This window comes from Dermacentor silvarum, chromosome 1 (assembly GCF_013339745.2).
Source record: "Dermacentor silvarum isolate Dsil-2018 chromosome 1, BIME_Dsil_1.4, whole genome shotgun sequence".
Classification (NCBI taxonomy): Eukaryota; Metazoa; Arthropoda; class Arachnida; order Ixodida; family Ixodidae; genus Dermacentor; species Dermacentor silvarum.
This window is the reverse complement of record NC_051154.1, coordinates 53,733,988-53,878,166: the sequence shown is the minus strand read 5'-3', so window position 1 is coordinate 53,878,166 and position 144,179 is coordinate 53,733,988. Positions and strand designations below refer to the sequence as shown.

Below are 144,179 nucleotides of genomic sequence, written 5' to 3'. Positions count from 1 at the left end.
TTTAGTCTGCCCAGTCATAGCATTGTTGCAAAAAAATGGGAATGGTACTCTATAATGTGGTGTGAGACCTCCTGGAAGCTTCACGAAAGGCTCGTGAAATCTTGAATTGTTCCAGACAAGTTAGGCTAACCAAGTTTGTGAACGGCAGATTCCACCAATTCACATAAAACACTTGCCTGCTGCTGACATAAATGTGTATTTAAAAGTTTATACTATCAACATGACCGCCCCCCCCCCCCCCCCTCAAATGAGTTTAGAGCTTCAGGTAAGTTGATATTACTAGAACAATATTTAGGCAAATGGAAATGGCGTGCATGAATGGTCCTGCAAGAACAATGTACACATGTAAGGTGCATCGCTCAGTTTATCACATGGCAATATTTCTACAGGATTTGCTCTAGACTGTGCACCAGGCAACACACACTGTCTTAAGTATCACACAAAAGAGATCCCAATTATACTGAAAGTTATGTGCTGAAATGTACAAAATCCAGTAAAGACAGGTTGAAATCAGACGCTTTTATGCACATTACTTTAACCAGGGTGGCAAATTTTACAAATGAATACAGAAAGTGCCAGAATGAAAAAAAAAAAAAATGATTCAGACAAAACTTGCACTATTCTGGACAGCCTTGCATGAATACGAAGTTTTCATTTCCCACTACTCTACTACACCATAACTCTTATACGTTTCCAAGCATTATCTTCATTACGCCAAACACCTAAATTGCACGATATACCCCACTTGCGTCAGGAACAAAACTATGCAATTTTATCTGAGGTACAATCTTCAATAACTGAAGCTATCAAAAGTACGGCAGCTAGCCTCAAACTTTTATGATAGAGTCCTTGCCTTTGTCTCGGACTTTGTTGTGTTCATGTGGTGTTTCAGCATTTCAAGCTGGCGCACACGCGTGTATGCCGCCGAACCTAGAAGTACCAAACCATTGCTGATCCACCACAAGACGGACTTCACTTCAGAAAACCATATTACTGCAAGTACAGTCTGTGTACAAGCTTTAGCTGTACCACTAACATTGTGGGTGAGTGGTGATGTAACCTGAATTTGCAGCATTGTTACATAGCCAATCAGAAAACCAAAGACTCCACTGACAAGCATAAGACTCCAGAACACAGGGTCCGACAAAAATGGAAAATTATAGATGACGGGTACCTCCCCAAAAAGTATGACTAGGGAAAGAAGAGCAACAGGGCGTTAACGTTGTTATAAAATGTCAGCAGCGACACACTGTCTCCAACCACCGGCAGCATCTTCTTCGTGTAGATACTGTACATCGACAAGGTTGCACTGGCGAGCACACCACAGGTTACACCAAACACCGACAAAGATCCCATGTGACCTTCCTGGTTCACTCCCAGAAGAAAACCCGCCACAATAATGCCGCAGCACGCAACGGCAGGCACTGATGTGGTCTGGCGCAGCACGAAGTAGGTGAACATCACGTTGAAAACAGTCGTTAGTGATCGGCTGACGGTGTAGAAGGCGACGCCAACATGCTTCAGGCAGAGGTTGTTGAATGTCACCATGGCAACAAAAAAAGCAGAAAGCGGCATCAGCTCTTTATGGTATTGAAGTCGTGATTAATCTTCGGGAAATGAAACACGCTCGGAAGCTTCTCGCTGAGGAAGCTCAGTATCACGCACAGAACATAAGACACGAAACACTGAAAGAACGTGATGAACAGCGGGGCATCAAGCTTCCTCTTTTTGTCCGACAGCAAGGTGTTGTTGATGAAACGAGGGATATTGAAATTAGCCAGTATGCACTAACAACACCCGCAATTCGGATGTACTTTATCGCAATCGCCCGGTCGCCCATCGTTCAGTGAAGCTTTCGTGTGACGTCCGCAGGTATATCTGAAGTCACGAAATATGGCGAGTCACCACACCACGACGTTTTGAAGTGCAGCTGTTGGTGTGATAGTTACCCAATACTACACAACACAATTACACTTTTTCAGAACTTCGCTAGAGAATAACGCCAAAAGTGCCGCGTCGCATCTGCGTCGCGTTATCCGCCTCCGCTGCTTTTGGCTTGCAGATTGGATTGACTTTTTAGATGAACCTGGTTGACAGCTCGCCGCCCATAAGTGGTGCCAAATCGGGGCCAAATCCACGTTCCATAGGGTGGCGTCCTCTAGATTTGAAATGCTATTGCTTGTTGAATGGGCCCGGCGCTATTTTGGGAGCCGTAAATACGTCATAGATGTTGAGTTTAGAACATCACCTCAAACTTAGAGTTACTGTATAGGCTAAAGGTTGCCTCTATGAGTGAGGCCCTCAGGGTTTTAATTGCGGATCTCAAAGGCTCTGCTTTTGCTGGTTGAATGCAACGAAAGCGATTTTGGGAGCCAAAAATACGTTATAGACGTCGGGTTTTGGACACCACGCGCATGCAAGCATCAAAAATATGTGTTTTCTAATCAGACGGCTCCATCAGTACAGTTACTAGACTTTTAACGTTGGCCACCACTAGGGCAAACTAGGGCGTGGCAAGGGGCGTAAAGCCCCTTTATATAGGGGCTTTAAAGGGGCGTGGATTTGCACACCACCTATCGCCTCGCTTTCGTACTCTCCATGGCTTTAATTCCCTGTAGAAAACAGAGTGACAGAGTAAAGAAAACAAACCATACTTGGGCTATCCAAATTACAACCTCAGTTTAAGCGAAGGAGGTTAAAGAAAAAGTTTTTCTTTAACCTCTTTGGTTTAAGTCATTCAAAATATGGCATCTATGACACCCATCCCATCACTTTATTACCTTCGGAAATGCTTTTGGTATATATGCTGTAAAAATGCCTTTGTGTAGGTGGGTAACGCTGCACTTTCTTTGAACCAGGTAAAAGATAAGGCGATTTCCTGCACTACCTACACTCGTGCAGTCAGTGCAGGTAAAAAGAATCGCCCAAACTTTGTCAAAAGCATGGCCTTCGAGATTGCCTTTTGTTGCCCCAGAGAGAACCGTCGCCGGAGTGTGAAAAATTTAATCTCTAAGGCCATGCTTTTATGGGTAGGTGATACCCAAACACAGCAGCCATGGAGAGTTCCGGCTCAAGCGATGGCATCTGGCGTTAGCAAGGCACAAAAGCATTGCCGTCGCGTTTCACTTCCGTTATTTTAAGGGAGCTCTTGTTAGCGGTGAGATTTGAGTCAGAAACACATTATGGACGGTATGTTTTGGACACCAACAGTCGGTGACTATGACGTTTTTCGTATTTGGAGCCTGTAGTACACAAAAAGCATGGCTTTCGAGATGGGTACACCGAGGTAGCCATCGCCAGTCTTGCTGTTCAGGGGTGGCTCTAGAAGGGGAAAAAAAAAAAAAAAAAAAGGGGCGTAGGGGGGGGGGGGAGAGAGAGAAGCACTTCACTTGTAAGTATTACGGAGGTGTCTAGGCACGTCAATCTCCTTGATCTTCACTCCAGCTCCGATTCCGGCCTCTGGAACCACCCAGTGCACCCTCGCCAGTCGACGCAGCACACCAGTGAGATCCTTGAACACTACACGCTTTCGCTCGACCGCGCGGCACGCCACCGTGCGGATCTTGGCCGCACACTCCTCCGTCGCGCCGGTTCGCCTACCTTGGTTATAAAGCTGAAGCACCTGCTGCTTCGCTTCCTCATCACGGCACAGTGCCAGCACGTAGAGGGCCGTTTGGGTGTTCAGTTTGAACAGAACGTCTTCCGGCAGTGATGCATCACTTGTAACAGTAGGTTCGGGGCCGACGGGCAGAGACCCGGGTCGCTGGTCATCCACCGAGGGGCTCGTTGTCACGGTAGACACGTCCGACGAAGCACACGTCGTCGCGACGCGGTGGCGTGCCTGGGACGCTGTGTCTCTAGCGGGAAAGTTCTCGTGCAACACGATCACATCGTCGTCGTGTTCGTCGTCGTTGCCAATTCCCGCGCTGTCGATGGAAAAGATTCTGTGTCTCGCTCGCAGTCCACCTCGCTCGACAAAGAAATGACCGCTGTCTCTGGCTCGCAGTCCACCGCGCTGGACAAAGAAATGACCGAAGGGCAAAGTCGCGCTTCGCCTTCAGCTTCCAGCTCGAACAAAGCGGAGACCGCTGGAGCATCGGTTTTCCTATGTCGGTTCGCCTGGCGACTAATGGAGGTCATGTCGGTGTCGGGAAACGAAGATTGCAGCCACTGGATAACCGCGACTGAGGCGTCTTTCGCCGGACAGACGAATGGGGCCTGCGGGTCAGTCGGCACGGCATTTCTGTCAAAACTACAAGAGGGTCCAGCTGCTGTGTCAAGATCGTTATCGAAACCGTCTTTCTCTTTGTTGTCGCCGTAAACTCTTGGTGAAGTGAACGCGACTCCTTCGACCGCGTGGGCATGCATTGAGTCTGAGGGAATCCGTCTGTTGTCAAGTTCAGTTGCTTCATCATGACCAGTTTTGATAACCTTCTGTGTATTCTCATCATGAACCTTGGGGGAAGAGAACACCGCTTCTTGAATCGTGCGGGCTTGCTTTGTGTCCGAGGGATTCTGGATCCGAGACGAACGTTGAGTAGGACTGTCGGTATCGGGACTTTGAAAGCATGTAGGCGGGACAGGATCGTGATCTTCTGTATCGTCGACATCACTAACAGCAGACTGCAGATGCACATGCTCGTTAGTCAGCTTTAGTGCCTGGAGACGTATACGTCTTAGCATATTTGCAATAGCAACTTCCGCTTCTGTGTAGTCCATAGTGCCCGTTTCTTTATCGGGCTGGTGTTTAGTTCCTTCGTATGGACGAGAGTCCGTCGGGGCGTCAACCCTTGTGGCCAGTGCCAGGGAAGCCTCCACGTTCTGCGTGCATAGCGAATTGTCGCTCTTGTCACTGGTGCGGACTACCGCCGATTGTTCTGCTGCGCCACAACTAAGCTGATTTCCGTGACCTGCAGGAATCCTTCTGTTATGACTCGTAAAAGGTTGGCGCCTGTCACCGCTGGAAGGCCGCAAGAACGCATGATGTTTTTCGAGCTCGTTTGGTTCCTTCGAAGCAGACTTGCCTTCGCTCTTCCAGTGTTTGTCCTGCAAGGTGCGCTTAGGGAAAGCGCATGGGTCAACGTCTGAGGAAAATTTGCCTTTGGATCTGACCCTCACTTCTTCCTTAGACCCGGTATCGGTAGCCTTCCTTCTACAACCTTGTTTAGTTTCTGTCTTCGCATCAGCAGTAGCTGACTTGAGGATTTTGGGCAACTTGCCTTCACCGTTGCTCTCTGATGAGCCGGCACGCTTTGTTCGGAAGTACGTTTCGGTCCCATCCCTGTATGCGCCTCGCGAGCTGCCTCCGTGTGACGCGTTTGCGCTTCTCTTTGCCCCGTCTGCAGCAACACCGCTGGCAGTGCTCGGTCTGTCTCTCGACTCGCATCGACCACAAGGCCCTGCTTCTGCACGGCGTCGTCTGTCCCGCTTGCCACCACGTTCACGACATTCGTCTTCACCAGACCTAAACGAGCCATGACGAGTGCTCTTGCGCTGCGTGTGCTGCCCGCTGTGCATCTCGTCTCCAAACATCACTTCATTCCGCAGAAACGAAGTCTCATAGTGAGCTCGCCCTGCAATGGCGGAGCCGTCGCCCTGTTGATCCGGTCGGTGGAGTTCCTGTCTGTCTTGCGCGTTGGCCGAAATGCCGCCGTAGCTTCGTGGTGACTGGCGTGGAACGTACGGGGTGCTGCTGCCCGCTTGCTGGTTGTGTACCCAGTCGCCCTGAAGGCGAGGAGGAGGTCGGTTATAGAAGCCGCCCCGGTCGCAGCGTCCTCCTCCGAAGAGAAACGGTGTCTGCGTAGGAGTTCCATGCCTGGGGGATGGCCTCCACTGCGTCGGATGACCGCGAACGGTCCACGGTGGCGGCGGTCTACATTGCAGCAACGGCGGCCGCGGCCAAGGGCTGAAGCACGGACTCAAGCCGCCGCCTCCGCGGAGCGACGCGTTGCCTCCGTCGACTCCACGCGGCCGAAACGGTCGCCTCCAGCCGCGGTACGGCACAGGCTGGCCGGGGAAAGCTTGCGTAATTGCCGAACAGAGAGTAGTTGGGTTCGCGGGAAGTTCCAACGGCGCCGGCGTCGTCATTTCGAGAGGCGCAGTGGCTTCTTCCGTAGGCGCTGTAGTAAACATGGCGCTCGCGATGGTCCCCGTCATGGACTTCAAAGTATCGAGGCACCTCCGTCGGTTCGAAGAATGCCTCTGCCGGTGCTTGCAAACAGCCGTCGCCAAACGTCCGTTGGTCGTGGCTATCAGACAACAACCATATCTCCGGGTCTAGGCGGTTGGTCGGGGTGAGAAAGCTCGGTCGTGCCTCGCTGCTGGCCATGGCGTCTTTATGAGACGCGTTCGAATGTTCTATTGCGTCTCCTTGCGGGCACGCGACCCGCAGCCTCAAACGATAATGATGATGGTCCTCTTTTATGGCTCGTGCCCACAAAGACTTTCGCTCCTCACCCAACTTCTTCGTCTTCCACGGAGGTAGATTGTAGTACTTATAGAAGAGTTGCCGGGGCGGCGTATATTGAAAATCTAGAAGGCTGCCTTAGCAACCGCGGTTGAACGCGAGTGGCTGAAACGCCACCGGTGATGCTCTGATGTCACGCCGGGAGTATTATTGACTTTGCGTGTCGTCCACGATAGGTTAGGTTAAGTTAGCGTAAAATGCGACAGGTGGTGCGGTGTACTCTTACAGCGGTTGCGAAGGCCGTCAACACCGGCGGCGTTTCAGCCAATCGTGTTCAACCGCGGTTGCTAAGGCACGTTGCCTTCTAGGTTTCAACATATGCTGCCGGGCGTGTTGCGCCTTAGTTTTATTGCGACGTTTTATTGCGACGCAAGTAGTGCATTTGCGCCGTCGATGTTGGCGTTGGCGTCGTCATGCTGTCCTGCTATCCACGACGTATGCGGGGCCCGAGCGTGGTGAATTAGCATGCCTCCAGAGTGTCGAAGTGCGTTTGACTCCAAAAGACAAGACGACGCACCGTCCCGCGCCACGCAATGGCTCTGTCGGAGCCACGACTTACTGGAACTACAGACCTGCACAGATGTCCGGCTTCTATGGGAGCAGCTTGCGCCCACTTTCGTTCAACCGGTGGCCATAGGTGGCGCTTTTATAACCTGTTCGTCTGCTACTCGGCGGGTGGCTGGGCGGCGTTCGAATACATTTTCCTTCCTCCATGTTCGAATGTGTGCGCCTGCTCTTCTGTAGCGGGCTGCCAGCATATGTGACAATTTCTTACGGAGACAACAGCTAGTGTGTAAAAATTGTTGAAGTGTACTCATTGTATTGGTATGTATTAACGCGTAAAAGAGTACACGAATGCTTTCCAGGTTTGATATTATGCGGAAATTCCGCGCCGCTCCACACAAGAAAAAAAAAAAAAAAAAAAAACTCACTGATGGAGTGATTGTTTACGTGTTTGTTCGGCCCGTCAAATATGCATTGCAAAGCTTTTATGAAACTGAAAACCGATGCTAGAGTCCTTGCTTTGTTCTGATTTACATGATGGCACACAGCAAATATACCACAATGTGATCGTTTACTTTATCCCATCTGTAATTAACTCAAGCAAGCTGCATGTAGCTAAAGCTGAAGTTACATGCCTTCTGCAGCGTCTGCAGATTCACGCAGTTTGTGTGTGGTCTGCGTATACATATCGTCTGCGTGATTCTTTTAAATGTCCTTGTTCATATCAACATATCAAGTTCTTTATTATTGTATTTCTTTATTACTCCGTTGTACTATATTTTATCCTATGAATCTTCTGGTAATCAGATTTTTTTCCTCTACTACGAAGGCAACGGGAGGAAATGTTATCGTCTGCCGGCTGTACTTGTTGTTTTCCTTTCTTGCACCGCTCTTCCTACTGTACCTCGTGATTGAAATGAGAAGCAATCATTCGCAAATTTTCTTTTCTTTTTTATTTTCGTGAATTTGTGCATTTACAAACAACGTAAACGATCTGGGGCTGCCGAAATAGCGGCACGAGCGCTGGAACAGATCGCAGAAGCAGACGACAGCGAACAGGTTATAACTAGCGCCACTCTGCTCATACGTTCTATCCTTAGCGGGAAAAGGAGTGAACTAGACCAGGGGTGCTGGAGCAGGGAGATCTGTGCAGGTCTGTAGTTCAGTAGGTCGTGGTCGGAGCCGCGACAGCATTTCTGGCTTCCAGTGTTGTCATGAGTGTTCTGCGCACACACTTTAGTGTTCCTGCTGAGAAGCTCTGGGCATACCATGCCGTGGGGCAGTTAAACTTGTGTGCCCTTTCTGTGGACGCTGATAACTGACGACGGCTTTCCTTCGGTCTCATCTCGTGCAGTACACCTTGGCGCGACACCTACAACGCCGCTGGTACTAGCTATTCTATCGCTGACAGAGTGCGCTATTTGCCCAGAGATCTTTGAGTAGCGCCTGGTCGCGTGTGACATGATTGGAGGGACTGAGATGCCGCGTCGCGCGTGCACTCGCTACGTTAAGCGACGCTGTCAGCCTACCTATTCTGCTCGAATTTTATAGCAAAGGTGTATAGCTCTACCACGGCCGCTCGATGAAACGCACGAGGTGCGGCCTGCCACGTCGCGCGGCGAAGTATGGGCGGAGCTGTGAAGCGAAAGTTGACATTTGCCGCCGCTTTTTTAGGGGTGGCGCTACTGCTGCGGGACTGCTCTCCCTCCGGGAAGGCGCCGCGGAAGAGATTTCGCGTCTTGCCTGCACGCCTTTTGTCCGCACACGTGGTAATCCTTGTCGCGTTACATGTGGCACTATCCCGCGCAACTGTTGCGTGCCGCTGCGTGTTACTAACGCAAGAAAAAGATCCAGTAATCCGGTACCCTGAGTTTCCGAGCGACGTAGAACATCGTAAAGCATGGCTGGAAAAACATTTCGCGACAGGAACAAGTGGCAAAGGAAGCATTTGGGAGCCGAGGGACACGTTTTTAATTGGTATGTTCGCTTCACTTCACCGACGGCCACACCGAGGAACTGTGTAAGGTGTTTCTAAGCAAATTGTTACAACCGCTACTGGCGAACTGGACCGGGGACCTGAATGCAACTGTGGAGCTGTTAAATCTCGCCTACAAGCTTCCGTCACGGAAGGTAGTACGATTTTAAAGCTGTTGAACGAGGTGCTTTTCCATTGCTTCACATCGTGTGAATAAAGAAAATACAGCTTCCCTCGATTTTTTTTTTCACCATAGCAAGTGCTCTATTCACGCTGAACTACTTCTTTTCACTGCATCGTCTTTACATAAATATGTCACAGGCCGGCAATGTGGCTGAATGTATGATCCGTTATAAACTGCTACCTACCCCATTTTTCTAGAAAGGTGAAACTAAAGAAATCTACCAGAAAATAGTTATACAAACCTATGTCATTACGCACGCATTTGTAAGAAGTTTCATAAAACCTTTTTTTTTTCTCTTTTTTTTACCAGCAAACAAGCACGTGAAGCGAGGCAAGTAAATAAGCACACTCAACAAAAGCGCCCACTGCATCAGCAGTACTGCCTCTCATAAAGAACTCGCCATTTCTCTTAAACGATGGTCATAAGGCTCGAAACCAGCGGCAGAAGTGTGCCGTCCTGGCCTATGTGAGCCTATAAGCGGCCCAATACCGACTCCTGGGTATAATGATATCCTTGCAGGCCGCGTTGATATTTTATTTTATATTTTGGCAAAAAAAGCACAACTCTCGCGTCAATAAAATATAAACGCGAAGCGCGGACGCTGCGCGAAGCATGCGGACGGCGCACAAGAAACGCTCTCACCCGCGCGCCTGTCCCGGAGCAGTGGCGCCGCTGCGGTGGCGCGGAGAACTAGGCGCCTCACACCGGTTTCGGGCGACGTGGCAGGCCGCACCTCTTGTGTTTCATCGAGCGGCCGTGGCTCTACCTTCCAATGGGTCTTTCATGTCCGTAGGCAAAACCTCGGGAGGCGCGCGCGCCGGATGCCCGCTGGGCTCCTTGCAGCACGGGCAGATGGCGCTCGCTACCACGGCAGCGGAAGCAACATTGAAGCAACAAAGTAACTGGAACGCCCATGTATTTCCTCCCACACTTTGGGAAATAATATCTCGAAACTAGTGTCATATCCTGGAAAAAAATTTCAAGTGGATGCGCTTGCAAACTCACCGGCTATCATTCGTAAATTGCAATATGTGTCATAAAGCAATTAACTAAGAAGTTCATTAGTGAATTTTTGATTGTTAGTTGAAAATTATGTGTTCCGATTTCTCGTGCTACTAATGCCCGCCTCATCGAATAACCCAGTTCAATGTTAAGAATCATGCTACCTGCCACAGGCGATTTTAAAAAATTACGTAAAACTTGAACACGCTGTATATTAACGTTCTCCTATATATAAATGGTTCTATTATCGCGGAATACAGCTGTGTAGATCGACAAGTCACTTCTCTTCATCCCCGAGCACGCGAGGGAATATTCAACTACGGTATGTTGATTTACTTGCTCAGGTTTTTTTTTTTTTTTAGTAGCTGCCAAGTTAAAAGTGAGCGTACAATTGATTACATGATGGAATATGACAGTGTCACACAGCGCTCGGGTTGTTCATTCTGTGTTACGTCGTTGTTCCATTGATGAAAAAAGGCGGCGAAGCAGTGCCCCCGGGCCCGACCAGGTTACTTACAAACTCTTAGCTAATCTCAAAGATCAGGCTCTAGAGACGCTTCTAGACCACTTCAATGACTTATGGACATCACGCAAGCTATCGCAAGAATGAAAAACAGCCGAAGTACGCTTTATCCCCAAACCGGGCAAGTCCCCGCACATTGACAACCTGCGGCCGATATTCGTCGAATTATGCATAGGCATGGTCGTGGAAAGGATAGTTCTCAAACGCCTCCAACAACACCTGGACGAAAGCCAGCAAATGTCAGACACCATGTTTGGCTTTATACGACATCTTGGGACCCAGGACGTGCTAATTCAATTGAAGGAGAAGATCGTCGTCCCTGCCACGTGCCACTCACCACGGGACATTCTCGCGCTAGACCTGAAGGGGGCATTTGACGTCGTGGCACACGAGGCGATCCTTCGGAATCTCAACAACACAGGCTGCGGGGAGAGAACATGCAATTACGACGTTGATTTTCTATCTCATCGCACAGGCATACTCAAGATCAGGCATACGCATATAGCAATTGACCCCATCACATTCGGAAGCAGCGACACTCCTCAAGGCGCAATTCTCTCCTCGCTTCTTTTTAACATCATGCTCCTAAGCCATGCACCATACACAGATGATGTGACCCTATGTTTAGGTACAGACTCGCTCGGTGGCCTGCAAGACACCATTAAATTGGCAGCGGACACGGTAAACAAATAAGCAAAGGAGAGCGGACTTGTCTGCCTGCCTCAGAAGTCAGAGCTTCTTGTGGTCCAGGGGCATTGCACCAAGGATGAAAATAGCCTACAGGTCATCCAAGAGGGACCGGTTATAAAGCCCTGCAAAACCCTCAGAATCCTGGGACTACTGATACAAGCTGATGCAAAATGCAACCAGATGCTCCAACGCCTCTCCAGGACGACGCAGCAAGTCTCACACATGGTTCATAGAATAACAAACAGACACCGAGGCATAAAATAGAACGGCACCAGCCACCTTGTTAGGCTTCATGCTCTGTAGGGTGATGTATGCAGCACCAAATGTGGTACTGACGAAAGCGGACAAAGACAAATAAAGCAAACACATTCGAAAAGCCACAAAGCATGTTCTTGGTCTCCCTACCCACGAAACACAAAACGTCTTGAAAACTTCTCGGAACGGCTACAAATGGCTATAGATGTCTTGGTCTACGCGAAGATGTTAAACAGATGTTCTTGGAAACATTATGTAACAGGAAGTACGGTTAATCAAATATGCTATTGTGTTTCAGCTGTGGTAACAGCCCACCTCTGGCGTCACCGGAGTATACTTTGGTAAACGTCTTGAGAGCGTATAACTCAATAACTTTTTTAGATGTTCTTGTCGGAAAATGTGCGACATGCTTGGGCGTGCGCGTGAAAGTGAAAAAGATTTAAAATGCGCGTGCCCGATGCGCAGCGTTACATTCCGTGCGACTTTAACAAGCCATATGCAATCCGTTAACGTCGCATCGTATAGCCGTTCGCTGCTTTCCCCCTTTGGGTGAACAAGCAGAAAAAGCCTGCGGGGTTATTTGATTCCTTTCCGATTTTTTCACTCGATGAGTCTGCCACGACAGTCAAAATTTAGAAAAAAAGAAAACGGCCGGGCACGCACGTGCGCGCCCGTTCAGCAACCTTATCAGAGCCGTGCCTTCGTTTCCCTTTGCGTGAACAAGCGGTGAAGAAGCCGGAATTGCGATATCACCAACAGGTCTGGCTGCGCGCAGTCGCAAACGTGCACTCCGTTTGAGCGAACTGCTATCTGCTCTTGGACGTACGTGTCTTGGACCGCACCAGGGGGGCGGCGCTAAAGTTTCCGCGAGCGATTCAAAGGGGCCGTGCTCATGCTTGCAAGCGTTCGCTCGCCAGTGCTCATGCTTCTCTTCCCAAGTCTTTAGCTCACGTTCAAGCCTTGACCAGCACCTGCAGATACGGTGCAGTTCCTTACGGTACGTATACGTTTACCTGCTACAACTTGCATGGCACTTTTGTTTTGGCGGGCCCGTGCTGGTGCGAAGTTTAGACTCGAATATATTTGCATGCACGGTATGTAGCAGAACGTTCTTTTGTGATCTGGGAGGTAAACAACATAATTGGTTGAATGTTTACAGAAATTCTAGCTGCGTGTGGCCTTTAAGATGACAGCAGCGTGCTGCATTGCGTAGTATACCGGGACTTTGCTCTCGTGGCTTCTCCTCTGTGTAGCTTCCAGCACGCTAGCAGGCAGGAAAATAGTCTTGCATTGCTGTGGTAACTTCACTTATAGTTGGAGGATTGGAAAACTTTTTGCGGCATGAGATTCGTGAGACGACGTCCTTTAATATAGCGAGGCCATTCTATGATTAGTTAAATGTTTAGGGTCCCTTTAGGAAGAGAACGGGTTTATTGACATGTGGTACAATACCGCAGGGATATTGTAAGAGGCACTCGGAAGGAGCAGTTGCCGGCCTTGATTGTCGGGCTAAGCCCACCTGTTGCTACAACTCACCAACACCACTGTATCGAGCAATGCTTGTAAGCCATGCGTGCGCATGTGCCACTGCCAGTGAAACTAACCATAGATAAAGACCACAGGTTGTTATCATACAGCTTGCTATATATATATATACATTCGTCGTCTGAATAAACGCTCTTCTTGTTACTGGCTTCCACTCGTCAAACTCGTCACTGATACATGGTGTCAGAAGCGGGCGCGTCGCTCCGCGGCGTAGATGTAATCGGCCTACGAACAGCAAGCAGCAACCGGTGAATGTGATTCAAAGCCAGGACATGGAACTTCTCAAGGCACCAGAACCCTTGCTGCTATCCGGAAGCACGGCAAAGAACTGGGAGAAATACAAACAGAAGTTCGAGCTGTTCTTGGAGGCGACAGCATCAGCGAAGGAATCCAGGACTCCAGCTGTCAAGACCGCGCTTCTGCTGAGCTTCGCGGGAGACGAAGCGCTCGAGGTATTCAACAATTTTTCTTTTGAGGAGGGTGAAAGCAAGCAAGATTATGAGACCGTTGTAAAGAAGTTCACTGAATATTTCCAGGAGCAGCAAAATGAGGTTTTTGAGAGATACCTGTTCCGGACAAGAACACAAGCGGAAGGCGAACCCTTTGAGCATTTTCTACGTGACCTCAAGAGACAGGCACGCAGCTGTAACTTCGAGCCCTTGACCGAGTCCTTGATCCGAGACCAGATTGTCTTCGGCACAAACAACACCAAGCTGCGGGAGAAAATGCTCAAGAAAAAGGACCTAACGCTCCTCAAGGCAGGGCACATATGCCGAGCCGCGGAAGTATCCGACCAGCAGAATAAAGCGTGGTCCCATGCAGACAACCAGATAGCCGTGGTCAAAAAATCGCAACAGCACGTTTGTGCCAAATGCAATCGTTCCCACACGCGTGCTAGGTGTCCAGCCTTCGGAAAGACTCGCTTCGTGTGTAAATTAAGGAAAAAATCACTTCGCTATGTGTTGCACGAAACGACAAGTAGACGATGTGCACGAAGACAGCGATGACTTTAGTGTTTTGGATGTGAAAATTTGCAATGTCAACCGCAAGGAAGATTGGACAGTTAAAGCACAGGTTGCGGGTCAAATGGTGGTGCTTAAGGTTGACACAGGTTCCCAGGCCAATCTGCTGCCTTACTCCGTCTACCGAAGGTGCAAGGGGGACCTGAAGCTTGACCCAAGCTGTGCTGTCCTGCGGTCATATAGCGGGGGTGTTATCAAGCACGTCGGCGTGGCAACGCTGCAAGTTGAGATGAATCATCGGTCCTGTAGCATCTCCTTTTTCGTGGTGAAAAAGAGCAGCCCCGCTATTCTGGGATTAGCTGCAAGTGAAACTCTGGGTCTGGTGTCGCGCAACGTAGACACGCAAAGAGGGCACCTCTGACATTATGGAGGAATTCCCAGATTTATTTCAGGGAACTGGCTGCTTGCATCGACAGTACCACATGGTTTTGCGCAAGGATTCAGCACCAGCAGTAATGCCAGCGCGGCGAGTACCACTGGCACTACGAGGACCACTACGAGATGAGCTCGACCGGATGGAAAGAGGCGGCATCATACAGAAGGTCAGCGCGCCAACGGACTGGGTGAGCCCTCTAGTCATCGTAAGAAAGAAAAACGGAAAGCTGCGTTTGGTGCATGGATCCTCGGAATATCAATAATTGTCTAAAGCGGGAACATTATCAAATGCCAAGGCGGGAAGATATTGAAGCTGAGTTAGCAGGGGCCCAATATTTCTCTTGCCTTGATGCAAACTCCGGTTTTCACCAAATCCCTTTAGACAATGCAACGTCATATATCTGCACATTCAGCACACCGTTCGGGCGATACCGTTTTTTAAGGCTTCCGTTCGGTATAGCGGCCGCGCCAGAAGTTTTCCAGAAGGCGATGAGCGAAATCTTCGACCGAGCTGCGGGAGTGCACGTGTATGTTGACGACGTCTTAATCTATGGAGCTACAAAAGATGAGCACGATGCGCGCCTCCGGCATGCTTTGCAGTTGTCCAGACAGGCAGGTTTGACGTTTAATGCTGATAAATGCAAGATCAGGCTCACTGAAATTGATTTCTTGGGTGACGTCATATCCAAAGAGGGCATAAAACGAACCCTTTGTTGAGCACATCTCTGGGCGAATTACCTCACCTGGTAGACAAGGCGGCAGTACACCGGATGCTAGGCGTGGCGAACTACTTTGGCAAATTCATACCCAACCTGGCCGATAAGACGAACCTGCTGTGCAGCCTTTTAAAGAAACACACCATTTTTGAATGGACAGAGAACCATGCGTGCGAGTGGGCAGTTATTTGTGAGCATCTAAGCAAACCACCACTGCTCGCCATCTTTGACGCGTCCAGAGAAACAAAAATCTCTGCAGATGCTTCAAAATGCGGGCTAAAAGCAGCTCTTCTGCAACGTGACGGTGACGCTTGGCGGCCAGTTGCCTATGCATCCCGCGCTATGAGCGCTGCAGAACAAAGATACTCTCAGATCGAGAAAGAAGCGATGGGAATTACCTACGGCTGCGAAAAGTTTCACCAGTTTGTATATGGACGCAAGATTGTTATTGAAACTGACCATCGTCCGTTAATTGCCATAGCTACAAAAGCTATTGGTGATATGCCTCCGCGACTTCAGCGTTTCTTTCTGCGTTTGTTCACCTATGACTTTGATCTTCACTTCGTGCCAGGCAAACAGCTGTTCCTGGCGGACATGCTGTCAAGGGCATCACCAACTGCCGCAGGGGATACCGATGGATTCAACGAGGACGTGGAAGTCCATGCAACAAGAATTGTCCGAGTTGGTAAGCAAAAAGACCATGGATCGCCTGAAAAACGAAACGGCAGCCGATACCGAGTTGCAAGCTGTTATCAACCACTTAGGCGGCAAGGGAAAGCTTGAAGGCACATTGAAACCATTCGCATCAGAGTTGTCACTCGTAGAGGGCATTTTATTTAAGGGATGCAAAGTGGTTATCCCTAAGTCGTTGAGGCCAGAAATACTCGATCGCATTCATGAAGGGCACTTGGGTATGAATAAGTCCAAAGCAAAAGCTCGACGTTTGGTTTTCTGGCCAGGGCTTAACGTGGACATCGAGAAGATGCTACAGCGCTGTGCAGCCTGCCGCAAGTACGCTTACGCGCAGCAAAGTGAGCCTCTAGTTTTAAGGCCCGCATCGCAATACGCGTGGTACAGAGTCGGAGTCGACATCTTCCAGCAAGGTGGAAGTTCATACCTTTGTGTCTTCGATGCTTTGTCCAATTTCCCAAAAGTCGAAAGACTAACTGACTTGACCACCCTATCTGCAATCGAAAAGCTGAGTGCCATTTTTGCTAGATATGGCATCCCAGTAGAAGTTTGCAGCGATAATGGACCTCAGTTTTCATCCTATGAATTTGCACATTTTGCCTCCAGGTACGACTTCCAGCATGTGACGTCTAGCCCCAGATTTCCTCAGTCCAACGGTCTCGCTGAGAAAGGCGTTCAAATTGTAAAACGAATCATGAAGAAGACGGCGTAAACAAAACAGGACTTCTGGCTTGGGCTACTCAGCTACCGTTCGTCACCCCTCGAAGATGGTCGTTCACCGGGTGAGCTCCTCCAAGGCAGACGCCTGCGCACGAGACTTCCAGACTTCAGCCACCCCTCAAGCGTTTCCGTGACTAAACACAAACAGCCCGAAGCTCGTGGCAGATGCTTACCAGCACTCAAGAAAGGCGAAGTCGTACGGGTCCAAGACAAGGCATGGACCAGGAAGGCGCAAGTGCTAGGACGAGTCGCACCAAGATCTTACGAGGTAGCCACGGAGGACGGCAGACGGTTACGAGGTAACCGCCGTCACCTACTGAGGACACGTGAGCAGTATCGTGAACAACAAGTCGAAAGTGAGTCTTCATCGAGCGATGAAAGTGATGGTCCCACCGAGCCAGAACGACCTCAGCGTGAGCACAGCGAGGAACGTCAAAGCCCCAGTAACAGATCTCCCATGGAACAGCCGCCGGTTTCGGTTCCTCAGCAAGACGTACTTCCTCAGCTACGCAGATCTGGGCGGCAGACACGACCACCGGATCGACTACGCTACGATAGTAACTTTAATCAAATAACTTAAGTTGTTTTCTTTACCCGCGGGAAGATGTATCGAGCAATGCTTGTAAGCCATGCGTGCGCATGCGCCACTGCCAGTGAAACTAACCATAGATAAAGACCACAGGTTCCTGGAAGTCATTATCATACAGCTTGCTATATATATATATATACATTCGTCGTCTGAATAAACGCTCTTCTTGTTACTGGCTTCCACTCGTCACACCTGTCACTGATACAAACACTACTTAAATAAAAGTAGCATACTCTTGTAAGAGATTTGTTTGCAAACCATCTAACTGCTAATGACCTACTGCAAGTAGTGTGTGGATCAAACCATTTGCCAGTTTAATTTCACTCTACAGTAGCTCTTTCATATCATATCTGCAACATAATTCTGAACGTCATCGTACAGCATAAGATTTTGAAAGTATTGCTTAAATTTATAAAGTAAATGTGACCGAGGTAAAACAACGGCACATATGCTGCTATTTGAAATACCGAATCGCACATCTTTATTGTAAATCAAGTGTGGCTTACTCACTTTTTTTTTCACTGTTGTATTACAGAACGAACTTCCGTGGGCAGCCAGCGGTATCCAAGAGGGAAAGGACCTGGATTGCTGTGGTTACTGCAGCTACGTCTTATTTTCTGTGGTCACTTTTTCCAAAGTCATTAGTGTTTCCAAAGTCATTATTGCAGAATTCTGGGAACGTCTGATACAATTCTTGAAGTTGTTCTTGTCGAGATGTTTATTAGCCAAATTTTAGCGTAACGTTAGCAGGGCTTACTGACCAGGACAGCTATTAGACTTTTGAATTATCCGTTCAAGACATCTTTTAGACATCAAATAGCTGCTTGTGTGTTTCGTGGGTATGAGCACGTCCACAGACAGACTTCTCTGTATGGGTCTCCATAACACAGTTGAACTAATAGAGAACCTCTCCAGTCAGAAAATGTGCCTGCCTATGAACCAAACAGGACACAAAGTTCTTAAGCAAATCAAGTGGGATTCCCCTACAGATGCTAAACCACCCAGACGACTTCAAGAAGATTGGCGACGTCACATCATGATCCATCCCTTATCGAAAAATATGCACCCTGCCCACCGTCAAGGGCCGCACGAAGCAAGAACCAAGGCCCTCGGCAGGACTTACGGGCCCCTCCAGGAGGTGGTCTTAACAGATGCAACCGCATACCGTGGCAGAAGAGCCAAAGCCGACGTGGTGACCACAAAGATGTGTCTCCTCGTCAACGCCACCATGCCAGATGCAACAACACAGGAAGCAGAGGAACTAGCCGTGGCATTAGCCCTCACACAAATTACGGTAACAGCTGTTATAACTGATTCTCAAGAAGTGTGCAGGAGCTTTATGTCGGACTGGGTGGCACGAACGACTCAATGCATACTAACGGGAAATTGCAAGCAGCCAGAACAAAATGTTGAAATAGTGTGGACACCCGCTCATGCCTTCCTGGAGGGCAATGAACTCGCCCACTCCAAGGCCCGAGAACTTATTGAGCAGGGCCCGCAGGACACAGCTAGTAATGCTCACTAGACTGACAACATACCTAGAAATCACTCAACACTACAGACTCAATCGCAGAAAACACCCACCACCGCATCCACAGCTCGCGAAGACGCAAGAGACAACACTCAGATTGTTGCAAACCAACACGTTCCCACACCCAAAGAGGCTTCATCTCATATTGACTACTCAATATGACAAACAATGTAGGTACTGCAAACAGCTAGGAACACTCCGGCACATTGTCATAGATTGCAAGCAAAATCCAGACTTGCCTCCTCTACCACCTAACCCCCCCCCCCCAGGAGCAGTAGGAGACGCTGCTGTCCAGCTCCCGCCTCTCGGACCAGATCATGTTGGTGGAGAGGACGGTCACAGCCAAGATGGCACATGGGTTCCCATGAAGAGGGAACCACTCCAGCAAATCAAGCCAACCTTATTCTCATTAAAAATGTTTTTTTTTCTCTCTCTCTCTCGTTGTTTTGAAGTGCGCTGCCATATTCCATCATGACCATAAACCCCACGCGCCTAGATGATGCTGCTGCTGCTTCCGCTCCTGCGCCTGCGACCTCTTTCCCTTCTCTTTCAGTCCCCATCCCCCTGTGCAGCGCGGTTGAGGTGTTCTCTATTGAGACAGTTATCGCCCTTCACTTTAACCCAATCTTTCACCCTTTCCAACTATAATCTCTCTCTCTCTCCATCATGACTAACCGACTACCCCACCAGTACGTCTTAAGCAATTGATCACAATTGATTATGACAGACATAAAAGTGATATGTACGCAGGATAGTTACCTTATGCAGAGATATATACTTTTCAGATATGTTTTCAAGAGCGAATCAATTTGTATAACAACAAATATTCATTCAGATTGCTGAAAAGACATCCATTAGGTGTGAAAACACATGTGTACAATTCTTGTTGGTGCTAAAAAATGTCCCCACATATAAGTAGTGTTATCTCATTCATGCCTTAAGAGATGACACAGGTTTACGGGGGCACACAAGGCAGCAATGCCCATGCAAGAAGACCTGTGTGGGCAATCTGCTGCCCCTTCACTACTTAGTCATACCTCATTCTACATTTAAACAATGTACAGCCTGTTGTCAAAGTGCATACAGGCATGCTTCCTCTCTGAGCAATGGTGACAATCAAAGATGATCGCCTTGAGACTGTTTGCTGCTGCTGTCAACCTCATCCATGCACGCGTTCTCTTTTCATTCTTTTGCCTACATTAAAAATAATCTTGCACAGGGTGCATGAAGTCAGTGAGCTACAGCAAACTACTCAAGTTGTTTGAGTTGGGCATGGGCTAAACGTCATTCATGTAGTGACAACCTAGCTAGCTAATCCACAGCCACATTTAAAAAAAAGCGATACTGCATAGACTAGCATGAACAGGTGCACAGTATGAGTATTTCATCTCAAAGTAAACGAAGATTATCAAGTGACTAAGCTTTGCAATGAGTGCATTGGTCTCGCATGTGAAATGGTTGAGAGTGAGTGGTTTTATATTTGCCTTTCGTAATCAGTAACTGCTTAAACAGGTACATGACAATGAAAGCAACTGCTGGCTCATATGGTGTGCAAGACACAAGTAGGACCGAATATTTGCCATGCCTGCTGTCACACCAATTCCAACATGCTACAGCTTGTAGGCAATGAATGCATGTTCATTCTGTCAGTGCAACTTGCGCCAATTAACCTCTAATGAAAGAACAGATTGTCTACATTATAGACAATAGTTCATTAGCACCATGTGCAGGGCAGCACAAAAAAGTAAGGAAATGTTTGTTCCCATTTTTTATTTTCATAACCAACAGATAGGTGGTGGAGCTTTGTTATGAATGCACAGTATGTTCCGTGTAAATCTGCAATGTGGACGTGTTCTATCATCATCCGGTCACTCCATAAGTAGTCAAACAAATGCAGATAGCCCCATGAGCACTGTGAAACAGAACACAGAAATTTGTAGTTAAGAAGCCACTGTGACTCAGCCTCTGTACTGAACATAAATTTTTCCATGAGAAAAAAATGCCAAGTGGCAAATTGGGTACGTATTCACATGTACCGTACAAATCCATATACTATCACAAGTAATCTTTCACTCGTTCTCGTTTTGCTTGCAGTTGCACAAATCTTATTGCAGCATTCTCTGTGAAGCAAATTAACCTTACAAAGCTCAGCTACTTGTTGACTCTATTAACATGTATTAGCCCCCAGCCCCTCCTGTATTCCTGCACGCATGGTACAATAGCATGGCTATATGCACAATCACCTCGTCCCATTCCTCTGAAATGAAGGCGGTGTATGTTTGTTACCAAAATGTGCTTGAAAGCGTAACTGTTTACCATTATTTAAGCCACTGAAAAGTAAGGATGGATGTTCAGCCTTGCTGGTGTGGCATTTCATAGGTTGTAACCCACCACGATAGTTTTAACCGAGCAATGGAGAAATTATATGGTCACGCCATGCTTACCACCAGTACGACTGAGGTGTTGCTTCCCCAAGGAGTCTCACTGCCACCTTCCCCATTTTGTAAATACTTTGAAAATACAAACTAGCACATGGTATGTCACGTACATTATATGCTGTTTGAATGCTTGGTGAAGTGCACCAAGCATTTTCTCACCCTTAAAACCTGCGCTAATGCTGTCTTTTTTTAATAATAATTATGCAGTAACCTTACTCAATGCATTGCTGTGAGAGCAATAGCTGGCTTGACAGTATCCCCACTGCACACATACCTTCATACCACATCGCAGACATGCCTGTATAGATACTATAGACTGGCCGCAATCGGCATAACTTTGAAAGCCAGCTGAACAGTGTGCAAGTTCATGTGTATCAAATAAATGTCTGTTCCATTGAGAGGTTATACTATATCTGTCTATGATATAATTATCAATTCAGAATACATATGGCAGAAGAACAATACACAAGACACAATCAAGTTCTCTGTGAGAAGCTGCTTGTTGCCACTATTACATGCAGCAAAATGAGACTTCATAAAGCGCCACTATGGCTTGGGTGCCTCTTTGTGCGTTGTACAAGAAGTAGAGGTGGGCGAATGTAAATGTTTTCAAATACGAATTGAATAAAATAGTATGTATCAAATATTCAATTGTCATATACGAGGACACACGTACCTGTAGTAGCAATATTTATTTCCATATAATTAGGCACCACAATGATTCTAGAAAAATTGATTGAAACAAGACTACACAAGTACTACACGAAATTTAACATATTAGGTTCTTCTCAGTTTGGTTTCCGCTCAGGGTTGTCTACTGACACTGCCATATGTCAGTCGCGTATCGTCTCGTATGCTCGGACGCATTCATATATAGGGCATGCTTCCACTGCAAGCTAGCAAGCGCTTGGTGTGGCTCGCATGTTTCACGGATAATATTAAATCGTACATTGATCATGGCGACATTTCAGCTTCTGTATTAACAGAAGGGCTTTTGATTCTATTGATCATAACATTATTTTTTTTAAACTTGAGTGTTATGGTATTGTTGGGCCAGCACTGTCCCTGCTAAAAAGCTTTTTATGTAATTGACGGCAGCTTGTTGTTGTTGATCATTGTTTTTCTAATCCCTCATAAATTGTTAAAGGTGTTCTCCAAGGATCTATTTTAGGACCCCGTTTGTTCTTAACATACATTAATGACTTGCCTTATTGCCTGTCCAGCTCTAAGTGTATTTTATATGCAGACGACACCACCATCTTTGCTCACAGCCCTGACCTTAATGACTTAATTTCCAAGTTACAAGTAGATTTAAATTCCCTTACGCAGTGGTGTGCAGCAAACCGGCTCTCAATTAACCCTTGTAATCTTCTTTTATGCTTTTTCATTCACCAAACAGAAAAAATATGTCTCTATGTCTTTTCATCAACAACCAGGCTCAAACTTCATCCGATCATGTTACTTTTCTCGGAGTCATTGTTGACACTCATCTTTGGTTTCGTAAACATATTTCTTCAGTCTGCATTAGAATATGTTTTAGCATATGTGTCCTCCTTATAACCAGATTCTTCTTCCGCCTCCATGTCCTCACAACACTATATTACGCCTTTATACACGGTCATATAAGCTACTGTATCTCATCATGGGGTCACACGTACTCCGTTCACCTCTCCCCATTGATTAAACTCCAGAAACAAGCACTTCGCATTATTAATTTCGCTTCACGGTGTTCACCTTCCTTTCCCATTTTTGTTCATCTTAATATTTTGCCTTTGCCTAGCCTTTGTTTTTATAATATAGGCATTATATTTTTTAAATTTATAACCATGAGCTCACTTTAGACATTTTTCGACAACATGTGCTCTCTAATCCCAATTCTACTCGCTTCGCTACTCATCATAACTTGCTCTTGCCTAGTATCCGTACTAATTATAGTAGATCCACTTTGCTTTTTTCTTCAGTAACATTTTGGAATAGTTTACCTACGCATATGAAATCTGTTACTTGTTTGCAAATGTTTAAGAAAAACCTAAAACAATTTCTGTTTTTAAACTATAAAAAATCCCATCTACCAGTGAAGGTTATTGATACTTACATGTATTTTTCCTTTGTAATATTTATACTCTCTTGTTTGCTTAATTGCTTTTTTACTTTGTAGTTTTGCTTGTTATACTTGCACAGGAAGTGATTAAAACCTTGGGACCTCCTTCTGTATATGCACAACTATGTAACCCTTTAAGTATGTAATAAACTTGAATTGAATTGAATTGATTAGTGCAAAAAGGGAGCTAAATATTGGTGACAAAGGTTAAGTTTTAAATGCACGACTACTAATTGTTATTAGTAGTCGTGCATTTACTAGCATTTACTATTCGACTACTACTAAACTACTAAATGCATTTATAGCGTTTAGTAGTCGTGCTTAGCACCCACGTCCAAACCCATTTCAGTGGTTTTTGAGAGGCAATCTTTTTTGCTCAGTCATTGTCATTTTTGCTGAGTCATAGTCATGACTATGGCTTCTACTACCATTCTTTAGCGCTTCCTTCACTTAGTACCTACGTCCAAACCCATTTCAGTGGTTTTTGAGTGGTAATTTTTCTTTGCTGAGTCATTGTCATTTTTTCTGAGTCATGCTCATGACTATGACTTCTACCACCATCCTTTAGTGCTTCCTTAAAGTAGTACCCACGTCAGAAGCCATTTCAGTGGTTTCCGAGTGTTAATCTTTTTTTCGCTGAGTCATTGTCATTTTTGCTCAGTCATGCTCATGGCTATGGCTTCTACCACCATCCTTTAGTGTTTCCTTCACTTAGTACCCATGTCGGAACCCATTCTAGTGGTTTTTGAGAGGTAATCTTCCGCTGAGTCATTGTCATTTCTGCTGTGTCATGCTCATGACTATGACTTCTAGCATCATCCTTTACTGTTTCCTTCACTTAGTACCCACGTCCGAACCCATTTCCGTGGCTTTTGAGTGGTAATTTTTCTTTAGTGAGTCATTGTCATTTTGCTGAGTCATGCTCATGACTATGATTTCTAGCATCATCCTTTAGTGTTTTCTTCATTTAATACCCACACCAGAACCCATTTCAGTGGTTTCTGAGTGTTAATCTTTTTTTCGCTGAGTCATTGTCATTTTTGCTGAGTCATGCTCATGACTATGACTTCTAGCATCATCCTTTTGTGTTGTCTTGACTTAGTACCCACGTGTGAACTGATTTCAGTGGTTTTTGAGTGTTCATGTTTTTTCGCTGGGTCATTGTCATTTTAGGAGGCTGTTTTATGACCTGCATGACACGCATGTCATGACATTCATGTCATGATCTATCATTTATGTTCGTCCTACACTGTTGTCATACTATGCCAATTTTGGTACTTACCAAGTTAATGAAACGACCATGAGAGCATCAAGATGTAGGCCGCTGTTTCATGACCTACATGTCAAGCATGTCATGATATTCATGTCATGACCTATGATTTATGTTCGTCATACACTGTTGTCATAATATGGCAACTTTGGTAAATATCAAGTTAACGATACAATGATGAGAGCACCAAGACGTAGGCGGCTAGATAGATAGATAGATAGATAGATACTGCCAAAGTGGCAATTATGTGTGCCAAGAAATGCTTCACATTAAAAAAAAAGAAAAGCCGATGACGGACCTACGTGTCGTAGACATATGTAAAACTACTTGTTGCAAGGAAAACAGCGCAGACTTGTAGCATAAACGATTAATCTGCAAGATCAAGAGATGTGTGGTCACCTTTCGCACGAAAAAAAGCCTATGGAAAAGTTTTGTTGCCAATATGACTGAAAGATACTTTCGTCAACGTGCTTGATTTTGGGAGGCTACATACACTTGTTCACATGCAAGTACCTGTCGCGCATTCATTGTTAAAGTTCAATTAATATAATGACATGAGAGCCTCCTCTGATCAGAAAAAAATAATTGTGTGTGGGTCATATATACATAGCATTATGTCAAGGTACCCTTTACCACATTATGCGAGTACTCAGGAAAGACAAGACTGCAAGAAACAGCATAACACTTCTGCACAATCCATAACTGATTAGTTCAATGAGATTTCCGTTTCATGTGGCAAAGTATTTCACAGGGCAGATAGGATGTGACATCTGTGATTCAGAGATACTTCATTGTATCCGGGCACAAGTATTGTAAAACTGATAATTTTGGGAAAAAAGAAATAACAAGCATTGATTCCCAGTATGTCATCATGCCATGTGTATCTTAAAAAGGACTATCACTTATATGTCAAGCTTGCACCGGGCACACTTGCACTAAGCATCATGTTTATGTAACCATACATGTGTACCCCAATGTAACGTTGCTAGGATAGGCGACGGCCACACAAACATGACACTGATTCGAAGCAAAGCCATAGAGTTTCTCACTATAGTGAGAAACTCTATGAACGAAGCGAAGCGGTGAGGCCTAGGTGCCTAGGCTGCTGTGGCAGCTGCAGTTTGTTTTTTGTGGTTTTTGTGATCATTACAAGAGTTATTGAGCACTCGCAGAGATAGTCGCCGAACGCAGCAATCTGCTGTACCCTGCCTGACCTCTTCAGTGCGTACGATCGCCAACGGCAATAGACGAAAATGTGTTGTGTTTAGGCGAGGGTCGGAAGCAATGAAACCGGCGATTTCGTGTGTGTTGGGCTGTATTTCGCGTGTGCAGTAACCAGCAGTACAACGCGAAGGCCATCACATATACGTGCATTCTAAGCATGACACATGTTCAGTATGCGCCAGAATGAGAAGAGTACGATCACCCACCTCAGCGTATGGTGTGCCTAGGTGTTGTGTGTGCGCGCTTCATCGCTGTGAAGCTCGTATGGTATGTGCATTATTCAGTGCTGGTTTGTGTTTAAGAAGTGACGATACGACCTGTAGTGATGAGCTTTATTGTCGCGTCCTCGCAGCCATTCGTAATGTGCTGTTTTGCCTTGCTTCATGTGAGCTGTTTTGGGGGCTGTGATGCGCTTTGATGACTGCGAACACGTACAGAATGTTTGAGTGCTGGGGTTCTTACTTTACAAAGTGAAGGGTACTGTTACGTATACGTGCAATGTGTCGCAGTGGTGCTAGGCATATAAGTGTTCGTTTTTATCCGATGTGCATATGCTCTGAAGTGAACCGTGCATACATAACGGTTTGTGCAGAACTTAGACCCAAAATTCAAGGATGCCAAAACCAAAATTCAAGGAGGCGGAAACAAACCGTGCTTGTACACATACTTTGGAAAATAATGAAGCCTCCTTCTCAGCCGAACTTTCCTGTAGCTAAGCAGCTGCTGAGTTGGACACACACTACAAGGTCTTTAGGGTGCTTTTTATGCATGTGCACTGAAGTAAACAGTGCAGAAGCACTGCTGGTCGTTTGTGCTCTTTGCATCTTAGTATAGGTATTGTATCAAACCAGCTTTCCTTGCTTTGTACACGTGTTGTTTGTTTCCAGAGTTGTCTCTGCACATTTTACTCTTTACGAAGAGGAGAGGCTAGGGAACAGCTTAAAAGTTATATCACTGCTCCACGTATTGCAATTATTAATTTCGTGCTAAGTGTCATGTGCTGTAATGTAAACAATGCAAATTTGCCACATGCTATTTTTTGCGGATGTAACAACACAGCAATGCACCTTCTCTGCCACTGCCCAACCTTTCATGTTGAACAATGTGCTTTGCGAGTTATACTCCATCTCAGTAGTTCCTTGCAGCACTGGGGCAGCTGCAGGGCTTCTTAGCCAATAGGAACGTTGAATGCCCCTCAATGTGTGTTCATCTGTGCTGTGTCAGCTGCTCAGCGTCTGCTTGCCATCCTTTCGATACATCCGCCACTGTTGGTGCAGTGGCGCAACAAATGTTCCTATGTTGTAACTATAGCCTGCGTTTCCATGATTGCTACTGCGGGGCTTCACTTTATCGACATGCTATCTGAGCAGTTCAATGCAGCCTCCTTAGCTAGTTTTAATAAAAGCGAACGCCCTGATAAATTTTCACATGCACCGCACCGTCTGCTCAGTGCCTATTTGGCGTTTGCTCACCACTGTCATCATGTACCATACTAGAGGGGAGCAGGAAATTGATCATGCAGTGAACAATGAGGCCTAGCTTCGTATCATTCTGCATTAATTGTCAATGCATCACCATCACTACTGCTGTGGTGCCATCTGCTAAATAGAAATCGAACCACTTTTACTGCCTGTGTAGTCCTAGCAGTGTCAAAACAAACAGCTGATCTCAATAAGAACAAAAAAAAAACCTAATGCTTTGTCCTCAGTATGAGATGAGACTAGGCAGTGATGGATTTTACCATTTATTTGTTGCTGTCAGGGCGTACAGCTAGTAAAAGTGCAAATTGGGATTGAAGCGGGTGGTCCGGGCTGCATGGGTGGTGCCATGTTGCTGCGCAATCACGGTTAGGGCGGCTACTACTGTTACCAGTGCTAACCGCCACAGTAATTCAAAGTATAAGACGGGCGTGCATGAAGGGCCTAACATCTGTGAATCTTTTGTGAACATCACCATGTAGCCTGCACCGAAGGACAACGGAAAGCTAGGCAACATGAGAGACGTAAGGCGTGGAATTGACGACGGAACAATACGTATTTAGCTTCATGCACCTTCGCAACGATCCATCTCCTTACATTAATTATCTGCCATCATGTCAACAAACTCATTGCAGTGCAACTTGTCAATATAACATGGATGTATTGTGCCATTTTCATGATCTAAATAAAAAAAAAATGAAGAAAGGTGCATCAGATGTTTTGCAAAAAAAAAAAAAAGAGAGAGAAGGAGGTACGTGAACCCTCGTTTCTTATATGGGAGTAGGCAAGAGAGAAAGGTCCTTTGCGTGCTGGTCGAGCAAAGAAAGAATGCTTCTGTACACGAAGAGCAGGTCACCTCCTTGTCCAACACATTCTTTAATTGCTTTTATTTCGGCTGCTACTATACCGTCTTAAAGACTTCTTGTGGTAGAATACTCCATGGGGAAGACACGTTTACAACTTTTATAACTAAAATTTTACACAGGGCCCTGGCGAACGGTCCTCTTAAATTGCTGAGGGGCCCATCAAGGGGTTGTACAAATTAGATGAGTCGTTTCTATGTAAACATCACATTGACAAGCTTTGCAAGAATCTTAGCAAGGTTTGTTAATTTATATTCTGCTCAAGTGCCGAAATTGTTTTGTTACAGAAACCCTTTGAGAAATTTATTTCAGCTTGTTCCACAGCTATCTGTGGTACTGTGTTACATCTCGGTGCCATTCGTACATTGAGCCATTTATAAAACTTCAGAAGAGGGCTGTCCGCCTTATGACTTCCTCACATTACAATGCTAACACGAGACCGCTCTTTCAACAAGTACACATTCTGGCGTTTACGTCATTATTATATTTTTAAACTCCTGTAATGCTTAATAATAGCATCGTTACCGACTACCCACTCTCTGCTACCAACTTTACCGAATCAGGATGCTGTACACGCAGTGCACTCAAACAAAATTTTCTGGTTCCAAAGTCCTGTAATATGCATGGTAAATGGAGAATTTGAAGTGTTGGAGTAGTCGAGAGGAACATTCAGCCCAGAGAAGTTAGAAATGCAGCTAATTTTCAGAGATAATTAGAACTGCATTTTCATGATCTTGTTTTGCATGTTTATTAATACATTCACCTCTTCCTTTTTCTTTCTTCTGGTGCATTTTCCTTTACTTGTAAATGTTCACTGATACCGTTTGCATTTTGAAGATTCTTTGTATTGTATTCTCTGCTTCTTCTAATGTAAAGTGCATATTGTTGCTGAGTTTAAGTACATGTGTCTGTGCTAAATTGCTTTGCTTCCTCTACATAGTTTTCTTATGGATCGCAACTACCCTCGAGCTAGGGATCCCAATATATTTGTTAACATTATGTTTTACTATGTGCTGTACGAAAGAAATAAAGTTCAATTAATTCAAGGAAAATTCAAGGAAACATTTTTTTCACAGGGCCCCCTGGCCTGGAGCTGCAGCCCCCTTAGCCCATAGGTTAATCTGGCCCCAGTAGTAACTAGTATCATGAATGCAAGTTTTGGCTCGCTATCCCTTTTATCAGGTTCACATTTATGTGCACAGCAGAAATCCTGAAATTCATTGCATGCAGAAAACAGCCTTAGATCAAAGGACGCAAGTAACTTGTGCCCTTAAGAACCTAAACTTTGGTTGGGGTTCGCTGGAATGAAAGCAGCTTCCTTAGTCTGAAACTCTATTTTGCTGACTGCAGCATTTATCATGGTGTGAAGTGGGTGTGACAGAAAGCCAATGTGCACATACAAGAAAAAGTACTGCAATGCCACTCAGAAGTTTTTTAGGTGTATTGTGCAAAACTATTATGTACAGGAATGACATGACAGTGGTCATAACTTAAAGCAACGGTTCATTACAGATGGGGTACACGTGTATGGTTATATAAACATGATGCTCAGTGCAAGTGTGCCCGGTGCAAGCTTGACATATAAATGATAGTCCTTTTTAAGATACACGTGGCATGGTGACATACTGGGAATCAATGCTCGTTATTTCTTTTTTCCCAAAATTATCAGTTGTACAATACTTGTGCCTTGATAAAATGACGTATTTCTGAATCACAGGTGTCACATCCTATCTGCCCTGTGAAATACTTTGCCACATGAAATGGAAATCTCATTGACCTAATCAGTTATGGATTGTGCAGAAGTGTTATGCTGTTTCTTGCAGTCTTGTCCTTCACGAGTACTTGCATAATGTCGAAAAGGGTACCTTGACATTCTAAATATTTTGTATATATGACCACACAACTATAATTTTTTCTGATCAGAGAAGGCTTTTGCGTCATTATATTAATTGAACTTCTTTAACAATGAATACGCGACAGGTACTTGTATGTGAACAAGTGTATGTAGCCTCCCAAAATCAAGCACATTGTCGAAAGTATCTTTCAGTCATATTGGCAACAAAACTTTTCCATAGGCTTTTTTTTGAGCGAAAGGTGACCACACATCTCTTGATCTAGCAGATTAATCTTTTATGCTACAAGTCTGTGCTGTTTTCCTTGCAACGAGTAGTTTTACATATGTATATGACACGTAGGTCCTTCAGCAGCCATTCTTTCTTGGAAAGCTTCTTTGCAGCCAGGCTCTAAAGTTGTTGATAGACTATTTATGTCGATTTTTTTTACATAACAATTAGTAGTCTTGCATTTAAAACTTATCCTTTGTCCCCAATATTTAGCTCTCTTTTTGCACTAGTTAAGGTGCGTGGTACATAATTATATGGAAATAAATATTGCTACTACAGGTACGTGTGTCGTCGTATGACTATTGAATATTTGATAATTCCTATTTTATTCAATTTGTATTTGAAAACATTTACATTTGCCCACCTCTACTTCTTGTACAATGCACAAAGAGGCACCCAAGCCATAGTGGCGCTTTATGAAGTCTCATTTTGCTGCATGTAATAGTGGCAAAAAGCAGCTTCTCACAGGGAACTTGATTGCGTTGTCTTGTGTATTGTTCTTCTGCCATATGTATTCTTAATTCATGATTTTATCACAGACAGATATATAACCTCTCAATTGAACAGACATGTATATGATTGTATTTGATACACATGAACTTGCACACTGTTCAGCTGGCTTTCAAAGTTATGCTAATTGTGGCCAGTCTACAGAGGCATGTCTGCGATGTGGTATGAAGGTATGTGTGCAGTGGGGAGGGGGGGGGGGATACTGTCAAGCCAGCTATTGCTCTCACAGCAATGCATTGAGTAAGGTTATTGCATAATTATTATAAAAAAAAGACAGCATTAGCACAGGTTTTAAGGGTGAGAAAATGGTTGGTGCACTTCACCGAGCATTCAAACAGCATATAATGTGACATACCATGTGCTAGTTTGTATTTTCAAAGTATTTACAAAATGGGGAAGGTGGCAGTGAGACTCCTTGGGGAAGCAACACCTCAGTCGTACTGGTGGTATGCATGGTGTGACCATATAATTTCTTCATTGCTTGGTTAAAACTATCGTGGTGGGTTACAACCTATGAAATGCCACACCAGCAAGGCTGAACATCCATCCTTACTTTTCAGCGGCTTAAATAATGGTAAACAGTTACGCTTTCAAGCACATTTTGGTAACAAACATACACCGCCTTCATTTCAGAGGAATGGGACGAGGTGATTGTGCATATAGCCATGCTATTGTACCATGCGTGCAGGAATACAGGAGGGGCTGGGGGCTAATACATGTTAATAGAGTCAACAAGCAGCTGAGCTTTGTAAGGTTAATTTGCTTCACAGAGAATGCTGCAATAAGATTTGTGCAACTGCAAGCAAAACGAGAACGAGTGAAAGATTACTTGTGATAGTATATGGATTTGTATGGTACATGTGAGTACGTACCTAATTTGCCAATAGGCATTCTTTTCTCATGGAAAAATTTTATGTTCAGTACAGAGGCTGAGTCACAGTGGCTTCTTAACTACGAATTTCTGTGTTCTGTTTCACAGTGCTCATGGGGCTATCTGCATTTGTTTGACTACTTATGGAGTGACCGGATGATGATAGAACACGTCCACATTGCAGATTTACACAGAACATACTGTGCATTCATAACAAAGCTCCACTGCCTATCTGTTGGTTAGGAAAATAAAAAATGGGAACAAACATTTCCTTACTTTCTTGTGCTGCCCTGCACATGGTGCTAATGAACTATTGTCTATAATGCAGACAATCTGTTCTTTCATTAGAGGTTGGCGCAAGTTGCACTGACAGAATGAACTTGCATTCATTGCCTACAAGCTATAGCATGTTGGAATTGGTGTGACAGCAGGCATGGCAAATATTCGGTCCTACTTGTGTCTTGCACACCATATGAGCCAGCATTTGCTTTCATTGTCATGTACCTGTTTAAGCAGTTACTGATTACGAAAGGCAAATATAGAACCACTTACTCTGTCAACCATTTCACATGCGAGACCAATGCACTCATTGCAAAGCTTAGGCACTTGATAATCTTCGTTTACTTTGAGATGAAATATTCGTACTGTGCACCTGTTCATGCTAGTCTATGCAGTATCGCTTTTTTTTTTTTAAATGTGGCTGTGGATTAGCTAGCTAGGTTTTCACTACATGAATGACATTTAGCCCATGCCCAACTCAATCAAACAACTTGAGTAGTTTGCTGTAGCTCACTGACTTTATGCATCCTGTGCAAGATTATCTTTAATGTAGGGAAAAGAATGAAAAGAATGCATGCATGGATGAGGTTGACAGCAGCAGCAAACAGTCTCAAGGCGATCATCCTTGATTGTCACCCTTGCATGTGCAGAGAGGAAGCATGCCTGTATGCTCTTTGACAACAGGCTGTACATTGTTTAAATGCAGAATGAGGTATGACCAAGTCGTGAAGGGGCAGCAGATTGCCCACACAGGTCTTCTTGCATGGGCATTGCTGCCTTGTGTACCCTCGTAAACCTCTGTCATCTCTTAATTAAGGCATGAATGAGATAATACTACTTCTATATGTGGGGACATTTTTTAGCACCAACAAGAATTGTACACATTATGTGTTTTCACACCTAATGGGTGTCTTTCCAGCAATCTGAATGAATATTTGTTGTTATACAAATTGATTCGCTCTTGAAAACATATCTGAAAAGTATCTCTGCATAAGGTAACTATCCTACATACATATCACTTTTATGTCTGTCATAATCAATTGTGATCAATTGCGTAAGACGTACTGGTGGGGTAGTCGGTTAGTCATGATGGAATGTGGCAGCACACTTCAAAACAACGAGAGAGAGAGAAAAAAAAAAACCTTTTTAATGAGCATAAGGTTGGCTTGATTTGCTGGAGTGGTTCTCTCTTCATGGGAACCCATGAGCCATCTTGGCTGCGACCGCCCTCTCAACCAACATGATCGTGGTCCGAGAGGCGGGAGCTGGACTGCAGTCTCTCCCACTGCTCCTGGGGGTGGAGGGTAGGGGGTAGAGGATGCAAGTCTGGATTTTGTTTGCAATCTATGACAATGTGCCAGAGTGTTCCTAGCTGTTTGCAGTACCTACATTGTTCGTCATATTGAGTAGTCAATATGAGATGAAGCCTCTTTGGGTGTGGGAACGTGTTGGTTTGCAACAATCTGAGTGTTGTCTCATGCGTCTTCGTGAGCTGTGTATGCGGTGGTCGGTGTTTTCTGCGGTTGAGTTTTTAGTGTTGAGTGATTTCTAGGTATGTTGTCAGTCTAGTGATCTCTTCTGTCTCCTCCGGGGTCTGGTAGATAAGTTCTCGGGCCTTGGAGTGGGCGTGTTCATTGCCCTCCGGGGAGACGCCCCTGCGCGAAATGTTTCCCCTGCACGGGCTGAACCCTTGAAATGATGATGATGATGATGATTTATTGGCATCCCCTTTGAAACGGGGCGGCGACAAATAGTCACCTAGCCTGCTTGATTTATTCAGGTATACTATATACCTGTGCTTTATCTGGCATTTTTGTATACCCCCCCCCCCCCTCTCATTATTCTTTCTTTTTCAAAAATTTACGTTTTACCGCTACCTGTGATTTTAAGAGATCAGGTCGTATCCATGTTTTCCCTGCTTTTTTTCCACCAGTACTCTAATCGTCTCTTGCTTATCTCTACGGCTGATCTGTTGATGTTTCCTTCCACTTTAAACCCAAGCGCTTCTGGGAGTTGCACGTTACCTACGGTTCTCGCTGGGTGGACCCCGTCGCATTCCATTAGGATGTGCTGAGTGGTCTCTGGATCTTTACTGCAGCATACACATGCCTCATCTAGTTCCGAATATTTGTTCCGGTATGTTTTGGTCCTTAGGCAACCGGCTCGAGCCTCAAGTAGCAAATTAAGGCACTGCCCTTCGTGTTATCGTACAGATTTTCCCTTCTGATTTCTTTCTTATCATTCTTGTAAATCTCCATTGTCCTTTTTGTTTCCATTCTTTGCATCCAATTCACGGTCCCTATTTCTCTCACTATCTTTCTGATGACTCCTGGTTGTCTATTTACAGTTTCGATTATCCTGTACTTGGTTGCCAACTTCCTTGACCTCTTCCTCCATTCTGTGTCCACGCTTTTCATGTAGAGATACTTCTGCACTTTAGCCGCCCATTTATTTTCATCCATGTTCCTGAGCCTTTCTTCAAAACTGGTTTTGTTCTGTGCTTCTCTGACTTCAAAAGAGGCCCAACCCATGTCACCCTGCACTGCCTCATTTGTGGTCGGGCGTTGGAATACGCCACCTAGAACACGCCGCTGCCGTAAAGCCCCTATATTTATAAAAGTAGCGCCATCCACTTCCCTCCTCCTCCGTTCCACTATCGCGCTCGGCGCGACCAGCGCGATCAAGGCGCGATATCGACAGTGGCGCCGCCTGCGTCGGGCCTGCCGTGGCAGACGACAGCTAACGCGCTACCAGAGGAAATCCGAGGAAAACTTCGATCGCGCCCTGCGGAGACGTTTTTGAGGCGCGATTTTGCTTCGTCAGTCAGTAACTGGTCTTAATAATGCCGTTTTGGAAGTAGCAACGCGACGATGCGAGACGGCGCAAATATCAAGTGTGCAGCAAGCGTTTGCGCATGCCGGATGGTAAACAAAAAAAGCCTTTTGCCCTCGCCTTGTCGGTTGCGGCAACTTAAGGCGCAGCAGCATGCCATCACAACAAAGTTCTTGTCCCTAACACGTTTGATCCGTTTGTGCGTACAGCACTTTCGTCGCACAGGCCCGAGAATGGCAGTCGGAGCGCGCTGGAAAGAAAAAAATATACAAAAGCGCGACGCGAACTTCCACGTGACACGGATTGGCCAATGGGGGAGCGGAGGAGGCTGGGGCGACAGGAGGCGGCTAAGAGAGGGCGAGGAGGAAGCGCCGGGGTGAGCGCGGTGGCGGCAAGATCTAAGAATGGCGCTACTTTTATAAATATAGGGGCTTTACGCTGCCGCGGTGGCGAGCGCCATCTGCCGTGCTGCCAGGAACCCAGCGGGCACACGGCGCGCACGCTTCCCGAGGTTTTGCCTACGGACATGAAAGACCCATTGGAAGGTAGAGCTATACACCTTTGCTGTAAAATTCGAGCAGAACAGGTAGGCTGACAGCGTCACTTAACGTAGCTAGTGCACGCCCAGCGCGGCATCTCAGTCCCCCTCCCCTCATGTCACACGCGACCGGGCGCTACTCAAAGATCTCTACCCGCCGTGGTTGCTCAGTGGCTATGGTGTTGGGCTGCTGAGCACGAGGTCGCGGGATCGAATCCCGGCCACGGCGGCCGCATTTCGATGGGGGCGAAATGCGAAAACACCCGTGTACTTAGATTTAGGCGCACGTTAAAGAACCCCAGGTGGACCAAATTTCCGGAGTCCCCCACTACGGCGTGCCTCATAATCATATCGTGGTTTTGGCACGTAAAACCCCATAATTTTTATTCAAAGATCTCTGGGCAAATAGTGCACTCTGTCAGCGATAGAATAGCTAGTACCAGCGGCGTTGCAGGTGTCGCGCCAAGGTGTACTGCACGAGATGGGACCGAAGGAAAGCCGTCGCCAATTATCAGCCTCCACAGAAAGGGTACACACGTTTAACTTCCCCACGGCGTGGTATGCCCAGAGCTGCTCAGCAGGAACACTAAAGTGTGTGCGCAGAACACTCATGACAGCACTGGAAGCCAGAAATGCTGTCGCGGCTCCGACAGAGCCGAGTGCCTGGCGCGGGACGGTGCGCCGTCTTGTCTTTTGGAGCCAAAAGCACGTCGACACTCTGGAGGCATGCTAATTCACCACGCTCGGGCCCCGCATACGTCGTGGATAGGAGGACAGCTTGACGACGCCAACGCCAACATCGACGGCGCAAATGCACTACTTGCGTCGCAATAAAACGTCGCAATAAAATTGCTGTCGCAATAAAACTAAGACGCAACAACACGCCCGCCAGTATATATTCAAACCAAGGAGGTTTAAAAAAAAATGCTGGAGTGGCAGCCCCCGCAGTTTCTTACCAGCAGAGGTGAAGCCACATACTTCTACTCTGAAAAAGGGCCGTGACATCTGAAATCTGCTAGCAGCTCACGTCCTTTTCGTCAGTTATTGCAAATGCTAGGCTAATTTGAAATTAAAAGCTCGAACCTTTCGCTTAAAATATTACCTTTGGCTGTGTATTAATATCATGATGTGCCATAAAATTTGAAAATAACTTACGGCTTTCTTCTGAAACCAGTGGCAGAAAGGTAGACGTCCGACAATATCTGCACGGCTAAATTATCCACCTAAAATCAGCACGGATTGCAAAGAAAGTGCTTCGTGTATTCCCCGCTATTTCCTAACGTTATTGCTTGCCTATGGTGAGATGGCGGCGGTCCGGCTTCACTTTTGAGACGGCAGCTCCACTCCAGCATTATTTAAAACCTCCTTGATTCAAACCTACAACACAACGTGCCTTAGCAACCGCGGTTGAACACGATTGGCTGAAACGCCGCCGGTGACGCTCGACGGCCTTTGCAACCGCTGTGAGAGTACACCGCACCACCTGTCGCATTTTACGCTAACTTAACCTAACCTATCGTGGACGACACGCAAAGGCAATAATACTCCCGGCGTGACATCAGAGCGTCACCGGTGGCGTTTCAGCCAATCGCGTTCAATCGCGGTTGCTAAGGCAGCCTTCCAGATTTTCAATATACGCCGCCCCGGCAACTCTTAATTCTATAAGTACTACAATCTACCTCCGTGGAAGACGAAGAAGTTGGGTGAGGAGCGAAAGTCTTTGTGGGCGCGAGCCATAAAAAAGGACCATCATCATTATCGTCTGAGGCGGCGGGTCGCGTGCCCGCAAGGAGACGCAAAAGAACATTCGAACGCGTCCCATAAAGACGCCATGGCCAGCAGCGAGGCAAGACCGAGCTTCCTCACCCCGACCAACCACCTGGACCCGGAGATATGGTTGTTGCCTGATAGTCACGACCAACAGACGTTTGGCGACGGCTGTTTGCAAGCACCGGCAGAGGCATTCTTCGAACCGGCGGAGGTGCCTCGATACTTTGAAGCCCATGACGAGGACCATCGTGAGCGCCACGTTTACGACTACAGCGCCTACGGAAGAAGCCACTGCGCTTCTCGAAATCACGACGCCGGCGCCGTTGGAACTTCCTGCGAACCCAACTACTCTTTGTTCGGCAATTACGGAAGCTTCCCCCGGCTACCTGTGCCACACCGCGGCTGGAGGCAACCGTTTCGACCGCGTGGAGTCGACGGAGGCAACGCGTCGCTCCGCAGAGGCAGCGGCTTGAGTGCGTGCTTCAACCCTTGGCAGCGGCCGCCGCTGCTGCAGTGCAGACCGCCGCCACCGTGGACCGTTCGCGGTCATCCGACACAGTGGAGGCCATTCCCCAGGCATGGAACTCCTACGCAGACACCGTTTCTCTTCGGAGGAGGACGCTGCGACCGGGGCAGCTTCCATAACCGACCTCCTCCTCGCCTTCAGGGCGACTGGGTATACAACCGGCAAGCGGGCAGCAGCACCCCGTACGTTCCACGCCAGTCACCACGAAGCTGCGGCGGCATTTCGGCGAACGCGCAAGACAGACAGGAACGCCACCGACCAGATCAACGGTGCTACGGCTCCGCCACTGCAGGGCGGGCTCACTATGAGACTTCGTTTCTGCGGAATGAAGTGATGTTTGGAGACGAGATGCACAGCGGGCAGCACACGCAGCGCAAGAGCACTCGTCATGGCTCGTTTAGGTCTGGTGAAGACGAATGTCGTGAACGTGGTGGCAAGCGGGACAGACGACGCCGTGCAGAAGCAGGGCCTTGTGGTCGATGCGAGTCGAGAGACAGACCGAGCACTGCCAGCGGTGTTGCTGCAGACGGGGCAAAGAGAAGCGCAAACGCGTCACACGGCTTCAGAGGCAGCTCGCGAGGCGCATACAGGGATGGGACCGAAACGTACTTCCGAACAAAGCGTGCCGGCTCATCCGAGAGCAACGGTGAAGGCAAGTTGCCCAAAATCCTCAAGTCAGCTACTGCTGATGCGAAGACAGAAACTAAACAAGGTTGTAGAAGGAAGGCTACCGATACCGGGTCTAAGGAAGAAGTGAGGGTCAGATCCAAAGGCAAATTTTCCTCAGACGTTGACCCATGCGCTTTCCCTAAGCGCACCTTGCAGGACAAACACTGGAAGAGCGAAGGCAAGTCTGCTTCGAAGGAACCAAACGAGCTCGAAAAACATCATGCGTTCTTGCGGCCTTCCAGCGGTGACAGGCGCCAACCTTTTACGAGTCATAACAGAAGGATTCCTGCAGGTCACGGAAATCAGCTTAGTTGTGGCGCAGCAGAACAATCGGCGGTAGTCCGCACCAGTGACAAGAGCGACAATTCGCTATGCACGCAGAACGTGGAGGCTTCCCTGGCACTGGCCACAAGGGTTGACGCCCCGACGGACTCTCGTCCATACGAAGGAACTAAACACCAGCCCGATAAAGAAACGGGCACTATGGACTACACAGAAGCGGAAGTTGCTATTGCAAATATGCTAAGACGTATACGTCTCCAGGCACCAAAGCTGACTAACGAGCATGTGCATCTGCAGTCTGCTGTTAGTGATGTCGACGATACAGAAGATCACGATCCTGTCCCGCCTACATGCTTTCAAAGTCCCGATACCGACAGTCCTACTCAACGTTCGTCTCGGATCCAGAATCCCTCGGACACAAAGCAAGCCCGCACGATTCAAGAAGCGGTGTTCTCTTCCCCCAAGGTTCATGATGAGAATACACAGAAGGTTATCAAAACTGGTCATGACGAAGCAACTGAACTTGACAACAGACGGATTCCCTCAGACGCAATGCAAGCCCACGCGGTCGAAGGAGTCGCGTTCACTTCACCAAGAGTTTACGGCGACAACAAAGAGAAAGACGGTTTCGATAACGATCTTGACACAGCAGCTGGACCCTCTTGTAGTTTTGACAGAAATGCCGTGCCGACTGACCCGCACGCCCCATTCGTCTGTCCGGCGAAAGACGCCTCAGTCGCGGTTATCCAGTGGCTGCAATCTTCGTTTCCCGACACCGACATGACCTCCATTAGTCGCCAGGCGAACCGAAATAGGAAAACCGATGCTCCAGCGGTCTCCGCTTTGTTCGAGCTGGAAGCTGAATGCGAAGCGCGACTTTGCCCTTCGGTCATTTCTTTATCCAGCGCGGTGGACTGCGAGCCAGAGACAGCGGTCATTTCTTTGTCGAGCGAGGTGGACTGCGAGCGAGACACAGAATCTTTTCCATCGACAGCGTCGGGAATTGGCAACGACGACGAACACGACGACGATGTGATCGTGTTGCACGAGAACTTTCCCGCTAGAGACACAGCGTCCCAGGCACGCCACCGCGCCGTGACGACGTGTGCTTCGTCGGACGTGTCTACCGTGACAACGAGCCCCTCGGTGGATGACCAGCGACCCGGGTCTCTGCCCGTCGGCCCCGAACCTACTGTTACAAGTGATGCATCACTGCCGGAAGACGTTCTGTTCAAACTGAACACCCAAACGGCTCTCTACGTGCTGGCACTGTGCCGTGATGAGGAAGCGAAGCAGCAGGTGCTTCAGCTTTATAACCAAGGTAGGCGAACCGGCGCGACGGAGGAGTGTGCGGCCAAGATCCGCACGGTGGCGTGCCGCGCGGTCGAGCGAAAGCGTGTAGTGTTCAAGGATCTCACTGGTGTGCTGCGTCGACTGGCGAGGGTGCACTGGGTGGTTCCAGAGGCCGGAATCGGAGCTGGAGTGAAGATCAAGGAGATTGACGTGCCTAGACACCTCCGTAATACTTACAAGTGAAGTGCGTCTCCCCCCCCCTACGCCTTTTTTTTTTTTCCCTTCTAGAGTCACCCCTGAACAGCAAGACTGGCGATGGCTACCTCGGTGTACCCATCTCGAAAGCCATGCTTTTTGTGTACTACAGGCTCCAAATACGAAAAACGTCATAGTCACCGACTGTTGGTGTCCAAAACATGCCGTCCATAATGTGTTTCTGACTCAAATCTCACCGCTAACAAGAGCTCCCTTAAAATAACGGAAGTGAAACGCGACGGCAATGCTTTTGTGCCTTGCTAACGCCAGATGCCATCGCTTGAGCCGGAACTCTCCATGGCTGCTGTGTTTTGGGTATCACCTACCCATAAAAGCATGGCCTTAGAGATTAAATTTTTCACGCCCCGGCGACGGTTCTCTCTGGGGCAACAAAAGGCAATCTCGAAGGCCATGCTTTTGACAAAGTTTGGGCTATTCTTTTTACCTGCACAGGCTGCACGAGTGTATGTTGTGCAGGAAATCGCCTTATCTTTTACCTGGTTCAAAGAAAGTGCAGCGTTACCCACCTACACAAAGGCATTTTTACAGCATATATACCAAAAGCATTTCCGAAGGTAATAAAGTGATGGGATGGGTGTCATAGATGCCATATTTTGAATGACTTAAACCAAAGAGGTTAAAGAAAAACTTTTTCTTTAACCTCCTTCGCTTAAACTGAGGTTGTAATTTGGATAGCCCAAGTATGGTTTGTTTTCTTTACTCTGTCACTCTGTTTTCTACAGGGAATTAAAGCCATGGAGAGTACGAAAGCGAGGCGATAGGTGGTGTGCAAATCCACGCCCCTTTAAAGCCCCTATATATAGGGGCTTTACGCCCCTTGCCACGCCCTAGTTTGCCCTAGTGGTGGCCAACGTTAAAAGTCTAGTAACTGTAGTGATGGAGCCGTCTGATTAGAAAACACATATTTTTGATGCTTGCATGCGCGTGGTGTCCAAAACCCGACGTCTATAACGTATTTTTGGCTCCCAAAATCGCTTTCGTTGCATTCAACCAGCAAAAGCAGAGCCTTTGAGATCCGCAATTAAAACCCTGAGGGCCTCACTCATAGAGGCTCCCTTTAGCCTATACAGTAACTCTAAGTTTGAGGTGATGTTCTAAACTCAACATCTATGACGTATTTCCGGCTCCCAAAATAGCGCCGGGCCCATTCAACAAGCAATAGCATTTCAAATCTAGAGGACGCCACCCTATGGAACGTGGATTTGGCCACGATTTGGCACCACTTATGGGCGGCGAGCTGTCAACCAGGTTCATCTAAAAAGTCAATCCAATCCGCAAGCCGAAAGCAGCGGAGGCGGATAACGCGACGCAGATGCGACGCGGCACTTTTGGCGTTATTCTCTAGCGAAGTTCTGAAAAAGTGTAATTGTGTTGTGTAGGATTGGGTAACTATCACACCAACAGCTGCACTTCAAAACGTCGTGGTGTGGTGACTCGCCATATTTCGTGACTTCAGATATACCTGCGGACGTCACACGAAAGCTTCACTGAACGATGGGCGACCGGGCGATTGCGATAAAGTACATCCGAATTGCGGGTGTTGTTAGTGCATACTGGCTAATTTCAATATCCCTCGTTTTCATCAACAACACCTTGCTGTCGGACAAAAAGAGGAAGCTTGATGCCCCGCTGTTCATCACGTTCTTTCAGTGTTTCGTGTCTTATGTTCTGTGCGTGATACTGAGCTTCCTCAGCGAGAAGCTTCCGAGTGTGTTTCATTTCCCGAAGATTAATCACGACTTCAATACCATAAAAGAGCTGATGCCGCTTTCTGCTTTTTTTGTTGCCATGGTGACATTCAACAACCTCTGCCTGAAGCATGTTGGCGTCGCCTTCTACACCGTCAGCCGATCACTAACGACTGTTTTCAACGTGATGTTCACCTACTTCGTGCTGCGCCAGACCACATCAGTGCCTGCCGTTGCGTGCTGCGGCATTATTGTGGCGGGTTTTCTTCTGGGAGTGAACCAGGAAGGTCACATGGGATCTTTGTCGGTGTTTGGTGTAACCTGTGGTGTGCTCGCCAGTGCAACCTTGTCGATGTACAGTATCTACACGAAGAAGATGCTGCCGGTGGTTGGAGACAGTGTGTCGCTGCTGACATTTTATAACAACGTTAACGCCCTGTTGCTCTTCTTTCCCCTAGTCATACTTTTTGGGGAGGTACCCGTCATCTATAATTTTCCATTTTTGTCGGACCCTGTGTTCTGGAGTCTTATGCTTGTCAGTGGAGTCTTTGGTTTTCTGATTGGCTATGTAACAATGCTGCAAATTCAGGTTACATCACCACTCACCCACAATGTTAGTGGTACAGCTAAAGCTTGTACACAGACTGTACTTGCAGTAATATGGTTTTCTGAAGTGAAGTCCGTCTTGTGGTGGATCAGCAATGGTTTGGTACTTCTAGGTTCGGCGGCATACACGCGTGTGCGCCAGCTTGAAATGCTGAAACACCACATGAACACAACAAAGTCCGAGGACAAAGGCAAGGACTCTATCATAAAAGTTTGAGGCTAGCTGCCGTACTTTTTGATAGCTTCAGTTATTGAAGATTGTACCTCAGATAAAATTGCATAGTTTTGTTCCTGACGCAGTGGTGGTATATCGTGCAATTTAGTGTGTTTGGCGTAATGAAGATAATGCTTGGAAACGTATAAGAGGTTATGGTGTAGTAGAGTAGTGGGAATGAAAACTTCGTATTCATGCAAGGCTGTCCAGAATAGTGCAAGTTTTGTCTGAATCTTTTTTTTTTTTTTTTTCATTCTGGCACTTTCTGTATTCATTTGTAAAATTTGCCACCCTGGTTAAAGTAATGTGCATAAAAGCGTCTGATTTCAACCTGTCTTTACATTACTGGATTTTGTACATTTCAGCACATAACTTTCAGTATAATTGGGATCTCTTTTGTGTGATACTTAAGACAGTGTGTGTTGCCTGGTGCACAGTCTAGAGCAAATCCTGTAGAAATATTGCCATGTGATAAACTGAGCGATGCATCTTACATGTGTACATTGTTCTTGCAGGACCATTCATGCACGCTCATTTCCATTTGCCTAAATATTGTTCTAGTAATATCAACTTACCTGAAGCTCTAAACTCATTTGAGGGGGGGGGGGGGGGGCGGTCATGTTGATAGTATAAACTTTTAAATACACATTTATGTCAGCAGCAGGCAAGTGTTTTTATGTGAATTGGTGGAATCTGCCGTTCACAAACTTGATTAGCCTAACTTGTCTGGAACAATTCAAGATTTCACGAGCCTTTCGTGAAGCTTCCAGGAGGTCTCACACCACATTATAGAGTACCATTCCCATTTTTTTGCAACAATGCTATGACTGGGCAGACTAAATTAAGGTGCTGCTTTTTTACTGTGAGCTCCAACATGGCACCATAATCATTTAAAATGAACTGTTATTTCAGAATAGTGTCAGTTTTAATAACTTAGCTTTCTTTGTTTTTGGATTCTCATAGACAAGTATTTTCACTGATTAGCCACTAAATCATTAGATACCTTCTCTTTATTGTTTTCTTCTTTTTTATTTTATTTCTAGGATTTTCTAGATAGATCACACGATATGGTTGGCAAATATGTGAAGAAAAAAAAAAAAAAAACATCCGTCAGCTTGGGCATATGCTGAATTGTGAAGAAATAGGAATGCTACCTGTTTCCTGATATATAATGCCTGCTCATGCTCATTGCCCATGGGGATGTCACGCACACTTATAAGGTACAAAGGACCCATTGCCATTACAAAACTGTAAACAAAGCATCAGCATTTGTTTTTCAGAATGGGTGATTGCTTGTTCCTGTGAGAAGAGAAAGCAAGCTTTTTCTGTTTTCACCTCCGGTTTGCTTTCTGTGCAAGTGTTTGGACAGTAACTGACTGCTATATATAATTCACTTTCTTGAAAAGTTGCCTCATCTAGTCAAATATACTGAGCACAGTTTGTGTCCATGCAAGTGAAACAATTAAAAGTCTACATCTTGCCTTTTGCCTTTCCTCTTGCTGTCATTCTAGTTCTGCAAATTTAATTTTGTTTTGCTGCTAGTTCTGCCGGCGAATGCGCTTCATGGTCCAAATTTATTGGGGCAAGAAGGCCCATGTTAGAATCGGGTAAATACCATAATCAGGCATTGTGAGCTACCGTTAGTACGTTATTACTTCAAAATCTTCCTAGGGCAGGCCAAATATAGGCTTTTTTAAGCGGCAGATGACATGTGTTCAACGCACTCACTGTCCCATATGATCTGCTGAGACAGAAGCTGCTAGTAAAGGGGTCACTATTGTGGTCACCATAGGGTTCGGGTGCATGCATGCCAGCTGGTAAAGTTCGAATTATCTGGCGGAGGCCAATTTTAAGATCGAAATAACGAAAGCTTGGGCCCATCGAAATACATGGGCACTGGCCGGGATCTTCATTCGGGATCGAATTAACCAGTCGAATTAATGGAAGTTTACTGTCTTTTGTCATAGAGCCTGTGTATGCAAGATCAGTTTGGTTGGAAAACATGTAACAGCCCCTTAGCAACACCTTCTATCCAAGGCTTTGCCACCTTGTGTAGCCCCTCAACATAGAGTACCAGCAAGTCTGTGGCCTTGAGGGAAGAAATTGGGCGGCTTGAAGTGACATTGACCACTGACGATCATTGTAGATAATAGCATCTTGTGCTCAATACAGGAAGCCTTTGAGGTGCTTCAACAAACCTATTTTTGCTTCATTAGTTGATCTTGCACACTATTCTAATTGACTGAAAACGGTGCCATACTTCTGAGACACTCGTTTTTTTTACCAGGTGCCTTGTAAGACAATCCTACAAGTCTTTGTTGGTTGTGAACTTTCTTCTTATGATGTATAATCTGTAGTGGTTATCTTCATGAACCATAGGTTAGACACCTAATAGTTCCTTCTCGGCAGTTATTGACTTATTGGGGTCACCATTGAGATCATTCTAGACTCGCACCATCCTAATATTAGTTGTTGAGAATACTTAATTTTCTAAAACAATGATAACATGTCACCTTATGAGTCAAGCAGCTCTACTACTTTAAAGGCAAATGATTTTGCAACAGAAAGTTCCAACGAAAAGGCTACGGAGGAGCGAGATATGAGCTTAAATAATCAAATTATGGGGTTTAAAGTCCCAAAGCAACATATGGGCTATGATGGATACTTTAGTGTAGGACCTTGCACCAAAATGTAAGTATGCAAGCGCCTTTGCATTTCCCTATCTGAATACGGCCATCGGGGCTAGGAATCAAACCTGCAGTGTTGTGTTTAGCAGCTCAATGCCATTGCCATTGAGCCACTGCAGCAGGTCAGTCTGCAAGTTGCTGTGAAGGGGTAACGCATAGACATCATTGCTTCATTTTCACACACATCCGTCATCCTTCAGCTGAATCTTGTTGCTATTTAGGGTCACTGTTTCTGAATAGCTTCTACTTTGCCCTATTGGTTGTCCTCTACTTCACCAGCTTCATGATGTTGAGATTCTATATGATTTCATATTATCCTGTCAACTCTTATCAAACCTACCTTGTTCCTTTTTGCGATCAGAGTCTGTTGTCATTGCTTTCTTCCCAAGATAACTTGTCTCTTCCCATTACATCTTGAGACCATTGTAGACTTCTTTGTTGAACCTTTGAAGGCTGTGGCCACAGCCTTAACTGTTCCTCGTACTTGGTCATCACTATTTCTTTGCGACTCTGTATTTAACAGGTGAGAGAGTGCGCGTGTTGAACGTTGCCAGGTTCAGTTTCCAGTGGCGGCCTGTCTGGACCCTGGCGGCCTATCTCTGGGTCCGGACAGGCCGCCACTGGAAACTGAACCTGGCAACGTTCAACACGCGCACGCACCCTTTCGAGTGAGGCTAGCTTAGCAGGGCTATTTGAGGAATTATTAGGCATTGCGTGGGATATTCTTGGCCTTAGTGTGGTTAGAAGAACTGGCAAGGCTTATACAGTGCTGAATAACGGCCACGTCCTCTGCTACAGAGGTCTTCCAGATAAAAGAGAATTCGGGGTAGGATTTCTAGTCCATAAGGACATAGCGGGCAACACTGATGAACCCTACAGCATTAATTATAGGATAACAGTCATCGTAATAAAGCTGAATAGGAGGTATAGAATGAAGGTAGTACAAGCCTACGCCCCAACCTCCAGTCATGATGATGAAGAAATAAAACAGTTTTATGAAAATGTTGAATTAGCAATGAGGAAAGTGCAAACTCAGTATACTGTAGTAATGGGTGACTTGAATGCAAAAGTGGGGAAAAAGCAAGCTGGTGAACAAGCAATTGGCAATTACGGCATCAATTCTAGGAATGCTAGAGATGTTGGTAGAATTTGCAAAAAGGAATAGGCTCCAGATCATGAATACCTTAAGGAAGCACAGCAACAGGAAGTGGACCTGGAAAAGCCCTAATGGAGAAACAAAGAATGCAATAGATTTCATACTCTCTGCCAACCCCAGCAGGTGCAGGATGTAGAAGTGTTAGGTAGGGTAAAGTGCAGTGACCATAGCTTAGTGAGGTCTAGGATTTCTCTCAGTTTGAAGAGAGAAAGAGTAAAATTAATAAAGACGAAACAAGCCAACCTAGACACAGTAAGGGTAAAAGAAGACCAATTCAGGCTGGTGCTCGCAAACAAATATGCAGCTTTAGAACAGGAAGATGAAGACAACATAGAGGTAATGAATGAAACCGTAACTAGGCTGATCTCAGAAGCAGCATTTGAAGTGGAAGGTAAGGCACCAAGGCAACCAGTAGGTAATCTCTCCCAAGTAACAAAGGACCTAATAAAGAAATGACAAAGCATGGAAGTGTCCAACTCAAGAGATCAGATAGAGCTGTCAAACTGATCAACAAGAAGAATTAAAGTAAGGGATATTCGAAATTATAACGTGGAAAAGGTTGAGCAAGTCGTAAACTATGGACGCAGCATGAAATCAGTGAGAAGAAAACTTGGCATAGGACAAGGCAAGATGTATGCACTGAAAGATAAGCAGGATAATAGCATCAGCAATTTCGATGACATATTAAAAGCAGTGGAAGAATTCTATACTGGCCTGTACAGTTCCCATAGCAGCCAAGCTACTTTCATTCGAAGTAGTGAAGAACAAGATACAGAGGCTCCTTCTATAACTAGCGATAAAGTTACAAGGGCCTTGCAAGACATGACCCTTGGAAAAGCTGCTGGAGAAGATGGAATAACAGTCGATTTAATAAAATTGGAGGAGATATCATGCTTGAAAAGCTTGCGGCCCTTTATATGCCATGCCTTGTGACTTCAAGTTTACCAGAGAACTGGAAGAATGCAAACATTATACTAATCCATAAGAAGAGAGACAGAGAATTGAAAAATTATAGGCCCAATAGCTTGCTTTCAGTAGGTTGCTTTTCAGCTTTGTACTCTATACAATATAGTAGGTTGCTTTCAGTACTCTATAAAATATTCACCAAGATAATTTGCAATAAAATCATGTCAACACTTTACTTCAATCAACCAAGACAACAGGCTGGCTTCAGCAAGGGATATTGTACAATGGGTCACATCCATGTCATCAATCAGGTAATCGAGAAATCTGCGGAGTACAATCAACCTCTCTATATGGCTTTCATAGATTATGAAAAAGCATTTGATTCAGTAGAGATACCAGCAGTTATAGAGGCATTACGCAACCGAGGAGTACAGGATGCATACGTGAATATATTGGCAAATATCTGCAAGGATTGCACAGCAACCTTGGTTCTCCACAAGAAAAGTAGAAAGTTACCTATCAAGAAAGGGGTCCCAGGCATGGAGACACAATCTCTCCAATGTTATTCACTGCATGCTTAGAAGAAGTATTTAAGCTCTTAGACTGGGAAGGCTTAGGAGTGAAGACCAACAGCGAATATTTAAGCAACCTTCGGTTTGCAGATGACATTGTCCTATTCAGCAACAATGCGGACAAATTACAAGCAATGATTGTGGACCATAACCGAGAAAGTGTAGGAGTGTGGTTGAAGATTAATATGCAGAAGACAAAGATAATGTTCAATAACCTCGCAAGGGAACAAGAATTTAGGATCGCCAGTCAGCCTCTAGAGTCTGTAAAGGAGTATGTTTATCTAGGTCAATTACTTACAGGGACCCTGATCATGAGAAGGAAATTTACAGAAGAATAAAATTGGGTTGGAGTGCATACAGTAGGCATTGCCGAATCCTGAGTGGGAGCTTACCACTGTCGTTTCAAAGAAAAGTGCACAATCGTTGCATTCTACCGGTGCTAACATATGGGGCAGAAACTTGGAGGTTAACAAAGAACCTCGAGAACAAGTTAAAGACCACACAAAGAGCGATGGATCGAAAAACGTTAGGCCTAATGTTAAGAGACAGGAAGAGCGGTGTGAATCAGTGAGCAAACGAGGATAGCCAATATTCTAGTTGAGATTAAGAGGAAAAAATGGAGCTGGGCAGGCCATGTAATGCGTAGGATGGATAACCGGTGGACCATTAGAGTTACAGAATTCATACTAAGAGAAGAGAAGCGCAGTCGAGTGCGGCAGAAAACTAGGTGAGGTGATGAAATTAGGAAATTTCCAGGCGCAAATTGGGATCAGCTAGCTCAAGACAGGGCTCATTGGAGATGTAACAGACCTGCCGCAGTGGCTTAGTCAGCTAAGGCGTGGCATGGTAACAAGGCATGGTATACTCTCGAGTAATTTCACAGAAGGAGTGTTCTACCCAAAATTTACTTGTCGTGTTTCAATCCGTGAGCACTGTACATCACAGCGTGTGTGTTAGTTTTGTCTTAGTTCAAACACATTCTTAAAATACTGTATGGAGCAGATAGTACAACTCTACCTGTTCGGGTAGATTATGTGAAGCAGCAGACACAATCGCATGGCAAATTGCAATGTCCAGGTAGCTAAATTAGAAAATTCACTCATTAATTCTGTAATTGTTCATTTTTTCAATTGCAATTAAAAAATTGAAGCGAAGCAGCAAAGAAGTTCTCTCTGCTTAGCAGAAATAGGACCAACACCGTTTTTGAGATGCCCATCCTTTAAACATGATACAATATGCAATGGCATTCCAGTTAACAGTTCCCCCAAAAGCCTCCCTCTAGCAGTTTAAGACAATCTTAACTGGAATACCGATGCATTTTAGCAGATTTTGATGATATCTCAAAACTGGTGCCATTCTTAGGTTTTCCGATAAGCCGACATGGCTTCACTACTGCCTGGCATTAATTTTGCACATACATCTCCTCTAAAGAGCACACTTAATTAGTTAATTAGTGCATTTCTCTAATTAGCTAACTGAACATCGCTATTTCTCATGCAGACGACTTTCACTTCTTCCAGAAATCAACCTAAGAAACCAGAACAGTGGTATATATGTCAAAAGCGAGTTATGATACCGGTGTGGCGTTGGGCTAGTTTGTGATCTTCAGAAATAAACATGTTGCACGCAAAATGAATACCACTCAGAGAACACCAAGCACTCTGTTGTGTTCTCTGTGAGGCGTTCATTTTGCACACCTGTCTATTTCTGAGTTATGAAACTTCTTTTCAAACTAAATAAACAGGTGATATATCAAAGCATGGCTACATGTTTGATGCTGTACCGTGCTGAGCATTTACCTCCATATTAGCTTTGCAATTTATCACTTGTTGTATAGTCATCGTGTTTCTGGGTAGATTGTGATAACTGGTTTGTGTAACTGTAGACAAATGTCATATGTGGTTAATATAAACCTGGTCATTTCCCTTTGTGTAGGTGTATAAATATACAATCGACAATGATTTTCCTTTAAGCACATTTCTATGATGCATGTCAACTGTAATAGTAGCAAATGAACATCAGTAAAATGCGCTAACCCACACCTAATGATAATAACCATGTTTCTATAACAGTAATAAGTGTGCTCTGTTTCTGCAGTGAATTTTATGTCACTAGCATGACCATTCTTGTGAAACATTGGTGGAATCAAGTTGCGATGCCAAAAGCTTGTGTGCATAGGCAGGAAATAAGAAATTAGATTAGGATGAAACACTGGCCATGCTAGCTATGCAGTTTTTCTTTTTGGAGGAATACTATTTTTCCTGTGGCTCCTGATAGCAAACAAAGTGCATAGGGGAGATATCTTCTTTTATTACACCAGGAGCATTCAGATATCAGAGCTACTGCTTGCTTTTCCTTGCACATTTTGTTAGAGAATGACACATGCAAGAGTGCTTTTGTGCATTGGTGCACACAATACAAATATCACATCATATGTTAGCAGTCTGCGTTACTGTTAACGTGCTATGAGGTCTGTTATGCATTTTGGCGTATTTTGACTGAAATCACCTGCGTAAACTATTTAAAAGAAATTAATTTCACGGGATGTGCATGTTCATTAATGCACAGCTAAAGGCTTTATCGAGGGTGGCAGAATGATTAGATGGGGTGACGAGATCAGGAAATTCATGAGTATGGCAGAAATTCACTTGGCACAGGACTGACATATTTTGAGATCTCTGGGAGATACCTCTGTCCTGCAAAGGGCATAGTAAGGCTGATGATGATCACATATTCTTTACTGCATAACCTGTAGTTATGTTGGGATACTTTTGTAAATATGCCTTCTGTTTCAGCAAGGTATTTTTGTCTGTGACATTACCAAAATGCCCCTTACAATTGTGCTTATGAACTGTAGCAGTCTTTTTTTTTTTGGTAGTGTTTCATTATTGATTTCAATTCCTGTAAGTATTGTCGTCAAAATCTCATTTCACCTAGCTAGTAGATAAGTGAATGTGACATCATTAGCTGATGGTGCTCATAAACACAGGAATGCTTGTCTAAGTATTACTAGAGAGGCCATTAGGAGGGGGGGGGGGGGGGTTACTGAGCAGCAAAACATATTTAATTTAAATAGGTTTCTGCACAGAAAGGACAGGTGGGATTATTGAGTGTGATTATTTAAATTGCAGTAAGAAAGGAGGGCTGGTTTTGGTACCAGAAATCTGGACACATTTGAGCTACAAATTCTTCATGCTAACACATCCAACATTCCTGTGTTTCATCTCTTCCTTAACTCTCCATAACATTATCTGCTGCCTCAGAATTTCAGATTGGGGTCAGGCACAGTTTGTGACGGGTTGAAATCATAGTATCCATTCAAAATTACAGCAATTCACTCTAATTTCTTGTTGAGTTTCACACGTTTTCATAGTGTGGAAGTTTTGTGTGCTTTATGGAGCTGATAAAACGCTTATTATTTCATGTTTGCAGTGTGAATCCTTGTAATGTAATGTAAGAAGTAGGCAAATATCCCGCTGTTTCTCACAGCTGCAGTTGAATACCTTTGATGAAGGAATGCATCACTCAGTGGCATAGAACAAGTAATGTATCTACATTGTTAGGCTGTACATAATTTGATCCTCATATCTCTAATGCGAAATTCCAACTTGGCAAGACTTAGGATAAGCTGTAAACGTTTGGTTCCCTCGAGTAACTTCGATAATGTTGTGGCAAGAAGTGAAACTAGGGGGTTACAAGTTTATTTAATCACATATTTTCACTCCACACATCTCCCGCCTTGCTGCCTCAGGCTAATGAACATGGTTCACAAACAGCCGACTTGGTTTTCAACACATCTTTTCTTGTGCCTTCACTGTATGTATGTTCCTGCTGTGATTGGTGCCGTGTCACTTATCATTCCTTTACTTACAACTGAAATTTGTAGCAGTGATTTTGCTGGGCGATTGATGAATGAAATCACTTGACAGTACAAACAAGAATGGTGCCTGGTGAGAGCGATTGCAGACGAAAGCAAATCACGATGACCCTTTCACAACAAATGCCACTAGGGCAGCCAGCAGCAAGGCTGAAGCACCAATGGTAGAGGCGCCCGAGCCACATGGCCGGTAGTCAAAGTTCTCGCAATCCTTTGCGCTGGCCTTTCGAGCAAAGTGGGCCAAGATTTCAATGCCATCATTCTGGCACTGTTTTCTCTGATACAGGCTCCTGATGCACTGGTTTGCCCGCATCAGTGCACTGAAAAGAAGGAAAACAGGCATACATAAAGTTTTTGCAATACGGCCGTGCACATGCTCTATAATCAAGGCACTGACATTGACGGCTGCCTCACATTTTGAAGAAAGCTGGCAGAAAATATTTTGTGGAAGATCACATCTCGTGTCAGGTTTGTAGCAATCAATAAGAGGAAGCTAGGCCTTAAGGCTAACCCAGATACATGTAGAGACATTTCGGCCGCATGAAATACTTTCGTTGCACCAAGCCTGTGTTGAAAGCTTGTTTTCTTACAAGCAGAAAATATTGTGTAACATGTGTCCTCATCAGTGCATATAAGCAGTTTAGATAAAGCAGCATGTACTCAAGCATGCCTCTGTTGCACTATTCGTTTAATTTAATAAGTTACCTTTTTATGAAACTTTTTTTGAGTCAGTGCATAGAATGAGGTTTTCTGTGAGCAGCAGTACCAAGGCAGTGTACACAGGCACTGGCTTATGTTGATTCACAAGTGTTGGACACCACACTTCTGCTCATTGCTTTTTGTGGTTGCATGCATGCACACATTCCCATTGCACACCAACCATAAATAAGCAGGCACAATTTACTTAAATTCAACCTCCCCAATCCTTCGGTAGTGTCAGCATCATCAAGGAGGAAGCTAACATTGCATACACATAACCTGATATATAAGAATGACTCAATACGAAAACACCCTGTAACTTTGGTCCCAGAGATAAATGGGATTGTCACCTTTGTTCTTTATCAGTATTCTCTATTAAGTGTGTTAAAGTTATACTGAGCATGGCTGTTAGGGGGAATGTGGAAATTTGGACATTGCAGCACAGCAATTATCCGATTAATCACGAGAGTGGGTTTTGCTGCTTTGCAGCAGTTTAGAAGGCAATGTTCAGCTGTGCGCCACACTTGGAACATTTTTCAAGGGTAGAATTGGGCCCAATTCCTCTTATCCATGTGGACACTGCAAACAGCAAATCATACACATATGGTCTCTTGGACATTTTTGTGAGCTTAGGTCTGGGACATATGAATTGTGAATGTGAAACTGACTGCTGTAAATTTCTTCATTCATTGTATGGCTTTGGTACCAGCATTTACTACAGTGATGTTAGCATACAGTCAAGTGCAGGTACAAATGGTCGTGTTCATGAAAGGAATATAACCCCCAATTCTTGTTTTCATTAAATAGAACCTGGCTGCCATTGTTCTGAGCATTGTTGATACACAGTAAAGTGTCTGAATTGTTCTGATTATACTTAAACTTAATTTGCCTTCGTCATAATAACTGGCTTCGAAATTTAATTCACATTTAACTGGTTTTAACATTTAAGAACTAGCAGAAAATTAAGTGAGACACAAAAGGAGGAGAAAAAAATTGCAACACTGTAATTCACATGAGGATATATATATATATTTTTTTTTTTCATGTGTATGTGTGTGTGGAAAAATGACCTATACTGCCTATTGCTGGTGTCATGGAGACCCATTTTCCAATTGATTCCTTTTCTTGGTGTGTCACTGCACACAAATATTCATTGCATAATAGTTGTATGTAATGGGATGTGTGTACAAGTACCATTTTCTGTGAGCACTAGAAATGAGGCAGTTCTGGCAGAGTATTTAAGTGCACTACCAAGTAAGCCACAGCCATGCTTGAGGAATAAGGAAAATTGTCAATTTCATGTCAGCAATAATTTCATTCCAAAGCAAGAAATTAAATGAATATAATGGTCTGGTCTGTATCCGAGTGCATCATAGTAATGATCCAGACAGCGGGAATGTGCTTTTCTATCAATCCATTGTGTAGTGAAAGGTGGCAGAGTTGTCAGAGCAGGTTCGAGAGCAGTCTGATGTTGAATGTGATTGCAGCAATCAACGAGAGCCACTGAGTGATAACTGTGGATATGGACCGATACGTTAGCAAGCTCCACAATTAAGCACATAGAACCACCAGCTAGAACACGAACATGTGCCATATGGTTGACTTCATTGCGAAGCGACGGTGGCACCTAACTCTAAACTGAAACATAGAGTTTTTTTACAAAAGTTATAAAAGGGAACTCCGTCGCTGCGATTATTCAGCGACCATGGGAACAATGGGTAAGATTTGTCTAATATTCATACTTGCAGTTTCATAGGTTCTAAGGCATTATTTTTATACAATTTTCCAAGAAATCTTAGTTTTTTAAACACGTCAATTAAGGCACTAAGCCTCTGCCCACATGCATAATCATTAAGAATTGTTGAAATCGTAACACATTACTTTGTTGAAAGTGATTACATTGCAAAGTAGCAATGCCATATATGAAGCCATAAGGATGAAGTTGAGGCAAATTCATGTACTGCCCATCACTCCCATTGGAGTGTACTAGTAGTACATTATAATTCCCATGTTGACAAAACCACCATACTTGCAACTCCGCGGGACACTGGTGCCTGATTTCCCACTAGTTTCGTAAGAAACTGAACTTGGGACACCAGCATGCATGCACAGTGTGGTTACTGCGCATGCGGTCACCTTGCGTCGTTTGCTACAGCAGCAAAACCAACAAAGTTACCAATTTCTTTATAACCTCCATTTCTCAGCCACGAATAGCACATTTCGAATAGCAAAATTCTGGGGTTTTACGTGCCAGAACCATGATTTTATTATGAGGCACACCATAGAGAGGGGCTCCGGATTAATTTTGACCACCTGGAGTTCTTTACCATGCACCCAACGCACTGTACACGGGCGTTTCTGCCTTTCACCATCAAAATGCGGCCGCTGCAGCCGGGATTCCTTCTCATGCCCTCGGGCTTAGTAGCCCAATGCCCACTACGCCACCACAGTGGGTTGGGCCGCGAGTTGCGAAGCACGTTTCCTGGCTGGTAGGTAGCTGCTGGAAGGTTATGTAAACACTCGCACAAAATATTGTGGAGCACACGAGCATGTGGCCACGTTGGCTGCACTCTGCACAGCCAGCACAGCCGCACTGTGCAGGTGCGTGTCGTCTGCGACACTGTTTGAGCTAGTAGCGCACCCAGGATCTCTGCCAGGGAGGGGGGGGGGGTAAGTTTTTGTGTGTGTGGGGGGGGGGGGGGGGAAGCATGCACTTTGCATAATATGCAATTTCCTTGCTTTAGCCAGAGGAATCGAACAGCAAATAAAATGCCTAATAATTATAATAATGACACCAAGGATAATGACGATGTTTATTTCTTCAGCATTTTACTCAAAGTAATTTAAGAGTGAATGAATAAATACAAGACACTGATAGAGTGTTTTTGTTAATCAGGAAAATTCGACCTCAAGCCACCTCCTGAATTGAACTGACAATGTGAACAGAGCGCTGAAGGTACAGGTTGGACCGGTGGGGCTGGACGCAAGGGGGGAGGTGTTATCTCGGCCTCAGGGCGGGGGGTTACAACACCTGGAGTTCATGACGTGCGTCGAAGACCCGGCCGGTACACCCCAAGTAACCAAGATTCTTCTTTGAACGGCTACTGGAAAACCGTTTCAGATATTGTATTCCATTTTAAGTTCAAATGTGACCATAATTCCCACACATGAGACATCTGAAATTATACGTGAAGTGTCGGCAAAACGCCAATCATCACCTTAATCTGCTTGCGATCTCTATACTACACAGAGCGTCGATTTCACGGCATATTTTTCATTGACACGAAGAAGTGAAATTCAAAGACGCTCTGTTATCCTTCTATCACGCTTATATGCCAGCATAATCTGGACCAGACATTGATATCAGTGTCCGAAAACAAAGGGCAAGAGTTTTATTAGTGAAATTCGCACCATATGTTAGTACTGGGAGAATTCACTGATCATATATATGCTTTCTTTCTTTTTATTTTTCAAGGATGTCGATAAGCTGCTGGTCATTACTTGGGAGTGCTCCTGCAATTGGCGTTCCCGGCCATTCTTATTCGCTTCCCATAGAAAGTGTTAAAAGGCTTAACAAATCATGTGTCAATCACGATACAATTTCAGAAACGGCTGTCATTCATTCTATGCAAACGTTGAAGAAGACTGAAATATATATGTATGTATATCGAGCAGCTTTGATGCCTTCAGGTAGTAGGTGTGGGTTTATTGACCAGTTGCCTTCACCCAAGAAGTTAACGAAGACGTGACGCCTGCGCCAGAAAGGATGTTACACATCCACCACCAAAGCCGTGAGTGGTGGCGCTGGCTAACACACCGAGGGTTAGTTCGTGTATAAACATAAATACCCCAGAAAGTGGATAGGAAATTGGCGCCGCGGTAGCATCGCACATGTAATGCGAAGACGTGGGTTCGTATCCCACCTGCGGCCGGTTGTTTTTCATTCACTTTCATTTCCATTTATTTATAATTTCTTTAATTCAGTTAAGAACGACAAGTAATTTCCCCTTACTGTCCTTGGTGTCATTGTTTGTTGGCTTCTTATAATATGACTAATAATAATCGGACCCCTCGGTTTCCTTTCTATATAGAGCGGATGTGAACTTTGGCGCATCATGTCATCCGTTTAGTTGAAGGCGCACCGAAAAACACGTTTAAGCTTGACTGCCACGGGCGTATTAAATAGAGCATTTTTATGTGCACCGTCGCTTCAGTTTGTTCGAATTACCTTTACTATCACTATAACTTCTGAAGCTACACCATTGGATGAGCACCTCATTTGATGGTATGCAAATTGAAAGTTAAACACCTTCCTGATGGTTAATATATATATATAAAGACGTCCGCTAATTAACATGCCGTATTCCTTTTATTCGCCTACATGTGCCGGTCTCCAACGCTGCATTATGTACTTTCATCGTATTTACTACATATCCGCCTTTAATTTCCATTTTAAAAAATGTACAAAAAAAAAAGACACTTGTTTTATACAGATTGAAGTGGCGTACATTTTTGCAAAAACAACAGCAATGAAGGAATTCATTGGCGAATGAATGAATGAATGAATGAATGAATGAATGAATGAATGAATCACAGAAGGCCGCCCTTACCAGCAAACAATCTCCCGACTTCTATCGTGGTCGTTGTGATATTCATCGTAACTCCTGCGGAACTCATTCTCAAACGTGTGGGAGCACTCTTGCCTGGTCCGGAAGAAGTCGAGATCGTGGCAGGCAACCGCGATACTGGCCGCGGCTGAAAAGAAATTAAAGAACGCGATGAACATGTGCACACCAAACTGTTCAAGTACATGTGTATATTACCTATAGTACTCTGCACTATTGCAACACAACGGCGTAATGCAGTTGCGCTAAAACATAACTGTATGCATTTTAACTCTGTGCTATATATATTTGCATTACTTGCGACAAATTTGCGTTATGTTTATAGCGTGCAAATCAATAGGAAAATGAATGGTTGCAGCTCCATGTGCATGCTCAAAACGCTGTCAAACAATCAGACACACAAGGAAAGGCTTTACTGCTTGAATGTAACGCTTTGAAAGAAAGTAACATATGCATATTATACAGGTTGGTTTTGTAATGTAAAAAATTAATTGGGGATCAATTTGTGCTCTGTGGTCGCTTCGCACTCGGTTCTGAAAACCGTAATGAATGGAAGAGTCAGGATCAACACAAATGTTCGGCAATATATTTACTCTCTCTTTTACTGATCACCAACGCACTAACTGTGCATTGAAGGAGGCACACACAAAATAAATCAGTGATTGTTTGATCAAAATTTGGAACTGTATTTACGCATGGCTCATTTCTTTGTACAAAAGGATCTCCTGGTAACATTCAGCAGTATGCACGTGCAGAACAAAATGCAGCCGGTAACTGGGGCTGCCTAAGGTTTGCGGTCCAGGGAGGGGAGGCTTGATTTTGATCCGAATCATGTTTGAATCGGGACGTTTGATTCCCGGAATCAAGTGAATGGGACGTTTGATTCCCGTCTGCCACGGCCGGGAATAAAATGTGCGACATCGTGCTTAGCATCACAAAGCAATCAATCAACCAATCAATCAATCAGCTTTATTAATTGAACATAGCAAATGTGTACACAATAGCCTGGGGGTAGTGTCCGGTCCAAAGCAAATTGCATCTACACGTAGGTTTGAGGGACGAGTTTAAAAAAAAAAGGGGGGGGGGGGGGAGGAAGAAAAAAAAAAACGAGAAAATAGCTACTGAACCACCGCGGCGGAATCTTATGAATCAGAGCCGAATTCACAAAGTTTTTCGTTCGTAGTGCTCTTTGCCATTGGCTGGCTGCCTCCGCTAATAATATGTCCAGCATGAGGATTGGCTGTAATTGGTCGTATACAAGAATTGTTCGTATACGAACGAACAATTCTGGCGTAAGAACATTTTGTGAATGCGCGCACAGGGTTGCTATACAGGATGCCCCGAGATTCTCGCTCGCGCAAGTTTGCTCGATGGCAGTCGGTGAACAAGGATAGCGCGGAACGCGCGAAACCAGCAGACAGCAAAATGTTCAGATAAGGCCACGTATATGTCAACACGAGCACGCCCGGCGCACGCCGCTTATTGTTATCGACGCAATATTGCAAGACCGTGACTACAACGCTATCTATATGCACACAATCGGCGCAAGCCGCTTGCCACGCCTTTCTGGAGTGCGTCATGTCTCCTCTTTCGAACATTATCTGTCTATGCACCGTTGAATGCGAACAGTGCAGACGTAGCGCATTCTCATGCCGACCCCTTTTCATTCCTTCTAAACGTTAAAATATAACATTTTTTTCAATAACTTCTGCTTGCACAGGTAATGCGCTGCAGGTGGAACAAAAAGCAAATGAAAGGCACCGGCGGTTTGACCACGTGACTCCTCCGGAGGAGTCACGTGGCCTTTTTCGGCCGCCCATGAGGTGACGCCCAAGTGACGATAACCCAATAGTGAAGCTAGATATGCCAATGAAACTGGAGGTGTGCCGAGCATAGGCACCGACTACGGGGGGGCTCTGGGGCCCAAGCCCCCTCCGAAGTCTCTCCCCCCCCCCCCCCCCCCAAAAAAAAAAAAAAGAAAAAAACGTGTCATTACCAGACTTCTCTTACCCCCATATATGAGGTTTCTTTGGAGCTGCCTCCACCTGTTCAGTTAAAATTTTATTGTGGTAAAAGCTTACTGGCATCACTGTTGGCGCGGACGTGCAGGGCGTTTAATTCATATTTTCACTTTAATTCTGGAAATCCTGACAGTAGGAGGACAAGCGCACTAGAAGCGCGGGTACCTAATCCGTAGTATTGCACTTCAACCATCGGTTTTTTTTTTATTTCCACTGTGAACACCATGCACAGGCACAATACACACACACACACATATATATATATATATATATATATATATATATACGCCAGTGCATTTCTCCGCAAAGATCGGGAATTAATAACTCGAAACTGGTCTCATCCTGAGAATTCGTTCCAAGTGGATTCGCCTTGCGAACTCCACGGCTACAATTTATAAATTGCAATATGGGCCCTCAGGTAATTAGTTAAAAACTTAATTTGTCGTTTTTTGTTAAGTATTCGATTATGCATTTCAATTTCTTGTGCAAGTAGTGTCCGCCTCTGCGAGTAGACCAGCTCATGAACTAGAATAAGGTGCTACCTGCCACAGACAACCTGTAAGAATTTTTGAAAGTGTTCGCTGAAACGCCGTGTGTATTTTATTTTCAATACTGCCACTCTCAGTTGAGAGCATAGCAGGTGGGCATTACAAAGAGACAATCATGTTTAAAAAAATCGACATTTTGTAAACATGCGCTCTTATACAGGGCATTTAAAGCAAAAATCACGCACAAATTCAAATTAACATTTCAAAAACATGCATGCTGCGCACACGAAATGAAGTACAACCACGAGGAAGCAAAAAAACGGAAGCAAAATTCACGCACAAATTCAAATTAACATTTCAAAAACATGCATGCTGCGCACACGAAATGAAGTACAACCACGAGGAAGGATTACAACCAGTTTGCCAAGCAAAGAGAATCAACGCCTTGTCGATCATGCGCAATGTGCAATATATATATATATATATATATATATATATATATATATATATATATATATATGGGTGGGGTTCGGAAAGCTGGTCGGTCCAACAAACATAGAGCCGAATTGCAGCTATCCAAGCGAGAGCAGCGGGAGGCTGCGGTGACCAGCTCGGAACCTGCGGCTCAACTGCGGGCCGTGACCTGGGCTTTAGAAGTCGCCGTAAGACACGGTCTGACGGCCACCTCACGAAGCCATCAAGACTTCCCACATGTAATCTCATAAATCATTTTCTGTTGACGAATTAAAGTTTTTACCACCACCACCTCCTCGATATCCTCTCCCGGCCGGCTGCGCGCTCTGCGCAGGGCACGCTGAGAAGGCATGCACCGTGCGGGCGCCGGCCCTATGCGTTGGCTGGCGCCCGCGAGCGCGCCTAAGTTAATGTTCTACTATAAAGCAAAAACGCGAGAAAGTGGTGGGACATGCTTGACCCTACCATGAGCCCCCTTAAACATCTTCTCGTTTGCGCAATGAAAGCGTAAAGCGTGAACGCTTGCGGCATGAACAATAACTGCGGCATTTTATTACCGGTCGCATTAATAGTGCACAGTTTTAATGTTAGAATATTTACGTTGTATATTTGTACATTCCTTAATCTTTTTCAGCCCACTGCCGTTATGCTAAATGCAGATTTTATCTAGTGCAGGATTTTCGCAGAAAAGCTGCTCCCAAGTGGTTTTAGAGGCAGGATAGTTTCTTAGTGCCTCGGAGTGATTTCCACGCAGCTGCTTTATTACTTGTTGAATAAAAATCACAGCTGCTTGAAAGACAGTAACATTTTTTTTCATGATCTCGAGGGGAAGCAATTTTACCGACCATTTGGAGAAGTGGCCTGCCCAAGGGTGAGACTTGAAATCTCTGGATGATTACTGACGCCAACGGATAATTAGATAAAGTTATGGAAATATTACGTTCTGTGGATGAAGTATCTCTGGATGAAGCCTGATAAGGAACGTAGTCGTTTTGTCATTGATATCTGGAAGGAATTAATTCGTACCATTTTCTAAATTACCAAGGTCATGAACCTGGAAATATTTTTCAGAATATACTCGTATGTTTCAGTGTATATATAACTCAGATCACTTGTGAAGGAAACTAACAGTCGGCGAAACCAAGGCAAGCGTAGGGGAGTGTTTCTACCTTATTTAAGTTGTGGTGTTAAATACTTCGAAATTGATAGTGCAATCATTTATAAAGAACTAATTGATTAGAAAGTTCGATCACGGTCCACGTGAAACCCGCAGTAATATAAAACGTGCCAGGTCCGCCGCTATGGAGGAGGGTGGCGCTGGTCAACACTTTCGAGATTAGCTTAAACTAGACATAAATACCCAGAAAAGTTGAATATCGGACAGCCATCACCGTAGCTCAGTTGGTAGTGCACCGGACGCGAAATTCGTGGGTCAGATCCCACAGGCGGCGCATGGTTGTTTTTTTCTTCTACTTTGTAATCAATTATTTCTTTCATGAATGATTGTACAATCAATTTCGAAGTATTTAACACCACAACCTAAGCCGAAAAAATAAAAACACTCCCCTATGCTTGCCTTAGTTTCGCCGACTGACGGTTTCCTTCATGTGTACGTCATAGCGAGAGCCTCAGTTACCTCCCCTTGTTTGCAGATCACCTGTAGCGAGTCAAGGCTCGCGTGAAAAGGCATTTCTCTGACTCCCTCCTCACATGAGATATCAGAAGAACGCTGGCGTTGTGGTGGCGCGACGGTCGAGCGAAGGCCGTCATCGGTCTAAACATATGTATATATACCCATGTTAGAAAACGTTTAAAGATCCGTTTAGCTATATTCTGGTTCTCCTTTGCGGATTTATTCGGTTTATTCTTCCAAACAATTGTCTTACTGATTCACCCAGGTGTCATTTCTCTTGCAATTCACCCGTAAAACTGCTAGTAGGAGCAGAAAAGGCTGACAGCACCGGTCGAGATAGAGAGCTGCAGGGTTTTGACATTTTGCCTGTTTGTTCTGGTACTGGTAGAAAATAGCCAGCGCTGCCAAAACAAATTTCGAATCCGGAGTGCTGGTCTAGAGCATCGATTACACAACCGCAATAAAACGACCACTCGCAACTGCTCAGGTGCAATTTTTATTTGAGGTGCCTCCTGGATCTCTGCACGAGAATCATACGGGAAAATAAAGAAGGAAATGCACGGGGAAATAAAAGGTGTTATGCAAAACGCAGTTGTAGAAGAAACTTGTGGAACCCTGGCTGGAGACACGCGCTGCCTTACAACCATACGGATCAGCATCAATAGGAAGGATTCGAATATTCTACCGTATTCCGGATACTGCGGCACGCATCCCAATACTCTTATTGCTTCCGCACTTGCTGTGTGCACCCGGACATAACACAAACCACATAAAAAGCAGACCTTCAAGAGTCAGAGCGTACTCCTCGTACTCTGACGGAGCTTCACTCGCGACAGAGGGAGGCGGCCTGCTAATGGCACCGACGAAAAATGAAAGCACAAGCAAAGCGTCATTTCGCGCGCGTTTCCCTGGCGACGGCCCGAGGGGCCCATCATCGCTCAGAAAAGCGCCGACTCGAGAGGCGGGACAGGAGGGCGTGCGAGGGTCTTTGGCGCGGCGGCAGAGTTCAATGAATGTCGGTACTTCCAAATTATCCAGGGACTTTATATCGGTTATATTCGGCCGCTTCCACCGTAGCCGCGTCTCAACCAGACGAGTCGGGCTGAGTCACTTGCTTTTCACGAGATAGCGATAACGCGGCCTAGAGCGTGCGCTCATCACCACTAGTGTAGGTCGCGTATATTGTCTCAAGGCAGAAAACAAGCGCATTGACGCCAATATACGATGACTCATTCCGTTCCCCGGGGACACGCGTCCTAGCTCGCTGATACCTCACACTCCGAAAAACACATTTATGTACCACGTATTGAGCAACAGAAAGGTGTATCGGGAGTTTTTCATATTGCTCTGCAATTTTCTCATTGAAACTTTGATAATTAGGACAGTACTTCTCGAGTTAGATAATTAATTACAATTATCTAATTAAATCTCAGTAACTAAAAATTACTGGCGGCTACTCCACAGCACTGGAAACAATACGCACTAGGTTTGCTTCGCGTAACGCCGTTCCTCTTTTTTAAAATCGTGCTGCGTGATAGCTGGGACACCCTGTATATATGTACGACAGCCCGAGCGTGCGCCAACGGATGAGTCACCACCCTCCTCGAAGACTCTTCGGTGGCCGCGGCCGAAAACGCGAAGAATGTCTAGAAGATTCCCAGACTTTGTTCATGCTATGGGAGACCTACTCCATCAGAAAGTTCAAGAAACGCCGGCGAAGGCGATGATAAAAGCGCCGTGCGGGAATCATTAGAGGGATCTGACCGCACCGGTGAAGAGATGTGACGTGTAGACAGACCGTCTACAGAAGGGGATTCCCCGGCAAGCTGACCGACGAGTTCCTCGAGCGTCTGCATTTCCGGAAGAAGATCCTGCTTCGAGATTTGCCTCGAGCTACGCCGAGATCGTCCGGCACAAGACCAGCACGGGTGAATACGAGTGGACACTTCCTATTCATTCTGTACAGTACGTGTTGAACTCTTAGTGCTTGCCGTTAACTATTTTCCAGAGTTTTGTTAACGCCCATTTGAATTGCATTGTGATGTGCCTAGCCGAAGTGTACACGTGTGTACGTAACTGCCTTATTTGAAGAATATATTTTGTTGTGTTTTGACAACTCTGGGCTCTGACTCGATTTTTGAACCACAACCGGCGTTCGCTGGCTCTTACTACTTGTCCGCGCTTTCGTGGGGTCATTTTCGGAAGCTGATAAGTCGGCTTTGGAATTTGGCCCGGCATTAGCGCTTCGTTCACGGGGTGTGAGACAATGATGTGTTTCAGTATTGCTTCTTTTCCAGTAGGCAATGTTGACCCACGAAAAAAAAAACTATTTTAATAATTTACAACACTTATTAGGGATGGAAGCATCGCCACTTCCATGCAAATGCCAGAAATAGATCTAATTCACTCAGTAACCGGAATGACACAAAGCCGGATTCACTCGAAATCAGAATCAATATCAGTCATTCGCAGTAGCGCTTGTTATCCGACTCACAGCTTAAAAGAGAGAGGAAGATCGAGAGAGAGAAAGGCTGCAGTTTTGCCGCAAAGGCGAAGCAGTATTAGTGATGATAGCGAAGTATAAGGTAATTACACGAAGGCAGATTTTTACCGTATAAATACGAGTAAGAGCCGCACCCGTGTAAGGACCGCATCCCCCACTTGACAACCCGTATAAAAAAAAAAAAAGGAGAATCTAACCGAGAAGCAATCGTGTTCGGTACGCTGATCCAGATTGCGCTCAACAGCGAATTTTCGTCTGCCGCGCACTTTCGCGCGTCGCTACTACATTTGCTTTGACAAGTAATTAATCTATTGCGTTATGGAGGTGCGTCAAAGATGCCCGCGAATACATGCAAAGTGCCTCGAGCGGCCAGTCACCCGGCAATTTTGCGTGTATTCGCGGGCTTCTTTCACACTCGGAAAAATACTTTTATACAGCACGTATTGAGCAGCAGAAAGCTGTACCGGTAGTTTTTCATGTTGCTCTACAATTTTCTCATTGACACTTTTCATCTAATTAGAATAATTGAGTTCATTAATTAATTAACTTATTTAATTAGGCGGTATGCAAAAAATCACTCTGTTTCTTGGCTTCCTGCGGTACAGCATGACAGCCTTAACTAACGCAAACAAAACGAGTCTGCACACAATACAAAGTGTTCAGGCCCAAGCGCTCCGCATTTGTCTAGGCCTGCCTCAGAGTGCATCAACAGTGGCGACTATAGCAATCGCTGGAGAACACCTCGCCAAGAGTAACATTGAGGTGGAAGCACTGAGGACACATATCTGACATCTTACCTGGACTCCCCGCCACCACCTGGCATCTCTACCAGCGGACAGACCAGGTACCTCTTTCTGCCAAACAGTAACCGCGCATGGTGACTCATTACCAACTTGCTTCACTCCAGCCGCAAGACCTTCGATTCCGCCGTGGTGCCTTACTCAGCCAAATATCAAACTGACTATACCTGGCATCCAGAAAAAAAGCAGAGCTATCATTACCAGCCCTTAAACAGCTCGCTTTACTTGTGTTGTACAAGAAGTACCAAGTCTCTGCCCATATATATATATATATATATATATATATATATATACCGACGGATCCGTCCTGCCGAACAGCTCAACCGCGGCAGTTGTGATACCAACGAAGGTCACAATTATTAAATTTAAACGTCTCACGTCCCAGCATCGACGGCAGCAGAGCTCGCAGCGCCTTGTACCACGCTCCAATTCATTAGTGGTCAAGTGACACACAAATGGACGATTTTCTGCGACTCAAAGGCGGCTCTGCAGTCTCTGCTATCGTGCACCTTTACGCCACGGTCCACACGAGCAGTTGGTCTTTGAGATTGCCGAGGCAATACACAATCTAACTGAGATAGGGCATGTAATAACTTTTCAGTGGTTTCCAAGTCACTGCGGAATTATCGGCAATGAATGGGCCGATCAAGCTGCCCGCACAGCTCATAAAGAAGATCACCAACGACCCATACCACTTTCTAGGACTGATGCTGCGCGGAAGCTCCGCGTGCTTGCTCGCCAACGCACAAGGTCACAATGGAATGAGCCGCACTTCAGGCATGCTCGCTTATACTCTCTGGACCCAACCCTAAGCCTTCGAGTACCATCCACGGTGTAAGAACATTTAGGTGTTGACACTGCGCGCGTGCGAGCGTCCAGATTATGTTCGGAAGCGCGCGGGCGCACCGAGTAGCTCTTCTGCGAGCCGATAGATGGCGCCGCGGTCAGCGGTCCCAGCTTATAGCGGCGCCGGCGGCTTGACATTGCTCTGCTTCCGCTAAATTTTCGTTCATAGTGGAGTGAGTAAAACTCAAATCTCGAAGGAAATCCGTTATTTCAAATTACAGGATAAGTATACCAGGCTTAATGCTTCGCTAACATGGAGGTTCCTTGTGCAGAGCGTCAATGACATGAACACGGATCGATCAGGCGGCACTCAAAACCCCCTCAAGTTACGCTCGTGCGCACACTTTGTTTCGTCCGGTCTAGCCGTTCATCCAAGCACAAAAAATAAGCGTTAGCCCACGTGCTACCCCTCGATCAGAAGAAAATAGTGACTGTAACGGAAAATGTTGTATTTCATGCTTATCGCTGCTTCCATTCACACTCAGAAAACCGTTCAAGCATCGTTGCGCGAATTCAGTGTGGCCGCGATAGAAATTAAGAAATGAAATGGCGCAAGCTTGCGATATGCAACGCACTAGCACAAAGTGGCTGTTCATGGCTAGGACTTAAGATGAGAATGCACATCAGCTATGTAAAAACTCTTTCAAATCGGAATTTATTAGGCGGGACGAAGGCAGGCGTCTTATCTTGGATTACAGCATCACTAATACAGTTTACTGATGAAAACCTGAGCAAATGTCTTTTATTGCGATAGCAATTATATGGACACTTCAACCGGATTTCTGCCGTCGGCGTCGCCGTCGCCGTGAGGTTTTGTATAGATTCCAAGGGCGATAAAATCGTCGCCGCGCGCCGTATGCGCGAGCTACAGCGCGCGGGGGACGCGCGCTATCTCGGAGGGCGAACGCACGGCGGAAAGCAAACGCGACCGTCGCGCGAAAGGCCGTGGGGGTATGGGAGGGAGGGAAGCGGAGTGGCGCTGTGCTCCGGCACCAAAGGCGTATCTTGCCACTCAATCTCCCACGCGAAAGCAAGAAACGGGAAGAGGGGCCGGGGGAGGGGGGGGGGCAGCTTTTCCTCTGCCAACAACTTCTCCGCTGCCCTTTGCCCGGCGGTGCCGGTCGCCCGCACCGTCTCTTATCTCCACACGGCTCTGACCTTTGTATGCGCTGTGCATTCGCCGCTCAGTTTCCGTTGAAGCGATACACCGCGCGAACCTGCGCTTGCTGCCAGCGTTTTGACAGTCGTTGGCTGCGGTCGTTCAGTGTGATCTATTCATGTTTGTTTGTACGCGCTGACACCACGATTGTTAATTCAGTTAGTAAGCCAATGTGTCCAAGTTTATGCAGCCGATAAAACTACTATCCCTACTCCGAATAGCTCTCTACTAATTTGCTATCGCAATCGATGCTTCGCCTTTCGGGCGAAACTGCGACATCTTTTTTATTTCAATTCCACTTAACATAGACCGTGTATATTATTAATTTGGCTTTCGTCCATTGAGGACTGAGTGGCTCTTGCAAGATCTAAAAAAAAAGAGGCGACTTTCTTTTTTCTTAAATTGCATATGAGAATATGCCAATGTAAGCGTGTTTGACAATGCATGCTACAGCCTGTCCACAAATACACTATACACCCACCACACAATAATCCCATAGACATTTTTTTTAGCAAAGACACAATACGAAAAAAAAAAAAATGGGAGGACGCTTAAGCTTCGCTTTTAAGAGTGGAACGCGATAGCATTCAAAGATCCCTGACTGCTACTCATGGTTCCCGACGACTGCAGCTTATGCAATCGTAATGGTTACTGGCAAACACTGGCGGCGAACCCTATGCACGGAGGCGAGCTTCTGGCGGAAATGCGACCTCTTGCGTGGGCCGATCCCGGAGATAGTGCACAACCACGCCAAAGAAATTACATCATTTTCCTGGTTTCTGTATTTGTTTCGCACTTAATATTTCAGTCTGAGAAAATTTAACATAAAAGGCATGCGCTGTGGGTGATTTGTTTCTTGACATTTGTTTGTGGATCGTCATTCTCAAAACTCCGAGGAATAGCTTTGCCAAGAATGCAAGACAAGGTATGAGCAACATTAATGATAGAATGGTGTGGCATACCTAAACGTGGTGGGGGACGACTTTATCGGCCGCGGGCGCCAATGCCGACGCCGGAGTTTCTGCGACACGGGGCCCTAAACAGTATCGCGTTAAAATTGTGTATGAAGCAGCTCGATAATTTTAATAAGGGCTAACCATCCCAGAAGCTTACGCTCTCATACACTCCCACAATGCAAAAATGTTGAATAAAAACTTGCAAGCGTGTAATATACACCGCACGCGCATTGTAAAAAAAAATCAGTAGCCAGGATGGAACAAATTTAAAAATCAAACACACATCTGCACAGAAAACAACAGTATTAGACAGGGCGGTGCACAAAGATTTAAAAATATGCAAATGTCACGCAGCTGGACACAACCATAGTAATGTTGTTGCCGTCCCTTGGAGATACTCAGATTATTTTTTACATTCCGCCTAATTACATAAGTAGTCTTAATCAATTAATCAACTTCTTAAATATTATAATGAGATTAAAAGCGCAATGAGAAAATTGTAGAGCAACATGAAAGAATCCCGACACAGCTTTCTATTGCTCATTACGCGCTACGTATAGAAGTGTTTTTCCGAGCGTGAAAGAAGCCCACGAATACCGGCAAAGTGCCTCGAGCGGCCAGTCGAGCGGCAATTTTTCGTCTATTCGCGGGTTTCTTTCACGCTCGGAAAACACGTTTATGTATCACGTATTGAGCAACAGAAAGCTGTATCGGGAGTTTTCCATGTTGCTGCACAATTCCCTCGTTCACACTTTTTATCCAATTATGGCATTATAAAAGTTGATTAATCAATTATGAAAATAATTATGCAATTAGGCGGAATGCAAAAAATAATCTGAGTATCTGCAAGCAACGGCAGACAAAATTACCTTGGTTATGTCCGTCTATGTGACATTTGCATATTTTTAAATTTGGTGCATGACAGTTAAGCCACCCAATATATGTATATATCTTGTACATGCAGCAAAATTTGCACAAACTGCTGTGGTACACAGAAGGTTCTCTCTTCCGCAGCGGCTTTCGGGGTTTATTTTGCCGTGTGAGGTTCTTTGGACAGTTCGGAAATAAGGTGGGAACCCTTTTATCGAGCTCCGCGTAATATGCCGCCGATATCGCATCCTCTGAAAAATGGTTGGCGCAGACATGGTCGGTAGGCATTAGAGTTCGGTCTGCCCTCAGATTTACATGGCATCACTGCTCTAGACGACCGCTGTCAGACGGCGCTTTGAATAAAGGCACACGCTCCGCAGAAGGTATCCAGAATTGCAGTTCGGAACGAAGCACTTTCTACCCATTGCAAACGCCCCTCGGAAGGCCGCTGCCACCTTTTTAGAGGGCCCGTGGCGACAATACCCAAGCACAAGCTTGTGAAACACACGCGAATAAAAAGCGTGCCTTCAAAACAGCGCGGCCGCACATGCAAGCAGGAAGACGAAGCAGCGGCAGCACGCGCCTCGCAACCGAGGCTGGGACCGTAGGGTGCCTCGATGCCCAGCGCCGCCGTCCAGGGTGGAGACAACCCCGCTGGCGCCGCCATATTGTGTCACACGAGCTGAGACTCAGCTACGCTTGCGTTGATAAAGTGTTACTCGCGGCGCGCTTCCAAGTGCTTTGCCTTGATGAGGATTTTTTTTATCGGTGTCCCACCTGCATATCTTTATAACCAATAGCCGTTAACTCGTCGAAGGTCGAAGACGTAAATGTATGGCGCCGGGAACATTCCCCAAGTTGCCTAATTCAATCACATTTAATATGCCGTGTGTATGTTTAAAATACGCACTATTTTTTTTTTTGCGCTTCGATGCTTGGTATATAAGGTTTGCGACCCCCTGTGTGTGGAAGTTTTTCTTTTTCGCTGTTGTATTTTGGTTTACACGTCACGCCTCCTTTACCGTAGCCAGCCACTCGCGCACGGCGGTTAGTTTCCCTTTCGTTGCGCGTGCTCTTCGCGTTCGTTGCAATTATTTGACGATATCTACGCGCAATTTTTGTTTTTTTTGCCCACAAAACTGTGTGCTGACAGGATTAAGCTGGTGTAAAAATAACTGCGATGTGAAAATAAGGTTTAGTTAGTGCTGTAGAGAAAAATGTAACGTAACTTGTCTGTGTCAATCTTGCGTAGTACACACAAGAAATCAAACGATGCACAAAATACATTTACTTATAATGTCTAGTACAATCAATCATGAAAGAGATATGTACATGAAAAATTATATGTACTGTGTGGCGCCTGAAGGTTATGTTGAAAGACGAGATAAAAAAATTAATTCGCAAGGTAGGCTCGACACACAATTCGGGATAGTGAGAGTTTTTTTTTTTTTGTTTTTTGTTTTTTTTATTCATTACATGGGGGGGGGGGGTTCAAGTGAGTACATCAACCTTATTACACACAATATAAATCGAAAACAAGAATGCAAACAAGAAAACGCAACCGCGGGTAATATGAATCAAGATATCCAGCCAGAATACATACATCAGCTACCATCGAATACGTCGCATCAGCCAAACACATCGATGGCGAGTACAGAACATTTCATAAATAACCATTAGAACACTGATAACTACATTGAAAAAATAAACAACACTGCATACATATCACGTACAAAAACCGTAAATGAAACTAAGACAGTCAAATACAGATTAGCAATGTTTTTCACTTCGAAAATATAGTCCATGATGATGTAGGGCTGTTGACTTTAACAGACGGCGCCCATCCTGTCGATTTCCCTCGTACTGGTCCTCTTCAAAGTGTTTCTAAGTACAGGTAAAACAACAAAAGTGATTATTGATATGAAAAGTTGCCTTGTAAATACAGAGAACTGTGAGAACTAAGAACAGAGAACTGAGAACAGAGAGTGCTTAAAAATAAATTTTAGCAGAAGCAATGCTGTATTACCTCGCTTCACACGTTTCGAAGAAATGCACAGGCTACAACAGACACCATGCCAGAAAGCGCCGAAACATTTTGGTCCCATGATGCCCCTTAACTCTACTACACCTGGGCATACCGTGCACAGGCATTTAAAGACCGTCACAGTACCCACTACGATCGGGAATGAGCACGAATGACCATCGGCTTACGATCACCACGCTACAAATATGTACAAGTCTAAAAAATCAGCTATGTAACGTAACACCCTGAGGTCCGCAAGATATCTCCTGAGAAATCAGAGAAAATCACAATGTTTCGCTTACCACGTACAAAACAGCCGCTCTCCCCGGCCGAAGCACTGCGTTCTTTAGTCCCAAATAACCAGTACCGAAAAACGAAAAAAAAAAAAAAAAAAAAAGAAACAAGAGACACACACGATGTGTGCTTCCCGTGAAAAAGGAAAATAGGTGGCTTACGTGACGATTCGTAGCTAATGTAAGACTACTTCGCGGCTAAGCATCTTCGTCAATCCTTAAAATAAGGGTACAGACTGCGCCCATCAAAACGAAAAAAGCCTATGCGACGCGCGCTCGCAAACCATACGCTACTCAGACAGCATCGGTGCAGTGCTTACTTAGTTCGTGAGCGAACGTAGGTACGTGAGCGAGGATCAGAGAATACTTTCTTATTTAAATGAAAAACACGGTGCGGTAGTATAAACATTCTTGACACTTACCTCGCAAATGCAGGAGTTATCCGTTGCCTTCCAGTGATCGCGCTTTACTTGGGCTTCCCATCTCTTCCGTCGCTCTGGGTCCGGGCCGGGGGGAAGCGAAAACAACGCAGTCCTTTACGCGTCGATCCGGCGCACTTGGGAACACAACAGCCCGTCATGTCGACACGATGCACTTGATAGCTTGTCAGTCATGCGGCTGAACACTGTCTAGCAAGTAGAAGCGTCCGCGAAGCATCCGCGCGCACTGTGCCTCGAACTCAGCACCGGCACCAAGCAATCGCAACGGCTCGCTGTGACACAATATGGCGTCGCAGCGAGAAAGCGGCGGCGCGGGGGCGGTCAAAGGTTGGCACCACCCTGAACGGCGGCGCTGGCATCGAGGCACCCTAGGGACCGCATTCCGCAGCGCCCTCTACGACGGCGCCGACCGAGCTGTAGTCGAGCCGAACATAATCTGGACGCGAGCAGGCGGCGCTTTCGCGCGCGTTGTGGGGAGAGTGCCAGCATCTCTCTTGCTTATTCTGACACCGTGGTACCATCAAGGCTTCGCCGAGGAGACACAGCCCTTTTGTGCCAATTATGGTTAGGCGTTGCGTTTGCCAACATGCATTCTCCATAGGAATGGCCGACAACGCAGCCTGTGACCACTGCGGCAATGAAGAATCGATTGAACATATTTTGTGCGACTGCCTGCAGTACAGGGCACAGAGACAATCTCTTTACAACGCGTTCAGCTAATTGGACGACCGGCCCTCTGTCGGAAGAAAGAATTCTCCAACACATACTCGACTTAACGTCACAGAAGAAGGCCGTGCAGGCGCTTCTGCGCTTCTTGCGAGCCACCGGCCTATCTGATTAGAACGCTCTTCCGGCGTGTGCGTTTTTTTTTTTATGTGTGGGCTTTCCTTTCTCTCTCTCTCTCTCTCTGTCCTTTTTCTAACCCCCATTTCCCTACCCCAATGCAGGGTAGCAAACCGGATTCTAACATCTGGTTAACCTCCCTGCCTTCCACACCACGTCTCTCTCACCCGAGTACCTCCAAGCGACGGCAAACAACACTACCTTGGTTCTGTCCAGCTACGTAGCCATTTGTATATTTTTAAAGTTCGGCCCAAGTTAAGTGAAATACCTTATATAATATATAGGGTTGTTCGTTTTTCGGGTGTTATATATTTGTTTTAAATTCGGTAGGTAAAAATCGGGTGCTCTATTTCAATCTGATAATCGGGGAGAAATCGGTTTTTTTGTGGAACCATTCCGAAATTCGGGTTCTTTCGGGTTAAATTTACACATGTACTAAGTAAAACATTAATTCTGCTTTTTTCTTTCTTTCTTTCTTTTTTTTCTTCTTGATCGGAGGGTATCACGAGCTCCTTAACGCTAACGGGTTAACCCCCCCCCCTCCACTCCCCTCCCCCCTCCCCCCCTGTAAAAATGAAAACTTTTCGCCGATGGTGCCGAGAGTTTAATTTTAAGCCTTGAAACCATTACCTCATTCATCTGAGGGCGTGGCCAGAGCTCGCGGAGATCCGGAACTTTGCCAAACTCGGGCCTTCCTGCGAGCACTTCAATTCTGTGTTTTATATTCTTGTGCACTGAAACCTAAATGTCCGTGTGCGATGAGGAGATTTGCAGGAAATGATGTATTATTGACGGGTTGCGAGATGGCAGACGTAGTGCAACTATAAATGCCATGCCAGTCTTCCCTCGCTGGGTCTGCTGGTTACAGAGGAGGAAAAATCGAAATGTTACCGTTCGGAACCTCATAGGCGTTTGAACGTGAAATTCATATGTATTTTTTTTTTTTACTGCGTCGTGGCATCGTCGACTCCAGCCGACGGTGAGACAAGACTCATGCCGCAGCGCGCTGCCGCACATATCCGCTGAGTCTTCGGATACCACGCTTCCGGCGAAGAAACACAATCGCGAGATGTGCGGATAGTGCGGCGGGGACTAGCTGGAACAGCGTTAGCGAGGGGAGCAACGAGGAACGATACGCAGTCTTTTGCACGAATAGTGTGGGTCGACGTAAGCTCAAGTTATGGGAGATCAATGAATAAAGAAAAAAGAGGTCGACTCGGTGTACCGTATAGGCCTGATCTACTTGGAACACTATACAGGTACATGGGAGAGAGTTGTGTCTGAGGAAATAGAACTTTGGGATACTGCTTGCAAGCATGCTACGTAGCTATAATACGTGTAGCTGCGCACAAGCACATACGGAAACAGCCCATCGTGCAGGATGTAAGCAGATGCGACAAATAAGTTCACCAGCTGCAACAAGTGACAAATATTACACCGAAGCTGCACTCCCCAATAGTAAGGCAATATAACAGGTGAAATCAGAGTTCAGAGAAAGAAGACAAAAGCGTTTTTGGTAGAATATTCATAATTTTTGTCCTCTGCCAAGTTCCTCTAGTTACTAATTAAAGCAATTTTTTTATTTGCGCAGCGCTTTTCAGTCACTTCACTAATTGCATGGTCATCGCATTAAGGTAAAGCAAAAAAAAATATCGGAAACTTGGGCTTTTTTTGTAATGCATTATTGGATTGTGTACAGCGCGGGAACAAGAGCCGGACAGGTGAGGCACACAACGCTGACTTGCGATTGGTTGTTGTAAGTCAGCGCTGCTCGTTTCCTGTCCACCTCGTGTTCCCGCGTTCTTATAGCGCAAACGTACAGGACGTATAACAATTTGTGAGGTTTTGCGCACTAACCATACACCTGGCGAGGTACAATCGTGCTCCAGGTATATAGGGTCCCTAGACATCGTACTCCTGGCCAGCTGCCTGGCCATTGCGGGACCTCATCGCTTGGAAAAGGGTGCATAATCTCAAACCGATGGCGTCCCCACTTATTAGGCGTTTTGGGTTACCATATAGGGAAATTGCAGCAGTGGAAGCAGCTCAGATCCCGTTTTACGGGTTTTGTGTCCACAGGGTTTCGACGGCATTGGCACGGCGCCGGCCCCTTCCCCGGACTGTTCACCCCGGAAGGAAGCTGAGTGCAGGACCGGGGGACGCCTGCACCCATTCATAACGGTATAGGTAACCGGCGAAAACGGGGTTTTGAACCGACAACCTCCTGCAGCCAAGGCGGACACTCAACCAAAAGGCAGCAGCTGGGGTGTGCGTGCGTCACACAAGCAGCCTTGTAGGTTTGAACTGAGCTCGTAAACTCACCAAAAAGCGCCATTCCGGTGGCCAGCAGCAGGTGCCTGCAGGACAGAATCCGGACGGGCCGCGCCATGGCGCTTCGGCCTTCACACAGCGGCTCTTGAGTCGGGTCCAACCTGCAGGCATAATCTATGAGCCACTGTGCGAGACGTTACGCAACGCGCTAATCTCAAGTGATTAATGCGCCACTTGCTTCAACTACACTAAAAAAAAAAAAAGATCCTTCGCAGCAGTATAGCAATCTGAGCAACTGATACATCAAAGACATCGAAGCTGCATAAGCGAGTTCTCACACCCATCGGAAGTAATATGGGTCTGTTTGCTGGCTGTTCTTAGTGATGACCGCCGACGCCGTGGTCATACGGCAGCTTCGGGACTCCCACGCAGGCTTGCAGTGCTAGACCACACCGCCGGCAGCTATCACCAGCGCAGCCGTACAAACTCCTAGCTGACCGCCAACGTGAGAGCCGGCAAAACGCCACTTCAAAAAAGTATTACTGGCTAAAATATACGGGTAAATAAGTTGTTGCCTATTCGAGTGAGTTATAGCAAGGTATCTTTTATTTTATTTCGATAGCAATTATATGGACACTCCAAGCGCATTTTTGCCGTCGCCGTCGTCGTGAGGTTCCGTATAAAGTCCAATGGTGATAAAACCATCGCCGCGCGCCGAACGCTGTGAGTGCGAGTGAAAGCGTGCTAGGGTGAGCTGGCAACCGCAGCTTAATCTCGCGCACGCGAGAGAGGAAGGTGGCCGGAAGCGCGCACTCTTCGTTCGCTCGCGGGGCACGGGGAGGAGGCGACGGAGACGGTAGGGGTAGGGGGAACGGTTTCTGCTCTTGCGGCTGCTACTGACGGAGCTTCCACGCGATCAGCTATGTGGCCGAAGTGTGCGCCGCGGGGACCTCATCTTCAAAGCGATCTGCGATTGGTACAAAGTGCAAAAGTGCATGCGCCGAGTGCCGGTAGCTTCGTATGCGCTGTGCTTTCGAACGTTTAGTTCGCGTTCAAGCGAGACGCGAGACAGCGCGAAGGTCAATTTGCTCGCCGCTGCTGGCGCGCTTTCTCATTCCATCGTTTTAAACAGTTTCCGCGGTCATCGAGCGAGATGTGTTCATGTTTACCTGTGCGCGCGTGACACCGTGCTTGTTTATTTAGTTAGTAAGCGAATATTTACAACTTTATACGGCCGATAAAGCTACTGTCCTTACTTCGTATAGCTGTCTACTAATTTGCTGTCGCAATCGATGCTTCGCCTTTCGCGCAAAACTGCGACTTTTTATGATCACTGATTGAAAGCAAAACTTAGGAACTACGACGCAGATTGCATGTTCTTTAAAATTTGATCCCGAGCGCGTCGTCGCACGACAACGGTTTACAGCTTCGCTCTAAAGCTTGGCAGTTGCCAACAAAAGAGAAAACACTGACGCAAAAAAAAAAGCGCGTCTCTAGCGAACTGGCTTTAGCGCCCTTATCGCTGCGTTATTCAAGGGCCGATTTCACACAGCAGTTCGTAAGAATCCTAATAACACTACGTAACGAACATAACATTAGTAAAGTCGGCCGGACAAGTGTTTTGTCAATGACAAAACACTTTTCACGAACAAGAAACTTCATGAATTCGGTCCAATAATATCAGAAGTTCATTCAGTATGAAGCAAGGGGGGAAGGGGTGGGGAGGGGTGGGGAGGGGCGAAGAGGGCATACCCAGCACATGCCTTTCTTCCGTAATTTCTGTGTATCAGGATACCCGGCATAAAAGGACACGCGACAACACACACCCCATACTTCCCGAAAAAAACTTCCTGGATACACCACTATATGAATCAAATGGAGAACCATATACGTATATGCGGCCCATATTTCTCAGTGAGGTTTTCAGCAGTACATATATATACATCTAGCTTCTTGATAACTTGGTGCCTTCCCCTACTATCGCGAATGTGTGATCTTAGCCGCTTTCTGACGGTGCGTACACGAGACGCTATACCTGTTTTCTTTAATAGCGTTATGGCTCCCGTTTGGTTGTTTGATTTGCATCCTGAGCCTCTCTAACAATGTAAATGTATCACGTGTCTGCACGAGCAACAAGCCACCAAGAAATCTAAACAGACATACCTGGTTCGGGTTTCCAGCATCGTCTGTCACGTGCGTGGACCGACTGTTGCAAGAGTGCAGTTTGACTCGCGGTCCGACTATAGAGGTTTCGTGGATTGTGAGTGCATTGTATTGCTTCCCTCAACAGCTGTGCACGAAGAGCGAGGAATGCGTGAGTAAGCGCTAGCTGTGTCGTCGAGAAGTCCAAGCCTGCTAAGAGCGTCTTGCAGCTGTCGCGAAACTACATAGACGTAGCTACTGACGCACCTCCCCCTCTTCGTTTTTACTTCCAAGGGAGAGCACGCACACTATCTTTATTTATTTGGGAGCGTTTGCAACAGCGAGGACTGTTGGCCGTTGCTCTTACTCTGAAGGTCCCTGCTACGAATTATAGAATAGCATGCCATGGGTGCCAGTGCGTACAAGCTTGCCTTTAGGTGTAGCTGCGCAGATGTTTTCTCTGTTTGCAGATGTTGAGCAAGGGCGCCCGCCTCAGGCTGTGCTGCTCGCATTCGTCTAGGTTATTGATGCGCATGTTCGTCTCTATTTCTCGATGTGGCGGCACCGCTTGAGGCTCACGAAACACAGGATCAGAGGCACACGGACATGGCGGGCTCCATGTTACTTTTGTCCTCTGTCCCGCATTTTACAGCGAAGCTATATATGGCTAAGGTTCCATGTATTGTATTGTAATCACAAAGCGTGGGCCGACGCCGGAGATAGTGCAATACCAGGCCGACCCGCGGCGGAGGTGAAGCAGGCTTCAAGCACGCCGCCCCTAATAATAATAATAATAATAATAATAATAATAATAATAATAATAATAATAATAATAATAATAATAATAATAATAATAATAATAATAATAATAATAATAATAATAATAATAATAAATGAAGTAAATCAAGATGCATTATTTCAAGTCGATAGGTATAGTGGAATCGTTTGTGAGTATAGCACATGGACCCACGAGTAGGAGGCATTGCCATATATGCAAAGGACAAAATGTATGTGCAACCATACACCCTTAACTCGCAAAAGGACAATGCCACCGACTGTTGGGATGTCTGCGCCGTACAAACGAAAGACGGAATTGTGATATTCACTGTCTATATATGCAGGCACACCCAAGTGTGATATCAAGAAGTTCATCACCATGCACGTTGCATGGGTTCGCCGTGATGACACTACCTCTGTGATCATCCTTGGAGACTTCAATGTGGACATTTCAAAACCAGACAAGAAATGGTTCCCTCAGTTTGTGCTAGAAGAGATTGTCTTGAAGTACCACGCCAATCCAAGTCACTTAACTGCACAACAACGGTCGTGTATAGATTTCGCTTTGGCCAAGAATCTGTCTGAGGTAACCGAATCAATCAGTGTATATCACAGTAATCACAAATCTATCGTCACTACCATTACCAAATGATGAAAACAAATACATGTACCCTTGTCCAACCCTGTGTGATGTGCATGCTACAGCTTCGCTTGTCATCCACCTTCACATAGTGGAATATGGCTCCTCAATTTCTAACTGGCGTCGTCGTTAATCAAGAAGGTCTTAAATTGAAGAGTCGGGTAGTCTGTTATCATTATAACTTGAATCAGTATGAAAATTTGCATTAAAGGTCTACAGGGGAAAGCGGAAGTACATGCTAAGCTGTAACTACGAGGTGTCGGACAGATACATCGAGCACGCCGCAGGGAAGTACCACACGTCGATTCTACTTAGCCCGCGATTCCTCCGTGAATGGAGCTAAGCGATTATTATTATTTTTTTGTTCAAACGCGTTCACCTTCGTATATTCCACACAGTACGCCGGTAGCGGCGACTGGAAATGGATGGCTTTTTTTTTTTTTTTTTTTTAACAATTGCGCCGCAGGCCGCGCGGACGATTGAAAAGTCAAGGGAATCATTAATCAAAGCTGACATTGAGGGGAAAAGGGGGCGCGCCGCATCATACCTCCGCATACGTCAACGTGCACTCGTGCGAGACCACAACCTTGCGACCCTCAGCGGCAGGCCTGTGCTTGCATCTGTGGCCTCGCGCGACGCCGTTTGCGGAGCTATCGCTTGCCGGGCGCGCTCTTCGCCATGGCAACGCGGCCGCTTTGTCGATGACAAGCATGGCTTCCCGCGGCATGTTTTCGTGGTCGACGCGCTCGCTGCGCCCAACGCCGGCACGTCATGCATCACGTTCTTCGCGCGCGCTATACATTTTATCGTCGCGTCGACCGCCCTCAGTACGCCGCCTCGCTCCGACTTGTTCGAGGATGTCGCGCAGTTTCATTTATGCGGATGTTGACCTGCCACGAGCCACGCGCGCGGGGTCACGAGAGTGCTCGCTAAAACGCACGCTCTCGTGACCTGGTACGCGCAATGCATACCAGATGCCGCGGGCCCGCTTTGGGGGTTCGATTGCAGCACAGGATATCGGGTTTCTAGCTTGTTCTGGGCGGTGCATACTGACATAGACAGGTTATTCCTTTATGAAGTTTTCAAAGCAGAATTAATTACGGGACCTACGGTACGTAGAAGCGGACACGAATGAGTGAGCCGACGATACCTTCCAGCCTCTATCTGTTCTTCAAGCAAATGCACTCGCACATCAGTTGCATGAGTGAACAAAAGTCTATTCGATGTGGAATAGGAGCGTGTTTGCGACCGCAGCACTTTCGACTGTGTTGCTATGATAACCTTCTGCAGAATTAATAGTAAATTAGTTTGTCACAGAAAAAGCAGCGTAGGCTGCAATTCCAACCGAAGATACATCGGCGTGAAAAAGGCCAGACGCGAGCCCTTAAGAAGGTGGTCATTTTTCTCCGTTTGACGCTGCCCTTCCCGGGTAACTGTTATCTCCCCGCGTAATTGGATCCAGTTTCATGAGCCCCGTGTGGCGCAATAATGATTATCCGTAACTCACACTAGCAGCATTCAGGCGGCCTTTTTCTTGCTGCCCGAAGGAGACAAAAAAGAAAAAAAAAAAAAAAGAAGCGCGCGCGATGTACTGAGGCGCTTTATAAACCACGCGTCCCACATACCTCACTACGGCGTGCCTCATAATCATAGAGTGGTTTTGGCACGTAAGAACCTACAATTTAATTTTAATTCAATCCTGAAAAATTCTCGATCCGGCTTTCTGTTGCTCAATACGTAGTACGTGCTACGTAAAAGTTTTTTTTTCCAAGCCTGAAAGAAAGCCCGCAAAACACGAAAATCTGCCACGCGACTACATATTTTCAGGATTGTCTACAATTTTCTCATTGACATTATTGCTCTGAATATAATATTTGGGAAGTTGATTAATTAATAACTAATTATGTAATTAGTCGAAACACAAAATGTAGTCTCACTTGCTCGAAGCGACGGCAAACAACATTATACCTTGGTTCTGTCCACCAACGTGGCACTTACATATATTTAAATTTTTCTACAAGTTGTGTGAGACGCACGATATAGAATCGTTAGCTTACGCTTCATACATTCTGCACGAAAACGTTTTTGGTACGCTGCATGTGCTGTTGTGAATAGAGAGTTAATTATATGTTATGATTTCTTCCTTACTCTAGTAGGTTAAAAGCGCAAACGAAGACGTGACGACAAGAAACACAGACAAGCGCTTCTTCCTTACCCACTGTACCACTCCCTTTTCTTCAGTATTGCGTAAATGAAATATGATAGAATCTTGCTAAAATTTTCACTTAAACTACCATGTTGTGTCATGCACTTCCATCCTCGCACCGAAAGGTGAGCTCTGAAAGTCAATACGACAATAAACAGAAAGGTATGCGGACATCGTTGGCATAAGGTACCTCAAGAAAGACTGCAATTATAAACCCCCATGGCATGCAGCCATCTGGCTGCTCACACAACGGCTATGTCCACAAGCGCTCGTTTTATGACTGTAAAATTAAGAGCGGCTAACTGGCAGCATCTCCAAATCATGGTCATCTAAAGTCTATAAAGCGCACCAACACAGTCGCTACCTCATGCAATAACTATATATTGCATGGTGTGTGGACGACTATACTTGGTGAGAAACCATCGTTTTGTGAACAGCCTGTGGAAACACAAGCGTAAACATTGCGACGTAATAAAAGGACTCAAGCCAAGCGCGGGAAAAAAAAACACACACACACAATACAATTGAAAGTAATTGATTAGTGCGAACATGTGCTTTCGGGTGCAGTGTGAGTAAAGTGTGAACACGATACCGCGAGCGAAGACCATACATGCAACCAAGGTCTTCGCGCTCAGTAGATAAACACTATGAATAAAACAATCGCACACGCCTACCAACTGGTTGCCTTTACGGACCACCTCACGTTTTGAATCGTAAAGGGGAGGGAGGTCTGGAAAGTGGCAGTATATGATTAATAGTACAGGGCTTCATTTCTCAATCGTGCATATACAACGAGGATTCCGTACTCCGAGAGCGTTGCCCCTGACGCGCGACGCGCTCACAAGGCGGGTGAATGTACGTGGCTCCCGCGCTTTCCTGCCTGCCAAGTGCGTCACGGTTCCCGATGGCCCCTAACGCGTTCTCATCTTCGCATTATCAACTGTCGCGGGTACTGCAAGAGACCTCGGGAACACCAGGCCCGCCGTGCGACACGTGCTCACACAGGGCGGGGGTGAACAGTACTCACTTGTGTAGTCTCGCTATAGACGGCGTCCGATGCCGTGGCAGCGCCCGCGAACGCTAGAAGCAGCGCGGGGCGAGTTCACGCCAAAACGAGGCCGTTTGACCGCCTTACCTGGATGCCACGACTAGCGAGCGCGGACGAGCCGCCGAACCGGCCGAGCCGCCGCCCGCGCGGTTCGCTCCAAGGCCGCAGCGTCATAAAGGGCTGAACGCGATGGCCACCGGAAGTGGCCGCTAATCCTCCTCTTGTTACGCAAGGACGCACCTAACGGCGCGTCGCGGCGATACTACGCATCATTCGCTGAGAGTGTCGATGAGGGACAAACTATTCATGGAGCACACACACGCCGGCGCCAGAAGACTGTTCACGCGCATACCTTCGTGTCATGGGCTATACCTTTTGACTATGCTCCTCCCGGTGAGAAACGGGTGGTTTATGGGCACAACTTGGTGAAAACTGCCGGGTTCGGCAAAAGATATATGCATGATTCGCCCCGAGTGTTTATTTCGTTACCGGACTGTCCGGCCTTAAACCGCAGAGAGACCCAAGAAGAACTGCGTGTCACCCGCGAGCCGCAGTTTGGACCCGGGCATCGCGCTGGCCCAGGCGATTGTCCGCCGCTTTCCCATCCAAGGTGTGCGAGTTCAGCCCGAATACGCAGAATGTACGTAATTAATAAATTTGCGGGCAGATTAAACCATATTGCGGGGCCGAATTCACAAGGCTTTTCATTCGTCAGTGATCTTTGCACATTGGCCCGTTGTCTAATGCCAGCGTTAGGATTGGCTGGAATTTGCTCTTATGAATAATTTCAGCGTAGGAGCTTTTTCTGAATACGGCCCTGAACTTTTGTTAATACACGTGCTCTTACAAATGTCCGAAAGCTCAGGACAATTAAGGCCTGCGGTCTCTAGCCATCACGGTGGCGTGATGCCCAACGTCTTCGGAACCCTGGGTCAAGACACCTGCAGATCAGTAACGATTCGTGCATGTATCAATGTGATCCTTGTGTAAGCCTCTCGGGCCAAATTCACAAAGCTTCTTAGTCGTAAGTGCTCTTTGTCATTGGTCGGCCACATTCCCTTATAATGTGTTTAGCATCAGGATTGGTGGGAATTCGCTCTTACGAACAATTCTAGCTTAAGAGGATTTTTCTGAGCAAAGAGTAATGCACACGCGCATACACACATTAAGACAATAGACATAAAGGAATAAAATCATTAAAGATGGTTCTGGTCCAGCCCGTGAAATTTCCGCGTCGTTTTTAGTATCGTTGTATAGGATGAGTAGACCTGTAAAATATCTCATTTAGTTTGCTCTATAGTTACCTCCAGAGCGCTAGCTCTCTCACTCACACACACACACACACACACACACACACACACACACACACACACACACACACACACACACACAAATAAGTTATAATGGTATCTGTTTTCAGCTGCACACTCTCCTTTAATGGCGTAGTGTGCGTGTGTTTGCGCGCGCGCATATCTCCGAACTGGCGTCATTCTGGAAATAAATTCCACGTGGATACGCCTCGCAAACTCACCGGCTACAATTCGTAAATTGCAATATGTGCCGTAAAGCAATTAATGAAGTAGTTAATTGGCGGCTCTTTGTTAATTAGTTGAATACGTGTTTTGATTTTTCGCGCAAGTAATGTCCGCCTCTCTGAACAATCCAGCTCCAGTACAAGAATTATCTACAACAGACGATTTCTAAAAATCCCATAAAGCTTAAAAATCATCACCCCGTATATACGCGCTAAGTTCAAACGGCGTAACTGAGCAGCGGAAATTCACAGTGCATAAGGTGTTAGTTATAGAATTTGTTTAGAAAGCTAACAGCGCCACAACTTGATCGCGACGTTTCATAAGGGCTGTTTTCTCACGAGGAGACAAATTAGACGATTTTCACGAAGCGTGAATGGCATTTTATCGTTGTCACTTCCTGCGAAGGAAGTGAGGTAAACCTGGTTTCAGAAATGACGAGCAGAAAGCCTGATCAAATTGTTGTTTATTTATCAGTCATTAAATTAATTATTCAATAAATTAATTATTTAACACAGTCGATCCCTTGCCGATTACTTTAGCACCGTTGGCGCAATTTTGAAGCTTGCCGACATTACGTGAACACGTAAGTGTACCAAGGGCGCGCCGGCGATAGGTGGTCGTTACGCTTTGGCGACAATGGCCGCCGGTGTCCTCGCCCCTGAGACGAGCGCGTGATTCAGGGTCAGACCGCGCTATGCAGCGAACGGCCTTTGTCATGCCCAGCTCCTCGGCTGACGCGCCGTCGCACGTGAGGAGAGAACGCGGCCCTGAAGCAGTGCCACTGGCTTCTACAGGCTAAATTTTTAAATACGGTCAAGCATTTTAAAAACAGCGCAGTAGAGTTAACAATGTGTTAAAGAAATGTGCTACGAAGTTAAAGAAATGATAAATAAATGCAAAATGAAAGTGGATGAAAAAACAATTGGCCGTAGGTGGGAGACGAACTTACGTCTTCGCTTTATGCCTCACACACACACACACACACACACACACACACACACACACACACACATATATATATATATATATATATATATATATATATATATATATATATATAATCAACGAGATGCAATTAAACTGAGGGGCCCGATTTTTACTAGTCATATTATGAGAAGTCCACAAACAATGACACCAAGGAAAGCATAGGGGATATTGCTTACAATGCTTATTTGAATTAAAGAAACGATATATATATATATATATATATCGTTAACCACTTCTGGTTAACCTCCCTGCCTTTCCCTTTATATATATATATATATATATATATATATAAAGGGAAAGGCAGGGAGGTTAACCGGAAGTGCAAATCCGGTTTGGATTTTGGAGACGGGGTAGTGGGAGGTAGAGATAGAAAAGTAGAGAGAAATGGATATTCGAATCCGACCTTCGGTGCCCATTCGGACCTCCATATTAGGAAAATAAATAAAAATAAATCCTCGCACGAGAGCGCACATTTAAAAATGGCACGCAGTCACGAACACTGGCATTGCACAGAAACCCATTCGCGGACTTATAATATAGTTACCCGGAAGTTGGGGGCCTTGTGCTGTCACTCCTGCACGTGCGTCTTTCTTGCACTGCTTACCCGCAGCAGTGTCTGTGGCGTACTTGTTCTGGGCACAATGTCGCGAGTTCAATTCCCCCAGCCTCGGCCGCTGCATTCCATTGAAATCGGAATGCAAAAACACCAACGTACCGTGCTTTGGGTGCACTTTAAAAGAACGCCGGGTGGTCGAAATGTGTTCTGTATAGCCGCGCGACTATATACCGCTTTTCGAATAGCCCGTGAGTTGATTGTGGGCGTTAAGCCAGGGATAAATTAAAATTTCACAATCTTACCTGAAACGAAATAAAAGCTTGCGCAAACAGCGATTCCCGTATACGAGAAAAATCTTCAGTGCGCGTATACATCGTCAAAGATATTGAGCAAAGTAATGCGCACGGAGTGCCCAGTTTATCGTGCCATGTCACGAGGAAATACGCATGTAGGCTGCATACAGTTGGCATAAAATACGACCGTAAATTATTTTACAACTGCATCTTTCAACTGCAAATGTCCACATTCGATAACGTCAGTGTCCAAAGCATTCGACACTTTCGCACCACTGACAATATTCTTCCATCCGTGACTGTATATTCGCGGTGGAATTAATTTGCTAAAGTATTCTGCAAGAGGTGAAACAAGTCAGCTTACACTTTCCTATAGCCGTTCCGTTGTCTCTCTTCTCTTACTCGGAAAGTTCCGTTGTCGTTGCTTATTAAACTATACGTCGAGAGCGGTTACACCTATAGCGAGCTGCGTGAATACTGCTGCAGCCGCGCCTAATTGTGTGCCTCCGGATGCCAATAGAGAAAGGCCGTGACGAAGCTGCCTTCCGCATAGACGACCTTGGGGGACGCTCACGGTGCGGGCGTTTCAGCGTATAGTGCATCAAACACGGCAAGAGCGGCGGCAACGGAGCGAACTAGGCAGGCAGTGCGTATGTTTGCGCACGCGAGCACAGGTCTTCTATAGCTTTTGCGGGGCGAAAACACACCGGCGTGCCCCTGAGGGAACGAGCGTGCCCCGTTGGCCCGTATAGAGCGAGACACTATACCAGCGTGAAATAGTGACGCCGCCGACATGCCATCACGCACGCTCGGGACACCCACGCGCGTGCCCGTCGCTTGCCTCACTTGCTCGCCCTTTCGTGTTCTACCACAAACAGCAACATCGTGAGCGCACTCGCGGAAAGTGGTCGCCTCGCATTTGCTCGATGTATACATGGCGTGATCGCACACCCGCGGCGCACTTGTTGTGGGCCCGAGGACAGCCGCGCAGTGAGGACTGTAAGAGGGCGATATACAGGGTGATCATTTTTAAGTTTTATGATTTTTTTTTTAATCGCAAGTGGCAGATAGCATAGTCCTTGTCCTTGAGCTGGATTAATCGAAGAGGCGGACATTACTATCATGAGAAATGAAAACACGCATTCAACTAATTAAGTTCTGTATGAATTACTTTACGGCACATATTGCGATTTACGAATTGTAGCCAGTGAGCTTGCAAGAGGATATGTATCCACTTGAAATGAATTCCCAGGATGACGCCAATTTCGAGATATTATTTCCCAAAGTGTGGAACAAAATGCATGGTCGTTCCAGTTACTTTTGTGCTTCAATGCATAAAAGAGCGTTTTGTTAAAAAAGCAAGTAGAACAACAGTGAATTCTTACTGCAGGTTTGATGGCGCATATCTCCAAACTGGCGTCATTCCGAACATTCATTCCAAGTGGGTATACGCCTTGCAAACTCACCGGCTACAATTAGTAAATTGCAATATCTGCCGTAAAGTAATTAATTTGAAAGATAATTAGTGGATTTCTGTTAATTAGTTGAATATGTGTTTCGATTTCTCGTGCAAGTAATGTCCGCCTGTCTGAATAATTCCAACTCAAGGACTACAAATATGCTATCTGCACTCTACAACTAATGCGACATCGGTGAATTGTGACGCCCCCAATTATCCAACAGCTTTGTAACTAGTCAAGCATATTCTGTAAAGCATTCGCTCTATTCCATCGAAGTTTCACGCCGGTTTGTAATGCAGTTCTGTTCGCGATTTTTTAAATATTCTGGTGGATTGCCGGATATATACTTGTGACTAAACCGCAATTACCGCAAATCTTTATAACATAGCCTGCATACGATGCACGCACAACGCCGTCCATATCCGTGCAAACTTTCGCCACGATCCGACTTTTGATTCGCCATCAATCAATGCGGACATTTGGCAGTCACAAAAATTGTACTTTTCTCTTGAGTCATTTTCACATTAGAATTTTAAAGATGTATTTCATTTAGCCCGTGCTTTCCTCGGCTTCGTTGTCTGTTAGGCTTTATGTGGCTTTAACTAGCAAAAAACCGAGCCCCTCGATTTTTCTTACTCATCTTGCTCATCGCATAGCGAGCGTCTAGACAATGATAGCCTTGATGGTATGACGTAGAATATTTATAGGCCATGGGCAGTTGCGTGCTTCTATGTTCAGGAATTACGTGACCCTGCTGTTAGCCAGTGCCACATCCACTGCCATGGCCGTGGCGCTGGCTAACACTCCCAGGAATAGATCTTGTACACATATCAAATACCCAAGAAGTTAGAAAAAAAAAAAAAAAAAAACAGACATCGCTGTAGCTCAATCGGTAGAGCATCTCAGGCGGAAGATCCCGCTCCTCGGCTCTCACCGGGGGAGGGGGCGGTGGCAAGTTGTTTTTCCGTCCACTTACATTTTCCCTTATTATTTTCACATTTCACTTGGACGAACAGTAGATTTTCCCCATTCTCCTATGCTTTCTTTGGCTCCATTGTTTGTTGGCTTGGTGTGATAGTGGCCAACGAAGGATCGAACCTCTGGGCTCCACCACCACCATCATCATCATTAGCCTATATTTTATGTCCACTGCAGGACGAAGGCCTCTCCCTGTGATCTCCAATTACCCCTGTCGTGCGCTACCTGATTCCAACTTGCGCCTGCAAATTTCATAACTTCATCACCCCACCTAGTTTTCTGCCGTCCTTGACTGCGCTTCTCTTCTCTTGGTATCCATTATGTAACTCTAATGGTCCACCGGTTATCCATCCTACGCATTACATGGCCTGCCCAGCTCCATTTTTTCTCTCAATGTCAACTAGAATATCGGCTATCCCCCTTTGCTCTCTAATCCACACCGCTTTCTTCCCGTCTCTTAACGTTATAGGCCTAACATTTTTCGTTCCATCGCTCTTTGTGCGGTCCTTAACTTGTAATGGGCTCCAATTCAGGGGCGTAGCCAGGGGGGGGGGGGGGGGGGGTTCAAACCCCCCTCCCGAAATTTTTTCCGCAACCCCCCCCCCCCCCCCCCCCACTTACCCACCCTTTGTTCTCGTCGCGTCGCACTGACATAATTCATGAAACCGGTGCTATTTCATTACTGGGCGCTTCCGTTTGGGTTGGTAATTTACAGCGAATCATGTCTGCATATATGGAAAAAACTGTCACGGTGTTTGTCAAGGCTTTGACACTGTGAAGTTTTGGGCGAGAATGTGGCAGCCGCATTCTGAAGCAACAAACGCACAACAAATGAAGCAATAAATGCGGCAGCCGCATTTTAGATGATGGCGAAAACGCTCGAGGCCCGTTTACGTAGATTTAGGTGCACGTTAAAGACCCCAGGTGGTCGAAATCTCCGGTATACATTTCCGCCGCTTCCCTTCAGGTGCCGGTTAGGCCGCGCTCGCGCAGGCTACGTTCACACTTGGTCTCGAAGATGTCGGAAGCGGCAAAATCTTGCAAAAATCCGCCTGCCTAGGCGTCAAAACCTATGGTGTTGGGCTGCTGAGTACGAGGTCGCGGGATCGAATCCCGGTCACGGCGGCCGCATTTCGATGGGGGCAAAATGCGAAAACACCCGTTACTTAGATTTAGGCGCACGTTAAAGAACCCCAGGTGGTCCAAATTTCCGGAGTCCCCCACTACGGCGTGCCTCATAATCATATCGTGGTTTTGGCAGGTAGACCTCATAATTTAATTATTAATTTTAGGCGTCAAAACAGGCAGAAAAGCAGGCTGCGAGCCAAATTGGCCTCGGGCCGATTTTTTCGCCATGGCGAAGCGGAAACGCGGCGGAAAGTCGTTCTGCTTCACTGGAAGCTACACTAGCAATGCAAACAACCGGTCGTAAAATTGAACATGGCACCAAAAGTGTAGGCTGTAATGCTGATCGACGCGATCAAGAACCAGCCCTTGCTCTACGACAAGAGTGGTACTAAAACGTACTGTCAGCAATACTCGCGATAGTATTCAACGTCGCGCGACAGGAGGTGCGGCAACGAAGCCTTGGCGTGACCCAACTTCTCGCGTTTTTGCAAAGCCAGGCGAACCCACCACCGCCGTTTGCGAGGTGTCCGCGTCTTCCGTTTATTCATTGTCCACTTCTAGATAACAAGTAGGTAGAAGTATAAAAGCCATTTCTTCTTCCACTTCCACGGCAGACAATAGTTAGGTAGATTCCTCGTTGGCGCTCCATAATTCTCCTCGCACGTGTACGGTATGTTGCAGAAAGTCGCGGGGTGCTTTTCTCGTCGCGACGATAGATTGGGAGCGTAGGTCTCACGTAGGACGCGCAGGCTTCGGTGCGCCCCAACACAAGGGCCAGCCCGGGTTTTAGCTGTGGTGTTCCCGTTGCTCCTTTGGTGTCCTGGAGGCGCCGACAATACGAAATGATGAAATGTTATTAGAACTTGTAAATAAAAGCTATTAAAGAAATATTATCCCGCCTATAGGCACAAACCTAGCTGTGAGTCAGCGCTACCGCGCCCGTGTGAGGAGAATTACGGAACGCCAACGAGGAATTTACCGAAGGTCGCAGATGACACGCGAAGTTGCGTAAAATGATCACTTTTGATGACGGTACGTGGGTCAAAGAATGAACATACCGCTCGAAATAATGCGATAATGAGCGCCACCACGCCGACAAACGTACGCAGACGAGATGGATCTGGACGAAAACGGCAGCGGCGGCCGCGGCGGTAGCAAAACAAATGTGAACAACTTGGACAGGCGTGGAAAAAAATTTCCTGCCGCTTTGGCCTTTCTGCCCGCTTGCCGCTTCCCAAGTGTGAACGTATACTGCAGGCTTAGTCTGCGCGAGAAACGTCTCTTGTTTGCGATTGCGCCCGTATACGGAAGGCTGGTAGTTGCTGTTTTGTTGTGGAATCCCAAACCAGCAATGTACACACGAAGGGGTTGATGACAGCAGGGAAATTCCACCGACTCGCAACAGAATGCACGAAACAGACAGCCGACAAGCATGGATTACATGTGCGCAGTACAGCGTAAGTAAACTCTTGTTGCAGGCGCTGACAGTTCTCGTCGGAGTTCACGCGTCCTGAGAAATTGATTATGTGCACTATGCACTGAACAAGACCGGAGTTCATTCCTGCATCACTAGTACACCAATCAGTCGAGATTCTGTGAGGTACGAGGCCGCTTCCTGTTTGCACCGGCGTAAGTGAAGCAGAAATGAGTTGCACGTACGCACTATATACTTAAAATGCGTACACATGCCATATCTATGATGTGCGGTGAAATATTCTGTACAATTATGAATCTGTTGACGTAAAGGCAAATGACGGCTGCACGCTCGCACACAGCGGAAGACACAGCGGCCCATGGACTTGCCGCAGGAAATGCAACCCTCTCGTATGAGGGAGCAGGGCGACGAAAGCTTCGAAAAAAAAAAAAAAAAGCCTTACGCGTTTTTGTGCGTATTTAAGTTTTCTAGCGCAAAGACGCAGCGAACAAGCTATTGCTATGGGAGTAGTTATGCCTGGTCACACGTGCATTTTCACGCGTATAGCCGTCCTTGACTTGTGAAACGCACTTCGCCCCGACGAGGACGACGCCATCTACGCTTAACGGAAATTAACAATTACTGATGTCTTCTCCGATCGCACGGGTCGTCTCAAAGATGCGTTTTCGAAGACTGGTCCATTCAGTGGCGCGATGAGAGACCGTTGCTCCAAACGCCCACTGTACCTGTCGTACTTACTGTATTTACTGAGCTTAGTTTACTTTTTACTTAATTTCTGCACAAGCACACGCACACGCGAGGGGGGGTCCCATGTCTGTGATATACAAGTAGAGAGTCTGCTTAAACTACCGATATTTATTATCGATCACGTGACGTAGAGGAAAGCAGAAGCTTTGGACAGAAAAACGGGCGTGTCCTGCCGTCGAAAGCAGTTCCCCGTACTGCTAGCGAGCGCTGTCACAGTACATAAGTCACAGGGCGGAACGTACAGCGAGGTGGTGTACGATTACCACAAGTGCCATCCCCAGAAACTAGTTTAGGTTGCGTTGAATCGAGCCATCACTCTGCACGGACTGTACTTAACCAACGCAGAGGATGACTTCACCTTCTACCATGGCAGAGAAAACCCGGATCGGGCCTTGTCGGACGAATTTCGTCGGTTACGAAACAATCAACTCAGTAAGATCGCTGCCAAGTGCTTTGCCATCCTCCACTCATCGCACACCTTAGTGTTATGTAACGTCAACGTGCGCTCGTTGCCTGCGCACGCCTTTGATGTCTCGCAACGACCGCGTACTCCGCGAGGTACCACTAGACGCTTATCGGAAACGTGGGCAGACACTGCCGTCGAGTTGCTGCGTTACCAAGTGCGTTAGCCTCGCAAAACGACACGAGTGCCGAGCTGCTGGAGTCGCCGTTTACGCGCACTTCAACGGAACCATGCTTTTACTGCGAATCGTTCCCTACAAACTCAACTCGCTGCCCAATTGTGGCGATGCGTGCGCCGTACAAACATCACAGGGCTTCATCGTCGCAGCAGTGTACCTATCACCAGGAACCTCGCGGACTGACGTCACCAACTTCTTGCTCCATATATAACTTCCGCGCGGTGTGCCTCGAGGACGTGCCGGTGATCATTACTGGATACTTTAATGTCAGTGTGCTTCGCCGTGAAAAGGAGTGGCTTCTTACGTTCGTTGATGTCGAGCTTGGACTTGGCCTCTTGTCGGACGTCACACAGCCTACTACACGCAACGACACCTGTTTGGATCTTGTGTTCACAAAGGGTGTCGCATCCCGAGTGCACTGCGTGACATTTCCCACCTACTTCAGCGACCACAAGCCGGTTCTCGCGGTCATCGAGTGAACTGTGTTCCACTTATACTCACGTGTGTTCACATCGTAACACTATATTTCATGCTATTCATTTAAACGCCTCATTAAATACCCCACTTACTTCTGATCATGTGTTCGTTGCATTCCTATACTTCTAAGCACATTCCAGCAAGCATCCCATCGCATATGTGCCCCGCGCGACCCTGTTGCACACTGTGTGATGTGCTCTGCGCGCGATGGCGGCCACACCACGCCGACAACGAGCCGACACCGCTGTTCGCCTTCTACCTGTATGTGCGGTATCTTCTCCCGCGCCGTATAGTCAAGGCTATCTCATATGCTCAATTTCCGACGTGCGCCACACATGCAATGCTGCCTGCCCCTGCACGCGCTGCCCACGGGAGGCGTTTCTCATCAACGCCACCGTTTCACACGCGCCTTGTCGTGGTCATCGAGTCTCTCTCTTTATATCGGTCTGGCTACAATTCGTATTGCTACCAAAGCTGCTAACCTTACTTCGTATGACATTGCAATGTGTTGCTGTCGCAGTCATTGCTTCGCCCTTGGGGCGAAACTGACATTTTTTTTTTCTTCTAAAATGACTAAACGCTTTAACTGTTCTGTTTACTAAAGGTGAGGTACGTTCAGACTACGTACGTAATGTGCAGATATTTCGCAAGAAACGGAAGCGCAAACGCAAAAAGCGCAACTAAACTGTTCAGACTACAATCGTATGAAGCGTTAAGAGCGCAACAGTCGCCACGCACGCGAGCGTAATTGTTGGAAGGCCCGCTACGTTTACGTTTCATACAGATACGACAGTTACGGCGTGGCCAATAAGCGCCGCAGTTTCGGTTTTAAATTTCCGGTGACACGATTACCGGCATTAGAGCAACGGCCCAACGGACATGGCTGCGTGTGTGCGTAGTTCGAGTAGTGTGCGTAGTTGTGTGCGTAGTCTGTTTACAGGCGCCATGTTGAAAACCACAGAGGCGCAACTGACCAGCTCACGTTTTGATTGGCCGGTCTTAAGATGCGTAACGTATGCAACTGACAATGTGAACGACCAGCATTGTTAACGATCTTAACGCTTGTAACGCGCGATGCGGTCTTTATGACAGATGCGCGCTTTACTAACGTTACGACCGCAGTCTGAACATCCGCGCGCCCTTTCTCTGCCTTTCAACAGATAAGTTACCTTTTTTTCTCTATTTCCCCCCTTTCTTTGTACATCGGTCCCGACATCTAAGATTAATTAGTACAATTCATAGCATGCTCCCCAAAACTATTTCGATATCTAGAGCAGCGCACATGGCGTGAATAGAACGCGAAGAGAAAAAAAAATGAATGAAAAACGTACCGAAGAAGATGTGCACCCATTCCCCGCACTTACGGCTAGCGCTTCCTCAAACGTACCACGCACGAAGTCCGAGCGGAAACGGGTGCGTAAACAACAGAAGGTCATTTGTTGCGTAGTCGGAAAAAAAAAAAAAAGGAAGAAAGAAAGAAAGAAAGAAAGAAAGAAAGAAAGAAAGAACGAAGAAGAAGGGGTGGGGTATCATGGTTCGCTAGCGTCCGCGAAGTCAGCAGCGCTCGATTTCGCTGAGACGTGGATGAAGAGAAAGCAAACAGGACGTACGGAACTTTTGAGCTCTTCCACGCGTGACGCGCACAGGTGTCTCCCACGTGTAGTTCCCCTCCGTGCAGGCACGCATCGCATTCTTCGCTTACGTTCACACTTGTCACGGGGGCTAGCAAAGCGCATTTTTGCCCGTGTTATTCACGGCTGTCACTTTATAGCGTTTTGCGGGCACCTTTATTATGTTACGAATGTACAAACGTAAAAGCTTCACGACAGAATAGCCGTGAAGCTTTTAGTTTTGATTCTGTTGCATTTTATGTGAAATATGAGCAAGCACACCTCTTTCTTCATTGTAATCACTGAAAAAAGTGTTCTCATTGACACCACAACATACTTTCTATAGCACATCTTCGTTGTCTTCTTCCTAAGTTATGACCATATGAAAAAACGTGCAATTCATCATTGGTGCTGCATTTGCACGGTCTTTTCTACTGCCTTTATTTTCTACTGGCTTCTCTGTCATTGGATTCGCCCTATTTATTAACATTATTCTGGCTAACGTATAACGCCGCATCAGTAAATTTTTCAGTCATTACGCTATATTCTGTGAATCAGCGTTAATTTTTGTTTTCTGCCTTCTTATATAGCGAATTTCGTTTTCTGGCAAGACACGACTTGTCGCACAACAATGCGCTCAGAAAGTAGCAGGAATCGACACAACGGAACACGTCTGTCAACAATTTGTTGAACTATACTGTACCGAATGACCGAACCCTCTGACGTAACAAGCCAGCCGCAACGTCAAGTCGCGTTAGCATACGCACCGGCACGTCTTATAGCCGAGCTCACCGTTTCGTGCGCAGTAGCGGAGTGCGTCGCACGCTGTCAGCGGGAGACTGCCGTGGCTCGGTTGAGTTACTACTGGCACGTCCAACGTCGTCCGCGCATCAACAGCGTGCCGGTGCCGTGCCGTCTCCGGCATGTGCGTCGCTGCTAATTGCGCAAGTTGTTGGTGCTTGGCCGGCGGCCGCCATTGGAACAACGCGGTCCTGACGTGACGCTCGCGTCACGACCGGAGAGGAGGAGCTGTGCGTCGCTTGTATAACGACGAGTTGCGCGGATACCTGCCGACGAAGGGCGCGCCGTCGTTGCCACGGCGCGGCACGCACACCGCTGGAACGGGGGAAAAAAAGTATCCGTTAGTAGGATTACTCATAGGAGGTGCCAGTGCAACTCGCGGCGGTTGCGTGTCACTGTGCGCTCGACGCTGCCTTGGACAGCAGCCAAAGCTGGAGACGCGCGCTTGTCAGCACTCGCGCCCCAGTTTCTGACTGCTGTACAATTGTATAGCTTCCCCTGGGACTCCCACAGAAGAACACGCGGAATCGTCACTTTCCGTGAGCTTGGAGTTGTAAAATATATGCTTGCACGTGAAGAGCAGCAGTAGGTTGTAATTGAAAAATAATGCAGAAGAAGAAGCTCCCGGGGACTATTGTGGACACTGTCAATTTCCGCCATATTGTCAAATTCTGCAATGATTGCGTTTTGAGCCAACCAGAGAGCCTGTCTTTTGGGCCAGTCAGAGCTGACAAGATGGCGAATTCGACAATTATAAGCGCAATTTGACAATGTCCAGAATACCACCGCTGGTAAGCTTGACTGCCGCCATGGTATTGCGACTCGACCAATACCATGGCGACGGGCCAACGCGGAGGGACCCGGCGTGCCGCTTTCCTGGCCGACGGCTGGAGCCTCTTGTCCAAAGCGGTTCAAGACAGCCGAGGCGCCGCCCCTGACAGGCTTCTTGCTGTGCTTTGGCTCGTTGGATTTTTGCAGAGTTGACTGAGTGATGGCACGTCAAACGTCTCAACAGGGGTGAGCATGCATGGGTAGGCTCATGAAAACGTAGCCGTCCAAGCGGGGAATCGATCCCGCGACCTCGTTCTCAACAGCGGAATGCCGTTGCCACTAAGCCACCGTGGCGGGTTCCTTTCTGTCTTTTTCGCGGATCTCGTTATGGATGATATCCTCATTCGCGCTGCCACAAAATCAGTGCAGTCTATGAGCCCGGTTAGCTCGACAAAGACAGTGCTTTGCGTTACGGTGCCGCAACAGTCAAAAAACGTTTCAAAGCACCTGTTGCGGCCCGCGTGTGTCGAAAATGTTGAACTGAAGGCAAATGTGGATGAGTAGTAACTCGGAAACTGGTGAATCTTTATCAAACCGTGTGTGTGCGTGGCCTCTTACATACGAAAGTCCCTCTCAATACCATTCACAACCCACAAGGCTGTGTGTAGTCACTATACGTAGATGCTAAGTGCTAAGATATAGATGCTAAGTGGGAAATACTCAAGAGATTTAAACGCCACGGGAGAAAACGAAACCTCGTCACTTGGCATACCCAAGCGGCCTCCACTGCGGACTCTGATCGAGGCCGATACTGATTAGTTTCAGCTATCTGCGCGGTGAACCTGCCTATTGAACATAGCAGGATCCGCGTTACTTTTCGTTTGATCGTGCGCTTGTCGAACAAGTCATCATCTGTAGCGTTCGCAAATATATTGTAGTTACTTGTAATCCTCTGAAAGGTTACAGAATGATAGGCTTCACTTGCTCTAGGAAGTTCTTTTGAGAATTTTGTGACAGTTGCGTTCGGTGACATTTTTGCGAGCACTGCCGATTAATGGGGTTTAGTCGTAGCAAAGCGGACACAAGGGGCTACGAGAGAAGCCGAAGGGAAAGGTTCCAGATTAATTTTCACCACGTCAGTTTTTGTTAACGCATACCCGAAAACCGGTACACGAGCGTTTTTTGCATTCCGCTCCCATCGGAATGCTGCCGCATCGATCGGGACTGGAACTCGTGGCCTCGTGCTCAGCAGGCCTGAGAACACCCATAGATGCTGTAGCATTACTAAGGCACACCCTATGCCGCATTTGATAAGTGGCGCTGGGGCGGAGCAATTGCCAATAAAGGTTCAGATAGTTTGATGCTGAGAATTTTCTTTGTGTTAAAAACAAAATAAGGTAGGTGAGACGGTAGGCAAAATAAGAAAAAGAGCTTGATCACGCAACCCACCGCCTCGTTTCAAAGGGGATGCTCGTAGCATTCATCCATCCATGCCGGCCTCCTCTTAATAAGGGGAAAAAAGGCAGCCCGGGAATCGCAAAGAATATGGTCCACTTTCTCGCAGCTTGCCATACAGTTATGAAGGCAGTAAAATATTAATGACTGATTTATTAAATTAGTAATTATTAAAAGAGAAGGGATGGAAGAAGATCGGATGTAATTGCGCGTGAGACATCATAAATGAACATTTTGGTTCACTTCTTATACGTACTCTTACGTTGGTTTGGATTAACTACTATAATTTAAACGTAACTCTCTCTCGTTCGGCCTGTTCGACAACAACAAAAAACAACAACAGTGCGCCAGCACTCAGACCTTAGGGTTGTTCCTGGGCATGTTAAATAAATATGATTGATTATTATTATTATTATTATTATTATTATTATTATTATTATTATTATTATTATTATTATTATTATTATTATTATTATTATTATTATTATTATTATTATTATTATTATCATTATTATTATTATTATTATTATTATTATTATTATTATTTACTTTGCTGTTCTTAGAGCTGGTCTATGCTTTCTGTCTCTTGTACTGATAAGCAAAAAGGATTAGCTGCCACCATTAATGATGCCAATGTATCCCATACATACACAAACTTATATTTTTTAATGATAAGGTACAGTTCTTGAGTTATTAAAATACATATTATGGAAAAGGTGACACACTCAAGATCGTAGGTGCTCCACAATGTTCTGACGACTTGGCTTTAATAAATTCCACCTGTGACTGTAACGTAGCTTGAGTTCGTTGTTATCCAAATGTATTTTAACGTGACTGAAGGGTACTACAAGAAAGGGTTAACGGATGGTATTCAACAGCGTCATCGGTTTTTCGTGGTAAAGCCTAGCGAACTCGCTCCTCTTATGGTCTTTTAGTCGCGATTGTCACAACCTATTCGTTCTCGAGCCAACAAGAAAACGACGAGAGAACACTGAAAAGCCCGAAAAGCGGGTAAAAAATGCGATCTTGGGACCGCGATCTAGCTGATTAGTTCGATATGCACATACCTGTAATGTGAAACAAACATATAATGCAGGGCTAAAGGACGGCATCGCAGAAAAAAGAAAGAAAGAAAGAAAGAAAGAAAGAAAGAAAGAAAGAAAGAAAGAAAGAAAGAAAGAAAGAAAGAAAGAAAGAAAGGTGTGGCTTCGGTATGCCTCGAACGTGCACGCAGGAACGTTGAACTAAAACCGACGTGGGCACAGTGAAGTGTTCTTCAATCTCCATCTTCGTTCATGGTACGAGCTCAGAAAAAAAAAAAAAAAAAAAAAACATTGCTGCAGAACGCATCCCGTGCGATGCTTCATGCAATGTACTGAATTAAACATGTAGGGTGTGAGTAGTTCTTCAACCCTCCTCGCCTCATGTGCTCGCACGTCTATCCTGCTTCCCTGCGTCGCCGGGGCGTTGTCCGTGACGGTATGGCACATTAGATTCGAATATCTATCGCGATTTGCGACCATTACATGTCCATTAATTACATTATCCTCTGTGTGCATAGGACAGGCATACCCAGGAAAAGAAGGAGTTGGTAAATTACGTGTGCGCGCAGTGACGCACAAGGTTTACTCTTTGTAATCGGTGTTCGTAAACTATATAGCAATTGGTGAACTGTAGGTATTGTTTTCTTTTGTAAGACGAAACGAAAACAGAAAAAAAAAGGGGGGGGGGGGGGGGGGGGGCACAGAGCGGGAAGTAACCTGGGCCTGTAACAACAATTAATTGTTATTTAATTTTGTTTTGCTACTCACGTATTCTTGCATTTCCTTGTTTTTTCCTGTACTCCTGCCCCTCCTGCAAGGGCCCCTATAAGGCCTGCAGTATTTTCTAAATAAATAAAAATAAAATGCATGTATGCATGTATGTATGCATGTATGCATGTATGTATGTATGCATGTATGCATGTATGCATGTATGCATGTATGCATGTATGCATGTATGCATGTATGCATGTATGCATGTATGCATGTATGCATGTATGTATGCATGTATGTATGCATGTATGTATGTATGCATGCATGCATGCATGTATGTTCCTTTCTTTATTTCTGTCAATCGTTTATTACTTTTTTTTTTTAGATTTTGCGATTACTTCTCTCGCTTTAGTGGACAGGAGGGAATAGTCTTAAACGCACGTTAGACGCGGTGGGTGCCGTTCAGACAGTGGCAACAGCATGCTTTCCCGTGTATTATACCTCGTTTGTCTAACGCCGAGCAGATTTTTTAAAGTTCTATCGTAAGGTCAATCCCTCAGAGACCGCATTAGCGTACATGAAAAACAGTCCGTGAACAGCCTGCAGCCTATATGCAAGTACGCGCATGCAGTTCGTTATGCAGCCAGCAATGAATTTAGGACCCGCCGTGGTTGCTCAGTGGCTATGGTGTTGGGCTGCTGAGCACGAGGTCGCGGGATCGAATCCCGGCCACGGCGGCCGCATTTCGATGGGGGCGAAATGCGAAAACACCCGTGTACTTATATTTAGGTGCACGTTAAAGAACCCCAGGTGGTCCAAATTTCCGGAGTCCCCCCACTACGGCGTGCCTCATAATCAGAACTGGTTTTGGCACGTAAAACCCCATAATTTAATTTTTTTAATGAATTTAGGCTGATTCCCTGTGGAAGTACCAAATAAGCGGCGAATATTGGTTCAGAAGAAGAAAAGAAAGAAAGGAAGCGTATAAGGCTGGTCATCAGGAACACTTCGCCTTTTGACCGCTAATTTTGACCGCACTGCTTGGCTCAATCCGCGGAAGACCGTGACGTGGCTGAGCTGCAGAAAATAGCACCGCGAGCAGCTACAAGCTTTGCGCTCTTGTGCGCAGTGCGATTCGGTGGCGTTGAGCCACGTCACGCCGTTTCCGCAGATGGATTCGGCAATTCGGCCTATCATGGGAATCCAGCTTTAACAGCGCAGTACAAGACACACACGCGCGCACACTGCAGGGGCGTGTTTTGAAAATATAGATTCCCATTCTTCTTATCATTCGTCGCGCTGCAGAGTAGTCAGTCCTGCAGCAATAACAGTGGCGCGCGCCGGCATGCAAACTAATTACGAAATACAAGAACACCAGAGAAAGAAATACAACGTAATAAAATACGGCTCCCGAGCTGGTGAACGGGAGCTAGCTGGAATAAAGCGCAATGTAGAAAATGCATGCTGCAGCGGAGCAGAAGGGGCCGTTCGAAAGAAACGAATAAATCCGTTGGCAAGGGCGGTCGAATTCTTGCCTAGTTTACGGCGCATGCCCGATGCACATGCGTGTCTATATGTTTACGTGACATAGGGCTGACATTAAACTGCGTATGAACTGTTCTTGAGTCTGAACTGCTTGAACGAAACCCACCTCTCACGCAGGCGATGGGAACATGCATGCAGTGTCCGCAATTGCGCCCATTGGACGGCCACAGATATAGGCTCAGCAGTTTGAAGAGCTTGCCACGAACGCTGACACGTTCGGCGAAAGCATGTAGGTCCGGGAGCAATTGATGACATAAGCTGTTAGGAGTCAAGTTTTTCTTTGATAAGAACTGCTTCTCATAAAAAGGCCACCTACATCGATACTTCCATGTCACAGTTGGATGACACGAGCTTTTACGAGCCTCTCTCGCGTATACGAATGTTTTGTGAACATGGACCATGCATTTTTCCGCTGGTTCTGTGGAATGTTTTTTTAATACGTTCATTTCTAATACGGTAAAAAAAAAGAACTTCCTAAAAGAGGCCACTTCGAGCGCTTAAACATTGTTCTCGGCCTATTTAAATTTGCCCGTTGGGAAAACATGCGCGAAGACTCCATTATAGCACCGGCTCCTACAATGGGTTATTTTTCGCTAAGTATGCGGTGCCAATTCAGCCGTAAGTCGGATGTTGTGCCTCACTAAATGACATGTATAGAATATTTTAAAGCCGAAAGTGCCTAAAAGCCAGCATTTTTCTGTCATCACTGATATGGCAGCTTTTTTTTTTTTTTTTTTTTTTTTTTTTAAGTTACCTCTCGCTATCTCAATATCTATCTCAATGTATACATGGTGTCCCCCAGCTATCACGCAGCACGATTTAAAAAAAGAGGAACGGTGTTACGCGAAGCAAACCACGTGCGTATTGTTTCCAGTGCAGTGCATAGAGTAGCCGCCAATAATTTTTTCGTTGCTGAGATTTAATTAGCTAATTGTAATTAATTATCTATCTCGAGAAGTACTGTCCTAATTATCAAAGTGTCAAGGAGAAAGTTGTAGAGCAACATGAAAAACTCCCGATACAGCTTTCTGTTGCTCAATACGTGCTACATAAAAGTGTTTTTCCGAGCGTTAAAGAAGCCCGCGAATACAAGCAAAGTGCCTCGAGCGGCCAGTCGTGCGGCAATTCTGCGTGTATTCGCGGGCTTCTTTCACGCTAGGAAAAACACATTTATGTGGCACGTATTGAGCAACAGAAAGCTGCATCGGGAGTTTTTCATGTTGCTCTACAATTTTCTCATTGACACTTTGATAATTAGGACAGTACTTCTTGACTTAGATAAATAATTACAATTAATTAAATCACAGTAACGAAAAAATTACTGGCGGCTACTCCACTGATACTGGAGACAACACGCACTAGGTTGGCTTCGCGTAACGCCGTTCCTCTTTTTAAAATCGTGCTGCGGGATAGCTGGGACACCCTGTATATATATATGTACGTGCAGCAATATATTTTACCTTGATTCCGTATCAGTTGCCCCACTAGGATGTCGTTGTGGTGAATGACAAATTAAAGGCTTTACAATTCTGGCGGTTGGCACCTTTGGCGCGATGACTGACACTCGAAGCACCAGCGCCCCTTCATTTGCTTCGCGAAGCCGCACGTCCCGAAGCAGACGCGCAGGCTCTCTCTGTCTGAAGCAGCATTGGCCCCCTATATAGAACGCGTCAAAATTTGGCGAAAAATTGCTGTACCTTCTCAAGAGAGAGTGCGGGCCGTACTCAGCGCGGCTGATCTCTCGCCGGCTGTCCTTTTGGTGTGAACTAAACCGCCTCGCCCAGACATATGCGAAACGCCATTGTCATGTCACCTTTCTCCCATGCCCGACAAACTCCAGACAGAGTCTCGACAGAAGTGCAACAAGAGGTGACTTTCCTGCCGGCTACCGCACACTTTCCGTTAACGCTCCTCCCCTCACTTCCCCCCCCCCCCCCCCTTACCTGTCTTTCTGCATGATTTATTTTTCACCGTTTGCGTCTGCGCGTGTCACATAGCTAGCATATAAGCAAACCACAGGAACACTTTGTTTGAAACTTACCACGAGGAGAAAGACAAGCCGGCTGCGCTGAGAACAGGATCGGACGTGACAATGGCTCGCTCTGGTAAATGCCGCAACTGATGATAGACTACTAACGGGCTGCCAGCTCACTGTTCCTCTGCGGCGCCACATTTCGTGAGGATCGGCCTGTGACACAGCATTTGAGGGATAGTAAAAAGAAGCGTTAAGTTAGTTTAGACTGGCGGAGCATTCTTTCTAGACTGTTTTTATTTCTTCGGCGGGAAAGTGTCGAACGTTACTGGAGAGGTTAAAGACGGACTTCCACATTTTAATTTCGCGTCCCTATACCGCCGCACCCAAGCACGTGACTGACGTCACAAATTTGAAGATATTTTTGCGTCATTGGACAGTCATTGTGCAAGGACCGTTCCAAAAAGTTGCAAGGTTACTAGGTCGCCGCTTACTTTCGAACGCCATGTAGTCCTTCGTTATCTGTATAAGCAATAACCTAGGGCATGCGCTGTCAAAGTTTGGGACATCACGTAGCGATAGTTTAGCATTCAAACAGGCATACCACTCGTACCTCGTTCTCGCATCTGAAGAGCGTCCAGCAGTTGACCACAAAAAGTTGGAGAGAGGAGCAGGCGTTAATAATGACATGATACAGAGGAAGAAGACTTCGTGCGCACGTGAACGCGCAAGGTTCTACGTCGCAAAGTCAGAGGCCAGTTACGCAGACCAGCCAATATTATGAAATGCATAGGTAGCCTTGGAAGCCTTGAGAGCCAACAAACAGCGATGTTTGTGATCCAGTGCCCACTTGGACAGTGGTTGGTCGTGTAGACGCGTCATAATGCGCTGGAGAGCGGTCGTGTGTGTGCATCGAATTTGGCGAGTAGCACAAATGATAAATCAATGGTCTCTTCGCAAGCAGCGTTGTCGGTCATTTCGGTTATAAAGGAGGAGGAGTGTTGCTTGCTGCAGGGGGCCTTGCAAAAGTTGCCTGCAAATGCAGTAAAGCTTCTTCTTGGGCGAGTTGGTTGATGCGCATTGAAGCCAAAGTAGCGCCACGGACAAACAGAAGAGGACAAGACACCACGGGCGATCCATGTATACAGGAAGACTATCTTTTAGCCGGATATCTATGATCGCCAGAGCATGTACAAGAGCGCACATTTCACGGCTTAATTGTCTGTAGCAACCGTATATGTGAACATGTTCAAATTTTGATTATGCATTTTAAATGTGTGTGTGCGCGCGCGCGCGCGTGTGTGTAGTCGAATTCACAAAGCTTTCTTTTTTCGTAAGTGCTATTTGTCATGGCCAGTCGCTTTCGTTAATAGTATCATTATTAGGATATATGGCTAGAATTTTCTCTTCGGAACAGTTCTAGCGAAAGCATTTTTTGTGAACACGGGCCCTGACAGAATGCATTAAAAGAAAGAAATCTCCTTTCTGTAACCACACTGACGTTGTGCGGTGCCGAGAACCACATAAAGAGGTCCGTGTATACACGGCGTAAAACGGTTATCAGGTAACCACTGCTGATTCCCAATGGTAAGGAGGCGATAACGTTTTCTCTGACTTTCCGACGTGTGTATTTATAGTATAATAAGTACACAATTGTTTTATATGGCATGCACGCACACTGACTGTAATATGACACAGGTCATGGTTTTGGTGTGGTACGTGTCATTAGTAGTGCAGGCTTAATTCCGCGACTCCCACGCTGCAAACTACATGTTAACGTTGTATCTGAAGAATTCAAACTCATAATTATCCAATACAGACACATCCTACCACATTTTCGTAACATCTACGTGCGTCTACAAGGTTGTTTTTCAGACATTACGCAACCACAGGCTGCATTTTGTAACGATCGATGTCGTTTTCAATTCTTCTCGGTCTTCCTATTGAATCGAACGCAACTCCGACACAGCCACTCGGCGCGACGGATGATGAAAACATAAAAATGAAAATTGAAATAAATCGTTTTAAGACCCGGTCACATGGAGGAAAGCAGCGTATCATTGAGTTCCTGTTACGTAATTAAGCAGCTGCATGTTAATAGGAGCGTACACTGCGACATCACGATGTAATGGAGCTCTAAGTCGGAGTGATGCACTGAAACATCGGCCAGTCGTCTAAAGGATATCCAAAGATCTGGGGCCTAATTCGCAAAGCTTTCTTCTTTTCAGTTTTTTTTTTTTTTTTTTTTTTTGTAGGTGGCGTTTTCCACTGGCCGGTCGCTTTGGCTAATCATATGTCTGATCTTATGATTGGCTGACGTCATCTCTTACGAATTTTAGCGTGAGAACATTTTGTGAATACGCGTGCCCTGGACCCGTATTAGCAAGAAACTCGATCTTACGCTAGAATAGGTGGTGTCCAAAACCTGACGTTCACGACGCCTTTCCGTCTCCTGCAATCGCTTCCGCCTTAAGACTTAGAGATTGACTCCAACCAAATAAGGAAATTTACTAGCCCGACGTTTCGGAACCAATCCGGCTCCTTCTTCAGGGGGTATTCTTCGGAGGTGGCGGTGTGCCGCTTTTAAAAGGTCCGTCGTAACAAAGGAGAGGAAGGGGGAGAGAGCGTAAGGTGCGGAGACACTTGGCAGGGCACCTGTTCAGAGAGACAAAAGAGGTCACGGGTGTGGGTGGGGTGGGGTGAGGTGAGGGGGGGGGGGGGGGGCTTCGGCGTCGCTGGTCGGCTGGGTTGACCGATGCTGGGCGCCCTTTAGTCGCGGGAATGCGTTGAGGAGAGACAGGGGGGGGGGGGGGGGGGGGACGAGTTGTTTTGGTGTTGCTGACCTAGAGCGGGGGGGGGGGGGGGGGGGGTCCTTTCTTCCCTTCGTCGCGTCTGCAAGGCCATGAACATACAAAGAAGGAAGGATGCCCTTCACGCGGTTTATATTACCCGCCGTGTTCTGAATGTGCCAAGACTCCAGTAGTAGCCTTTTTCGCCAGTTTGTCTGTTTGAAGGATTTGGGTTTCTTGGAAAGAAATCTTGTGGTCGGCGTCTTCGGAATGTTCGGCGACGGCGCTGCGTATTCGGTTGAATGTTCTAACGTCGTTTTCATGTTGTGTGATTCTTTCTTTTAGATTTTTGGTTTCCCCGATGTACGACGCCGGACAGTCGGCACAGCTTATTTTATAGACGACGCCTTGAGCTTTTTCTTTTGGTGGACGGTCTTTTGGTTTAGGAATGAGGATATTGAAAGTGTTCATCCGATGAACACTTTGAATATCCTCATTATCCTCAATATCTTTTTACATAACATTTATTAGCAGACGCGGCAGACCTTTGCAGTGTAAAAGCAACTGACCCCCTTGAACATTACATGGCTTGCGATAACCAAGTCGCAATTCTTCACGATTCACGCAGTTTCCAAAAATAAACTGCAGTTAACCGTGACAGCAGAAAGCAGCCGAAAAATTTGGAGGACGCTTAATCTTCGCCTTTAAAAGTGGAATGCGATAGCATTCAAAGATCCCTGACTGCCTGAGGCGAGCTTTCTGGTAGAAACGCGGCCTCTTGCATGGGCCGATGTTCTGTTGTTTCGCACTTTTAGTACTTTAGTATGAGAAGATTTAACATAAAACGCATGCGCTGTGGGTGTTTTGTTTCATGACATTTCAAGTCCACGAATACGGGACATCGACTACTGCGGTGAAGCCGACCTTGACATGATGCGGCGGTCGCAACTCTGTGGAAAGCGTTTAAAAAAAATTATTGCCGAGCAACGCCTCGTTTTTCGCAAATTGCACTTTATGCACTTAATCCCGATAATGGTCTCAGGCCTTATGTCACGTCTAATTTAATTCCACTGGCTGAATTTTTTTCCTGGGACACTTTTGTAGACCCGTTTAAAATGCATGGGTGCTGGCTGAATTTTTTTCCTGGGACAATTTTGTTGACCCGTTTAAAATGCATGGGGTGATTTTTCAAATGCAGATTGCAGCGCAGCGAGAACTCATCCGTTAATTGCACTCTAGCGGCATATACTTTTGGTTGCCCTCTATATGCAAATTCAGCCCTCTATATGCAAATTCAGCCCTCTATATGCAAATTCGTTTTTTTTCCGACGGTTGAATAAAAATGGTAATTCAAATGCTATAAACAAGAGGTGGTTGGGTTGAGTCACTAGTGATCGTGAATCACTTTTAGTGTGGTAGTGGTAGTCTTCATTTATTGATTGTCATTAATATGAATCAGTTTCATTAACCTTTTACTTGCTGGCCTTTTACTTAATAACCTTTTACTTGGTGTCATTCTGGAAATTCATTCCAAGTGGATACGCCTGACAAGCTCACCGGCTACAATTCGTAAATTCTAATATGTGTTGTAAAGAAATTAACTAAGAAGTTAATTCGTGATTTTTGTTAATTAGTTGAATATGCATTTCTATTTCTCGTGATACTAATGGCCGCCTCATCGAATAACCCAGATCATTGATAAGAATTATGCTACCTGCCACAGGCGATTTCTAAAAATTCCGTAAACTTAAAGATGAACACTTGAATAAGCTTAATATTTTAACAAATGTTAAAAATGCCACAAATAAGTAGATCTACTGGAAATCAACGCGAAGCCCTTGGGAATGTGTGGCACTGTTCAGGTTCTTCAGAAATAATTTACTATTGCGGATAAGTATCTCGCAGCAAACGAAAAGAATGTGTCGAATAATTTTACATAAACAAAGCACAATGACGGTGAGAAAGGAAATGATCTTGGTTGTATGTCTGAAATTTTAGCTGAGCTGCGCTAGGCTGTTTTGCATACTTACAGCTTCCGACGTCAACAAAGGTGTCTCTTCAACTCTGGAAACAGGGCTAAGTACCGAGCGATGTCTTAGGTGATTGAATAACCATTTATTTGGATTTCACGTAGCCTAGACTATCAGGCCATAAGCTCAGGTGAAATAGACCACACCACTACACAGTTTATTCTGCAATTGTCAGTGCATACAGCTTGTATTGTAATGATTGAGTATGCATTTTGTTGCAAAAAAAATTTAAACCTTTCCGTTCAAGCTGGTTGAACACTTTAGCCCCGGTGCGACATTGTAAGCGCGTTAGCCATATCTGTATTAAGTACCTAAATTAATTATAGGCGCTGACTGCGGAGGGGGGGGGGGGGGGGGGGGCTCCGGGGCTGAATTGAACTTTGAATTGAACTTTATTTGACAAATTCTGGTGCTACAGAAAAACATGCTTATGGACATCTGGATCCGTATAATTATGCTAGTATGGATCCATGCGACAATAGCATGCAAACGTTTGCAGGCAGGAAACACGTATATACATTAGTTTTACAACATATCAAGTTAGCATTCAAAAACAAATCATTTACAAATCTAATACATATAATACAAAAGCATGTCAAGGTAACATTAGAAACGAGGAAATTGCAAATGTAATACATTTCTCATCAGTTAGCAGCATGTCAGGTTAGCGTACCAAACAAGATAAAAACCTCTAATACAGTTCTTTGTAATAACGTTTAAGCATTGTAAGAAAAGCTCTGTGTTGTTTTACGTGCACTGGCAGATTGTTCCATAAAGACATGCCGATACTAGAAAGCCGTCTTTTTCCGTACGCATTTTTTACCAATGGTTTAAGAAAGTTACCACATTCATGGCCTCTTGTTTTGAATTGCGAAGGCAAAAAATTTGAGCAGTGAAGAGGAACATTATTATTTAAAGAGCTGTAAACCATTATTGCTGTTTTGTAATTTATGAGTAGGTGTAGTGGCATGATTTGGTATTGAGAGAAGAGAGGCTTAGTGGAAGTTGCATAATTTGTTTGACAAGAACCGGATTGCGCGTTTCTGCAGAACTACAAGTGGTTTTATGTAAGAATCGTATGTGTGCCCCCAAGGTTCAATACAATATGATAGTTGACTATGAAATAAGGCAAAATAAATTGTTCTCAATGTCGCTTCATCAAAGAAATGGCGACATTTGAGAAGCGTGAAGCAGACAGGTCCTAGCTTTTTGCACAGATAGTCAATGTGCATTTTCCAGTTGAACTGATGATCTAGTACAACGCCTAGATATGTCAAGTTACTGACTCTTTCTACGGGCTGTCCCTCAGCCAGAAGTACACACGAGTCCAGTGCTACAGCTTTGTATGAAGAATGAGTCACCATATATTTGGTCTTGTTAACGTTTAAGAGCAGTTTATTGGAATTAAACCAATTACAGATTAGCTTCATTTCTTCGTTAGCTGCACGAACAGCTTCAGCTATGGACTCATGTGCGCAAATGAGAGCAGTGTCATCAGCATACATGACAGGAGTGAAGTTATGTAATATTAATGGCAGATCATTCATATATAATGAAAATAATATTGGTCCCTATACTGACCCTTGGGGAACTCCTGATGTTATTGGTAAAAATTCTGAATTAGTATTGCAAAACTCAACCGCTTGTTGTCTATTCGTAAGATAGCTGCGAAAAAATTCGAGGCACCCCCCACGGAAGCCATAACGTTCTAATTTGTTAAGTAGAATGATATGATGAACGGAGTCAAAAGCTTTTTTAACATCAATAAAAAGGCCAATTACTATCATATTGTTATTTAGGTAGGAGTTTACCTTATCTGAAAGAAATACTGCAGTGGAAGTTGATCTTTTGGTCCGAAATCCATGTTGGCTAGGTGTCAACACAGATTCTCGATCGAGGAAATTTAGTACTCGTTTCGCGATAAGTTTTTCAAATACTATGTTAATGGCACTTAGTATAGATATTGGACGGTAGTTTTGCGGAAGGGTAGGGTCGCCATTTTTGTGAATTGGAACCACCCTGACTAGTTTTAATAGATCCGGGTATGTTGCCGTGTGAAATGCATAATTAAAGATTTTAGCCAAAGGTGTACAGAGAATTTCTATGCAGTTTTTTAGTATAAATGGTGATATTTCATCAAACCCTGTGCTATGTTTGCATGGCATAGCTTTCACGAATGAGACAATCTCCGCTGGAGTTATGTCGATGTATCCAAAAGAATGAACAACTCTATCCGGAACAGTACCAAGTGAGACGTCACGGCAGGAGTCCGCAATTTCTCTGCCGATACTACAAAAGTAATGGTTGAAAGTAATAACTATAAGTTCGGCCGATATCCCCATCATTTCTATATCAGTCATAATGTATTGGCTTGCGGTGGGCTTTATTACAGAGTTTATAAGTTTCCACGTTAGCTTTGAGTTCCTAGAGTTTTTGGAAATGAGTTGGGAATAGTATTGTTTCTTACGGGTACGGGTTGCTTGGGTAACCATGTTTCGAGAAAACCGGAATTTTTCTATGTAGTACGAGTTGCCCTTATTTTGTTTAACTTTTGTGTGCCAATAGTCTTTTTTCTTTACCATTTCTAAGATAGCGTTGGTCATCCAAGGACATATAGGCTCATGATACCTTTTTTTGCGCGTGATTTTTGATTGTGTTATGGCTTCAGTTATCTTACTACTAAAAATGCCATATTGTTGATGGGCATCCGTGAAGTTTGGTACTAAGTGATCGATTGCTAACAAGCGCTGTTTTAAACTGTGGAAATCAATAATGTTGTAATAGGATGCTGTTTGTTTAACACTGTGTTCAGTGTGGGGAAAAGATATGGTAGTCGGATAGTGATACGAAATTGCAGTGTCATAGACGTCACACTCACTGGTTGTTGTGTCAAAATTTCACAATATATGGTCAATTGATGTTGATGAAGTAGCAGTGACCCTAGTGGGACTTGTGATGACGTTATGAAACCCATAGGAATCGATAAGGTGAAAATATTCATTACTTTCGTTTTTTAAGGAGTCAATATTGAAGTCCCCGCATATGATTATTTTTGAGTTGAAGCTATTCAAGTATGCTAATAACGCTTCAAAATGGTGCATAAAAGTTTGCATACTATGGTTCGGGGCACGGTAAATAACAGCGATGGTCACGGTGGTTGATTTTACTAGGAGAAAATCAAATTCAAGTTGATAAGAGTAGGAGAATTCAGGAACGAGGTCACATTTGATACTGCTTTTTGTAAATAAACCAACACCTCCGCCTCGTGCACAAGACTGCCTAGGCGTAGAAACGAATGAGTAGCCTGGGATAATCAACACTTCTCCCGGTTTAAACCAAGTCTCAGAAACAGCTATGAAATCGAATTGGAAAGAGTTGACTGCTAGAAAAGAGGAAAGAGCGTCGATATTTTTGTGCAAGCTGCGCACATTGCATTGTATCAGAGAACAAACAGAGGTGCAGACATCATCTTGCGATGGAAGCATAGCCATGACTGTGAGGGTTAGCAGATCTTTAGTAGATCTTCCTCAGTTTGAATATGTAGAACGCTAGAATTATCCGCTTTCCTAGCAAGAATTTTGCCATTTGCAACCCATGTGTACCTCCACTTTTTCTCCTTTTTGCGTGCGGTAGCCTTGCCAAGAAGTATTTTATTTTCAATGCATAGATGCTCATTGATATAAACTGGGCAACTGCCTTCATACCCAAAGTCTGACGGAACAAGCCTTGTCTTTTTAGCCGCTTTCAAAATGTTATCACGGACTGAGCGTGATACAAACTTCACGACCACATTGGGTCTTTCCTTGTCCTTGCTCATGACGCGATGAATTACATCCACGTCTGCGCATGTCAGTGGAACATTTAGTTTATTACCCACTTCTACTATGGCATCAACTAGCGTTTCATTAGGCCTCTTTGGAAGGCCCTTGATCTCTAAGTTTTGTTGTCGACTATGTTGCTTAATTTCAATAAGCTCGCTCTGGGTTTTCCTTAGTTGATCATTTAGATATGCATTTTCATTCTGAAGTACAACTTGGCCTTGCTTTAGGCCTTCAAGTGTGACCTTAAATTCCTCGAATTGTGCGTTCATAAATGACACAGAACTATGAATTTCTTTCATTTCTTCGCACACTTTGGAGCTGAATGTGTCAAATTTTAAACTTAGTTCCGCCTCTTTGCAACTTCCTTCACTGTCGCCATTTTACGTACAATAAGCACACCGCAGGGCAGCCAAATACGAGACACGTACCTGTAACAGCGATCACCAGAATCTTAGCCAGCGCTGGGGAAACACTCGTGCCTGAGCTGCCCGCAGTTATGCCGAGTTCCAGGAATGGAGCGCTCTTATAACCAGGCGTTGGCCAGGAGGTGTCGCTCTTGTCGCTCTACCATCGCTGCAGCCTGCGCAGACGCCGTCCCGGTCAGCTTCCTTGAGGTGACGCAGCTGATTCTTACAAGCCGCACAGTCGCAGCTTGCGTAGACGTCACGGCTCGGTCAGCTTCCTGTAACAGCGATCACCAGAATCTTAGCCAGCGCTGGGGAAACACTCGTGCCTGAGCTGCCCGCAGTTATGCCGAGTTCCAGGAATGGAGCGCTCTTATAACCAGGCGTTGGCCAGGAGGTGTCGCTCTTGTCGCTCTACCATCGCTGCAGCCTGCGCAGACGCCGTCCCGGTCAGCTTCCTTGAGGTGACGCAGCTGATTCTTACAAGCCGCACAGTCGCAGCTTGCGTAGACGTCACGGCTCGGTCAGCTTCCTGTAACAGCGATCACCAGAATCTTAGCCAGCGCTGGGGAAACACTCGTGCCTGAGCTGCCCGCAGTTATGCCGAGTTCCAGGAATGGAGCGCTCTTATAACCAGGCGTTGGCCAGGAGGTGTCGCTCTACCATCGCTGCAGCCTGCGCAGACGCCGTCCCGGTCAGCTTCCTTGAGGTGACGCAGCTGATTCTTACAAGCCGCACAGTCGCAGCTTGCGTAGACGTCACGGCTCGGTCAGCTTCCTGTAACAGCGATCACCAGAATCTTAGCCAGCGCTGGGGAAACACTCGTGCCTGAGCTGCCCGCAGTTATGCCGAGTTCCAGGAATGGAGCGCTCTTATAACCAGGCGTTGGCCAGGAGGTGTCGCTCTTGTCGCTCTACCATCGCTGCAGCCTGCGCAGACGCCGTCCCGGTCAGCTTCCTTGAGGTGACGCAGCTGATTCTTACAAGCCGCACAGTCGCAGCTTGCGTAGACGTCACGGCTCGGTCAGCTTCCTGTAACAGCGATCACCAGAATCTTAGCCAGCGCTGGGGAAACACTCGTGCCTGAGCTGCCCGCAGTTATGCCGAGTTCCAGGAATGGAGCGCTCTTATAACCAGGCGTTGGCCAGGAGGTGTCGCTCTACCATCGCTGCAGCCTGCGCAGACGCCGTCCCGGTCAGCTTCCTTGAGGTGACGCAGCTGATTCTTACAAGCCGCACAGTCGCAGCTTGCGTAGACGTCACGGCTCGGTCAGCTTCCTGTAACAGCGATCACCAGAATCTTAGCCAGCGCTGGGGAAACACTCGTGCCTGAGCTGCCCGCAGTTAATTTATTTATTTAATACCCACAGCGCCCATTCAGGCATTACAGTGGGGGGGTACAGAAGAAAAGCATAAAATAAAAATTGCAGGTTTGCAGAAATTTGTGTAAATGAAAAATAGATTATTATACGTCGACACGAAAGCATACGGCCGTATTGCGCACAGTCACGTAGAACACAGGCGCGTTGCAGATCTCGCATGAAAAAAAAAATACAGAAAGCACAATGATAACAAAGATTCATAATAAAAAGGCAAAGAACAAGCGAAGAATAGCATCAACACGCGGTAGTGATAAAGGGTACAGTACAACAAAAAGCAGCACTAAAAAAAAAAGAATATCATTTGCAACTAAGATTCTGTATCGGTCATGGTGATTGTTAGACATAACCGCGATATATATCAAGCGTTAGTGTTCAAAAGATTTTATCGTTTTTAATGCAGAAAAGAACGTGTTAGTACACGAGATTTCTACAACTGAGGAAGGTAGTCGGTTCCACTGACTGATGGTTCTTGGAAAAAAAGAGCTGCTAAAGGCCGATGTATTACATTTGTATTCTCTAATCTTGTGTCCATGATCTTTGCGTGCTGATGTGTAGTGAGGCTGGTTAATGTATACGTCACGGGGAATTCGAGTATGAAAATGATATATGCTGTGTAAAAGCTTCAATCGAAATGACGCTCTTCGGTGCTGCAAAGATTCCCATTTTAGCATCGCCTTAGATTTCGTTGCACTAAACTGCCTGTCGTACATTGGTATATCAAGTACATATCTTGCCGCCATGGACTGAACTTTTTCTAGCTTATCTTTGTTAGTTACTGTTAAAGGATCCCACACACAGCACGCGTATTCCAGCGCTGACCTAACGTATGATTTATATAGGAACTCCCGGGTTTGTTGTGGAAACGCACGTGTATTTCGTCGTAAAAATCCCAAGCTCCGGCAAGCTTTGCCAACAATATAATCCACATGCCGATTCCATGATAAAGAGGGGCAAAAGTAAACGCCAAGGTATTTATATTCACATACCGTTTTCGCCGGAGAGCAGTTTATTGTGTATTCAAATTTCCAGGTTTTTTCTTCCTGGAGAACCTCATGCATACCGTTTTCTTAAGATTCAGTTTCATTTCCCATCGCTCACACCACGCGTGTATGGCACATAAGTCGTTTTGAATAATGAAGCAGTCATTTTCAGAGGTAATCTTACGGTATAATATGCAGTCATCTGCAAATAGCCTAATATGGGATTGTACGTTTTCATTAATGTCATTGATATAAAGTAGGAAAAGAACAGGCCCCAGAACTGATCCCTGAGGTACCCCTGACGTAACATCAGTTATTGCAGATTGTTCGCCGTTTACGACTACGTATTGTCGCCTCTCACGTAAATATTCAGCGATCCACGCAATAACTTGAGGATTAATATTAAAACTGGTTAGTTTTTGCAGTAGCAAGTAATGTGAGACGGTGTCGAACGCTTTTTGAAAGTCGAGAAAAATACAGTCGACCGATGATTTGTCGTCCAGTGCTGCCGCTAAGACATGTGTGAACTACTAGTTGTGTGACGCACGATAGTCCCTGTCTAAATCCGTGCTGATTTGGGTTAAATAAAGAATTACTATCTATATGTTTGACTATGGCGGTATATAAAACGTGTTCTATAACTTTACTGCACACGGAAGTGAGTGAAATGGGACGGTAGTTATTGATAACATTGCGCGGGCCAGTTTTATGTATAGGAGCGACCGATGCCATTTTCCAATCAGCGGGAAGAGAACTGTGTTCTAAGGATTTTTCAAAAATAAGTTTCAAGTACAGAGACACTGTATGAGAGCAAGACTTCATTATAAAACTAGGTAAACAATCAGGGCCCATGGCCTTTGTACAATCTAAGTCACGAAGTAGTAATTCAAGGCCTCGAGATTCGATTACTATACTAGGCATGGGTGTGGATACGTGTGTCAACAATTTAAGATCTTTCTGAGGATCTGTTAGGGCAGAGAAAACTGATGTAAAATAAAGATTGAACAACTTAGCCTTTTCTGAGGCGTTGCAAATGATAGTATCGCCACTGGTCAAAGCTGGAATTGAAATGTTGTCTTTTTTATTTCGTTTTATATGCTTCCAAAGTTCCTTCGGATTTTGCTTTATTTTACTTTCTATTGTTTCAAAGTAGGCTGTTTTTGTTTAGACTGTAGCATTGTTCACTTCATGCGTTGCCAGTTTTAGTTTACATAGGTTCTCTTTTGAAGGGTTTCGTTTGAATGAACGGTAAATTCTTTGTCTACGCTTCACTAAAACATCCAGTGTTTTAGTGTACCATGGCTTACTTCTATTACGCCTTCTAGTCAATACCCATGACGGCACAAATAGGTTTCGCAGCTCAAAAATTTTGTCTTTAAACAGAACCCATAGGTTTTCTACTGAATACTCATCCGCAAGCGTATCGAACACAACGAAATATGCTTCCGGTGAAGTATTGATTGCTTGGACATCAGCCTTGGCGTAATTGTACATGCACCGACTCTTCTCACTGTAAACACTTACATGTTTCATATTTATTTCGCATAGCACGACATCATGATCACTTATCCCTGGTAGTAATTCAGTGTTCTCGACCATTTCTGGCATATTTGTGAAAAAAGATCTAGGATACGACTTCCTCGCGTAGGTTTCAACACGGTTTGTCTTAATGAAAGGAGGTTCATAAAATCAGCAATTTCAGATTTGAAACTAGGGGAGCTTCCAGAGGATATCGGTTGTTCATTCCAGTTGAGATCAGGTAGATTAAAGTCCCCACCCACAATGACGTAATCGGATGTAATTTTTGTAGCTGTAGCAGTGAAATGACAATTCTCTAGCTGAACCAGTTGGCGGTCGGTAGAAGGAGCAGACTGATAGTGATTTGCCGTTCGAGAGTTTCAGCTGACACCAAACTGCTTCACTCTTATCATCTATAACATTTATGCGTGTAGAAGGAATGCGCTGGTCTACCAAGATAAAAACACCACCTCCGTGATAATTCCTATCCTTTCTATAACATGTAAAGTTATCAGGAAATACTTCAGAGCTCGCTACGTCTTTATCGAGCCATGATTCGGTACCAATAATTACACTTGGTTTGACCATGCGCACTAAGTTATCGAAAACATCAATTTTGTTTTTAATGCTCCTACAGTTGACTACCAAAAAAAGAAAGTGAAGTCGACAAGGATTCATTGGGTCATTTGCACGGCACAACCTTGTCTGAAGGATCATCATAGATGTACTTGATGCCGTCTATGTAAAGGATGTCATGCTTTAGTTGCAGACGTGCGTCCGTGCTTTTATGTTCCTGAGCGAACCGCCACAAATTTCGCCTTCTCTTGCGCACTGGCTCGGAAAAGTCTTCCGACATACTGATACCTGTATCTTTCAAATTTTTGGCCTTTCTTAAAATCAAGTGCTTTTCTTTCAGTGACCCAAACCTTGCAATCAAGGGTCGAGTTTTTCCTTCTCGAAATTTTCCAAGTCGATGGGCTTTTTCTATCGATTCAGGGTTAACTTGTAATTTCGTCGAGCATACTTCCTTCAGAAGTGATTCTGAAGATTACCAAGATTCGCGAACATTTGTATCAGGTATGCCGTAGAACACAAGGTTATGCTGCCTACTACGATTTTCAAGATCATCAATCTTGTTTTGGAGCAACTGTATCGCCCTGTGCTGTGTATCGTAGTGTGCGGTGCACTCCGTAATGGCGGCTTCTAAGTTTGCCAATACTGACATTTTTCCTTCCATTGACGACACACGTGCAGTCAAATCATTCATAGCTGCCTTCTGTTCCGCTTGATTCATCTCAATAGTATTAAGCTTTCGAACAATCACGTTTTGCCCATCCAAGATTTTCTGTAGTGTCGCATCAGTGTCAGGGCCGGGATTCACTTCAATGTCACCACAGAGTATTAACAATAAGAAATAAAAGGCAAAACGACGCAACAACAAAATGCGACGCCGTGAGCGGTTTCTGGCATCGGAGTGCATGCGTACACAGTTATGCAGGATACGGGGTGGAACCGGCAGGATAAGAACCGGACATTTTTTACAAGGTAAACATTCACTAACCTGCACGAGAAGCAGAACGTGCGTGAGCGGCACTGACATAGCACTGCCGGTTCCACGCCCCAGAGAGACAGTGCAGTCTACCGCCTTTTGTAGGCTGGTGATAGTGGCGGTGAACCAAGGTTCGTTGACTGTTGCTGGACATATGCCGGATTCCACTGTAGTGGGCGTCACCGGTCCATGATTGAGTGCTTCGAAGATTTCTTCACTGTTGCATGCGAATACTTCGGTGATGTTGACGATAATCCCGTGGCTGTCCCATTCGTGGCCTGTTGAAAGCGCTCTGGAGCTACATACAACCTGCACGAGAAGCAGAACGTACGTGAGCGGCACTGACATAGCACTGCCGGTTCCACGCCCCAGAGAGACAGTGCAGTCTACCGCCTTTTGTAGGCTGGTGATAGTGGCGGTGAACCAAGGTTCGTTGACTGTTGCTGGACATATGCCGGATTCCACTGTAGTGGGCGTCACCGGTCCATGATTGAGTGCTTTGAAGATTTCTTCACTGTTGCATGCGAATACTTCGGTGATGTTGACGATAATCCCGTGGCTGTCCCATTCGTGGCCTGTTGAAAGCGCTCTGGAGCTACATACAACCTGCACGAGAAGCAGAACGTGCGTGAGCGGCACTGACATAGCACTGCCGGTTCCACGCCCCAGAGAGACAGTGCAGTCTACCGCCTTTTGTAGGCTGGTGATAGTGGCGGTGAACCAAGGTTCGTTGACTGTTGCTGGACATATGCCGGATTCCACTGTAGTGGGCGTCACCGGTCCATGATTGAGTGCTTTGAAGATTTCTTCTCTGTTGCATGCGAATACTTCGGTGATGTTGACGATAATCCCGTGGCTGGAGTGCCGAGTTCCAGGAATGGAGCGCTCTTATAACCAGGCGTTGGCCAGGAGGTGTCACTCTTGTCGCTCTACCATCGCTGCAGCCTGCGCAGACGCCGTCCCGGTCAGCTTCCTTGAGGTGACGCAGCTGATTCTTACAAGCCGCACAGTCGCAGCTTGCGTAGACGTCACGGCTCGGTCAGCTTCCTGTAACAGCGATCACCAGAATCTTAGCCAGCGCTGGGGAAACACTCGTGTCTGAGCTGCCCGCAGTTATGCCGAGTTCCAGGAATGGAGCGCTCTTATAACCAGGCGTTGGCCAGGAGGTGTCGCTCTTGTCGCTCTACCATCGCTGCAGCCTGCGCAGACGCCGTCCCGGTCAGCTTCCTTGAGGTGAGGCAGCTGATTCTTACAAGCCGCACAGTCGCAGCTTGCGTAGACGTCACGGCTCGGTCAGCTTCCTGTAACAGCGATCACCAGAATCTTAGCCAGCGCTGGGGAAACACTCGTGCCTGAGCTGCCCGCAGTTATGCCGAGTTCCAGGAATGGAGCGCTCTTATAACCAGGCGTTGGCCAGGAGGTGTCACTCTTGTCGCTCTACCATCGCTGCAGCCTGCGCAGACGCCGTCCCGGTCAGCTTCCTTGAGGTGACGCAGCTGATTCTTACAAGCCGCACAGTCGCAGCTTGCGTAGACGTCACGGCTCGGTCAGCTTCCTGTAACTGCGATCACCAGAATCTTAGCCAGCGCTGGGGAAACACTCGTGCCTGAGCTGCCCGCAGTTATCGAGCCCCCTCCGAAGTTTTCCGGGGAGGGGGGGCTCCCCCCCCCCCCCCCCCCACGCTCCTAAAATGTCAGTACCAGAGTCCTGTTACCCAAACCGTTTATGCTTTCTTTTGAATTGCCTCCACATTTTCCCTTAAAATGTTATTGTGGCTAAAAGCTAACTGCATCATTGTTGATGCGGACGTGCACGGCTTTTATTCATACTTTCGCTTTAGTTCTGAAACTCGTGGCAATAGGAAAACAAGAGCATTAGAAGCACCTACCTCATCCGCATTGTTTCACCCTTCACCATGTTATTTTAATTTCCAGTGTGAACACCATGCAGAGACACATTATATTTCAATGTGTACACAGGACAAAATTTATGATATTTTAAAAGAAAAAGAGGTGGCCAACTAACAATTATTTCTAATGATATGGATAGCCTATGTCTAGAGAATCAAGATGTGTCTGTATGTTGAACTCGCTACAGATTGCTTCGAACACTTTTTTTTACATTGAAAAAGACCTGCAGACTTCAATGACCCCTTCGGCAGTCTTGTATCAACGGTGTGTGATATATCCGTGAATATTTGTCTCAGCACTGCTTCTCTTTCCAGTAGGTAATGCTAGCGCCACTCATGAAAAAAAAAAAACATGTTGAGGATGGAAACATCGCAACGTGCATGTAGAGGCCATAAATATATATAATTTACTTAGTAACCGGAGTGAAGCCAAGCCGGATTCACTCGAAATCAGAATCAATAGCAGTCATACGCAGCAGCGCTTCTATTAGGACTCCGAAAGAAAAGAGGCTACAGCTTTGCCGGAAAGGCGAAGCAGTATTAATGATAGCGAAGCATAATACAATTACACAAAAAACATTCTTCCCGTATAAATCCGTGTAAGATCTGCACCCTCAACTTGAAAGGAAATGTTTTTTTTTTTTTTTTTAAGTCCAACCGAAAAGCCATCGCGATCACCGCTGATTATATTTGGATCATCAAAACAGTGATGCGTTTATATAAAACGCATCACTGTTTCGATGATCCAAATATAATCTCACTAACAGGGAGGGAGCAGTCTATCTGACTGGAAAAGTATTTTTTTTTTTTTTTTTTTTTTTTTGAGGGGTGTTGCTACGCTGCGCTCCGCAACATCTCAACGACCGCCGCTTTCACTTGGCAACACAACCCAATGAAAGTTAGTGTGAGAGAATGTATTGAGAAGAGAGGAGACGTTTGTACGGGGTTGTTGCGTCTCTATTTAGAGATCGTACGTGATTCCTAGCGTCGGTGCACGCGGTATCTTGAAGACGATGGCTTTGTGGTCGACGGTCGGTGAAGTGCAGCGTCAATGGGTCTTGCTGCAGAGGGTCGAGTTTGAAATTTGCGAAGATGAGGTCTATGCACGTTCCCCTGATGGTGGTGGTTTGCTTGTGATCTTGGGAAATGCATCGACAAGAGTATACGTCCTTCATGTGCTGCACCAGCCAATCGGTTGTCAGTATGTCTACGTTGAAGTCCCCTGCGAGTATGAAGGACGCGTGTCTGTAGGTCTTGGTGTACTCTACCATGCTCCTTGCGAGGTAAAGTTCGACGCTTTCTCTTGAAATGTTGGGTTTGAGATACAGCGTCATGATGACGATGTTGTTGTCACCGTGGAAGGATAGTCGGACGGCCGAGTGCTCTCCGTTGTGCCTTTGAGTGGCGACCGGTGGGTCTAGGTCCTTTGCGTTTGCCGTGAGAGTGCGTTTCACGTATACGGCGACACCACCGACTTGCCGTTGTGCCTCCTCGGTACACACAATCACGTCGTAGCCGTTTCGTGGTTAAGGTGTTTCATAGTGACCTGCAGCAGCCTTTATCGACAACATGGGATACCACTCCAGCCAGCAATGGAAGCAACCGACTGTAGTTATGGCCTAATGGCGAGGCATCGATTGTTGGTGAAACCCATCCATTCAATACAACTTCGAATTGAAACTATGAAGCAGTTCTTTGCAGGGTCAATTGGAATGCCTACAGTATACTCGATGCACTAGAGCCAGCTTAGGCATCCTTAAATAGCGAAATCCAAGTACCTTCTGCATCGTAATGTCAGAACCTGCATGGTTTAAATATACAAACTGAGAATTATTCGCTTCGTCAGTTCATATTGTCACGTAGTAGTGACGGTGAATAATAGACGCAGAACTGTGAATGACAAAACTAACACTTTATTGGGCGAACTTGTGCCCACAAAAGTAAGTTACTCTCAAAGCACAGCGATAGCTGCGAATACGGTTGGCGATCGTCGAAATCTGATCAGCGGGTCAAGCCCGTCGGCTTTTATAGATCACTCATGGAAGGTACCCGTGTAGTCGCTGATGCCAGCGTTGTTTCCAGAAACTACTACACAATTCGCGTCGCGTCTGCAATCTGATTATACAAGGTTCGGCGAGGACATACACAACACACAGCATCAACGATGACATTCGCGTATAAGTTCTAAATCATGTATAGACGTGTCTTGCGCTATATGCGATAACGTTTAACATTTGATAGCCGGTGAAAGCGGTCACCGAAGAAAGTTCAAGTACACGCGTCAATTCCCCCCCCTCTTAAAAAGCATCGTCCCGATGCTACAAACAGGAGAGTGAAAAACAAAATCACACTTAGTAAAGAAAAAATCACCAGCCCTTCCCCTGTTGAGAAAATGGGGCTAAGCGAAGCTTGTCGTCTGTGTATCCGACCTTGGTGGCAATTTTCTTTCTTTCTCCGTTTCTTTCTTTCTCTTTCTATCTCTTTCTTCCATTATCTCTCTTTCTTTCTCTGACCTTAGTGGTGATTTCCTTACTTTCTATCTCTTTGCTTCTATCTCTTTCTTTTTCTCTCTCTTTATCTATCTTTCTCTCTCTCTTTATTTCTTTCTTCATCTCCCTGTCTCTTTCTTTCTCTTTCTCTCGATCTTTCTTCTCTCGCTTTCTCTCTATCTTTCTTTTTCGTCTCTGGTATGTGCCTATGAGCTTGGACCCTTTCTGCACTATCGGCAGGATCGGCCCACTTTTCAGCGTGACACCACCACTACCACCACCGCCGCCGCCGCCGAAATTTGTGAGCCTATAAAGCTTCGCTTAAAAAATCGGAGCCATTCCACTATGTGAAGATGGAAGACCAGTGAAGCTGTTGGTTTTGTTTAATTATACTGTAAGTTGTTTTTATTTTGTAATTTGGTGGTTATGTTAAATGGTTGAAAAGACACAACAGATAACTCCGTTGCGTCGCCGCGCGCCGTATGCTGTATGAGCGAGTGAAAGCGAGTTTAGGCGACTAGAGTCACCAACTCGCACCATCGGTGTGCGAAACGATGTGCAACGATGTGCGAAACGCCATGAACAACATCAACGTCGGCGCTAGTTGCAGCGGCAGCGCTACCTCCACGCTTTCCAAGAAGACGTCGACCCCGAAAGGGAATTCACCATGGCGCTTCTAAACAGCCGGTCCCTCAACGCCCACGCCAGGGACATCGAACCGGACCCGGTCATAACCAAAGCGGACGTGCTCTGCCTCACGGAAACGTGGAACCCCGCACGGCCTCGCACGCAAAGAAATTCAAAGTTGAAAATGCGAAGCCTGCTTTTTTACTCACCGGCGCACACGCCCAGGGGCTGCAATCCGCTTTCGTGGGTAGTGTTCAAGCAGAGTGTGCTCGGTTCCAGCGATGAATTTTCGCGCTGGCTAGCACTTTTTTTTTTTTTTTTAGGCAACACGCCATTACGCGGCCAGACGCGGCAGATCACTAACGGCGGAAGCCGTGCATGCAGCCGTTATGCCAGTGAAACGCCGCAGCTGATAAAGTTCACCGTCTTTAAACACGTTCGCTTGGTGGAAGCTATCGAATGTTGGACGCATAAACCGGCTGAGATATTATTGATACCTAATTAAAACGAACCTGCGCGATGCTGCTCAAAGGAAACGACCACCCCGTTCGCAAATATTACCGCCGTACAATTTGAATCGATAAACGGCACGGACTGCAATCGATACCAGTGGGCTGCGGCTGATCACAAGTCAGTGAGGCCTCAAAACCTTTATTTAATGTAACAAAGCACAAACTTTAATAACATAAGTCCAATAAAAACAATAGGCTGCTTATTTTGTAAAAAATAACACCGTAATAATGTTTGTTGGTTATTACATGCACATTAATAGATCAAATATTGAGCCGCGTTGAGCGCCCCTAGCGGAGAAATTACGAATTAATGTATGCGACCAAATTACAGTAGCTCCACTTGCGCGCTTCATGCTGGAACGCGCCGCGGTTGATTTTTCGCCCTCTGTGGCCATTTGGTGAACTCGAGAGTGTGCGGGGCCGTGTCCCTTACAGACGAGTTTTCGCGAAGCACCCAGAGCTGACGGAAGAGCCTGCGTTTTGCAAAGGTGCGTGTTGACATCTAAGTTGTGATAAAGGACCCATGCGCAGGAATTGCTTCTGTCAAATGGCTGAAATAAGAGTCTTTCATTTCAACATATATAATGAATGATTTACGTCGGAACATGCAGCTATACTTGCGATAGTGTGCGGGTCCGCTCGAGTGTTGTCTCTTCCACTCTTATGGTTGCGTTGTATGCTTGAAACGTTTGGTCAACGAAAGTTCTCTCAATTTTGTGCTAGCGATATCCGCTATACGTATGCGGTGTGGTGAGGCTGTATTAACAATTGTCCCTTGATTTGCAATGATTTCTCGGGGCCTGGTGGTCGGCCTACCCGCAGTTCCCTGTAGTATCTTCGAGCGTGAACTCTGAGCGGAGCGTAAGCGGCGCTCTGCTAAAACTGTCTCTTATGGGGTCACTTTTGCGGTTTTCGCCTTCCTCGCTAGCAGTGTGGACCATGTGGTGCCCTACCGTTGCGCGTTCGTCGGCTTTTTTCCGCATCTCGCAGCTGTCGCTGTTCGTGTATGGTTCGATGGTGTACGAACACATCAAGACGAAGTGAGCCATGCGACGTGAAATTCTACCGCATCCTTAAAGACAACAGGTGAGCACTTAGAAGTTTACTTCCCGGTTTTTATTTGTTATAGTAATTGTGCGCAGTCATACATGGCTGTCCGGTGGTGAGGCAGCAGCTAGCTGATTTGAAAACACCACAACGATACAGTAAATCGTTATGCCACAAGCAACGAACATAAAGCTCCGGATAAATATAGTACCACCTGTGCGTATCGCAAGGAACACGTGTGTCGGTGTGTGCTTTGTACTCATTTCTAGCTGATTGGTCGCCATCGTTTAAAAATGCGTTTCTGAGAATTAATGTTGATGTATCACATCTAGTACTCGGCCGCGACGCGAAACGAGCTCAGTTTTGTATGTTCCAACTGCGATGTTATAAATTATGATCTTCACTCTTCTTCAGAATGGAAGCGTTTTAAACTACGCTGGAAGGACGGACCTAATGGGTTTGCCCAGAGATAAGCAACAACCGCAGGATATGCTCGGCGCACTTCACGGAGGTGGATTTCATGGACCGAGCGCCAAGCAGGCCTGGAGAAGCTATTCTGCGCATTGGCCATTAGAGCAATTACAATAAATGTTTTTTTTTTTTTACATGAGCGTACATGAAACATCATCCGCGTTTTGTTGCATTCTATGTATAGTGTGTTGCAATGTCTGCTCCAATTCTGGTTTTCGCAAACGAACACAATAAAGTTAGTCCAAAGAAATGTTGTGTTGGAAGTGGAATTATTTTTTAAAATATATTTTGGGCACATGCTTGCTTTATCGCAATAATGAACGGGATTCTTGCATGAGAACGCAAAAAGAACCCACTGCGCACAAGCACGAATGCACGGTGTAACGCCTGGCACGGCTGGACTAGGGTGCCTAAAACCCCTATATATAAAGAGTAGCGCCATTCTTGGATCTTGCCGCCACCGCGCTCACCCCGGCGTTTCCTCGTCGCCGCCTCATGTCTCCCCAGCCTCCTCCGCTCCTCCATTGGCCAATCCGTGTCACGTGGAAGCACGCGTTGCGCTTTTGCATATTTTTTTTTTTCTTTCCAGCGCGCTTCGACCGCCATTCTCGGGCCTGTGCGACTACAGTGATCTTATATTCTAAGCACTATAGTGCGACGAAAGTGATGTACGCACAAACGAATCAAACGTGTTAGGGACAAGAACTTTGTTGTGATAGCATGCTGCTGCGCCTTAAGTTGCCGCAACCGACAAGGCGAGGGCAAAAGGCTTTTTTTGTTTACCATCCGGCGAGCGCAAACGCTTGCTGCACACTTGGTATTTGCGCCGTCTCGCATCGTCGCGTTGCTACTTCCAAAACGGCATTATTAACACCAGTTACTGACTGACGAAGCAAAATCGCGCCTCAAAAACGTCTCCGCAGGGCGCGATCGAAGTTTTCCTCGGATTTCCTCTGGTAGCGCGTTAGCTGTCGTCTGCCACGGCAGGCCCGACGCAGGCGGCGCCACTGTCGATATCGCGCCTCGATCGCGCTGGTCGCGCCGAGCGCGATAGTGGAACGGAGGAGGAGGGAAGTGGATGGCGCTACTTTTATAAATATAGGGGCTTTAGTTGGCGGGGTTTTAAGGATGCCTCGGATGCCAGCGCCGCTGGCATCGCCGCTGGCATCGAGGCACCCTAGGCTGGGCAGGAGAGGAGCGCGCGCTTCGGTCCGGCGGTGCGTCTGATAGACGTCAGACTCTGGAGTTTTGCAAGACGCGTAGCGCCACCTGTCGGTGCGAAGAGGTAATAATTGAGTAGTGCAAAGTCCGACTCCCTTGCTAAGTTGCCTAAGCAGCTAGCGAGTGCGAAGCAACGATTTAACTTAATTTTGGTTCATATTACGAATGTATTGCGCATTTAACATAAGCCAGAATGAGAGCTATGAATTTCTCCGCTAGTCGGACGTGCCGCCGAACTGCCGTAAAGTTCTTGTTGGCTCACTCCTTGTATGGCGATGGCGAGCACGATGGCAACCACGACAGCTCCCCGCGCTACGAAGAAACGCCGCAATCAACGTTACTATTGCGTTGTAAATTGCCATGAACGTGAAGGACTGAATAACAACGTTCAGTTTTACCGATTTCCATCGCGGTCGTATGAAGGAGAAAAGAGAGAGCGCTGGATACGGGCCGTTCGCATGTTGGGTAAGCGATTTACTCGCATTCTCCGCAACACAGCCGCTCACATGAGAAAGTGTGATAATTTTGTTCTGCTGTAATTGTGTTGCATAGCTCTGACGGGGGACTATGGCAACCAAGCGAAAACTGAAGAATCTGCAGCCGCCTTTTCGTTGGCAACAGAATAAACAAAGTTGTGAACCATCCTGCGTATGTGCCATCGATGTTTCTACCTGTTTACACACGTCCGCCTCCACTTTACTCAGCAAGTGGAACGGAGAGATTTGGCGGGTCAGTTTAACCAAACATTTTGGTTCCTTTATGAATTCAAAATCGTGTTCTAGGGCATTGTGGTATCGCGAGCTCATTTCTAGTTTCGGCTTTTCCGATACAACGAGCACGTTTCGCAATGAACTGAGTCCCCTTGACAGCGTTTCTTTTATTTTTTTGTAATCTGGGCAATAAAGTTGCTGTGGGAGCACTGGATGAGTAATTCCGAAGTAACGCACGTGTGTAGAAAAAAATGTCGCGTTTATTTACATTAATTTGTGCGCGTGTGTTGTTTTAAGCGTCTGCTAAATATTCAAGGGTACTGAGCGGTGCTGTAGCTCCCGCGAGACAGAAAGATGCTTCGCGCAGGCACTGTGGGAAGCTTAATATCGTTATGTTCGCAGACTGTTTGCTGCCTTGGAAAAGGTTTTCTGTTTGCTGCCCGAAAAGGGCTTTGGAAGAATTTATTCTCTGAAAATAATTACGACATTAAACATTACGATAAAATGCTTAACGCTTTGAGGGTTAAGTGACGAGAAAATCGTTTGTGTTGTAAAATTCACAAGGCTTATTCATGAATAAGAAGATAAGCGCACTGACAAATGGTTGTGTGCACGTCCGAAAACCGAAACAAGTGAGAAGCCTTCGTCTTATCGCCAACAAGGTGCGATAGAGCTTTTATGGTCTCCAAAAAAACGAAACGCGAAAACGGCAGCATCGTTTGTGTATATACGCGCCTGCCCGGGAACAGATGTAATCGCGCCGCAGTGAGCGATAAACAATCGAATAACAAGCGGTCACCCTTTGAGAGATTTGAAACCAGATAGCCATCAGTTTAGCGCGTGCAACAACTACCGAATGCTAACACGTGTTCAAACAAATAAATCGCAAAATATCGTTCGCGACAACCTTTAGGTTTGTTTTGCCTTCGGTTGTACCCCGCGAAAGCGGACACGCACGTATCTCCATTTGCAGTAAATACAAACGGAAGACAACCGTGAAGAAAACATTCGAAGATGCGCGATAACACGCTCGAACGCCCAGGAAGCGAGAGCTCAAGCGAGAACGCAACTGAACTGGCGAAGGTCGCCAGGGCCATTCGCCCCTGATAAAGCGACCTTTGTACCACTGACCGTAAGCTACATAGCTAACTGACTTAATCATATATGTACTTCATCGCTTTCACATTATGTACGTACCAAAAGGTAACACATTTAAGTGCTAGAGAACGGACGTCGCAGTGCTTGCCTCGAACTCGAGGTCGTACGATGCTCGCTGTACTTGCGAGTTGCAGCGCGCCGAAATAACACCTGAAACTTCTTTTACATTGTACACGTACTTCGCTCTGCTCCCTTTCCGAAGCGTGGACGGGAGGAAGAAGCTTTGCAGGTCCTTGATATTTAGGAAACCGTGCCTCAACTCAACCGAAAGAGGGGCCTCCATTGTGGCCTATGCGGCTTCGCTTGCGGACAGTTCTCTTTGCACTACTCAGTTTGCGCCAAGGCTGCGATGGGGGCGCTGGTGGCGGGTTTTACCGCAGCGCCGCCTGGGCAGAGTCTGAAGTCTATAACGCCCGCGACCAAGCCCGCGACAAAGAAAAAACAAAAATTCGCCGCGGACAGCTAAAGAAATAAAAAAAAAGCACTATGCGAAGCATGAGGGGAGGGGCATAGAGTTTCTCACTATAACACAATATAGTGAGAAACTCTATGGGGAGGGGAGGCGAGACATGCGAGAACGGATAGGAAAGTCATGACGGAAAGAAGAAGCGAGCGGAGCAACGTTATCATAAAAAAGGAAGAAAAAAAGTGCTATGGGGCTCTTGCGTTGGCCAGGGGGCGCTGCAAAAATGGTTCTAAAGAGCGCCCTCAATCCGAAACTGGGTATTACCAAGCTTGGTCGTCTGCTTCGGGAAGCACGTTTACAATATGGACCCGCCACTTTCGGTTGTGTTGTACCACGGCTTGCAGCGAATATCGGGCGCCGAAGATTTTTTCATGGGTGGCATGCTGCGTGAAGGCAAGAAATTATGCAACGCCGAATACGTGTACGCCGTTCAAGAAATAAGCGGCGAAGTTTTAGCGCGGTGTCAATCGCAAGTGAAGCGAGTCACGCACGTGCGAAGTTGAACTTCAGGTTAGGTTTGCACGCTGCTATATTCAGGCGCAAGTTGGCGCAAGTTGGAATACGCTAGCGCAAGACAGGGGTAATTGGAGATCGAAGGGAGAGGCCTTCGTCCTGCAGTGGACATAAAATATAGCCTGATGATGATGATATTCAGGCGCACAAACGCGAGGAAATGCTTGCCTATAAATGAAGTCACAGCAGCGATAAGCAGACATCACGTTTACGGAATAGCTCGAGCGCACGACGGTACGCGCCGCGACGGCAGCGGTCCTTTAGCATGCCGCGAAACGGCGGGTCTCCTGCAATCTTTGTTGACTGCATGCCGCTAGACAAGTAATTATGCCTGCGCTGTAGTAGCGGCCATCTGTCCCTTTAGCAATTGATAAATAACTTATGCAATGCATATAAGCTCGCAGTAACGTACGTACGTGCGAATCGCGCTGCAGCGCGAGCTCGTGCGCTGCTCGCTTGATGTAGCTTTTAATGACAGCGCTCGAACATCGATGTGCTATAATCAATACTACCTTGCTGTGCTGCCTCAACGTGCTGGCTTTAGGTCAAGGATGAGCACATTAAATTCTCTAACGTGTGCTGCTCGTAGTGGAGTAGTGAATTGTCACCGAATCAGTCCGACCATTTGTGGTCATTTGCACACACCTGGTCACTTCACCACTTCGCACCAGTCGAATTGTTTATTGTCGCTGTGGCCGGGTCTCGAATCGTAAATCACCAGCCATGCCTGCTGCTATGTCGGTCTTTCATTTCGCTTACCCAGCGCGACGAACTGCAGTTATCCAGCGCGCCCGACGCTCCACTTCGTGAGGCCTTGAGGGAAAACGGTAGAATCTGATGTTGGGATTCAGGCCTTCTTGTTCATGGCAGCCCACAACGCAGCAGTAACGACGGTGACGCTTTTTCGAGGCTGAGCTAGGTCTCACCGGATCGGCGTCGCCGATGTCTTCTGCTTCCAGCATTACGTCTCACGGCACGCGGAGAGCCCGTCTTCGTTTAACTATATATATGCTGCGCCCAGCTCACAACCTGGTCGCTATGGTCTGTGAGAAGTGACAAGCCTTTTCGCACTCGAAACAGGGCAGAAAAAAGTGCGAATCGACGCAAAACGCGGGCTAGAAACGTGCTTCGCCACAGCCAGGGCTCAATACATTCCAAGCTGGTACTACCCAGATGACGTTTTTCGCCGCCACCAGGCGCCGCTACTATACCTCAAACTCCAGCGCAAGACGCCCATAGCGAAAGGAGAGTAAAAAAAAAATCGCGTCACTTTTCTTTTTTTTTTTCGCCGCCGTAGTACCGTCATCCGTCCGCTAGGGCGTAACTGAAGAGCGCCTTGGCGCTAGCGTCGACTGAGCGTCTGCTATATGAGAACCAATGGGAGGTATAGGAAGATTAACCCCCCTGTTTTGGTCACGAACGGCTTTATAAAAATAAAGTCGGTCGTGGTTCTGGTGAATTGTGTTGACCTCTATACACTGCACATTCCCCACTCTAAACGCCCGCGCGTAACCATCTGTGATAGCGGAGCTTCTGTACATTCGAGTGATTGGAGAGTGATTGGAGTACACCGTACTGTACACTGTACACCGAGTGATTGGAGAACAGCCCGAATAGCACCAATTTATAAAAAGGGAGACCGTCTACTTGTAGAAAATTACCGTCCTATTTCTTTAACGTCATCATGCTGCAAACTCATCGAACATATCAAAGCAAAAAGCATAACCAAATATCCAGAAAAGCATTCAATTTTAACTAACTTTCTGCACGGGTTCAGAAGAGGGTATTCGACTGTCACACAGCTGGTCACTGTAGTTCATTCCTTTGCATCAACCCTTGACAAAAACGGACAAATTGACATAATTTTCCTTGACTTCCGTAAGGCATTCGATACGGTCCCTCATGATAAATTAATTCTAAAACTTGAAAATGCTGGAATCCCTCAGATGTTTATCTCTTGGCTTTCTGCTCATTTGTCTAACCGGAAACAATTCGTTGAGATAAATGGCGAAAAATCGGGCTGCCTTCCGGTCACATCGGGTGTTCCCCAGGGCAGTGTGCTCGGTCCTCTTCTTTTTATTCTATATATTAATGATATTGTAAACACGGTTGAAGGTGGTGTACAAATTAGATTATTTTCCGATGATTGTGTGCTCTTTAAAGATATTGTTTCTCTCCATGATCAAACTAGTTTATGTTGTAGTTTAAATAATATTCTTGCATGGTGCAGGTGCTGGGGAATGACACTAAACACAGATAAAAGCGTACTACTGCGAATGACACATAAGCAATCACCCTTGCTTTATACATATAAGTTAGGTCCATCACCTCTTCATGAAGTCACTAGCTATAAATAGCTAGAAGTGACCCTTAACAATATACTATCGTGGAATGATCACATAACTAACACTTGCGCTTCAGCCTTCCGAAAACTATGCCTGTTGAGACACAAACTTAAGAAATCCCCATCTAACGTTAAAATGCTATGCTACATCTCCCTATTTAGACCTAAGCTGGAATATGCTGCATAGTTTGGGATCCGTACACAAAAACTAATATCAATAGTCTTGAGAGAATTCAGAGAAAAGCGGTCAGATTTATATTTAACAAGTTTTCCAGATGTGATTCCCCCACCGAACTTATGGAAATTAACAACATTGAACCACTCGAACTTAGAAGAAAGAAACAGTGACTTGAATTCCTTAAACTACTTCACACCAACAATTTACCCCTTTACCCATCTGAACATTTATCGCAGTTATCAACCAGAACTACACGCCACCGCAGACATGATGCATTAACCCCTTACTTTGCAAGAACAAACACATATAAGTTTTCTTTTTTTCCTCGAACTGTAACCGAATGGAATTGTATAATTGAAGCCACTTCCTAATCTTGTAATTTTATGGTTCTGTTTGTTTTGTCTATCTGATTTTCATTGCATGTACCATATGTCGCCCTCCCTGCTTGGACCACGTGTCCGCAGTATTTAATAAATAAATAAATAAATAAATAAATAAATAAATAAATAAATACTGCGCCCAGTATTCCGGCAGCGTTCGGCAGCGCTTTTCGTTTCATTGAGATTGCGCCGTGTGCGTTGACAGATGGTCAAGAAGGATGGTGACTTGGCACGGCGGCGGCGGCGCGCTACAAGGGGTGTGGGAGGAAAGGGGGCAGGGTAGCGCGTGTCTCCGCTTATACTCCGGCCACGGCCGCGCGCATCCTATCCTGGAGGTAGTCTGCGTTTGGTTCGAAGACTCCCAAGATAGCTGATGGCTTCGTGTGTACTGTGTTCTGCCGCTCTTGGTTCGCGTGGAAGCGAGAGGCAGCACGAAGGGGCATTCGCTCGCCGTTGCTACCGCTCTTCATCATGCCAGCGTTCAGACAGCGATTGAGCGTCCGCGGTTGTTAGTTTAGTGCTTGTTATAGTTTAGTTAGTAAGCGAATGTTTACAGCAGTTATACAGCTGATAAAGCTATTAGCCTTACTGCGTATAGCTGTCCAATAATTTGCTATCGCAATCAATGCTTCGCCTTTCGGGCGAAAGTGCGACGTTTTTCGAAACAGACGCTGAGTCGATGCAGGTTCCAGGTGCAACGGTTGCGTGTTTGTCCAGACGCGGAAGCGAAAAGCCGCAAAATAAGCAAACTGTAACACTCTGTGTGTTTTATCTTTTCTTGCTGTTGTAAATCTGGTGTTTTTGTTTTCTCTTCCCAAGCGTAAACTAACGTGGATGAGAACGTAAGTGGGACTTCTTTCAGGAGTGCCCTTACTTGCGCGCGCTTTGCCTCAGCAGATTTCCCTTCACTGCGTTCGCGGAGCATGTGGATTGGACGGCACGTGCCGTCGATGCCACGTCACTGTACGGTGTGGATCCCTAATGCAGTCTCAAAACGTGGGCCAATACCGAAGGTACGGTGCCGAAGGTAGTGCAGTCTAAAAATGCAGCACTGGGTATAGGTGCCGCTCTTCAATTCCTCTTTGACGCCATCTTGAGCCACTGGGCATGCGCTAGATGACGCAGCATGTCCAGGGGGAAATGCGAGAGAGGACCCCGGCTGCAGTACATGCCTCACACATGACGTGTTTCGACTATTCGCATACTTAGATATTCATCGTAGATGAGTTCTGCCTGATTTTTCTCTATACCTCTCTCCTGCTGTCTGCGACTGTTTGCTGTTTGTTTATTGGAGAGAAATGCCAGTTGTTTTCAATATTCATTTTTCTTTTTGCCCACGACTTAGAAATTTACATATGCATAACATATACACTAAACTTTAGTCAAATAATCTGTATACTGACTTGATTTTAGCCGCCATTTAATGAGCTAGTCCGTTTGTAACCTTCAAAATAGAAAGTGTCCTTTTTTTTTTTTTTTTTAGTTCGAAGCATTCTGTGCCTCAACCTTCCACTTTCCTGTACGTAGGTGTCTATCTATCTGACATGGAATTGCGTTGGGGATTTGTTCACTTTACCCAGAGTACCTTCGGGATCGGCACAAGTTAAAGGAACAAGTTGTCAAGTTTCTTCGTTGGAGCACAATAGATCGGCTGAACACATCGATTTGAATAGGGTACAGCATATGCAGAACGTCGCGCAAGTTAACCGAGAATTGAAAGAAGGAAAATATCTTACTTTCGCAGGCACCGTCCTCGCTGCCATGGACACAGAAGTGTCGCTAGCGGAGGAGCTACGTTCAGGTACCTACGCTCGCGTGCTCTTTTGATTAAAGTTTATGCTCTCTCTCTCTCTCTCTCTCTCTCTCTCTGGAGCGAAGCATTTTCCCTTCAATGATATCTGCCTGTCTCGCCCTGATTCCAAGTGCACAAACAGAAACAGACATCGATGGATTTTTTTTTTTTTTTTTTTTTTTTTTTTTTTTTTTTTTACGTACTGCAAGCGCCGGCAAGCGATTGCAGCTGCCGAAAATACGCCATGACCGAAGGTGCTGCGAAGGGGAAACGAATGCAGAGGTACGCGTTTAGCCGTGGCTGACTCGTGCCAATTCAAGAAGCGTTATGAAACCATTCTCTTTTAACGAAGCGCTGTTCGTGAGCTTCGTATCATCGTGACAAATGTACGTTTAGAACGACAGAAAGCTAAGCAAGTTGTTAGGAATTCCTTCCTGGTGCGCAAAGGCAGGGGTGCAAAAGACGGACACAAGAAGAACGCGAATGAAATGCGTTTTGTTTCTTGTGTTTTGTACGCCGCACCATAAACATCATAAATTATCTTTGTGGCGCTCCGCTGGTTGGTGATCAGCAGCAGCCCACTGGTATCGATTGCAGTCCGTGCCGTTTATCGATTCAAATTGTACGGCGGTAATATTTGCGAACGGGGTGGTCGTTTCCTTTGAGCAGCATCACGCAGGTTCGTTTTAATTAGGTATCAATAATATCTCAGCCAGTTTATGCGTCCAACATTCGATAGCTTCCACCAAGTGTTTAAAGACGGTGAACTTTATCAGCTGCGGCGTTTCACTGGCATAACGACTGCATGCACGGCTTCCGCCGTTAGTGATCTGCCGCGTCTGGCCGCGTAATGGCGTGTTGCTTAAAAAAAAAAAAGTGCTAGCCAGCGCGAAAATTCATCGCTGGAACCAAGCACACTCTGCTTTAAGACTACCGACGAAAGCGGATTGCAGCCCCTGGGCGTGTGCGCCGGTGAGTAAAAAAGCAGGCTTCGCATTTTCAACTTTGAATTTCTTTGCGTGCGAGGCCGTGCGGGGTTCCACGTTTCCGTGAGGCTGAGCACGTCCGCTTTGGTTATGACCGGGTCCGGTTCGATGTCCCTGGCGTGGGCGTTGAGGGACCGGCTGTTTATAAGCGCCACGGTGAATTCCCTTTCGGGGTCGACGTCTTCTTGGAAAGCGCAGAGGTAGCGCTGCCTTTGCAACTAGCGCCGACGTTGACGTTGTTCATGGCGTTTCGCACATCGTTGCACATCGTTTCGCACACCGATGGTGCGAGTTGGTGACTCTAGTCGCCTAAACTCGCTTTCACTCGCTCATACAGCATACGGCGCGCGGCGACGCAACGGAGTTATCTGTTGTGTCTTTTCAACCATTTAACATAACCACCAAATTACAAAAAAAAAAAACAACTTACAGTATAATTAAACAAAACCAAGAGCTTCACTGGTCTTCCATCTTCACATAGTGGAATGGCTCCGATTTTTTAAGCGAAGCTTTATAGGCTCACAAATTTCGGCGGCGGCGGCGGTGGTGGTAGTGGTGGTGTCACGCTGAAAAGTGGGCCGATCCTGCCGATAGTGCAGAAAGGGTCCAAGCTCATAGGCACATACCAGAGACGAAAAAGAAAGATAGAGAGAAAGCGAGAGAAAGAAAGATCGAGAGAAAGAGAAAGAAAGAGACAGGGAGAGAAAGATAGATAAAGAGAGAGAAAAAGAAAGAGATAGAAGCAAACAGATAGAAAGTAAGGAAATCACCACTAAGGTCAGAGAAAGAAAGAGAGATAATGGAAGAAAGAGATAGAAAGAGAAAGAAAGAAACGGAGAAAGAAAGAAAATTGCCACCAAGGTCGGATACACAGACGACAAGCTTCGCTTAGCCCCATTTTCTCGACAGGGGAAGGGCTGGTGATTTTTTCTTTACTAAGTGTGATTTTGTTTTCACTCTCCTGTTTGTAGCATCGGGACGATGCTTTTTAAGAGGGGGGGGGGGGGGGGGCATTGACGCGTGTACTTGAACTTTCTTCGGTGACCGCTTTCACCGGCTATCAAATGTTAAACGTTATCGCATATAGCGCAAGACACGTCTATACAAGATTTAGAACTTACGCGAATGTCATCGTTGATTCCGTGTGTTGTGTATGTCCTCGCCGAACCTACTTTTGTGGGCTCAAGTTCGCCCAATAAAGTGTTAGTTTTGCCATTCAGTGTTAGTTTGCCACTGTTGAACAGGCGAAGCGAATAGCTCTCAGTTTGTATATTTAAACCATGCAGATTCTAGACATTACGATGCAAAAGGTAGTTGCATTTTCCTATTTAGGGATGCCTAAGCTTCGCTCTAGTGCATCGAGTATACTGTAGGCATTCCAATGGACCCTGTAAAGAATTGCTTCATAGTTTCGATTCGAAGTTGTATTGAATGGATGGGTTTCACCAACAATTGATGCTTCGCCATTAGGCCATAACTACAGTCGGTTGCTTCCATTGCTGGCCGGAGTGGTATGCCATGTTGTCGATACATGACACGCAGTTTTTTTAACAACCACGAACAATGTTTTTTTTTTTTCTGGGTGTCTGTTCCGGAATGCCTGTGAAAGTAGTAGCAAATATTTTCATACACAATGCGCGCCTAAATCTTTTTCTGAAGCATTACTATATAGTGCCCACATTTGGCTAGAACAACTCGATAGAAAGAATTTTGATGAAAATTTATCAGGCAGTATCCTTGTAATAACATACGGATTTATAATGTTAAAACCAAATACCAAGATTGCTGTTCCGTGTAAAATGAAATGTCAGGCGTAACTAAGTAGTAAGGGAATTTATGTTTTCAGTGAAGCATCATACGCAATGTTGCGTGCTGAATTTGCAGACATTCTTCTTACACAAAATTTATTAGCAGACACGGCACACCTCTGCAGTCAAAAGCAACAGACCCCCTTCAACTTTACATAGCTTGCAATATCCAAGTCGCAATTTTTCACGATTCACGCAGTTTCAAAAAATAAACTGTAGTAAAGCGTGACAGCATAAAGCAGCCGAAAAAAATTGGAGGACGCTTAAGCTTCGCCTTTAAGAGTGGAACGTGACAGCATTCAAAGCTTCTTCTTTCTGGGGTTTTTACGTGCCAAAACCAGTTCTGATTATGAGGCACGCCGTAGTGGAGGGCTCCTGATTAATTTTGACCACCTGGGGTTCTTTAACGTGCACTAAAACGCAAGCACACGGGCGTTCTTAAATTACGCTTCCGTCGAAATGCGGCCACCGCGACCGGGATTCGATCCCGCCATCTCATGCTGCATTCAAAGCTCCCTGACTGCTTGTCACGCTTCCCGGCAACTACAGCTTATGTAACCGTCATGTTTACCGAGGAATGCTGGCGGCTAACGCTATGCACGAAGGCGAGCTTTCTGGCAGAAACGCGGCCTCTTCCGTGGGCCGATCTACTGTTATTGCTACGCACTTTTAATATTTCAGTCAGAGAAGATTTAACGTAAAACGCATGCGCTGTGGGTGTTTTGTTACATGACATTTTTTTGTCGTCTGTCATCTCAAAATTCCGAGGAATAACTTTGTAAGCAGTGTAAGACAAGGTATGAGCAATTTTAGTGATAGAAGAACAGCTTTAGTGCCGTAACGAATATTTTTCGCTCACGGGACGCCTATACGCCGGCTACGATGCCGCCACCGTATTTTCTGCGACACGCAACCCTTAACGTTGTCGCGTTAACATCATTCAGTAAGTACGGCTGGCGCGATCTAAACCTCGGGCATGCACGAAGCGAACGAGCGTGCCCGGTAGCCGAGCCAGTGGCGTCCCGGCCGTGACGTCACTTGCGAGACGGCGCATTGCTAGCGCTAACGCTAGATCCTTGCGTTTACTGATATACGCTATACTGACACGTATACATGTTTATCTTTCACCGGTGGCCGCTTTCCACCGGCTAACAAATGTTAAACGTTATCGCTCGGCGCAGGACGCGCCTGTATCGGAAGTTTCTAGAACGTTATCGATGCTTCTTTCCGTTGCCGCTTTTCACCGACGCTTATGTTATCTGATTGTATGACCGACGCGAATTGTCTAGAACTTTCTGGAAGACACGCGGGCATCAGGGATTAATCTGGAACCTTCGATGACTCAGGTATAAAAGCCGACGCGCTTCGCCGCTGATCAGATTTTCGACGATCGCCGACTGTGTTCGCCGCTATCGTTGTGCTTTGAGTGTACCTTGCTTTTGTGGGCACAGGTTCGCCCAATAAACAACCAGTTTCGTCGTACACAGTTTTACGACAGTTTTCTTCAGCGTCAATACTACGTGACAATACTATAGCGATCTATTAAGCGCTAAAAGCGACGGGGACGAAAACCAAGGGCACGAGACATGCGTTACGGTAACGTAAAAAAGACGAAATCAAGAAAAGAAATTGATCGTGCTTTGAGTATTTTATTTCTGTTCTGTGCATCCTTTAGCTTTGGTATTTAATCAAAAGCGAGATTGCGAGTGAGCGCTTTCTCAAGCAACAGTTGTGATGGTGCGCGAGTCGTTTTCAGCGAACCGCTAGACGAGTCACGCGCGGCTCGTGACAGAAGGCCACCGGCTCCAACGTTAGCCGCAGGGGCAGAGAGACTTGGACACCATCACAAGTTTGGTTTGAGGAAATGCTCATATGGAGCGCCGGGCACAGAGGTGGACAACTTTTGTAAACACTTTTACGCCGTGAATCATCGTTCTTAGTTCTCAACACGAGATTGTTATAAGACATAAATGATGTGCTGCTAAGAGCACAAAAATAACAATCAAAAGAAAGATTTTGCCAGTTACTTTGGCATTCAATCGAGAGTGGCTAAACACAATAAATGATTTCCGTGAGGTAGGTTAGCGACCAATGGCTGCCTTTTATTGCGCGGTAGCTTCTTTGCCACTTCATCCACTTTCTGCGTGGTTATTTGTTGGGACCCGCCGCGGTGGCTCAGTTAGCTAAGGCGTCGCGCTATAGATACTGAGCACGAGGTCGCGGGATCGAATCCGGGCCGCGGCGGCCGCATTTCGATGTAGGCGAAATGCAAAAACGCCCGTGTGCTTGCGTTGTAGTGCACGTTAAAGACCCCCAAGCTGTCCAAATTAATCCGGAGCCCTCCACTACGGCGTGCCTCATAATCAGGACTGGTTTTGGTTTTGGCATTTGGAGGACGCTTAATCTTCGCCTTTAAAAGTGAAATGCGATAGCATTAAAGATCCCTGACTGCTTGTCACGTTTCCCGGCAAATGCAGCTTATGTAGCCCTGATGTTTACAGGGAAATGCTGGCGGCGAACGCTTTGCACGAAGGCGAGCTTTCTGGTAGAAACGCGGCCTCTTGCATGGGCCGATGTTCTGTTGTTGTTTCGAACTTTTAGTACTTTAGTATGAGAAGATTTAACATAAAACGCATGCGCTGTGGATGTTTTGTTTCATGACATTTTTTTTGTCGTCTGTCATCTCAAAATTCCGAGGAATAACTTTGTAAACAGTGTAAGACAAGGTATGAGCAATTTTAGTGATAGAAGAACAGCTTTAGTGCCGTAAAGAATGTTTTTCGCTCACGGGACGCCTATACGCCGGCTACGACGCCGCCACCGTATTTTCTGCGATACGGGACCCTTAACGTTATCGCGCTAATATCCTTCAGTAAGTACGGCTGGCGCGATCTAAACCTCGGGCATGCACGAAGCGAACGAGCGTGCCCGCGGTAGCCTAGCCAGTGGCGTCCCGGCCGTGACGCCACTTGCGAGACGGCGCATTGCTAACGCTAGATCCTTGCGTTTACTGATATACGCTATACTATAGCGATCTATTAACGCTAAAAGCGACGGGGATGAAAACCAAGGGCACGAGACATGCGTTACGGTCACGTAAAAAAGACGAAATCAAGAAAAGAAATTGATCGTGCTTTGAGTATTTTTTTTCTGTTCTGTGCATCCTTTAGCTAATTGGTATTTAATCAAAAGCGAGATTGCGAGTGAGCGCTTTCTCAAGCTAAAGTTCTGATGGTGCGCGAGTCGTTTTCAGCGAACCGCTAGCCGAGTCACGCGCAGGCGCGCGTGACAGAAGGCCACCGGCTCCAACGTTAGCCGCAGGGGCAGAGAGACTTGGACACCATCAAAACTTTGGTTTGAGGAAATGCTCATATGGAGCGCCGGGCACAGAGGTGGACAACTTTTGTAAACACTTTTACGCCGCGAATCATCGTTCTTAGTTCTCAACACGAGATTGTTATAAGAGATAAATGATGTGCCGCTAAGAGCACAAAAATAACAATCAAAAGAAAGATTTTGGCAGTTACTTTCGCATTCGATCGAGACTGGCTAAACACAATAAATGATTTCCGTGAGGTAGGTTAGCGCCCAATGGCTGCCTTTTATTGCGCGGTAGCTTCTTCGCTACTTCATCCACTTTCTGCGTGGTTATTTGTTGGGACCCGCCGCGGTGGCTCAGTTAGCTAAGGCGTTGCGCTACTGAGCACGAGGTCGCGGGATCGAATCCCGGCCGCGGCGGCCGGGATTCGATGTAGGTGAAATGCAAAAACGCCCGTGTGCTTGCGTTGTAGTGCACGTTAAAGACCCCCAAGTGGTCCAAATTAATCCGGAGACCTCCACTACGGCGTGCCTCATAATCAGGGCTGGTTTTGGCACGTAAAACCCCAGACAGAAGATGTTTGTTGGGGATGGCGTCTCTAACCTAAAACGAGATGATTAGCCGAAACATGTGCTGAGCAGAGGGCGATGGATTGGGCGTGAGGGAGTGCGTTTCTCACCGAGTAGAGGACGGAACGATGGCAAGGCTCTCTGTTTGTTGTTATTCAAGCGAAGCCTGTATTGCCTCAGAAGCGTCGGCGGCGGTGATGGTGGTGGTGTCACGCTAAAATCTGTGGGGTCTCACATGTGCTCTTGGGACAAAGGAACGACAACACAGTAGTGCAAACAATCAAAAGGGCATTTATTGCACCTTTCATACACTAATGCATACTAGCCGAATTACAACCAACAGAACATTCACACGGGCGCGCGACAAATCAAGGAAGTCCGACTCACCGCGACCCGATAGCGAGCGAATACGTTCGCCCCATGTTATGACACCATCGCCTAGTCGTTCACGTGTACAGTCACGCGAACGGTGGCACGCTCGAACGATCCGTGTTCGTCCATACCAGTGTCCTGCTCTTAGCCTCGCGCGACGGTCGCGCGAGCGGGCCGGCGCACGCGCGAAGCGTTCGTGCGTGTTGGTCGCCGATCCCAAGCCAAAGAGAGAGCCCCTCCGACCTTTTTCTCCCAAGTGACCTCGCCGTTCGGTGGCGTTAGCATCGCCAAAGAGAGCGCCTCCGACCTTTTTCTCCAAAGTGACCTCGCCGTTCGGTGGCGTTAGCATCGCGACACTAGCGCCATCTCTCGCAACGCGCCGCAACCACCGCCGGGCTTAGCCACGCAGAGAAGCCGGACTACAGGAGACATGCGGGGAAAACAACATCAGGGGACGCGTGAGAGTCGCGCATCCCCACAAATCCTATCGAAAACTCGCGTCTAGTTCACTTGGTACATACCAAAATTGGCATGGAAGGGTACGTATGTATTACTAACATGACTGAGAGGCCTTGACATCAGTAACATCACATGCTCCTCAGTTACGTCACGATTAACGGTTATACAATCACGTGTGGCGCATAGCCGCATTGCATATGCGGCACGCCATAGGAAAGGGGAGGAAAAATTATTAACAACGGTGAACTGCTGCCGATTGGTAAGAAAGGTCCGGATCCAAGATAGCATTAGCAAATCAAAGCAGAAATAAGCTAGTATAAAAATTAGTCAGCACTGAGCTACGCGATGAAGAGATTTTTGACAAATCTTTAAAAATGCATTCAGTTCGTAAGTTGCTGTCCAAGTTAAAACGCAATTCACTCGTGAACTCAAATAGTTGGATATCGCACGATAAACCGTTCCTAAATCCACGTTGATTTGCATAGAAAAAGTATTATGCTCTACATAATTGCAAATATGGGAGGCGATGATATGGTCTAGCATTTTATAGCACATGGAAGTCAGTGAAACTGGTCTGTAATTCAGGGGTCGATTTCTATTGCCACATTAAAGATGAGAACGACCTTCACGATTTCCCTGTCATGGGGAAGGTTTCCTGTCAATAGCGATTGCCGGAATGCATGATATAATATTTTACTCGAGGCTAATATCCTGTTTTTAGTATCTTTGAGTTAATGACGTCAACGACTGCTGACGTGGTCACTCTCAGATTCAGATTGTCCATCTATCCACTAACATATTCGGCGAGGAAACGACGACTAAGGCCAAACCTCGAGCTCGGGACAAAGAAGCCTTCGCCTTGAAAGCCTTCGTTGCGTATAAAAGTGTTGCAGGAAGATTTTAAAGGAAGAGGAATAACAAAATCCAACAGAAGCCATCTCAGGATGACTGTCGATCATAATGCGATTAGCATTGATGCAATGTAGCGACACACCACTGCCGATACGTGTCATGTTTCAGGCGTACGTACTGCAGCTGCATTCCTCTCTTGCGCTTCGATGATGATGGTGATGATTTATTGGCATCCCTTTGAAACCTGGCAGTGACAAATGGCCATAAGGGCAATTTTGAAGTATTTCTTGCAGTCAATGAACAGCAAGCACATACCATGTGGCACACATACAGTCACCCGAGCAGGCGTCAACGAGTTTCATTCAAGCACGGCACGTTCTCAGTGACCCACACTTGCGTCAAAGTGTTGCATTGAACAGCGACGCATACCTAGTGACAGACACCCAGTGACTCGAGAACAACTCGCCAGAAAGAATCTCGATGAAAACTTCGCAGGCACAGCATCCTTGTAGCACATGGATTGATAAAGTGAACACCAAATACCAAGATTGTGGTTCCATGTGAATTGCATGCAATGCCTGCCATAACTAAGTACTAAGGGAATGTTATGTTTTCAGTGAAGCATCATACACACAGACACTGACATGGGACGCTCACATAAATAAAACTTGCAATACTCTTTCCAGATTTGTTGGAATTTTTTCACGCAACAGGCATAGTTTACCCGTCAAGAGTAAGCTAAGTTTATATTACGCTTTCTTTACTCGTACCTAAATTACTGTTTTCTAGTCTGGGGTAACACCACTGCTTCGAATATTCAGAAATTATTTGTACTTCAGAAAAAGAAAATGCTCCGGATAATTGCCGATACCTCGTATGATGCCCCAACACTTCCCCTACGCCTGAAATATAAAATTGTTGGCCTAAATAGTTTGAATACAGGTTTGCCTGTTCTTACAAAAAAAACGATAGCAAAAAATGAACCGTTCCTTAATCACATAGTAAAGCTTACCCCGCATATTACGCCATATGAAACTAGAAAACGACATACTTATATCTTACCACGACGCAGAACTACACTCTTAATTTGGATCCACTTAGGATCCACTTAAGATCCACTTAGTAGCTGGAACTTTTTTGCAAAAAAGTTCTACTTATATATTTGGAACCACGTTCCACATACTTTAAAAAGTAGATGGAACAGTGCACCACTTATTTTTACTTATCAATTATGTGGATCGTGGTTCCACATAAGAGTATATGGAACCCTGTTCCAAATAAAATAGTGATGGATATATCCGGTGCACCGTTCCAGGTACTCTCAGACCTGCTTTTTATATAAAACAATGTTCTAATAGACAGTTAGGAAGCTGTGTATGGGTTCCCACTTCTGAAATATTTTTGCTTTCCCCTGTCAGAACAAACTGAGGTCATATGCCAAGTTGGCTTGGCATGTGGCCTGCAGTGATACCAACTATTGGAAAGTAGAAATTTTGCAGTAGTGTGGTCCCCGACAGTTCCCAATAGTTGCCTATTAGAGCATAGTTCTATATAAAAGTAGCTTTGAGGTACCTGGAATGGCACAGTGGAAACCTTGGCTTCGGCTGCCGGATCCTGTTCTGGCCTTTAGCTGCATATAAAAGAAACATGGTACCTAAATTAAAACACGTATGAAACAAATTATTACAATGCTTCTCAACATGAGCCAACTTTATTCAATGGCAGTATTGCATACACTGAAGACGTGTCTCAAATGTCAGAAAATGACTAGTCAACAAGGAACAAATACCAAAAAGAAGAGAGACCAGGCATTAAGTGGCATTCACGTGTATGCGCCTATATTAAAAAAGTGGGTAAGAAAAATGGCCCGAGACATAAGTGCACCACATTCAAATAAACTTGCACATCGGCTATGAAAAAAAGAAACATTAAACAAGGCTATAAAATAAGCTGGCTTATGACAGGAAATAAGGTAACTGAAGTGCGCAAGTAGCCATATGCCATTTACCGAGTTTACGCATCCCTGTTCCAAAAGAATTCAGTACTCTAAGAATTTTATGAAAAAGGCATAAAAAATGGGCTTACAGAGTTGAATTAAGACAAGCCCAATGAAGAATGTAGTGGATAAGTTATTAAAGGGAAAAGACAGTGCAAGCCAAAATAAACAATGAAACATTTGCACACAAAAACTTCCCAGCAGCATGTGGCAAATATCACAAGAAAAACATGAACACTAGAAACAATACAGTAGGCAGATAACAGATGTATGTATAATACAAAGCTAATTGTGACCAAAACACTTTATAAGCCCCTGAAAAAGCCTCCCACTCCAGGCAGGTTACTTGCCCCAGCATTGTGTAGTTTGGGATCACTCATCCCAAACACTACCTTGAAAGCTAGTGTTAATGTTTATAAAATTTTATGCCCCAAATGTATCTGGAAGCATGTTGCACATTTTAAAGTCAACAAGGCAACAGCGAAATATAAAGGTAAGAGACTCCGGAAAACAAGTAAGAAATCTATAAATAACAAACAACTTAGCCTTGAAAAATACAAGTGAGATACCTTTAAAAAAAACAAAACAAAAAAAAAACAAGCCAGCCTTGAAACCTGCAGCCAGCGCTTTGCCTCGTTGATAAAAAATCATAAAAGAAGGCACGATGTCACAATGTTGCAGCTGACATGCTGCTTCTACCTACCAAACAGCATGTCAATATTAGGCCTGACCGCTTCAGGTTTTTCAACAGAGACTTTACCTTAAATGGCATCAAGCCACTGTCAAATGGCTCACCCTTCACAACAACTGCCTGCACAAGTACCAAAAACTGTCCAAAAGCGTATGTGTATGACAGATTTAGAATAAAATATACAGTCAACATGAGGATGACTGCCTTCTCAGGTGATGATGCAGGTGGTAACGCCACAATGTTTTCCTTGCAGGCAATTTTGAAGTTGCCATTCTCTTTCAAAATGCATGGGCCTGGTGGACACCTGTTGCCAAGTTCTTGTGCCTTTAAAGAAAAGAGAAGCAGCAAATTTTAACAACACAATGGCTTTAAATTGTGGTGTTCGTGATGATACCCTTTTTATAAAACTAATAATTTATTTCACTATAATTTCTTGGTTTCCTTTCTTTCAAACCTGCAAAAGGTGCCAGTGTGCACAAAAATTCTATGAGCATGCCGCATCGACAATTTCTTAGTGTGAATGGAATCGGTGCTTTATTTCTGGAAAAAGCATTACACTTTTCTGGTTGAATGACCTGAGCATCAATTGGCTTTTCCAGCCTTGATGGATTGTTAGTTACCAACCAAACAATATCTTAATCTTTGCGCACTTCACACTTCATGCACTTTCCCACTACAAATAAATGTCCTCTTTACTCCATTATGTGCTTTGCAGTGCTGTTATGATGCTTAACGTAACTTACAGGTAAAACATGATTTTAAAAGTCTGATTTGAAATTCACCTTTCCATACCTTTTTTAGGTATTTTGTGTACGGAACTACAGCCCCTGAAGTTCTTTTATCCCTCCCTTTTTATTCAAGAGATCAGAAAGTGCCGTCTTAGCATAGTAAAAACTGCAGCATCAGCCTTCTTGGGTTGAACAAATTCTTCCCCATGAGACTTCCCCGGTTCAATATCTCTTGCATTTTGCTTAGCTTGGCCAACTCCACAGCCTCCATTGTGTCTCTAAATCTTATTTCTGCTTCTAAGCCAAGCTGAAAGAAATGCACATTGAGTGACTTTATGGCCCAATGAAACAAAAACAGGCCCTAGGATAGCTT

The 144,179-nt window shown here is 45.8% G+C and overlaps 2 protein-coding genes and 2 pseudogenes across 7 annotated transcripts; 1 reads left to right on the top strand and 3 right to left on the bottom strand.

Moving 5' to 3' along the window:
* Positions 1 to 733: 733 nt before the first annotated feature.
* Positions 734 to 2,086, bottom strand: LOC119463411 (GDP-fucose transporter 1-like; annotated as a pseudogene).
* Positions 2,087 to 41,411: 39,325 nt separating this feature from the next.
* On the top strand, positions 41,412 to 44,119 carry LOC119463402 (GDP-fucose transporter 1). The gene has a single exon (XM_037724254.2). The coding sequence runs from the start codon at positions 41,625 to 41,627 to the stop codon at positions 42,639 to 42,641; it is 1,017 nt and encodes a 338-aa protein (XP_037580182.1). The 5' UTR covers positions 41,412 to 41,624; the 3' UTR covers positions 42,642 to 44,119.
* A 7,525-nt stretch (positions 44,120 to 51,644) lies between these two features.
* Positions 51,645 to 101,484, bottom strand: LOC119463366 (uncharacterized). 6 transcript variants are annotated; one of them, XM_049668170.1, is made up of 5 exons: positions 101,464 to 101,481; positions 94,208 to 94,556; positions 74,832 to 74,941; positions 57,146 to 57,290; positions 51,645 to 52,156 (listed from the first exon to the last, which is right to left on the bottom strand). In XM_049668170.1, the coding sequence occupies exons 2-5, from the start codon at positions 94,363 to 94,365 to the stop codon at positions 51,937 to 51,939; spliced, it is 633 nt and encodes a 210-aa protein (XP_049524127.1). In that variant the 5' UTR covers positions 94,366 to 94,556; positions 101,464 to 101,481; the 3' UTR covers positions 51,645 to 51,936. The 6 variants fall into 6 exon arrangements, with proteins under 6 accessions (XP_049524127.1, XP_037580157.1, XP_037580134.1 ...); XM_037724229.2 differs by lacking the exon at positions 94,208 to 94,556 and having other exon boundaries at positions 101,464 to 101,484; XM_037724206.2 differs by lacking the exon at positions 101,464 to 101,481 and having other exon boundaries at positions 94,233 to 94,552.
* LOC119437924 (U2 spliceosomal RNA) lies at positions 77,620 to 77,762 on the bottom strand (annotated as a pseudogene).
* Positions 101,485 to 144,179: the final 42,695 nt, after the last annotated feature.

Bases quoted from the DNA above. Each gene is read 5' to 3' on its own strand.
- LOC119463402 (XM_037724254.2), top strand. From the start codon at position 41,625: ATGGGCGACCGGGCGATTGCGATAAAGTACATCCGAATTGCGGGTGTT.
- LOC119463366 (XM_049668170.1), bottom strand. From the start codon at position 94,365: ATGCCGGAGACGGCACGGCACCGGCACGCTGTTGATGCGCGGACGACG. The intron at 57,291-74,831 runs GTGAGTTTACGA...ATTTCTTTTCAG, and splicing joins CACCGGAATGGCGCTTTTTG to CCGCGGCCAGTATCGCGGTT. The intron at 52,157-57,145 runs GTAAGGGCGGCC...CCTTCTTTTCAG, and splicing joins AGTCGGGAGATTGTTTGCTG to TGCACTGATGCGGGCAAACC.